We start from the raw sequence: 144,179 nt of genomic DNA, 5'->3' as shown, positions 1-144,179 counted from the left end.
CAAGAATACTAGAGTGGGTTGCTATTTCCTACTCCAGGGGATCGTCCCAACCCAGGGATCGAGCCCAGATCTCCTGCTTTGCAGGCAGTCTCTTTACCATCTGAACCACCAAGTAAATGGAGACTAAATAGAGGTCACAATCTATGGGTTATATTCTGCACATTAACCTTTATTCAGGAAGACTCTTACATGATTATTTACAGGCCAAGGAGTTCTTTTGCATAGTGGATATAGAGGAGATTTTCATTATCTGAAGAAGATATGGGATTGATCAGAATTATCAGGATTGCTTCTGAAGCTTGGGGCTGGCAACTTAATTTCCAGACCAAGTACATGAAAGCTTTGATCAGTTCAGTTCAGTTGCTCAGTCGTATCTGACTCTTTGCAACCCCACGAATTGCAGCACGCCAGGCCTCCCTGTCCATCACCAAGTCCCAGAGTTTACCCAAACTCATGTCCATCGAGTCAGTGATGCCATCCAGCCATCTCATCCTCTGTCGTCCCCTTCTCCTCCTGCCCCCAATCCCTCCCAGCATCAGGGTCTTTTCTGAATCAACTCTTCATATGAGGTGGCCAAAGTATTGGAGTTTCAGCTTCAGCATCAGTCCTTTCAATGAACACCCAGGACTGATCTCCTTTAGGATGGACTGGTTGGATCTCCTTGCAGTCCAAGGGACTCTCAAGAGTCTTCTCCAACACCACAGTTCAAAAGCATCAATTCTTTGGTGCTCAGCTTTCTTTATAGTCCAACTCTCACATCCTGATCATTCCACCCCAAAGCATTCACACTTGTTGGAGCCAGGGAAAAAAAAGAAAAGAAAAACTTTAATGTTTTGTTGGAGGAAAGCTCCTTTTCAGTCTCTGAAATAACAAAAGAAAAGTACAATGGAATGGCACCAGAGTTAATTTTTTACTGTTTCCATAAGTTCCAATTTGAGGTAGGTTTAAAAAAAAAAAAATGTAGCTACAAAAGGAATACTCTGTCTTTGTATACTCCTATATCTTGAAGAACTTCAGTGTGCTTGGATGTCCAAAAACTGGGAAACACACATACACATACAAACTTAACAGCTTAGACTGTCTTGGATAAAAATAAAGACCCCACACAGATAAAATGTGTTTTATAAGGGGCTCTGGGCAGAGGAGGATTGTAATCTCTGTTTCCTAATACAGCCATCAGAGCATGCTAAATTGTGCTGAGAGTCACAAACAGAAAACATCAGTAGCTAAAAACCATAATCTAGCTCACATTTCCATTGTATCTCAGCAACTGCAAAGGCAGGAAAAATGTAGTGAGCTGCTCATTGCTTTTTAAAGTTTTTGAATGGAATTCACACATGATTGGTCCATTCATGTCTCATTGACCAGAGAAGGTTACTTGGCCACTTCTCAATTCAAATAAGTGGGGTGGTTCATTCTCCTACAAGGCTCAAATATTTGTTTATATATATATATATATATATATATATATATATATATATATATAAACACACAGACTACTGTTTTTAGTATTTTGAAATTTTTGACTCACTGCATTTAACATAGTCAGTGCATTTTAGCCCTAACACAATACATCTGGTGGTTCAAACGGATTCCAAAGTAGACATGAAAGATCAAAAGTAAATGTAAAACTTGAGGGGGAAATGGTTGAGCTGGGATCAGTATTGTTGGGGAAGGTGGATCTATAGACCAGAGGTTCAATTAATGACAAGGACCAGTAAGGCAGATGGTTAGTGTCTGAAGAGAGTAACCCTTAAAACAGGACAACTTGTTACCATAAAGTAAAAATGAGTAGACATATGGAGTTAGGATTCCTTCCACTTTCTGCTCTGTTGCTCCCTTGATCAAGTGAATGGAAGGAGAGGCACATTTAGGGGAGATCTGATTTTATTTCAGTCATGGAGTTGAGGAAATCTATGGCAAGTTGAAGACTAAAGTGTTTGTTAGTTGCTCAGTTATGTCTGACCCTTTGCAACCCCATGGACTGTAGTGCCAGCAAAGACCCTCTGTCCTTGAAATTTTCCAGGCAAGAATTCTGGAGTGGGCAGCCATTCCCTTCTCCAGATGATCTTCCTGACCCAGGGATCGAACACAGGCCACCTGCATTGCAGGTAGATTTTTTACCATCTAAGCCACTAGGGAACCCCTTGAAGACTAAGAGGAGACCTTATTTGCTAAGAAGCAGGGGCTTCCATGGCTCTGCAAAATACACCCTGTTGGGAAGAAGCAATAGCGGAAGGACAGGTAGGGGGAACACATGGATTATAGGGAAAAGGCTAGAATGAGCAGATGACCAAAGACGCAGGCATTCAAGGCATAGCTAGAGTCAATCAATCAAAAAGAGTCTTTTGGGGCAATTAGGTGGTCCCAAGAGTCCAAGTGAACCCTCTGGGACAAAGTGGTTCCTAGTCCTACATAGATTAAGATTGCGGGTAATGTCATAAATCTGGGGGTGTTGGGAGCTGCTAAATCCAACACAGACTAGACTCCAAGACTGATGTGGGTCGTGCGACACTTTCCTACTCATCGCACTAACTGGGGCTTCAGCCCAGAAGTCACTAAATAACTGGGCAAAGCAAACCCCTCAGCAAGCAAAACTCTCCCTCAATATATTATTTTTCTTTGCCTTTTCATACTAACTCAAAGATATATAGATATACAGTTACAGAAGCTTCAAGGAAATGGACAAATGGCATGACTCTTACTGAAAATAAAACTGAAAATTGCTATTAAGAGTAACTTAATTTCTCACTTTTTTAATCAATGAAGAATTAAGGATATTATCCTACAGATCATTCCCCCTTTTTGTTTAGTTTTTCTAACTATGATGTCTTTGAACAAAATATTTCCCTCCCAGTTGCATTGGTTGGTGAAATACAACTAGACATTTCCTTTAGCATGCTGATGAATGATATCCGTTGAATAATTCCATGGCTCTCAGTGCCGTAAACCAACAGCCCAAACAAACACCCGTTCATACCACTCCTCACCAGGATCATTCACACTTCACTAGAAGAAAGAAACTCTTTTGTATTATAGGAAATTATACTGGTGTTTGATCTCTGACTGCTAAGTCACTTGATAGAAATTTTGGCATCTAATTACAGTAATGTAACATTAGGGAATTAGCCTCCAAATGATAATATTTTATGAGCAGCATCTATGGGCCAAGAATTCCTTCCTAGGAAGAAAAAAGTCCTTCCTTTTGATTAGAAGTCCAGAATTTAAAATTCTGGTTTAATTTTCTTTTACATGATTTTGGCAAGGGATGAAACAGAGAGTTAAAACACTTTCTGACCTACACAAATAAAATCCATTCATAAAATAGCAAAAATGTACAAACAGGATATTTTTTCTTCTGATAAATCAGAAAAAAGTGAAAAAATAAAAATGCACAATGCTTGTTAAGATGCTGCAAAATGAGTATTTTCACACAGAACTAGATTGTTCCAGTTGTTTTCAAAAGCAATTTTATAACATCAAATTAAATATGACATATTTATAAAATGTAAAATAAAAATAAGTATTTATAAATGCAAATACATATTTTAACTCACAGTCATGTTTTAGAGAAATTATTGAAAAAAACTTATATATACTTATATAAGTACTTAAATATACTTAATATATATTTTCTATACATTATTTAGAATAGTGAAAATTTGAAGATATGAGAGGACCTAAATGTTTCCAAAGAGGGAAATGTGTAACTTAATTATATTATAATCAGCCACTATTCAAAACATATGTTCACAAATGTTTGTGTCTATGTGAGTGTATGAAAACACAGGCTCACACAGACACATGCAAACACATTTAAGAAAATTTTTATTATTTTGACTAGAGGGAATAGAAAACCCAGTGAAAAAGTGGCTTTTAAACAATAAGAACATTGTACAAATTGAGATTCTATCAAGAAACAAACAATATATTCAAATTCAAATAGTTTTAATTTGGTGAAGAATTATTTAAAAAGGAATCAATTATGCAAGTGTGAATGGAATGTCAAGGAACCATAGAGGATAACACAAGAATCTGGGACTAGAGGCAAGAAAGTTGTTATTATCCATAAGTTCCAAAAGAAAAAGGAAGAGTGGGGTAAAGAAAAGGAAATAATAGATAACTGACCAGCAAAGGTGATGTGAGGTTATGATAAGCAAATGTACCAACTGAGACCTGCCTACAAAGTCCTTGTGAACAACTTCTCAGCACCCAGTAGGATGAGAGGAGCAAACTAAAAGAATATAGAAAAAGAATCCATCAATAGTTCACTACACTGTGAAAGCCAATGTGATACAGGGCTTGAGGGGGGCAGTACCTCGACATCACAATAACAGAGGCGCATCATAATTTATGGGAAGAAATGGCTTTGTGACAATTCAAAACTGAGCATCACAAGTCTTTGACTTCCGAAGGACTTCTCTAGCTTTACCAGGCCAAAAAGAGTAACCCTAAGAACTGAGACAGATTTATCATATCTGGGGGGTCTCAGAAAAATTTTTGATCTTCTTTAAATTCAGAAGGAAGAGACAGTGTGATATGACCATCATTTGAAGTAAAATTTGTAAACTAAGAACAAGAGGCAATAGTGATGTAGTGCTGCCTTTGAAAGCAGATTAAATTATAGCCAGAACAATAGTTACCAATATGTACAGTTTTAGGAATGTATTATCTAGAAGTCATGTATGTAGTCATGTCTGGATGTTATATAAGTCACGTATGGATATAATGTAAGAATGTATTGTTTAGAAGTCATGTATGTATGTAGAAGCCATGTATGTAGTCATGTATGGATGTGAGAGTTGGATAATAAAACTGAGCACCAAAGAACTGGTGCTTTTGAACTGTGGGTCTTGGAGAAAACTCTTGTGAGTCCCTTGGACTGCAAGGAGATCAAACGAGTCAATCCTAAAGGAAATCAGTCCTCAATATTCATTGGAAGGACTGATGCTGAAACTGAAACTCAATACTTTGGCCACCTGATGCAAATAACTGCCTCCTTAGAAAAGACCCTGATGCTGGGAAAGATTGAAGGCAGGAGAAGGGGATGACAGAAGACCAGCTGGTTGGATGGCATCACCGACTCAATGGACATGAGTTTGAGCAAGCTCCAGGAGCTGGTGATAGATAGGGAGGCCGGGCCTACTGAAGTCCATGGGGTCACAAAGAATCAGACATGACTAAGCAACTGAACTGAACTGAACTGTCTAGAAGTAAATGTATAAGTTCCTGGTTTTTTATCATTATAACTGAGGTTACCAAATAATATATTCTTGTTTTGGGAAACACATATAAATATTTAGGGCTCAGGGTCATATGTTTGTAACTTCCTTTCAAATAGTTCAGGAAAAATGGCAATACTTGTGTATATACATATAGATAGAAGAATGATATAGCAAGGATGAAATATTAACATTTGGGGAATCTGGGTGATGGATAAATGGGAATTCTTTACACTATTTTTACTTTCATATAAGTCTGAAATTATTACAAAGTAAATGTTAATGTATAAATGTATAATGTATAAATTATTACAAAGTAAATGTATAAAATTTCAAGGATACATGCTTAGAAATTGAATACCAGGTTCCACTGGGCATGGAATTCTCCAGGCAAAAAATACTAGAGTGGATAGCGATTCCCTTCTCCAGGGGATCTTCCCAACCCTAGGATCCAACGCAAGTCTCCCACACTGCAGGCAGACTCTACCGTCCAAGCCACCAGAGAAGCCCACAGAGTCCTATACAGCCTTGCTTTGGAAACCATAGCATCATGTTTTCTATGCTGTAACAAATTATCATATAGATCTACAAAATATAAGGAAGAAAATAAAATAAAACAAGAATGTAAGGGAGAGCTAAAATAAAACGTGTGGCATGTTTAACTCCCTTGACTATAGAAGAAAAGCCAAAAGTAGAAAGTAGAAGTAGAAAATATCCTATAATTTTCCATATAAATTCTGGTCTTGACCTCCATGATAAGGATTTAGAAGATATTTATGGACTTCTTTGTTATCATAGCAATAAGACTAGTAGTGCCTAGTGCACTTTCTCCAGACTTCTACTTACGTATGAAAATATATAAAAAAATAAACTGGCAATTACACTGAAGGCTGAAGAACATATCCTAGACTTAAGAGGAATTTCCACTATCTCCATAAACAACAAGGATGAATTAAGAAATGCATTTCTGAATTGCTCAAATTCTAATCTGTGAATCAGAACATTAAAAAGAGGTACCTGGAAGATAGGAAAGGCTTCAACTTATATCACTGATCACCCAAAACTGAAAAGTAGGTTTTGGTTGCCTTTACCAGAAACCCATCTCTCCTCCCCAAAGTAATTATCTTCTAATCTAGCAACATTTCCCTTCTTCTCCACCACTTGGCAAAGTTATTCTTTTTTTCCATTTGCTTTCAGATACTGTTCTCAATACACAATGAGATGGAGCAATTTAAGGCAGACTTGTTAATCTCAATATAATGGCCCATAAGACACTGTCTTGGCTGTTTTAGCATCTACAGTAATCTGTCAGATTAGAAAATTATTTCCATTTCTAGCATATTATTATTTTATCAAGTAAGATGCTTAGCAGATATAACTCAACCTTTACAATTAAGAAAAACTTTCATTTTCTACTCTTTCATTTTTGATATGACATAAATTTCTTGCAAGAATATATTATTTTAGAACTAACAGTGATCATTTTTAAGTGTTAAAACCATTAGTCTCTAAGGAAAGATATATCAGTAGCCCTTAAATCATTCTTATAGAAAAGCCTAAATTATCCAATTAAATGTAGTATAATATTGAATACAAAAGGCACTGAAGGAAAAAATACTTGAAAGTTTTCAATGTAATCTGGAGCTGAGAATAAGACTACATAATGTAACAAATACCCTTTATATTATAGCCATTTTATAATAAATGTTAAATCAAAATTAAAACTGTAAGAAGAAAAAAGTTGATAACACAGTTAACTGAAGACAAAAGAAGGTATTTTTAACTTGAGGGACATTTGCCTATTTATATCATCAATAGGGATAAATCAACAAATGCATTCTCAACTTGATCAAGCTCTGCACTGGGAATCAAAATCAAGAAAACTTTCAAAAGCAAAGAGTTCCCCTATATTTTCCAATGGAAAAATATGAACCATCATTAAACTGAAAAATCCATGTATGTATTATTTAAAATTAAATGAGTGTGACTATTGTTATTTTAAGAGAGAAAAATAAGAGGATTTGATATGCATACCATGTAGGATACAAGTGATTTCTTAGAGGATAAGCATACGTTTTGCTTAGAATAGTTCTGAAGAAAGCCTGTGATAGAGTATATGTAAGATTCTAGGTTCTATGCAGTTTTCTTCTGGATGATATCTAATATGCATTTTTATCTTCAACAAGCACACCAAGCCCAGACCACTCCAAACCTCCCTCAGCCTCAGACTTAATCTCTCATGACTTCCCCAGGAGTTGGCATGCTCTGATTTAAGGTAACATCACTTAGCAGTTTTTCTTAAAAACTGAAAAGGTAGTTGTTTCCTTGTTCATGCAACATTAAAAATGACCTTGACAGTCAAATTTTCTATGACTTGTGTAGGTAGATGTGGCAGAACTAATACAGATGCTTCTCACTTTTCTTCCTTCCATTAAAATGGCAACAAACGAATTTTTGCTTTTATTAAACTGAGTATAGTTGATTTACAATATTATGTTGGTTTCAAATGTACAGCATAGTGATTCAATGTTTTTGTGGATTGTATTCCATTATAGGTCATTACAAGATAATGGGTATAATACCCTGTGCTACACAGTATATCCTTGTTGCTTATGTATTTTATACATAGTAGTTTGTATCTGTTGATTCCCTACCCCTAATTTGTTTGCCCTTTCCTGTTTGTAAATTCCAAGTAGAGGAAGAACAGGAGAGGATATACCTCAACGACATTTAGGAAAAGGAAAGCTGCTGATGGAGGAGTGATAACAACTTGAGATTAGAAAAAGATGAATCCCAGTCTGGCAGATGAGGAAAACCTGAGTGTATTCAGACTCCTCCAAAGGCTCAAGTGTCAGAAGGGCTAAATACTTCCATGGGGCATTAATGTAATGAACATTGGTGAAGAGCAGCTTAAGAAGCTGAGCAAATTCTCCCCCATCACCAGATAGACAACCAGTAATTTATTCTCTGAGGATTTATCTTAGCCTTACGCTCTTCAACACAGGTGGGTTACCAAGATTCCCAGACAGTTGAGGAAGCCTTATAATGGGAATAATTGCAATCAAGCAAATATAAATAAAGCACTTGGAGGAAACCTACAGGAAAAGAAAGCTTGAGAAAAATTCAATAATCCTAGACAGAGAAGAACAGTTAGCAAGATACTGTAAAAAGAAACATTCAAGGAACCAAAGAAACGTCATGAAATTTAAAATATGAGAGTATATATATACATTTTTAAATCTCAGTAGATTTATTAAGAAGCAAACTTTGGGAAAACTTTAGGAAATCTCCCAGAAAGAAGACGAAAAATAAAAGAAATAGGAAACAGGATAGAAGATAGGAAAGCTTGAGTTTGGCTTGAATATTTTCTTGTTTTCATCAATGAATAAATGTACAGATTTTTTAAAAGTCAGATTGTACTAAAAGGTTTAGAACAGCAACAATAAAAATTATTAGTTCCCCCACCTACATTTTCCTCCTTTCTACTTGGTGATTCACTTTGACTCTTTCAACTATTTCCTGTTGGCATTTACCTAACTTTATACCCTTAAAGAATGTGCGTATTTTGCTGTGTTTAGGTATATCAATTTGGAATATAATCGAATTCCTCATTATGATAGTGAAGCGTTTTACTCTCTTATATTCCCATCCTCTCTGTTTCTCTTGCTCCATGATTCCAATGTAGTTGTATTCATTTTTTAAATTAAATCAATATCCAGTTATGTCTATGCAAATATTACGTACAGCTGAGCACTGTTCTAAGAATATATTTTCTTTCCTATATTTTTCTGAAGTTAATTATCACCATATTTTTTATTGAGGTACAACTCACACAGCATAATATGCACCCATCACTATAATTCAATGTACAACTCAGTGAATTTTAGTAAATTTATAGGGCTGTGGAATTATCACCAAAATCTAGTTTTGGAACAATTCCATCATCCTAGAAAATTCTAGTGTGTCTGTTTGCAGCCAGCCCCTGCTTCCACTCCCAGCACCAGGCATCCACTCATCTGTTTTCTGTCTCTATAAATCTGCCTTTTCTGGAAACTTCATATAAATGAAATGATGCAACATGTAGTCTTTTGTATCTGGCTTTTTTCACTTAGTATAATATTTTGAGATTCATTATGTTGTAGCCTGTGTCTGTAGTTTGTTCCTTTTTATTGATGAATAGTATTCTATTTTATGGATATACAACACTTTGTTAATCCACTCACCGATTGACGGATATTTGGATTGTTTCCACTTTCTGGCTGCTATAAATAATGCTACTGTTAACATATGTGTACAAGTCTTGTATGACTTGTGTTTTCATTTCTCTTGGATAAACATCTAGGCGTGGCATTGCTGAGTCATATAGTAAGTTTACATTTAATGTTTTAAGAAACCACTAACCTGTTTTCCAAGTAGCTGTCTTATTTTACATTCACATAAGCAATGTATGAGAGTTCCAGTTCCTCCATATCCTCACCTGCACTCAAAACTGTCAGTCTCTTTTCTTAAAGCCATTTTAATGGGTGTAGAGCAGTACTTCATTCTAATTCATATTTCCCTAATGACTCATTATTTTAAGCCTCTTTTCCTGGGCCCATTATTTTTTTATAAAATGTCTGTGAAAATCTGTTGCCTACTGTATTCGGTTTTTTTCTTTTTTTTATTGCTGCCATAACAAATTACTACACTTGTGGTTGCTTAAAGGTGAGAAGCCCATTTGGGCTCAGCTGGATCTTCTGCTTAGAGTCTCACAAGGCTGTAATTAAACTATCAACAGGACAATAGGATGTGTCCTGTATTGAATGCTCTAGGCAAGAATCCTCTGTCAAACTCAGCTTGCTGGCCAGATTCAGTTCTTTGTGGTTGTAGGACCAAGGTTTCATTGCTAGCTGCCATCCCGAGACCAGTCTTTGCTTCTAAACGCTACCTGAATTCCTTTATTTAATTTAAATTCATTTTTAATAAATAGTAGGATAATTGCTTTACAATGTTGAGTCGGTTCCTATCATACAACAATGTGAATCAGCCATATGTGCACATGTCACTTCCCTCTTGAGCCTCCTTCCCACCCCCTACCTCATCCTACCCTCTAGGTTGTCGCAGAGCACCATGCTGAGCTCCCTGTGTTGTGCAGCAACCTCCCACTGGCTATCTGTTTTTCATATGGTAATGTATATGTTTCTATGCTACTCTCTCAATTCGCCCCATCCTTTCCTTCCCCTGCTGTGTCCACAAGTCTGTTCTCTATGTCTGCGTCTCTGTTCCTGCCTGAAAATAGGTTCATCAGTACCATCTTTCTAGACTCCATATATACGCATTGAAAGTAAAAGTGTTAGTCGTTCAGTCTGCCCAGCTCTTTGCAACCCCATGGACTGTAGCCCCCCAGCCTCCTCTGCCCATGGAACTCTCCAGGCAAGAATACTGGAGCAGATAGCAGGTAACCTTTCCCTTCTTCAAGGGATCTTCCCCACTCAGGGATTGAACTCAGGTCTCCTGTATTGCAGGTTGATTCTTTACCATCTACGCTAGCAGGGAAGCCCTGTATATACATTAATATGTGATGCTTGTTTTTCTCTTTCTGTCTTACTTCACTCTGTAGAATAGGCTCTATGTTCATCTATCTCACTAGAATTGACTCAAATTTTTTCCATTCTATGGCTGAATTCCTTTGATTCTTTCTCTGTGGCCCCCCTCCAGCAACAAGGAGTTGCTTTCCTGCCACATTTTGAATCTCTCTGCCTCTGTCTGTCCTAGTTAGCTTATCTTTTTGTCGCTAACTTTTATGGGCTAACTGTGGAAAATTCTGAAAGATGGGAATACCATACCACCTGACCTGCCTCTTGAGAAATCTGTATGCAGGTCAGGAAGCAACAGTTAGAACTGGACATGGAACAACAGACTGGTTCCAAATAGGAAAAGGAGTACGTCAAGGCTGTATATTGTCACCCTGCTTATTTAACTTCTATGCAGAGTACATCATGAGAAATGCTGGGCTGGAGGAAGCAAAAGCTAGAATCAAGATTACTGGGAGAAATATCGCAAACCTCAGGTATGCAGATGACACCACCCTTATGGCTGAAAGTGAAGAGGAAGTAAAAAGCCTCTTGATGAAAGTGAAAGAGGAGAGTGAATAAGTTGACTTAAAGCTCAACATTCAGAAAATGAAGATCATGGCATCTGGTCCCATCACTTCATGGGAAATAAATGGGAAACAGTGGAAACAGTGGCAGACTTCATTTTTTTGGGCTCCAAAACCACTGCAGATGGTGAGTGCAGCCATGAGATTAAAAGACGCTTACTCCTTGGAAGGAAAGTTATGACCAACCTAGAGAGCATATTCAAAAGCAGAGACATTACTTTGCCAACAAAGGTCCGTCTAGTCAAGGCTATGGTTTTTCCAGTAGTCATATATGGATGTGAGAGTTGGACGGTGAAGAAGGCTGAGCGCCGAAGAATTGATGCTTTTGAAGTGTGGTGTTGGAAAAGACTCTTGAGAGTCCCTTGGACTGCAAGGAGATCCAACCAGTCCATTCTGAAGGAGATCAGTCCTGGGTGTTCATTGGCAGGACTGATGCTAAAGTAGAAACTCCAGTACTTTGGCCACCTCATGCGAAGAGTTGACTCATTGGAAAAGACTCTGATGCTGGGAGGGATTGGGGGCAGGAGGAGAAGGGGACGACAGAGGATGAGATGGTTGGATGGCATCACTGACTCGATGGACGTGAGTCTGAGTGAACTCTGGGAGATGGTGATGGACAGGGAGGCCTGGCGTGCTGCGATTCATGGGGTCGCAAAGAGTCGGGCACGACTGAGCGACTGAACTGAATTGAACTGAAGAATTACCACCTTACCAATATTGAGGCTTATAGTCTAGAACATAAAATGTCTCTCCATTTATTTCAATTTTCATTTTTCATCAGTCCCTTGGAGGTTTCTGTAAATAAGACTTTCCTTTTGTTACATTTACTCTAAATATTTTTTCTTCTTGATGCTCTCAGAAATGGACTTTCATGTTCCAATTCTTCATTGACAGAATACAAAAAAATAATTATTTTGGCCTGTTTATCTTGAATACTGTAATCTTTAACTCATCTATTAGTCCTAATATTTTATTTTAATATTTCTTAGGAGTTTCTACATTCAGGATTATGTTGTCTTCAGAAAACATAGTTTTACTTCTTCCTTTTGCTTTTTTATATGCTTTTAGTTTCTTTGTCTTTTATTGTACCATCTAGAGTCTCCAGTACAATGATGAATAGAACTGGTGAGAGTGGATGTCTTTGCCTTACTCTTAATCTTAAAGACAAAGCAATTTAGCATAATGTTAGCCGTGGATTTTTGTACGTGCCCTTTTTCACATAGAGAAACTTCCCTGCTATTACCAACTTGAGAGTTTTTTCATCATTCATGGGAGCTGAATATTTTTCAAAACTTTTTTTCTGTTTTTCTTGAGATGATCATGTAGTTTTTAATCCCCTTTTTTATTAATATGGTATGGTGCATGCATGCTAAGTCACTTCAGTCATATCTGACTCTTTGCGACACCATGGACTATAGCTCTCCAGGCTCCTCTGTTCATGGGAATCTCAAAGCAAGAGTACAGGAATGGGTTGCCATCCCTGCCTCCTTGGGATCTTCCCAATTCAGGAATCGAACCAGCAGTTCCTGCATTGCAGGCAAATTCTTTACCACTGAGCCACTGGGGAAGCCCAATATGGTATGGTACATGGATTTATTTTCAGAAGTTAAAACAACCTTGTACTTCTGTGATAAGTAGATCTGTTACTCATGGTATACCTTTTTTATATGCTGTTGGATTTCGTTTGTTAGGTTTTTGAGGGGAGGGTGTTTGAGAATTTTTCATCTATATTCACATTAGATATTGATCTATAGTTTTTTTTTCTCTTTCTCTTGAGATATCTTTATATGGCTTTGGTATCATGATAATACTAGCCTCATAGCATTGGAAAGTATCCCCTTTTCCTCTATTTTCTGAATATCTATTTTTCTGGCAGAATTTGTAAACTGTTTATATTATTTCTTTTTTGAGCTTTTATTTATTTATTATTTATTTTTAGCATGTATTTTATTGAAGTGTAGTTGACTTACAATGTTTCAAGTGCACAGCAAGGTGATTCTATATATATATATATATATTTATATATATATATATATACACATATATTATTTTTCAGATTATTTTCCATTATAGGTTAGTGCAAGATATTGACTATAGTTCCCTGGGCTATACAGTAAACGTTTGCTGCTTCTTGCATATGTTTTTGTTGTTTTTTTAAATTAGAATTTAAATATTTAACAGAGTTCCCTAGAGAAGGTATCTAGGCCTGGACTTTTTTTGAGGATTGTTAATTATTAACTCAATTTCTTTACCTGTCATTCTGTTCAGATTTTCTACAGCTTCTTTAGTTTGTTTTAGTAGTTTGTGTCTTTCTAGGAAATTTTCTGCTTCATCTAAGTTTTCTAATTTTTTTGACATAATATTGTTGACAGTGTATCCTTACAATTCTTTTAATTTGTGTCATCTTTCTTTATCTTGGTTAAACTAGATCAGGAGTCAATATAGTATGTATGGCTTGGTGGTGAGCTAATGACTGGCCCGTTATTTCATTCAAACACCTAGAGTCAGTCTGGCTGACACCCTGCTCAGTGATCTGTTTGTGGGTTAGGAGTAAATCCAGATTTCAGGCATTTGGCATCTTTGACGTTACCTTTACACTTGGTCATGCTCTTTCAAGTAGTCTCTGTATAAATCGTGCCCTCCTGGTCAGCCAGTGATGTCTGAGGACCTTTGTTAGCTCTTCCAGAGCTGTCTGAGTTTTTTGGAATCCACTGCTAAATTTCTGGTTAGTTTGTAAATCTGCCACTCACTCCAACCGGGATCACAACCTCAGGCTTGGATTACAAGGTTGTAGCCTAGACCATTTTCTTCCTATCCAGGCTACTACTATCACTGGCATAACTTTATTGTGTATGAGTTGTGTTGCCCTTCCCTCCAAGTCAAGTCAGCCCTTCAGCAGGAAAGCTTCTGCTTTGATGGCTTGCCCAACCTGGTACAAAGTGAAGTAAAGTGAAGTCACTAAGTCATGTCCAACTCTTTGGGACCCCATGGACTGTAGCCTACCATGCTCCTCCATCCATGGGATTTTCCAGGCAAGAGTATTGAAGTGGGTTGCCATTTCCTTCTCCAGAGGATCTTCTCAACCCAGGGGTTGAAGCTGGGTCTCCCACATTTTAGGCAGATGCTGTACCATCTGAGCTACCAGGGAAGTAAACCTGGTACAAACACCATGCCAAATGAACTATAGGACTGGATGGGAATAGTTCCAGGCAAGAATGGAACAGATTTCCATTGCTCTTACCTGAAATTCAACATTTTTTTTTTAGTAATAAATAATTCTCAATTTGTTGTTTGCCTTTGAGTTTTGGAACCCTCAAATTTCTTTGGAAAAAAAAATTGATGAGTTTTACAGTTATTTTGAGGGCTTCCCTGGTGGCTCAGCAGTAAGACCTGGGTTCGATTCCTGGGTCAGGAAAATTCCTTGGAGAAGGGCATGGCAACCCACTCTAGTACTCTTGCCTAGAGAATCCCATGGACAGAGCAGAGCAGGCTGCACTCTGTAGGGTCACACAAAGTCAGACGCAACTAAGCAGCAGAATTATTTTGAGGAAGATAGGATTTACCAGCCTTATTCCTTTCCCATAATTGGAAATTTCTGCCCAAGCCACCTGGCGTCCCAGATATCTGTTCGTTTTCACTTATTTAGTTTTTCCCTATACGTATTGCTAATTATCCATACACTGCCAATAGTCAGAAAACTTTCACCAGAAAGAAATTTCCCCCTTTTGATGTTTTATTTTTGGAAACTTCCATTCTGAAAATTTTCATTCTAATTTTATCTAGAGTAAATGTTAACTGCACCATTAATATCACTTTTTAATTATCTTAGGGATTCCCTTCACTCATCTCCTGATTTAGTTTATCTATCTAAATAGAATTAAAAGTCTGTCAGAACCTTAAGGCTTTCTCTTTTTTAGTTTATTCTCTTGCCTTGGTGGAACACAACTTCCTGTAGAGCTTTTTCTCTTTCTTTTCTGTTAAAAATACTACTCTTTTAGAAAGAGCAGTAATGGCACTCCTCAACATGCTTGCTTCTGTAGTAACACTGATTTAAGCTATGACTCCCTCAGACTGTTGTTCAGTTGGGTGGAATTTTTGTTGTTATTTTGTTAAGTGGGCAATTCAATTTGAAATAAATAGCTTAACTGTTAGTGAAAACAGAGTGAGGAGAAAGGAGGAAAAGACCCAGAAATAGAGTCTTTCTTTGCCAGAGATTTTTAAAATTAGAGTTACATTCTTTTGTATATAAAAAATAATTTGCTTATTCTGGCCTCAAGGTGATTTCAAGACCAAAGCAAAGAGTATTAGGAAGTATATTAGGAAGAGATAAACAGTGTTAAAAGATTGAATAAGATGGGAAAAATTGACTTAAGTATGGAGGCCAGGCAGGCTTAGGTCCCTTCACCACCCATCTTGTGCCTAATCTAAGACTTTGTAAATACGTGAGTGTTAAGGGCCCTGTTGACTTAGAGATTGCTTAAGATTTCATAGCTGTACAAATCAAGAGAGTTTGTCAAGAACTAAAGGTATAATATTTCTTAATTATACAAAAGTTCATTAGGTTTCACAGAAAATTCTTAAAATGCTATTTTGAAGGCTGGACACATTTATTGATGTTGATGATGGAGTATTTGTTTGCCTTTATTTACATTTTAAAGCAAAAAACACTCTCAGAACCATCTAAAGAAAGATTTGTTTTGGTCTGGCTCACATGGAAGATAACTTGGGGCCATATAAATGAGGTAAACTTTCCCTTTAAGACTAGTCGATTTGTACAGCTATGAAATCTTAAGCAATCTCTAAGTCAACAGGGCCCTTAACACTCACGTATTTACAAAGTCTTAGATTAGGCACAAGATGGGTGGTGAAGGGACCTAAGCCTGCCTGGCCTCCATACTTAAGTCAATTTTTCCCATCTTATTCAATCTTTTAACACTGTTTATCTCTTCCTAATATTCACCATGATTGTACCTTAACACTTTTAATGATCCTTTTGATGGAATGACTTGACTACAGTCTCCAATTATTCAATGTCAGTGGTGCTGTGGATGTACTTTGTAGATGTGATTCAAGTTCATAATCAGTTAGTTGATTTAAAGTAGGGAGATTACCCTAGATGATCTGGGTGGACCTCATTCATGGAACTGAAAGGCTTGAAAAGGAAAGCTGAGGTTTCCCCAAAGAAGAAGAAATTTCTATGTGTGCAGAGCAGCTTCAGCCTATGCCTGAGAGACCAGCCTGTCCTTTCTGAAAGCCTGCCCTACAAATTTCAGACTTGCCTTAGTAGACCACACAATCAAGTAAGCCAACTCCTTGTAAGAAATGTCTTAATAAATATCTTCTACTGGTTCTATTTCTCTGGTCAAACCCTGATTCTTATAACATTGTTGTGTGATTCTTTAGAACATATGTTTTACTTTCTGAACTATTTATATTTATGTATTTATTATTTGCCAGCTATGGTATTTCATGGTATGGAATAATGCCTAAGTCACAAAACTCACTCAAAAAAAAAAAAAAGGTTTGCTGAATTAGTAATTATAGATTGATAGATTTCTGTAGCTTTAACTGAACTATAACCCCTAAATAGAACCGAAAGCAGGATTATATCCTCCAAATCTCTAGAAAAAATACAAATGAAAAAATACATAGTTCATCCAGTAAGAGGTAAATAACAAAAAGAACAAGAAGCATAAACTTAGAAAAATATAAAAAAATTCAAAAGTAGATCCAAAAGATTAATTGTAACAATTAATGGATATTGATAAAAAATTCTTTATTAAGAAAAAGAAAATACTTAGATTTAGTTTTATAAAAACCCAACTAACTGTTGCTTGTAAGAAAAATGTATAAACCAAAAGTTTTAAAATCTTTAAGAGACTGATATGGTCAATAATATCTCCAACTACTGTTAAAAAAAAAGCAGAGGTAGTAATATTAATATTGACAAGAAAATACTCAGAAGGAAAAAGAAATGCATATATGTGATAAAGAGGATAAATTTACATGATTAAAAAGAGATATAAAAATTGGGATTATGGGTCAGCTTATAAAAATATTGAAAATCCATATTGATAAAAATAGAAAAAATAGAAATTGCTTTAGTGAAATCCTTTATAAACCATTATAAATTTATAAAACATCAGTTCAGTTCAGTAATTAGGACATATCCAACTCTTTGTGACCCCATGGACTGCAGCATTCCAGGCTTCCCTGTCTATCACTAACTCCAACTTGTACAAAACATCAGATAGGTTTAACTGATGAGAAATTAATTTAAGAAGGATACATTTTATATGACATATATTTTGATCTATGTCATATAATACTTTCTCTAAAGTGTCTTTGAAAGATATAATTTCATTTTCTAGAAATAAAGAATATCCAAGGAAACTTCAAAAAATGGATATTTTATTGGCTACTTCCTTTAATCATAATGAAATAAAGCATAAAAAGTACAAAACCACTAAAAATTAATATCAAAAAATCAGACAAACACTTTCAACCCTTTGAGAATTAGAATAATTTCTCTGTAATAACCTTTGGCTAAAAATAAAAACAAATACAAAATGAAATAGCATATAAAAAGGTATGGCAATCAATCAAAAACTATACTGAAAAATAGGTAGAATCAAATGTTTGTATTAACTTTTTAAAATAGCAAAATAAATAGAGGAAATGCACTAATGATTTACTTCAAGTAAGTTAGTGTTAGTCACTCAGTTGTGTCCGACTCATGGACTGTAGACCACCAGGCTCCTCTCTCCAGGCAAGAATACTGGAGTGGGTTGCCACATTCCCTTCTTCAGGGGATCTTCCTGACTAGGGATCTAATCTGGGTCTCCTGCATTGCAGGCAAATTCTTTTTAGAAAAGGGGCTTCCCTGGTGGCTGGCTTCCCTAGTGGCTGGCTTCCCTGGTGGCTCAGACAGTAAAGTATCCGCCTGTAATGCAGAAAACCTGGATTTGATCCCTGGGTCAGGAAGATCCCCTAAAAAAGGAAATGGCAACCAACTCCATACTGTTTGAGGAAAATTCCATGGACAGAGGTGCCTGGTAGGCTACAGTCAATGGGATCGCAAAGAGTCGTACACAACTGAGCAACTTCACTTCTTTAGAAAAGAAACAAGTACAGTAATATTTTAAGGAAACTAGAGAATAGAAAGTAATGATGGTTACATTAAGATAGTGAATTAGAAAACAACAATAAAAGAAGAAAAATAAAGGCAAGGTCTGGTTCTCTGAGAAAAACTTAAAACAATTATAATTCTTTAAAAAATCTAATAATAAGAGATTGTGTCAAATATGGACATAATTTTCATCTGTGTATGTCATGCTCAGTTCTACAAATAAAATTAACAATCCTTAATGACAGGGAAGAAATTAGAAATCTTAGCTTTAAGGAAAATTTTAGATATCTTCCTTCTAAAACTCAGGCAGTGGATATCTAGATTTACTTTATGGATAAATTATTTTAATCTTCTAAGAAATTAATAATTCCCACACAATGTAAACTATTCTACAATATAACAAAATATGGAAATATTTCCCCATGTATGAAATAAATTAAGAATTAGTTTGGGGAATAAGAGGCTTGTAATTTCCTAGTTAGGTGATCTTCAGTGACTGCTCTTAAACACAGTTTCCTAATAAAATGAGAATGGGGGTTTTCCAGGTGGCGCAGTGGTAAAGAATCTGCCTGCCAATGCAGGAGGTGCAAGAGACGTGGGTTTGATCCCTGGGTCAGGAAGATCCCCTGGAGAAGGAAATGGTAACCCATGCCAGTATTCTTGCCTGGAAAATTCCATGGACAAAGGACTCTTGCAGGCTATAGTCCATGGGGCTGTTATGGTACAAACTTCATAAATTGTCTGTGAAATTTAAAGGGGATAATTCATGTAAGTCTCAACTGAGCAGATTACCAGGAGCACAGTGTAAACTGTATAAGGTTTTTTCAGCTAGAATAACCCTGATACAAAAACTCGTTAAATATAACACTGAAGTCAACAACACACCAATTTAGTTAATGAGAAATAATGGACAAATCTAAATAAAATATATGCAATGAAATTTAATACACTATTAGAGAATAATAGTGGAGAAAGAAATGGCAACCCACTCCAGTATTCTTGCCTGGGAAATCCCACAGACAAAAGAGCCTGGCAGGCTACAGGCCATGGAGTTGTGAGGAATCAGAAACAATTCAGAGACTACATAACAACAAGAGGATAATCGAACATAAATACAATGACAATTTAGTGTTAGGACATATGATTATGCAATGAATCTAGCTACATTGATGTACCATATAAGAAAAGCATATCCTATGCTTTCCATCCTATGCCTGATAGCATCTTACAAGTGAAGAAGGAAAATAAGATATCTAATATGATGAAGCCAACAGCTTCTTAATGATAGAACACTAGAAACATTGCCACTGAAATCACAAAGTACACACAACAGGCAAAGAGGCTAGTTTCCCAAGATAATATGTAACCAAGGTTCCAGGCCTAGGTGGCTTAGCTCTAGACAGACTTTCAGTTCCTTATTCATGGATATTCATCAAGCCCTTACTCACTGAAACCAGTCATTCTGGGTGTGATCTCTAGACCAGCAGCATCAGTTCACCTGTGAACTTGCTAGAAATCTGAATTCCTGGACACTACCCCAGATCTATTGAATCAAAAACTCTGGAGGCCCAACAATCTAAGTTTTAATAACCCCTCTAAGGAATTTAAGCCACTGTCTTTGACGGCTCTCTTAAATTCAAATGCAATTCCAACTAAAAATATATTCTGCTGATGAGTATGCTGAGAAAATTCACTAATCTCCCAGGGAAAAAAATTAAGTTTGATATTTACTTGGTACACAAAATTAAATTTCAGATAGATTCATGATTATATAAAATCAGAAAAAAAAATAGAGCATTATATGTCATGAGTGTGAATAAGAAGCATAAGAATAGATAGTACATTAGGACTAAAGGGTGTAATTGTTAAGAATGGACCCCCAAGGCATCTTACACAAAATTATATAACAGAATAAGACATTTGTGATGTTTTCAATAATTACTCTACTTAAAACACTGCTCCATGAAATGGCTATTGTTTCTCCCCAGTTTCCTTAAGTTGGAAGTTTACCCAACCAAATTTCACTCTGGACCTCCCCAAGGCTTCTAAACTCATAGGCTCCTCCTATGTTGTGTGGCTTGGTGCCTTTAGAAATGTATCCAGAACAATGAATAGTCTGGGGCCTCACATGAATGGGCCTCCTTTACTAAGTGAATTCAGGAACCATTTCATTCTCTCTCTTGCTATTGAGTTTCCCACCCTGCCTTATTCTCTGTCTTTTTTCAAGTGTGCATCTCCAGTTTAAGTCGCCATTTCCCCTCTTGTCTTTCAATCTTCAAGCTTCAGCTCTCCGGCTTTAATCTCTTCTGATGTGGCTTTTCCCTAGCCCAGCAGAGCAGCAGGGATCAAGCCTGAAACTTTCTGTGCAAGTGGTGTTCTGGTTAATGGTTAACAGCCAGCTCCTTCTGATAGATACGGCCAGAAGGCACACACTACATTTATCATAAATTTCTAATGATACGAAGGATATTTCATATCATAATTTTGTTAAACTCTTGTATCCAAGCCAGCATAAGATTTTGGTTGAGGAGCAAGAGGATAGGTCTGACCTGAATGTTGGTTGATATATTCCTTTACATTAATGAGAAAGTAGAACAATAAAGATCTATGTAAGAACTTCAACAGTTTCCCAATGATCTGAGTGATTTATTTGCTCCATCAGAAAATTTTTTTTTTAATTCTGGGAAAATATTCCCTCAATTTCTATGCTAATCACACCTTATTGGTCACAGTGAAGGCATTCTTTGAAGTGTAATCTACATTTTCTCCTTTACTTTCTAAGGTCCAGATGATCAACAAACAGTAAATCAAGCCTTGATTTGCAGTGTTGGTCAGTTTCTTTGGGGTGAGCTTTTCCATCATGGCTAATTTCAACTTGCTAAGGTGACATCATTGGATGTAGAGTTGAAAAGAAAGGAGTAATGATGGCAGCAGATCAGGGCATTGCATTTCCACTATATAGACACAGTGGGCGCAAACAAACTCAAAAGTATAGATTAAATAATTACCAATGGTGAGTTCTGACTATTCATTAACTTTGTTTTTACTATGATTTAATAGATGTTTACATAAATTACTTTTTAATTATGGCTTTCAAAATTCCTGAAATGTTATCTTCATGAGCAAACCACTGGCCCAATTTTTCCTGCATCTCCCCAGAAAAGTGTTTTTCAACATTATTTGTATATCACAATAAACTGTGGAAAATTCTGAAAGAGATGGGAATACCAGACCCCATGACCTGCCTCTTGAGAAATCTGTATGCAGATCAGGAAGCAATAGTTAGAACTGGACATGGCACAACAGACTGGTTCCAAATAGGAAAAGGAGTACATCAAGGCTGTATATTGTCACCCTGCTTATTTAACTTCTATGCAGGGTACATCATGAGAAACGCTGGACCGGAAGAAACAAGCTGGAATCAAGGTTGCCGGGAGAAATATCAATAACCTCAGATATGCAGATGACACCACCCTTATGGCAGAAAGTGAAGAGGAACTAAAAAGCCTCTTGATGAAAGTGAAAGAGGAGAGTGAAAAAGTTGACTTAAAGCTCAACATTCAGAAAACGAAGATCATGGCATCTGGTCCCATCACTTCATGGGAAGTAGATGAGGAAACAGTAGAAACTGTCAGACTTTATTTTGGGGGGGCTCCAAAATCACTGCAGATGGTGACTGCAGCCATGAAATTAAAAGATGCTTGCTCCTTGGAAGAAAAGTTATGACCAACCTAGATAGTACATTCAAAAGCAGAGACATTACTTTGTCAACTAAGGTCCGTCTAGTCAAGGTTATGGTTTTCCAGTGGTCATGTATGGATGTGAGAGTTGGACGGTGAAGAAGGCTGAGCACCAAAGAATTGATGCTTCTGAAGTGTGGTGCTGGAAAAGACTCTTGAGAGTCCCTTGGACTGCAAGGAGATCCAACCAGTCCATTCTGAAGGAGATCAGCCCTGGGATTTCTTTGGAAGGAATGATGCTGAAGCTGAAACTCCAGTACTTTGGCCACCTCATGCGAAGAGTTGACTCATTGGAAAAGACTGTGATGCTGGGAGGGATTGAGGGCAGGAGGAGAAGAGGCTAACAGAGGATGAGATGGCTGGATGGCATCACTGACTTGATGGACATGAGTCTGAGTGAACTCTGGGAGTTGGTGATGGACAGGGAGGCCTGGCGTGCTGGGATTCATGGGGTCGCAAAGAGTCGGACATGACTGAGCAACTGAACTGAACTGAACTGAAGGACAAAAGATGAAGTAAAATTTGGAAAACTTTCCATGGAAACATAAAAAGAATATTGTGGAAAACCAGGCAAAAATAAAGGTATTTTAATTGATTATTTGTAGATTGCTGCTGCTGCTGCTAAGTTGCTTCAGTCATGTCCGACTCTGTGCGACCCCATAGACGGCAGCCCACCAGGCTCCCCCATCCCCGGGATTCTCCAGGCAAGAACACTGGAGTGGGATTAGCTGTTAACTATTGTTAAAGCATATCAGACATGACTGAGCGACTTCACTTTCGCTTTTCACTTTCATGCATTGGAGAAGGAAATGACAACCCACTCCAGTGTTCTTGCCTGGAGAATCCCAGGGACAGAGGAGCCTGGTGGGCTGCCGTCTATGGGGTCGCACAGAGTTCAACACGACTGAAGCGACTTAGCAGCAGCAGCAGCAGCAACCTGAAGACTTTCGTTTTATGAATGTATCAAGTGAACCCTAAGCTTAAAAAGATAGGAACACAAATAGTCAACTTAAATTTTTTCTTATTTGTTCATTTATTTATTTTTGGCTGTGCTGAGTGTTCACTGCTGCACAGCCTTTCCCTAGTTACGGTGAACAGGGGCTATTTGCTAGTTACGGTGCGCAAGTTTCTCATTGCCGCAGCTTCTCATGTTGCAGAGCACAGGCTCCACAGCGTGCAGGCTTCAGTAGTTATGGCTGCTGCGCTCTAGAGCGCAAGCTCAGTCGTTGTGGTATACTGGCTTGTTTGCTTCGAGGCATGTGGTATTTTCTCGGACCAGGGACTGAACCTGTGTTTCGGGCATTGACAGGCATATTCTTTACCACTGAGCCAGCAGGGAAAACCCATAATAATGCACTTTTGGAATTATTAGAAACCCAATAATCCACTTTTAAATCTTGAATATTACACAATCTCTTTCTCTGTAGATGAAGAGTATCTTAAGAAAAATTATTTGTCAAATTAATAACAAATGTTTTCACAATTTTAAATATGTTCTGTATAGTCAGTTAAATTAAGATCTTCAAACACAGGCTACTTCTTTTGATTTAAATAAAAGAAACAATGTATACGCTATATAACAGTAATGTTTTTTGGCCTTTACCACCAGGAAAACTACATTTTTCTGGTTTTAAAATAACTTAGTCCTGGTTTTTCTTATAAGGATCAAAAAAAAAAACCCTCCAGAAAATATCAACCTAAATAGAAAACCCATTTCTTTCTCAACATTGCCTGGAGCAGTAACCCAGGTAAACATATTTTTGTGTATTTGTGTGTGTGTGTATGTAATATATGTTATGCTGTGGATTTTCCTGGAAGGTTTTTTCATTCCTTTCTTGCTAATACTGTTTGAATTATTAAATATTAATGAAATCAAGGAACTAATCCTTATGGATTATACTTTAAACACAGGGGATGCTTCGCAACGATATGAAATTGCAATCTAACACTTAAAGACTAAAGAATAATACTATGGTCAAGTCACAAAATAGGTATTGCCAAAAAATATTTAAACTAACTACTATGGCATATTTATTCTTTTTTGCTATCAATTGTTATTTTTATTAGGTTGTAATAAATGCGACATTTCTTTACCAGTATGGTCTTAATGAAAAATTATGGATTATATTATTTTGCTGAGTGAGGACTCGTGGTTTAGTTTTACATCTTGACATCAATAAGAAAAGATAAACTTCATATAAGATTATTTGAAATCTATTCTTATTAAAGGTTATTTCTAAAGCATGAAGACACATTTAAAAATAATATTCAGATAATTTTTCATAACTTTTCCTAAAGCCATACCTCAAAATATTTTCGAACATGAGGCAGAAGGGAATATGAAATGACTTTAACAAATCACTGAATAATATTGATTGTAACCTTCCGTAACTGTTAGCACTGCACCAAGAAGTGGAAGTGTTAGTCACTCGATCATGTCTAACTCTGCAACCCCATGGACTGTGGCCCACCAGGCTCCTCTGTCCATGGGATTTTCCAGGCAAGAATACTGGAGCAAGTTGCCATTTCCTTCTCCAGGAGATCTTCCTGACCCTGGGATTGAACCCGGATGTTCTGCACTGCAGGCAGATTCTTTACCATCTGAGCCACCACGGAAGCCCAGCATATAATTCTGGCCCTGCCATCTGGGACAGGGGTGGGCAAATCACTACCCATCGACCAAATGTAGCCTGGGACCTGTTTTGGTATAGTTCTCTACCTAGAATGGTTTTCAAAGAGTAAACAAGTCCCCAAAGAACATACAACTAAGATAGTATGCGGCCTGCCAAAGCCTAAAATATTTACCATGTGGCCTTTTATAGGATTTTCCCTGGTCTAGAAGATCACAAATTTGTGAGGGAAATGGGACTCACATATGTCCAATAATTACTGAGAAACATAAATTATATAGAATAGACTGAAGGTAAGTTGGAAATTTAAAGAGAAGACATTCATCATTGTGGATCAAAATTCCCTACAGATAATCACCTCTGAAACTTACCGTGATCATGAATGACCTGGGGATCTTGTAACCATGCAGATTCTGATTCAGCAGGTCTGGGGACAGGCTCTGCATTTCTAACAAGCTCCCCGGTGATACCTGGTTGCTCTTCCACACCTTATATTTTAAATAATGAGCGCTTTGAGGTCAACAAGAATTTGGAAAAGCCAGAGTAGCAGGTAAAGGGGCCTTCCTGTTGATATACTTAGAAGCCATGGTAACAGGCTTACGAAAATAGTTCAACAGCAGAATAAATGTATCTATGTTTTCCTTAAGTTTCTTGCCTATGAGATGACAACCCCCAGGGCTCACTTTCCTCTAACACTGTTACCCAGATTATTGATACTAGACCAAAGCTACATTCATATGAAATACGCCAATCATTTTTTCCAGTAGTCTGAAAGACAGGAAAAACCCTGTTGAAAGGAAAATTTTCTTAAACTGGGAACTGAATCAACATGAGTAGAGTTAGTTTTGTAACATAGACTTTGCAGTTTAACTACCTTCTTGTCTATCCTTTCACATTCAAACTGATCTAAAAATTATTTAAAGTTTTAATATGTTTTCAATGCTGTAATTTCATCCCTACACAATCAAAAGCCATTTTCAGCTCTAACCAGAAGATTCTATATAAATAACCATCCACTAAAAGAAACATTTGTATCTAGGACATTGCAAGCATCTCTAAGGATGCACTTGGCTAGACTAACTTAAACACTGTTGCTGTTGCTGCTGCTGCTGCTAAGTCGCTTCAGTCCTGTCCGACTCTGTGCAACCCCATAGACGGCAGCCCACCAGGCTTCCCCGTCCCTGGGATTTTCCAGGCAAGAATACCGGAGTGGGTTGCCATTTCCTTCTCCAATGAGTGAAAGTGAAAAGTGAAAATGAAGTCGCTCAGTCGTGTCTGACTCCTAGTGACCCCATGGACTGCAGCCTACCAGGCTCCTCCATCCATGGGATTTTCCAGGCAAGAGTACTGGAGTGGGTTCCCATTGCCTTCTCCATAAACACTGTTAACAGTAGTAAAAATATTAAGACTTTATTTTTCACTGTAAAATAAAGAACTTTGTGATAGTCTCAGATGCAGTTTAGAAGTGTTTTAAATTTATGGTGTCAGGGTGAATGATGCAGATCCTGATGCTTGAAGAAGAATGAAGGGCATTCTTTAAAATCAGGCCATCCTCCTGGTACCCAAAAGTGTGAAAACACATGGATGGCAACTAAATTTCATTACAGCCAGGAGAAAAGATTGTTATTAACCCAGGATAAGACATTTGGGGGCAGTTCAGATTTTCCCCCTAAGGTTTCTCTTAAAAAAAAAAAAAACAGAAAAATATCTTTTAAAGTCACCTCTATGACACCCACAGATATTATTCCTGGGTAGATACAGATCCAGTGGGGGGCTGGTACCTGCAGTGATGGATAGGTTGAATTCAGTGAGTGGTACTGCTAAGCAGTACCTGCAGAAAGCACTGTGTACAAATATATGGCCCACTCCAGTATCTGAGTAACTTGCTCTACTTTCTCCTATCAGTTTCCTCAGACTGACCTCCATACTGGTCACTCAGAAAGGGTTTCCTCCCAGGTTGAGCTCCCTTTCACAGCGTCTTTCTAATTTCTTAGCCCTAGTAAGTTGCCCCAGGCTTTCTTTTCCTACAACATTTAAACAGCTTGGTTTCATTTTTTAAGCCTGTAACCTATGTGTAGGGCCCTCGGAGTCCACTTCTGAGAGCAATCACTGAATTGAAAGGCTTAAAATTGATGAAAAGTTTGAAAAAATAGGCAAGATGAGGAAATGCTGAAGGAAATGAGGTTACTTAAACTGGAAAAAGGAGCACAAGACATAAGGAAATCAGTGGTATGCTCTAACCAACTCAGAGGAGCTCTCAAGAGCTGAGTATTAAATTTTCAGGAATTTTGTGAGCTGATTGTTAAACTCAACCATTAATCACAGGTGAATTATCAATATATAAACTTATGTAATTACAAACAAAAGTAATACAAAGGAGGACAGGAAACTTTGGGGGGTGATGGTTGTATTTATTATCTTCATTGTGGCGAAGATTTCAGGAAGCACGTTGAGTACTATAGAGTAATTGCTGAAACATTTATATCTTATTTATTCCATTATAAAATTTTAGGTAAGATTTATCATAAGCCCATTCTTAGTAATTAAACTCATCATTTCTCTTAATTTTCTTTATATTCTTTTATAGAAAGTGATAGAACTTTGGAATCTCTATTTTGGAGGACAAAAGCATGAATTCTCCTATTCATTGAGATTTGTCACTTTATCATGTGACATTCAAAGCTCCCGGGGACTACAGATAATTTGTGGCACAGTTGGGAACCTCTCCAATATAATAACTCAGAGGTAGAAACTAAGAGAGCTAGTGCAAGGTTGATCCAAAATTTGAGTCCAGCAAGGAAAATGTACTGGCCAGTTGAGAGGTAAGGAAATTGAGGAAACTGGTAAAACAGAGGTGATCCTGGATTATGGGCAGGAAAGGCAAAAAATATGGTCCATATTTTCTAAACTTTTGGGTATTTACAAAATATTGAGCCATGAAAAGTTTTCAAAAAATGATTTCAAATGACAGCCAGTGCCCACTATAATTTGTCTCAGGTTCAAATGAATCACTATGATTTTTTAGCTCTCAAGTCCATCTTTAAATGGATTCTGCTCAGCAGTGGCCACAGGACTGGGAATGGTGAGTTTTCATTCCAATCCCAAAGAAAGGCAATACCAAAGAATGCTCAAACTACTGCACAATTGCACTCATCTCACATATTAGTAAAGTAATGCTCAAAATTCTCCAAGCCAGGCTTCAGCAATACGTGAACCGTGAACTTCCTGATGTTCAAGCTGGTTTTAGAAAAGGCAGAGGAACCAGAGATCAAATTGCCAACATCCACTGGATCATGGAAAAAGCAAGAGAGTTCCAGAAAAACATCTATTTCTGCTTTATTGACTATGCCAAAGCCTTTGACTGTGTGGATCACAATAAACTGCTGAAAATTATGGAAGAGATGGGAATACCAGACCACCTGACCTGTCTCTTGAGAAATCTGTATGCAGGTCAGGAAGCAACAGTTAGAACTGGACATGGAACAACAGACTGGTTCCAAACAGGAAAAGGAGTCCGTCAAGGCTGTATATTGTCACCCTGTTTATTTAACTTCTATGCAGAATACATCATGAGAAATGCTGGACTGGAAGAAACACAAGCCGGAATCAAGATTGCTGGGAGAAGTATCAATCACCTCAGATATGCAGATGATACCACCCTTATGGCAGAAAGTGAAGAGGAACTAAAAAGCCTCTTGATGAAAGTCAAAGAGGAGAGTGAAAAGTTGGCTTAAAACTCAACATTCAGAAAACAAAGATCATGGCATCTGGTCCCATCACTTCATGGGAAATAGATGGGAAACAGTGGAAACAGTGTCAGACTTTATTTTGTTGGGCTCCAAAATCACTGCAGATGGTGACTGCAGCCATGAAATTAAAAGACACTTATTCCTTGGAAGAAAAGTTATGACCAACCTAGATAGTATATTCAAAAGCAGAGACATTACTTTGTCGACTAAGGTCCATCTAGTCAAGGCTATGGTTTTCCAGTGGTCATGTATGAATGTGAGAGTTGGACTGTGAAGAAGGCTGAGCCCCAAAGAATTGATGCTTTTGAACTCTGGTGTTGGAGAAGACTCTTGAGAGTCCCTTCGACTGCAGGGAGATTCAACCAGTCCATTCTGAAGGAGATCAGCCCTGGGATTTCTTTGGAAGGAAGGATGTTAAAGCTGAAATTCCAGTACTTTGGCCACCTCATGCCAAGAGTTGACTCATTGGAAAAGACTGTGATGCTGGGAGGGATTGGGGGCAGGAGGAGAAGGGGACGACCGAGGATGAGATGGCTGGATAGCATCACTGACTCTATGGACGTGAATCTGAGTGAACTCTGGGAGTTGGTGGTGGACAGGGAGGCCTGGCGTGCTGGGATTCATGGGGTCGCAAAGAGTCGGACACGACTGAGTGACTGAACTGAACTGAACTGATATTCTATTCTGAACTTTTGGAAATAATACTTCTTTAACATTATTTTTGAAAAAGAACTGCTCAAATAATTTATAATTAAGCATGATTTTGCAAAGTTTACAGCAACCGTCTTGTGCTTAAGAATGAATTGGGGATCATGCTTCACAAACAGCAATTAAAAGCATTCTGTAGCAAGTATTTCTTTGTTCGCAACTTGTGCCTTCTAATGAAAACTGAGAAACAATTAGGCCATAATCTTAAATCCCAAGCTTTGCTTTAGTTTAGCATTTGTGGCTAAATTAACTGGCATTAGCTAGCTAGAGGAAAGGAAGTTTGTTGTGAGGGCTCACACTGAAAAAGAAAAGGCAATGATTGGAATTACAATGGGACCTGGCCTTAGGGACCCTGGAACTAAATGGGTGTTCGGTTTCCAGCAGCTAAAATCTAAAATATTCATCTAAAAAAAAATAATAAATAAAATATTCATCCAATGATTCTGTCAAGTATCACCACTTTTTTCAGTTCCACTATTAGAAGACTGGGCTTCCCTCTTAGCTCAATCAGTAAAGAATCTGGTTGCAATGCAGGAGACCCGGATTCGATTCCTGGATGGGAAGATCCCTGGGAGAAGGAAATGGCTACTTACTCCAGTATTCTTGCCTGGAGAATCCCATGGACAGAGGAGCACGACATGCTATGGTCCATGGGGTCCCAAGAATTGGACAGACTTGGCAACTAAGCCACCATCATTAGAAGACTTCCTCAGAGTTTCTGCACTCTTCCCCTCCCACCAACCGCCTCCCATGGTTTCGCACTGGGCCCTCTAGCAAATTCTTTAAATCTCCAAGAGGAAATATTATTATCTCAATGTATCTTTTTGTGACAGTCAGAAATGGAGAGTCAATATATGAGTTGGTTCCCGAAGTCAAGAACCCATCTCTACTTGAATCAGGAATCACTTGGGCAGCAGTTCACCTGGGCTCTCCGTGGAGCAGTTCCCTCAGAAGAGGGATAGGTGTGGATGTGACTTTAATTACAATGGCCAACAAGGACCTACTGTACAGGGAACTATACTCAATATCTTGTAATAACGTATAACGGAAAAGAATCTAAAAATTGAAACTAACAACACAACATTGTAAACCAACTATACTTCAATGAAAAAAATTAACTAGTTAATTAATTAAAAAAAAAAAAAAACAATTATCAGCGGGTCAGAGCTGAGAAAAAATGGGCCCAGAACTTATCCAGGTGCATTTTGGGGTATATTTAAGAAATACAGTAACAACACTATTTAAAAAAATTCTCTAGTCATTCTGTTGCCTGTTCAGATTCTGTCAACTGTATTCTGATAGATCTGGAGCTGGGGCAGAGCTCTGTACACACACTGTGCTACATAATAGCACACTATGATTTTTATTATTATTATTAAAGTCTTTATTGGATTTGTTACAATAATGCTTCCATTTTATGTTTTTTGGGTTTTTTAGCAGGAAGCATATGGGATCTTAGCCTCCTAACCAGAGACTGAACCCCTACTCCCTACATAGGAAGGCAAGAAAGTTCCTATTATTTTTTCCTTCAAAAAAAGACCTCCCACAATTGGCCACTGATCCTGACAATATCATTGTAATGTAAGTAACAAGGCAATCACTTCACTATGAAAAAGCTCCTTAACAACAGACTCTCAATGCCTCAAAGTTTTGCTTAATAATCACTGTTAAACTTATGGATAATTTATGCAGGTAAAACAAATCAGAGTTTAACTCTGATTTATTAAAACAGTTTTTAGTTGTACTAAAATGCACTTATATGTGACATGTTATTCAAATGCCTAGAAATGCTATTTTGGCCTTTTGGATCACATTCCATTCAGATGTCTACAAGATTTACCTTTTATTAAAATATTTCATCTAGAAGTTAGTTGTACTGTAATTCATTTGGAGCTATATTCAGGAAACACATTTATTTTGAACTACATTTAGAACTGGAACAGATTGTGTGAATTAAGTAACTTTAAAACTAAAACTTATGACAGTTTCTTACCACATAGTGATTATAGATTATAACCATCCTGGGGCTACTAAGGTAAGAACATATGTCTGTTTTTTGAGCTTGAGTTGTTCCTTTTTATAAGAGTTCCTTGGGCATTGTAGAATTTGGACAGTTATGGGAAATTATTCATTGCTATTTTATTTTCAGTATTAACATGCTTTAAAGGATTACCACATAGTTATTGCTCCAATAGGCATTATTAAATTCTTCAAAGACCTTCAACTATTTTCTCAGTATGAGTTAAGTATTTTTAGGATAAATTTAATCTTAGATAGCTATGATGCCATTTATTTAAGAAAGTATTATAATGGACACTTGAGTTCTTAAAATTTTGCTTCTGGAATTTTTGGTCAGTTGAAAGGTAGGAGAGATCCCAGAAAATAATTGAAATATTCCTATTACTTTAAACAATTGGAGGTTCAAGAAATTAATTTGAATTTTAAGAGATGTGACCTCCCAAGCAGTCATATCCAGTTATATATAAATAAATAATATAAAACTAAATAATGGTTTTAAAATATGTAGATTACAAATAATTGTGGTGAGACAGGAAGGAAGGGAGCAGGGCAGAACTGTCAAAAGAATGGCATAGAATACTACAAAAACTGATTAGGGTCAAGATGGTGAAAGATCTGACTTCCCGTTGATCTTGAACCTCATTACAGACTCACCGTGATACACGGGCAAGCTAAAGGTACAAACTCACCGTGATACACAGGCAAGCTAAAGGTACAAACTCACCGTGATACACGGGCAAGCTAAAGGACACCAATGCCATGACAAGTGCCGTGACAGTTCCTAGGCTGGCCATAAAAGGCCAAAAAGTGAGCGGTGGCCCAATTCCTGGAAATCTCTCCTTTTCCCCCAAATAGTAGCATATTCCTCCCATTAACCTATGAAATTACCTAGCTGAGTTGGTCTGGTTTCTGCCAGCGAAATGTGTAACTCTAAATAAACCTGCTGCTGCTGATGCTAAGTTGCTTCAGTCGTGTCCGACTCTGTGCGACCCCATAGACAGCAGCCCACCAGGCTCCCCCGTCCCTGGGATTCTCCAGGCAAGAACACTGGAGTGGATTGCCATTTCCTTCTCCAATGCATGAAAGTGAAAAGTGAAAGGGAAGTCGCTCAGTCGTGTCCGACTCTTAGCGACCCCATGAACTGTAGCCCACCAGGCTCCTCCATCCATGGGAATTTCCAGGCACTGGAGTGGGGTGCCATTGCCTTCTCCGCTAAATAAACCTGCTGTCATTTTATTAATATCTTGGCTCTTGAATTCTTTCCTGCTCCAAGTCAAGGATGCTCACTTCCTGGCCCCTCCCAGGAACTTGCTCCAGCCCTAGGAAGAGACCTGGAATGTGACTGTTCTCTGGCTCCCTCTTCTCTTGCAAAAATGGCAACAGAAATATCAGTAGAAAGTAAAGTAGTGAGGAAAAAGAAAAGAACTATTTTGCCACAATATTTTATATAATAGATTTAGTTCTAGGATTCCTGTCAGCCAAACTAAAGAACAAAAATAGTAAATTACAAAGAAGAAATATAAACCATTTCTTCAGTGAAAATAAAGATTTTTGCCTTATAGTAAAATTTTAAAACATTTTTATTGATAAATATGTATTCGGAAAAGTACATAAAATGACACGTTCAGCTCAATGAATTATCACAAAATCAACAACTAGAACAAGACAATGAACAAAACTCTCGGATACTCTCCTTCCATCTTGGCTTCTAATCATTGCCCCTTCTCTCCTCCCCAAAGTAACATTATTCTGACTGTTATGGTCATCACTTCCTTGATTGTTCTTTATAATTTTATCATTTAAGCTTACATCTCTATACAATATGGTTTAATTTTGCCTGTTGGAATTTATGTAAATGGAGTTACATAGTATTCTTGGGAGGATGGAGTAGGGAATCTGGCTTCTTTTGCTGAAGTTTATGAGATATGTTTTTCTTGTTACAAGGAGCTATAGTTTTTCATTTTCATTACTATGCAGCATTCTGTTGAGTAAATATAGCTCAATATATTTACCCACTCTACTGTTGAAGGGTATTTGGTTGGCTTCCAGCTTAGGGTAATTTTGGATTTAATTGCTAAAAGCATTCTTATAAAATGTATCTTGATGTACAAGTATGTGGAGTGGGATTGCTAGATCAAAAACTGTTTTCCAAGTTGATAAACCAAGTTATGCCATCACCAGCAGTTCTGTGACAGTTTCCACTGGCTGGGGCCTATGGCTGTCAATTCTCTAGCATGATGCAATCAATGCAGTGGCTATGTTCTCATCAGTTTTACTTGCTTGTTACTTCTATTGTCAGTCCTTAATTTTAGCCATTCTGATGGGTGTAGAAGAGTATCATGTGCGTGCATGCTCAGTAGTTTTAGTGGTGTCCAACTCTTTATGACCCCATGGACTGTAGCCCACCAAGCTCCTCTATCCATGGAGATTCTCCAGGCAAGAATACTGGAAAGGGTTGCTGCGCCCTCCTCCTGAGAAGAGTATCATATCCTCGTAATTTTCATCTTCCTCATTACAAATAAGGTTGAGTACCTTTATACAAGTGTGTTGAACACTTTGATTTTCTTTTGCAGAGCCTGCTAAAATATCTGGCCCACTTTTCTTAATGGTAGTCAATCATTTCCTTAGAGATTTATATCTGTTCTTGGTATGTTTTATATACGAGCCCTTAATTTTGCATATTGTAAAGTCTTCTCCCAATCTGTGACTTGCTTTTCATTGTCTTTAATGTTGTCTTTGGTTAGGCAGAAGTCCTCAAGTTATGAATTTAATGTAGCCATATTTTTAATTATTTTCTTTATAGTTGGTGACCTTTTTGTTCAATTTAAAATTCACTTTATGTAATGAAGACAATATATATTATCTTATAGAATGCTGTTTTACCTTTTACAATTCAATATATAATCAGATAGCACTTGATTTGAGGGAATCCCTTGTAGCTCAGCTGGTAAAGAATCTGCCTGCAATGCAGGAGACTCCAGTTCAATTCCTGGGTCAGGAAGTTCTGCTGGAGAAGGGATAGGCTATCCGCTTCAGTATACCTGGGCTTCCCTGGTGGCTCAGCTGGTAACAGAATCTACCTGCAGGAGACCTGTGTTGGATCCCTGGGTTGGGAAGATCCCCTGGGGAAGGGAACAGCTACCCACACCAGAATTCCATGGACAGAGGGGCCTGGCAGGCCCCAGTCCACCGGGTCCCAGAGTTAGACACCACTGAGTGACTTTCAAAAAAAAAAAAGACCTACCAATATTGAATCTTGCAATCTATGAATGCAATATTTCTCCATTTATTTAGGTCTTCAATTTCTTTTTAAAATATCTCACAATTCTCACTGTAGGAGTGTTACCACCTGGTTAAATTTATTCCTAATTAACTGATATCTTGTATGCTACTATGAATCATCTTTCTTTAAAACGTCAATGTTAACATTTATTACTAATCTATTGAAACACAATTGATCCTCGAATATTGACTTTGTATCAGCAACTGTTAATTTATTAATTTAATAACTTTTCCTACGTGTTTTGATTTTCTATGCACATATCATCTATGGAAGAAGTTTTGTCTTCCTTCCTATTTCTGTATTTCCTCTTTTTCCAAAAATTAAAACCCACAATAATCTGAACCCGAGTAATGGTGTTATTCTAGTTGTAAACCCAATAAAAAAAGTGCCGGAGGATTCTTTCCACCTCGCATGCTCCAACTCTGAGGCTCTGTGGCCAGGCCAGTACCCCTTAAATCATTTTCAATGCGGACGAATCCAAGCAGAACAGAGTAGACTCAGACGCGGGCTGCGGAAGCACCCTGGGAAGCACCCTGTGGCGGTCGCCCCGCCCCTCATCCCGACGCAGCCAATCAGCGCCCTCCTCTTACGAGCGTCTCTCCGACCAAAATGGTGGCGGCCGTTGGCTTGGCGTCCCGCTTTTAGTTCCATTACTCTACTGCTCCCGTTGCAAAATGTGAAAGGAAACGCTGCCGGTGGAGGGGGTCCTGGGCCATGAGTCGGCGAAGGAAACACGGGGACAGCTCTGGCCTGAAGCAAACGCCGCGCAAAGCGATGGCGACTGAAGAATGCAGTTCGGTGTTCGAATCGGGAAAGAGGAGGCTGAGGGCGGCCCGCGGCTCGGGGCCCCAAGGGCCAGGAGAGAGGCCTCCCCGGCCTTTGCCCCAGCAAGAGCAGCCTCCAGTAGCCGCTTCGTGCAGTAAAAGTAATCCCGAGGGTGAGACATGGGCAGCGGGGCCTCCCTGGGCCTCAGCGCCTCAGCGCCTCAGCTTCAGAACCCCGGGTGGGGGTGGAGTCGGAAATCGTGTTTTCTTTCCCTGGGCTTCTCCCTCAAGAATTCAAAATTAACCAGAATATATTCCTCCACGACTTTCATCCCCGAGTATGAGCACTGCCCGGTTAGGCTTGACCACCACTTATCGCCCCTGCCACAGGAATAAGTTGTTGGGTTTACCTCAGGGAGGAACGCTAATTTCTAGGCCGCTTCTCCAGGCATCAGCAGTGGCAGAGCGAGGAGAAATAATACCTTTTAAAGCCTTCAGGTTATGCCTAGAGGGGTTATTTCACCTTAAACTGTTTGCCCTGACCAGATTTTAGTGAAGGGGCCATATGAAATACAGTTATCTGTATTTTCAAGATCTCGGTGATGTTTTACCTTATGAATAAACTGGAAGTTACTTTGTATAAAGTTCCTCAAAGTAGGAAACTATGGGCCCCTAAGTATATCATTCTGATCACTTTTTGGTGTTTCTTTCTTTCTTTCTTTCTTTCTTTTTTTTTTTAAGATTTCTGATGAATCCTGGTAGGAATTGAAACTCAGGTGTTTCCTAGAGCATGTTCTTTAAATAGAGCTTTTTACCTTGTTTGTAGTTTACTTTGACAAAACAATTGCAGAATAAACAAAAAGTGGTATTTGACAGAACTTAACTAAAATGGCTCACTATAGTTTTTTGAAGTAATTAGTGTAAATTGGGTAGGGTTGACCAAGGGAGGCTGAACAGACTTTTTCTGAAGTTGCTGTTGAAGCATTTTTCATTTTTGAAATGTATTTTTCTGAAGTTTCTCTTGAAACGTTTTTCATTTTTGAAATGTGTTTGTAAATTACAAGTGGTTCCAAAAGCCTCCAAGTTCCAGTGGAGTGGCTAGCTTATACAGTATTGTCCATTTATAGAGCTATTAGATTGTCTTAAAGTGCTTACTATTTACAATGTCAAGTTTGTAAAGTACTACTGGGATTTTTATGTGAAACAAACGTTTCAGTTGTGGATAGAGTAATATAGTCATCACTGGGAGAAAATTTTATAATTGGAACATAAAAATAATTTAGCTGAGGTATTTAACATTAAGGTGTTATGAAGTAAAGTAATCCTTTAGAAAGCAATAATCGTTATTTTCATCTTATTTTATATAGAAAGATATGAGACACCAAAGAGAATGCTGCCAATGGATTTATTGTCATCTACCTTCAGTTCTCCTAATGATCCAGATGGACAGAATGATATCTTTTGGGATCAAAATTCTCCAATGACAAAACAATTAGGTAATTTGTCTTTAACAGTTTTATCTGGGTGAATATTTGATTAATGATTAGGATTTAACCTTAGAATTTCAGTCAGGTATTCACATCAGGAACTTTTATACAGCAGATGTTTTTCCAAAATCTTAAGTGATTTTGTTGCTGCGATAGCCGTGTAATGTCAGAGTGCTTAGTGATCTAAGCCATGCTAATTGTTTTCTATAAGAAGTGACTGATATTTTTAGAAATTAATTTTTGTTTATAATTTATATGAATTTGTTTCTTTAGATAAAGGAAGAAAAAAGCAGCTTTACACCACAGATAGTGATGAGATCTCACATATTGTTAATCGTATTGCTCCTCAGGTAAATATGAGTAATTTTATAGTGTATTTTAGAACAGTGAAACATGGCAGTAAGTTTTGTTTGTAGTTCATTTATGTGAAAAATATTTTGTCTTATTCAATTCTCTTCTCCAACAGAGCAACACAGATTTTTTTTTTATCTTTTCTACCACTGAAATGCATGTTTTGAAAAAAGGAACATAATGTAAAGTTGGGAACATATATTTTCCTAAGCATATGTTTTATTTTTTAGAGATGATTTTTAGAGCCTTGTTTTTATTTTGTTTTTAATGTTATTTAATAATATATGGTTATTATTTTTCAGGTCACTAAAAGAATAGAATCAGACAATAAAAATTTAAACGTCAAAATATTTTTTTATTATTATTATTTTAACTGTCTGTAGTATTTTCCCAGTTGAAACTGCCTTTCTTAATACTTGTTAACTTAAAATATCATCAGGAAACATTAGAGTGGAAAAAAACTGGATTTGGGTTTAGTACTGAGTTTGCCTTCTATGGCAGCCCGTAAGCAAGTCACTTGACTTGCCAGGTGGTGCAGTGATAAAGAATCTGTTTGCCAGTGCAAGAGACACAGGAGACATGGGTTCAGTCCCTGGGTCAGGAAGATCCCCTGGAGTGTGAAATGGCAACCCCCTCCTATATTTTTGCCTTGAAAATTCCACGGACAGGAGCCTGGTGGCTACTGTCCATGAGGTTTCAAAGAGTTGGACTTTCTGAGCATATGCACACATACAAGCAAGTCACTTAAACTATCTGAACTTTAGTTCATTTAGTTATTAAAATAGAATTATTACTTGTCTAGCTCTCGTATTATTGTTATGATTGAATTAGGTAAAAATTGTTTGTAAACTATAGACTACTACAAATATTAGGTATATTAAAATTTAGTATGATAGTTAAATTATCTGCTGTAAAAGAACTGTGTTCAAAAGTTTCTTCTTTATTTCAGCTTTTGTGATGCTTGAGTAATAGGTCACTCTGCTCTGGACCTCTTTCTTTTTTTTCTTATATGGCAACATTTACATCCAGAAAACATCCAATTTCTGTTTAGTGTCCTCACAGGAAGTATGGTATTTTCCTTGATGTGGCCTCAGATAGTGACTGTATGTTGACCATAAACAATACATGACACTGGCCCAAACTGTGGTTACAAGGATCACCATCCAGGTGGAGGAGACAGGAAATAAAGTTTTTCTTAGTGGCTATAAAACATCCAAAATTACAACTAGGACAGTCGAAAGAACTATGTTGCTACTAGCTCTACTTTCCATCTTTGGCATGTCATAGAAATACATTTTACATAGAGTTCATTAGTTAAATAGCATTTATGCCTTATATTACCCACTCCAGTGTTCTTGCCTGGAGAATCCCAGGGGCGGGGGAGCCTGGTGGGCTTCCGTCTATGCGGTCACACAGAGTCGGACACGACTGAAGTGACTTAACAGCAACAGCATGCCTTATATTACTTGCTACATAAGTTAACAATAGATATTCATTAAATTGTTGATTTTACACGAAAGAAGCATAATAAAATGTGTCTGGACTGGCCAGCCTAAATAGTGATAAAAAAGGTAAGTAAATTATTGAACTCTTTACTTAAGTAGGCTGGAAATAATTGCTCACATAAAGAAACGGCAGCAGTATGCAAGTGATAACTTGTGTATAAGAATGCAGTTAAATTAGTTGCTTTTAAATGGTACCCCTTTCAAGTGAGCACTTTTAAAGCATATAAATCTTTGGTAATATCAAGGTCTGTTTAGGAACTTGTCATGTTCCAGAACAGCATAGGTGAGTTACCCTCCTCAAATAATTATTTAAATCACCTTCATAGTTCCAGAGATATATTTTAAAATTTAAACTTTTTTTTAATTGATGGGGCTTTCCTGGTGGCTCAGTGGTAAAGAATCCACCTGCCAATTCAGGAGACGTGGATTCAGTCCCTGGGTCAGGAAGATCCTGTGGAGTAGGAGATGGCAACCCACTCCAGTTTCCTTGCCTGGGAAATCCCATGGACAGAGGAGCCAGGTGGGCTACAGTCCATTTAGTCACAAAGAGCTGGACACGACTTAGGGACTAAACAACAAACAGCAGTAGTTCCTGAGATGACATTTTTTTAATTTGCATTTTTATTTTAATTGATCAGTCATTTTACTTTCTTCGGGATACTTTTCATGCAGTGTTGTTTGTTTGAAGATGGTATATATTTTTCTATCATTTTTATACAACTCTGCACAGTATACTTTAGAATTAAATGAACTAATGTGCTTAGATACATTCTACAGCACCTGGGTTGTACTATGTAATTATTAATGAGGAATTTTAAAAAATGTAACATTTACAAATAATATAAAAACTATATATAGGACCCATATATTTATATTACTGGATATATAAAGTTATTATACTTTTATTCTCTAAAAATGGAGTGAATTTAAAATTACTTGGTAAATGGACCAAAAAAATCCATAATTAAATCATTAAGAATGTTATCTTCCCAAATTCAAGATTGTTGAAACAAAAGGGAAGTTATGTATTGAGTCTAAAATCAAAATTATTGCTTTTCTTGAGTATTTGCAAAGCTGAAAACTGCTAGATTCAATTGGACATCTAAGGAAACTACTTTTTGATTGATTGATGATTTTGAAGTACCAAGTGGTAGGCAACTTATCACCTAACTTTCTAGTGTATAAACTTGAACTGACATCTTTATGCTCAGCATTTTGCTAGATACTGAGCTATCACAGAAACTGTCCTTGCCTTCAAGTAATCTGTAATCTAGTAATTAGATTATTTTGTGTGACAGTTACTTGTTTATTCATTCCAGGTACTATAAACATAGAGTAGAAAATGATTAACTTGTTTATTTTGTTGGTTTGGTTTGTAACTAATAATAAATTCATTCTCTAATTTTGTGCATGATCAAGTGACTAAAAGGTATAAAAGAAACATGTATGACTAAGATGGCTTTTTTCTAGCCTTAATACTGGTTAAAACTTCTTTACCCACTTTCTCTACTTAATTTTGTTCTTCTCCCTACCTCATTCACAGCATCAGTTCTAATCTTGCCATTATCTCTAACCTGTCCTGACTTAATGCTAAATTTTCTTAGTTCTATCTAAATGTTGTCAGTTCACGTCAACATGGATTGTCCAACTTAGATGAATGTTATAATGGCAATAGGGAAAATTTGGAGATTCAGGTAATACAGAAAGAACTCCCTATTTATCTTTTTATTCCTAATTCTGATAATTCCTACTGCACAGTTTATTTCTAGTACTAATGTTTATTTTTATCAATGTCTTACGACAAATAAGTTGATCAGTTTTCTTTTGATAAAAATATGTACTTTTATTATTGAATATGTATTTCTATTCTGCAGTGGCTTCCACAGTGGCTCAGATGGTAAAGAATCTGCCCGCAATCAATGCAGGAGACCTGGGTTCGATCTCTGGGTCAGGAAGTTCCCCTGGAGAAGGGAATGGCTATCCACTCCAGTGTTTTTGCCTGGAAAATTCCATTGACAGAGGAGTCTGGCAGGCTATAGTCCATGGGGTCGCAAAGAGTCAGACATGACTGAGCAACTAACATGCATTTCTAATTAAATTCTTAAAAACTTAAAAGTTTTTTTAAAATATGGAATTCCCAATTCTGAGTGTTTTCATTCCCTAAAGCAAGTAGATCACTTCTTACAACTTGTTATTACTATCCTCCAGGTTTTCATTGTTTTTGAAGTTTGTTTAATTGCTGTCACTTTACCAGAATTTGCTCCTTTAAGAAAATAATTCTACATAATTAAAGTGGGTTTTTGTTTGGTTAGTTGTTTTTGTACTTTCACATCTCTTTTTTTTTTCGTCCTTCTGCCAAAGGATGAGAAACCAACAACAGACTCCATGCTGGGCGTGTGGATTGGTGACACTGCTATTCCTTGCACTCCAAGTGTAGCAAAAGGAAAATCAAGAGCAAAACTCAGCTGCACAAAGTAAGTTTAAACTTTTCAGTTTTTCTTATATTCAATGAAGTAAATATTTTTAGTATTTTGGTTGGGTTTTGTGTGTATGTCAAAATGGTTATAAATTATTATCCTTAACTTTGACATGTAATGTTTTGAACTTATTTATGTCTGGATGTGTTAAAATTTGTGAGTTTTAACATTAAAATATGTTAAATAACAGTTGAGTATTTATGACATTTAGAATATCTACATAATTTTTGAAATATTTGTTTAATAGGTTAAAATCACAAAATCAAGAGGAAGAACTTATGAAATTAGCTAAGCAATTTGATAAAAATATGGAAGAGCTGGATGTGATTCAAGAGCAAGACAAGAGAAATCATGATCTTATCCAGATGATTTCAGAAGCAGAGACTTCACATAATTACAGAGATAATATACAGATGCAGTTACCATGTGATATAGTTCCTGAAATAGATAAGGCTATAATAAAGAAGCCAGTGAAAGAAAACACCAAGATACCTGTGGTAAATGATCAAACCAGCAGTCAGAAGCCATTTGACCAAAATGCTGAAGCAGCCTTTATTGCCATGTTTGATGGTTCTACTCAGAAATGTAGTGGACAGTTAAGCCAAGATTTGTCAGATGCTTTCTTGAAAACCAGTAATACTACCTTTGGAAAGAAAAACACTTTGAAAGAGGAGAAAATCATTACTAATGAATCTGTGGTCACTGAAAATCTGCCAAGTAAAACCCTAGGATCACTTTCTCATCAAGTCGATAATCCTGGAATGACAAAATCAAATGTGACTTTCTGTACTAAGGAACCAGGAACTTTTAATAAACACATTGATACTTTTACTACCAGTGATTTTGAGGATGATTGGGAAAACTTACTAAGTAATGAGCCTTTTGTTATGCAGAATATTGAAATGTCTGAGCTGTTCCCTGCTCCTAAAACAGTCCAAATTGCTGATCAAAAGGAAATTTGTTCCTTTAACAGTAAAAAGGATAAAACTAAGTCAGGAATGAATAAAAGTCTAGATGTCAAGTTAAGAGATTCAAAAATTTTACAAGGTCTTCCTTCACATACATGGAACAGTGAATTAACAGATGCTGAAAAATACAGATTTTCACCAAAGCCAAATGATAAACCAAATAAATTATCAGCCACTGGAAATAAAATGAAACTGGAGAAATCTTTTAATATAGTTGTTAATCAAGACAAAATTCAAGACTGTGCAGTTGCATCTAATCTGACAAAAGTAAATGAAAATACTCATACTAAATTTAATTCTAAAGTAAATGCTTCTGAAAAGAAATCTGCTTTGAAACCAGGATGTTCTAATAAGTCCATTTTTAATCAGTCTTTGAAAATGCCTGCTAATGTCAAGCCTTTCAGCTCAGCAACTTTGGGCAATACAACCAGTGTTTGTAACCCAAATCAGACTAATGGATCAAAGTTAGGTTCTTTCTTTGATGATTGGAATGATCCATCATTTACCAATGAAATTGTTAAAGCATGTCATCAGTTAGAGAATAGCTGGGAAGCAGATGATGTAGATGATGATATATTATACCAGGCATGTGATGATATTGAAAGACTAACTCAGGAGCAAGATACTAGAGTTGACAGCAAGACATCAGAAAGTGTCCTTGGGATCAATGATATTTCTAAACATGGAGCCAAAAACGTGTTTACTACACCTAAACAAGGAAGTCAGTTGATGCAGTCAAAGCACCTGAATCTGAACAGCATTTCAGCACAGACATCTTCATTGACAAATAGCTTACAAATAAATAAATCAGTGAAGATGGAGAAAGGGGAAATGTATGGAAATTCTCCAGGATTTTTAGGTGCCACAACAAATTTGAGTATATACTCTAAGAATTCAGACTGTCAGATCAGTAATCTGCATGTCTCTTGCAACAACACTGATGTACCCAAACAAGTGAATAGTTATAAATCGGTTCTTACAGGAAGTTCAAGTTTGAATGTGAGTTCACATCATATGAGTACAGAAATTGCTGCTTCTAAGAAGAGATTGAGTACCCTACGTCTATCCAGAAGCACCATAAGAGGTGAAGCTCAGAGTGACCTTAACAGAGCAATTAGATTTTCTGAGTATGTGTTTACAAAGATGAAAAATTGTCCGATGCTTTCCCCTTTAAATAACAGTTCTGTAACAGGAAGTATTTCTGATACCAAAATCACACAGGGTTTGGAGAAGAATAAAACTGTCAACCCGTTATCTGGGAAGGCAGTTCAGCAGCAGTCTTTGGTGAAATTTTCTGAACCTTTGAAACAACCTTCAAAAGGTATGTATGAAACAGTGTTCTTTGAAAAATAGCCAGTCTAGTTCTTTGTGGATTGAATTTTCATGACATATATGTTAAAGACTATTCTGCTTTAACTAGAAGTCTTAAAGTGATTCTTAGAAATAATGATGCTGGAATATACACACACTGGGTGGTTTGTGTTTTTAAAAGACTGCATTGAATTCTTTGCCAACATGTAATACAGTGACTATTACAGTAGCCAATCAATAAGTATGTGTTGAGTCTTTTCTGAATTATTTCCTGGAAAATTTTACTTATGCATATATGTATTACTGTATGAGAGTCCTTTTGTTCACTGAAATACCTCACTGTTTTAAAATTTGAGTAATTGTCTATTTTTAGCAGAACAATATGTGAAGGTTTAGATAATTCTAATTAAATAAATACCTTTGCTAGAATACTACCTGATATAAAACTGTTAAGCTATGATGGTTAGAGTTGTTATTTAGTACATCTTGTGATCTTTGATTCTTTCCAGTTTTTCTTTTCCCCGAATTCTCCTATCTATCAGGTTCCATTGTTTTTACACCAAAAAATGTATCTCAAAATGGTCCATTTTTCTCACTCTCTGCTGTACCACCCTTATGCAAGCCAACATTTCCTAACTGGACTGCTGCAGTTCTTCTACCTGTTCCCTCTCATTTCTAGTCTCCAAACAGCAGAATCATCTTTTAAAACAATGTTAAAAATAAAAAGCAAGTAGACATATTTGGCATTCCTCTGCTTGAAGACAACCTTCAGGCACTGCTCATCATATTTCAAATAAAATCTTAATTTACACCCTGATCTGCAAGCCTGGACTGTCTCTATAACCTGCCTGTTCTCTTTTTTTCTTGCCTTACCTACTAGACTTCAGCTACAGCAGCTGTATTTGAGTTCCTCAAACAGGATAGGTTCTTCTCTAGTTCAGGAACTTTGCTATTCCCAGCTAACACTACTGCCTTCAACAGTCTATAAATGCTTTCCTGTTATTTTCAGTCATCTCTCTTTTATTTCCTTAATTTCTTTTGTCACAGTTTGCAATCAGATATTGATTACCATCTGTCTCATCAGTGAACCTAGGCTACCATAGCAGCTGCCATTTAGAAGATGTTTAATAAATATTTGCGTGAACATTATACAATATAATCTGAAAAGTCTGTCATTCACTGATACTGTAATTTGTAAAAGGGAATATTTTTGGCATAATTGTGTGTGTTTCTTAATGCCCAGTGCTCTTCAACAGAAACCTTGTACATGCATACACCAGATCTGCTAGCTGGTTTCCATTTATTTCTTAAACACAATGTGTTTCTCACTACTCAGAATGATTTTGGTTTACTTTCTCAGTTTTGCCAGTAGCCCATGTTAACTTGTTTTACACTATTTACTATTCTGGCTTGTAATTATTGATTTTTTAAATCAGTCTCCCTCAGTTGAGGCTAACATTAGGAATTTTACCTATTATGTAGATCAATGTTAATATGGTAATGGAGTTTTTAGTTTCTTTTAATAATAGATTGTTTTCTGTTTAGATTCTAAGTGATGCTTCTGTTGGCATTATCACTACAACTTTGCTGTTAAGTGATCCGTCACTTTTAAAAAATTTGTAACAGTAATAGGTTATTGTTTAAAAATAAAAAGTATAAGTTAATTTGACATAAAAAGGTAAGTCCTCTATTTCTCCTTTTCTCCAAAGATTTTTCAGGGAAAGCCCCTGTTAATAGCATTTTCTGCAAGTATAAAAATGTAGGGGTGAAGGATGGTGTGTATGTACCTATACATTTATTTAAATAGATGTAATTATATTGCAAAGACTATTTGGCAGCTTGATTTTGCTTTCACTTAATGTATTGTGACTGTCTTTTTCCTGATAGAGCATAATTTGCTTTAGTCCTTTGAATCTCTTCATAGTATGTAGTTGTATGGATGATACCATAATTTATCTGTTTCTCTATTGATGGAGGTTTAGTTTGATTGCAGTTTTTTGCATTACATGTAGTCCAGTGTGCCAGTGAATATAAATTTGCACATGCTCATGAGATTGTATCTGTTTGAAAATTGATATAAGATTCAGAATATTTTAAATGTTGATGGAGATCTTTAAATCTTACCCCTAATTACATCAATTTATACTTTTATCAATACTGACAATGAATATGCTACATTATCACCCAAACTAGATATTTTGAAACTTTAAAATTTTTGTCAATTGATAGTAGTTTCAAATATTTAAGTTTATATTTAAGTAAGTACAGTTAATTGAGTCATTCTTCCAGTGTGAATTAACTTAATTATACTTGTAATTCCATTAAAGACTAAGTCTCTCTGGAATATGTGAGTTTCTCCAAAACTCCTGTCTACTATCTTATCAGCATTTTTTTTTTTTTATGGATAGACTCTTTCAGTTTACTTTATAGTTTTTCTGTTAAGTTTATTGATAGTACCTGGCATCACTGACTCGATAGACGCGAGTCTGAGTGAACTCCGGGAGTTAGTGATGGACAGGGAGGCCTGGCGTGCTGCAATTCATGGGGTCGCAAAGAGTCGGACACGACTGAGGACTGAGCGACTGAACTGAACTAAATATTCTAATTAATATTAACCTTGTTGACATTTTCTATTGTTGCCATTTCCTTTTACTTTGATGTAGCAAGCTGCTCTGCAGCAAATACCTTTGGCTAGGTGGGCGGGGACAGGGGGACTGCTAACTACCTCATTGTTTTAAGCTAGATTTGGCTAATTGTGGCCTGTCCAAATCCAGCCTATATAACCTGTTTTTTGTGCAGCCAGCATATTAAGGTGATTTTCACTTTTTAGATGGTTGAAAAAAATCAAAAGAACAATAATACTTAATAACTTTTGAATGTGGAATTCATGTTTCATTGTCCATAAGCAAACTTTTATTTGAACATAGCCACATAATTTATTTATATGTGTTGTCCATGGCTCTTTTCATGCTGCAGTGACAGAGCTGAATAGTTGCCACAGGAGATCCTATGCCTCTTAAAGGTTAACATATTTTGGGGTCTTTTACTGAAAAAAAAGGACTTCCCTGGTGGCTCAGTGATAAAGAATCTGGGTGCCAATGCAGGAGACACAGGTTGGATCCTTGAGTCGGGAAGATCCCCTGAAGAAGGAAATGGCAACACGCTCCAGTATTCTTGCCTGGGAAATCCCATTGACAGAGGAGCCTGGAAGATTACAGTCCACAGGGTTGCTAGAGTCAGACTCAGCTTAGTGACTAAACAACAACTGAAAAAAAAAAGTTTTTCACCTCTGCTTCAGGATTAAGATTTGAAAGAGCCATTTTTGTTTTGTTCCTTGCCAATAGTTGGAGCCCTTGGTATATATTTTTAATGAAGAAATGAGTGACTCTTCCAAAATCAAATTTTCCCTATGTGACTTTATTGTATCTTTTGAAATTAATTTGTAGAATACCACATAACCAACTGAGGTGCCAGTTTTAGGGAGCCATGTTCTATTCTGCCATGGATTGTTAACCTATTTTCCTTCTAAATGTACAGTCAACTGAATGTAAATTGTGTGTGTGTTCTGAGTTTCTTGTGTTTCTCCACTTTCAGACTAAAATAATAATTTAGTCAAGCTAATCTAAAAGTATATTGTATCTTTCTATAAGAAAAAACAGCTGCAGTCTATAAGATAATTGATTTAGAAAGTAAAAGGCAACAGAATCACCCGAGGTGTTTGAGATATATATCTCTTACTCTGAGCACTCTCTCCCATTTCTGATTATACTGGGGACAGAAGGAGAGAGTGATGATATATTTTGGCTAAATATCTACCTTGGTTAACAAGAGAAATGTCTTATGGCAACTATATTCTGAATCTCTGTAGATGTCACTGTAGATATTTCTCTTGTTAACAGTACTACTGATTCTTCTTTAAAGGGTAAATTTTACAACATATACAGTTTCACCAATACACAGTCACTTAAGTATGTATTTGGATGATGGTCTTGATTTTAGAACATTAAATGAAAAAATGTTGGCTAAAATTTTGAAGTCTGATTCTTAGTAGCATTACATAAATAATCTAATATTTCAGCTCAGAGTGACTTAACTGTGGAATTAATTTTATTAGAACTCAGAATTTTGTTAGAGGCAGAATTGGTTGTGTTAAATTTAAGACACATTGTTCATTTCATAGTATGTTTATCTGAAGTATACACTAAAGTATGTTACATAAAAAAATACCAGAATGCTTCACATTTTGTAAAAAGATTTCATATTGAAAATTGAAAATTTTCATATTAAAAATTTTATGCAGACATCCTGCTCCTTGAAATAATTTTCCAATGTTTATAGAAAATATACCCTCCATCTAAAAATGCAGTATTTGACAGTGAATTTTATGTTTATTGACATGATAGGTTTCACTCTGTTACTCCAAAATATTTTTCTTAAACAGCTGAAATGAAAATCTCTGAGATCTATAGAGGAAAAAAATGTAGGAGTAGGAATATTAACATCAGTTATCTTATATTAGAAATATACTATTTGAAGTATTAATATCTGATTCATTTTATTTTGAGTACTTTTCTATTACAGTCTATATAACATTTAAAATTCCAATTTGTTTTTAAAATACATTCATTTATTGGTTATATAAATTAGGTGTCATTGTTCATAAGAATTATTTGCTGGGTAGTCAAAATGTAGAGTTTTTAATCAATTTTATCACCCTGTGAGAAGAGTACATCAAAGAGATTGATCAGTTCTTGATTTCATTTTGGCCTGGAGCCTTGTACTGTATCTGCATTTGTAGTCTTAATAATTAATAGTTTAGGATGAGGCCCCCTGATGGCTAGGTGGTAAAGAATCCTCCTGCCAATGCTAGAGACACGAGATGCAGGTTCAGTCCCTGGGTCAGGAAGATCCCCTGGAGAAGTAAATAGCAACCCACTCCAGTATTCTTGCCTGGTAAACCCCATAGACAGAGCCTGACAGGCTATAGTCCATGGGGTCACAAGAGTCCCACAGGACCTAGCAATTAAACGGCAACAAATGGTTGAGTAACGAAACCAAAGACATTCTTTACCATCTGAATCACCAGGGAAGCCCAATAACAAAATCAGTATGGCAGATCTGGGTAATGAAAAAATAAAAATTAAAACTCATTCAGTACGATTTTATAGTCTTTAAAACTAATATCTATATTTGGTTTCATTTTTAGAAGAAGAAGAGAAAAATAGAAAGTGTTCTCCGGAAGAAATTCAGAGAAAAAGACAAGCAGCGCTCGTTCGAAGAATGGCCAAAGCACAGGCATCATTTGTAAAGAAAGGCAGCTCCCACTTAACTTGATTTCTTTAGTGATATGTTACTTGGGAGATAACAAAGACAGTTGATAACTATCTATGATAGGAAATGTTTTTCTTGATTTCTCCATGAGAAACTTAATGCTGAGTTATAAAGCATGGACTTCTACTATATTTAATAAATCATTGTTTACGTGGTCAATGAAACCTTTCTTTGGAGATGTATATTGAAGTTAATTGCATGTAAGTTTTGGAAGTTCAGTAAAGTTAGCAGTTATGTAGTAGAATTATGCAGAGGAAAGTAGTTTTATTTTTAAATACTGTGATTACAGAGGGTCATGTCAAAACTCCTTAATTTTTTATTGTTAATACGTGTTTTCCAAATACAAAACTTCAACCTACTAATTTTTTTGTTGTTATTTTCAGTAACTGTTCCTTAAAGTTTTTATACATTTCTGCATTTTAATTAATGCTTTCATATTCTTAGGAACATGGATGGTAGGAAATAAAGGACTTCACTTTATTTGTAAGAAATTACTCTTTTCAATTCCTAGTCTGTAATAGATGTGAATTTAAAATTTTCTAAAATGTAATGCATTTTGGAAACTTCGCCCTGTTTTTAGGGAAGATCCTGATTTAAGAACTTTAGAAAAAAGAATGTGGATTGGCTATATAAGTAGTGTAGTGTCATTAACATTTAGAACTATCAGAAACTAGAGATCATCTGGTCTAATTTCATTGTATAGGTGAGAGATGAATACTCATATTCTGAAAGTCACAGGCAAGTTTGTGCTTGGATTAGGAAGGTTTCTTTCATTCTAATGAATACCTAGTCAAATGGTATCATTTGCTTCAGAGTGTTAATTAGTACATAAAATAACTTGTTTGTGGGAGCATTAATTTAGTATAAAATTAAAAGTAAAATACATTGAGACTTTCATAATAATGCTGATTGTTTCTTATATTAAAGAATCAGGATATAAAAAGAATCTCTTCAATTTACCTATAACTATATAATTTTCCCTTGATTAATTCACTGACTTTGCTTATTCTTCTCTATTATCTGTTTTTGTCTGAGAGTTTCTAAGCCAGAAGTAAAAACAGTCTAAGATGAGGGCATAAGGATGGTAATGCTTTGTTTATCCCAAATGGCTTTAGATGTGACAGAAGTTATAGATGGGACATACCTGTGAGGGTGTTCACCATTATTTTGACCTATACAGAGATACTTCATTTTTAAAGTTGTATTTTCATGTATAACACATTCTAGGTAATGTGTAATTTTTGTCTAAGGCTCTTATTAGAAAGAACATAAATACAGGTAATTATTCTATGTAAGAGAATGAAGAGCTGAGAATCTTCAGTTCAGTCACTCAGTCCTGTCCAGCCCTTTGCGACCCCATGAATCGCAGTACGCCAGGCCTCCCTGTCCATCACCAACTCCCGGAGTTTACTCAGACTCATGTCCATCAAGTCGGTGATGCCATCCAGCCATCTCATCCTCTGTCGTCCCCTTCTCCTCCTGCCCCCAATCCCTCCTAGCATCAGAGTCTTTCCAATGAGTGAACTCTTGGCATGAGGTGGCCAAAGTCCTGGAGTTTCAGCTTTAGCATCATTCCTTCCAAAGAACACCCTTATCTTTTTTTAAAAATAACTTCACTGTGTTCTTACTATCCTTTGGTATCTCTGCTTTTGTTTATTTAAGCTTCTCCCGCCCACCACTTGATTTCTCTAGAATGCCTTTAACCTATTCTGTCCAGTTGTGAAAACTCAGCCCAGTAAGTTTGCGTTTCTTTGACACTTATACCCTACCATCCTTATGTCCCTTGTAGCTCAGCTGGTAAAGAATCCACCTGCAGTGCAGGAGACCTGGATTTGATCCCTGGTTTGGGAAGATCCCTAGAGAAGGGAAAGGCTACCCACTCCAGTATTCTGGCCTAAGGAGTCCATAGACTGTATAGTCCATAGTGTCTCAAATGTTCAGACACAACTGAGCGACTTCACTTTCACTTTCATCCTTACTGGAATTGATTTCTCTGATCATTGTGGTACTTAGTTCTTCTATCTTTTGTAGAACAATTCTATAATGCCTTATGTGTTAATTGAGTTGTATATGCATTGTAGTAATATTTGTAAAACTTCTTAGTTTGCATCTCCTGTAATTTTATCATGTTCTCAATACAGCCTATGCTGCTATTTACTTAACAGTTTCTTTAAAGTGATCACTTTTCTCTTTAAAGGCAAACTTACAGTACTTAATGGAGTTGTAAGAGTGGCCCACCAAATCCAAGCCTGAGAATGCTCTTCACCCTCACCTTTTCTATCATACTGATTCCTCTTCTTTAGCTATTGTTGAGGAGTTGAGGGGCCCATTACTTAGCATATGGAGGATTGTTTAGATAGTGTCTCTAGCTTGGGTTTTTCCAGTCTATAGGGGTCTGTTTTCACACAAGTAAGGGGCAACTGGTAGGCCTGTCAGTTCTAGTCCATCTCTAGCTCTGCTGCTATTTATGCATCTCAGGTTGGCTGCAGAAAAACCAGTGCTAAGAATACCATTATTGCAAGAAAATCTACAGAAGAGACCCTGTCTGTCATCATTCATTATTGGTGTAGACAACTCTGATCCAAGGAAAACTTGGATTGCTGCTTATATACAGTGTTACGCATGCATGTACCACACCTTGGGAAACACTACTTATATCGTTATACTCTTATCACTAAGTTTAAAGTTCTTAAGGATAGAGGCATCTTATTCATCTCTGTCTACCCAATATTCAGTGGCTGATACTCAGTTCAGTTCAGTCGCTCAGTCATGTTCAGCTCTGCGACCCCATTATTTGCAGCATGCCAGGCCTCCCTGTCCATCACCAACTCCCAGAGTTCACTCAGATTCACGTCCATCGGGTCACTGATGCCATCCAGCCATCTCATCCTCTGTCGTCCCCTTCTCCTCCTGCCCCCAATCCCTCCCAGCATCAAAGTCTTTTCCAATGAGTCAATTCTTTGCATAAGGTGGCCAAAGTACTAGAGTTTCAGCTTTAGCATCATTCCTTCCAAAGAAATCCCAGGGTTGATCTCCTTCAGAATGGACTGGTTGGATCTCCTTGCAGTCCAAGGGACTCTCAAGAGTCTTCTCCAACACCACAGTTCAAAAGCATCAATTCTTTGGCACTCAGCCTTCTTCACAGTCCAACTCTCACATTCATACATGACTACTGGAAAAACCATAGCCCTGAATAGACGGACCTTAGTCGGCAAAGTAATGTCTCTGCTTTTGAATATGCTATCTAGGTTGGTTATAACTTGTCTTCCAAGGGGTAAGCATCTGCAGTGATTTTGGAGCCCCAAAAAATAAAGTCTGCCATTGTTTCCACTGTTTCCCCATCAATTTCCCATGAAGTGTTGGGACCGGATGCCATGGTCTTTGTTTTCTGAATGTTGAGCTTTAAGCCAACTTTTTCACTCTCCTCTTTCACTTTCATCAAGAGGCTTTTTAGTTCCTCTTCATTTTCTGCCATAAGGGTGGTGTCATCTGCATATCTGAGGTTATTGATATTTCTCCCAGCAATCTTGATTCCAGCTTGTGTTTCTTCCAGTCCAGCATTTCTCATGATGTACTCTGCATAGAAGTTAAATAAGCAGGGTGACAATATACAGCCTTGACGTACTCCTTTTCCTATTTGAAACCAGTCTGTGGTTCCATGTCCAGTTCTAACTGTTGCTTTCCTGACCTGCATACAGATTTCTCAAGAGGCAGGTCAGGTGGTCTGGTATTCCCATCTCAGAATTTTCCACAGTTTCTTGTGATCCACACAGTCAAAGTCTTTGGCATAGTCAATAAAGCAGAAATAGATGTTTTTCTGGAACTCTTGCTTTTCCCATGATCCAGCAGATGTTGGCAATTTGATCTCTGGTTCCTCTGCCTTTTCTAAAACCAGCTTGAACATCAGGGAGTTCATGGTTCACATTGCTGAAGCGTCGCTTGGAGAATTTTGAGCATTGCTTTACTAGCATGTGAGATGAGTGCAATTGTGTGGTATTCAGTGGTATTTATTAAATGTTGAATGAATTTAAATGGATTCTGGTGGCAGAGATTCTGTCTTGATGCACTTAAAGCATTTTGACTCTGATTCCGTGAACTTCAGAATTGGAATATGTTTCTAGAAAGAGTTTAAATTTTGCCTAACACTGATTCATATAAATGATAATTTATCTGGAGTATGATTGTAGTTTTCAGTTCTTGTTCGGATATAGTGATCATAATTGCTTGTGAGACTCAAAGCAACAAACTTAGGTCTTTATGCCTTCCCTTAGACTTCATAAATGAGTACATCAGGGGTAGATTTTTATGTTTGCTTTTAAAGTCCATTGACTTTAAAATCAACAGGATCGAGAAGACGGGATAATTACTAAATTGATATAACAGTTGCTAAATGTTTTATTTACCATGAATGGTTTTAAGAAATTTACATTTAAAGGCCATTTTACAAATAGGGAAACTGAAATAAGCATAATAAGTAACTTTCTCAAGGTCATACAGTTGGATGTTGGAGCTGGAGTTTTAACTCAGTGTAATGACAAATAATACAATATTAACCACTGGTCATTCATGGTCATTCATGGAAACTATTCACAAAAACCAGTGGTTTATGGAAATTACCTGAATGTATTCCAATGCTGAGAGGGATTGGGGACAGGAGGAAAAGGGGACGACAGAGGATGAGATGGCTGGATGGCATCATCAACTTAATAGACGTGGGTTTGGGTGAACTCCAGGAGTTGATGATGGACAGGGAGGCCTGGCGTGCTGCAATACATGGGGTCACAAATAGTCGGACACAACAGCGACTGAACTGATCTGAACCGATAGGAAAGAATTGTAAAATTTCAAGCATATGTGCCAAAAAACTCACTAGAATTCTATAGCTTAATTGTATAGCTCGAGAATTTTCTTCCAGTCTGAATTGCTATTACAGATGCCTCCTGTACTTTATGTGTATGTGAGAGGGTGAGTTGGTATTGATTATATGAATACATATATACATATATGAATATGCTTTTTTCATGCAACTATTAGAGAAATCCATAAAATGTATAGCTATTTTAAATATCTTCATTTTACCTCACTGTTTTAGTCATTTCTGGGTGTCCTAGTTTTAAATATACTGGGGAAAACTTACTTGCTTAGTCCAAGATGTAATAGCATACTCCAGCTTTCTAGTAAAACTTTGATCCAGGTAGTAAAATTAAGGTTTCTGATTAGATGCCCACTGTATAGAATAGTGGTATTCTGCATTTAATTTGTTGTAATACATTGTTACTGTTGAAGTACTGGATTGACCAGAAAGTTTGTTGGGGTTTTTCTGTATGCTGTACTGTATTTCTGTACCTGTTTGTATAAGTTTAGAGGAAAACCCAAATGAACTTTTTGGCCAACCCAATATATGAAGAGTCTCGTGTCTCACAGATAAATACCTAGACAAAGCAGCACTGAAATAATCTTTTATATAATTGTAGATACTCTCTTCTGATGTTATTCAAAAAAACTCGAGAAGTGGTATTCTCTTAAAAGTTAGCTGTAATTTCTGTTTCTAGCCATGATGGAAAACAAGGACTGCTTGTTCCTCCTGGAAGAATCAAATAAAAAACAGACTACATGGAGAAGTGGACTTCAAGACCTTAGGCCTCAGACAGTGAGGAAAATTGGGAAACAAATAGAACCCTACAATTTTCCCAGCTTATTGATTTGAGGGAACTTCCAAGTCATGAAGCAAGGAAGGGGAACAGAGGAAGAGCCAGGTAGGCTCCCTGAGTTAAGGAAAGGGAGCTGAGTGTCTTAGGAAGACCAAGATAGATTTCATGACGCAGAGGACCAGCCAGGAGACAACACAGCACTCCAGATACCTATAGATGGTCACTTTGAGAATTAAACAGTCCTGATTAACAAAGTATGTGAGAAAGCAGACTGGAGAAAGAGGCATTTGAAAGGATTAGAGGATTTGTGTGGGTCTGGTAACTGCCCATTCTCAGCAACCACAGTTGAATGGGTAGCCCTTGATTCTTATAGGGAATAATTACCCCCAAACTGTAGTGCTGTGGCTCCACCCAATAAATCAAGTGTGAGATTCAAAAGGATCAAACCATTCTCAAGTAACTGTCCCAGAACAAAGCTCAAAAGTGTTTATAAAAAAAAAATACTCAACATCTATGAGGTGAAATTAACAATGGCTGTCATCAATTAAAGATCAGTAAGGCGATGGCATCCCACTCCAGTACTCTTGCCTGGCAAATCCCATGGACGGAGGAGCCTGGTAGGCTGCCGTCCATGGGGTCGCACAGAGTCGGACACGACTGAAGCAACTTAGCAGCAGCAGCAGCAGGCTTGCAAAGAAACAACATGACCTATAAGAAAGAATAATCGAGTGAAACCAACCTAGGTCTTAAACAGATTTTAGAATTAGCAGATAAGGGTATTAGAAAGGTAAAACTTATGGTGTTCAAAAAATTTAGAAACGTAGGGTTTTAAGGCCAAAATCAAACTTACAGAGGTGAAAACTAATTTCCAAGTTGAAAATTACACTAGATGGGATGAATGGTGCATTAGGCTTTGCAGAAGAAAAGATGAGTAAACAGCATATTAACAGGAATTACTCAGAATGGAGGAGGGGGAATAAAAGCAAGAATGAATTATAGAACAGCTTCAAGTATCCAGCTGCTGCTAAGTCGCCAAGTTGTGTCCGACGCTGTGATCCCATGGCTGTCAGTGGGATTTCCCAGCAAGAATGCTGGAATGGGGATTGCCAATTCCTTCTGGGGATCTGACCCAGGGATTGAACCTGAATCTCCTGCATTGGCAGATTCTTTACCACTGAGCCACCAGGGAAGCCCTATCCAGAATATACAAATTACTCTTAAAACTCAACCTTAAAACAGGAAACAAAAAGAGGAGAGAGCAAAGATTTGAACACAGAATTTATCTATCTATCTATCTATCTATCTATACATACAGATACAATATATACAGATAGCATGTAAGCACATGAAAAGATCATTAGGAAATGAAAATTGAAACTACAATGAGATACCACCATATACATATCAGAATGTTTAAAAAGACTATGTCAAGTATTAGTAACATCTGGAGAGATTAGAACTCATATATTGCTGATAGCGATATAAACTGATAAAAAAAACCATTGAGAAAATTTTATGATTTATATGAAACTAGAAAAGAGATTTCCCTGGCGCCTCAGATGGTGAAGAATTTGCAATGCAGGAGACCTGTGTTTGGTCCCTGAGTCAGAAGAACACCCTGGAAGAAGTAAATACTCCAGTATTCTTGCCTGGAAAATTCTATGGACAGGAGCCTGGGGGGTGCTACAGTCCATACGGTCACAGACAAACTACTGATTGTGGCAGAAAGCAGATCAGTAACTGCTTGAGGAGGGAGAATCAAGAAGAATGGATGGAAAGGATTACAAAGAATTTTTTTAGATGATGGATATGTTTACTATTTGATTTTGGTGATATTTTCATGACTATATATACTTCAAAACTGATTATATAAATTATACAATTTAAGTCAATTATACCTCAAAGCTGCCTTATTAAAAATAAAATTATTGATAATTGGATATTCACAATAACTGAAACAGAAGTAACCCATGTCCACTGATGGAATATTATTCAGCCTCAAAAAGGAAGGAAATTCTGACAGATTTCCTTCAACATGAATGATCATGAAGGACATTAATGCTAAGTGAAACAAGCAAGTTGCAAAAAGACAAATACTGTATGGTTCTACTTACTTGAAAGTATTTCTAATTTATGAAATAGTTTAGTCAAAATCATAGAGACAGTCCTGATTATTACAAACTATATTATTATATGAAGTTACAGTAATCAAAAATCTATGATACTGCCACAAAAACAAACGCATAGATCGTTGGAATAGAATCTGGAGCCCCCAAATAAATCCACACTTACATGGTCAATCTACAACAAAGGAGGCAAGAATATACAACAGGGAAAAGACCATCTCTTTAATAAATGGTATTAGAAAAACTGGACAGCTACTTGCAAAAGGATCAAACTACTTCCTCACACACAAAGTCAAAGTGAAGTTGCTAAGTCGAGTCCAGCTCTTTGCAACCCCATGGACTGTAGCCTACCAGGCCTCTCCGTCCATGGGATTTTCCAGGCAAGAATCCTGGAATGGGTTGCCATTTCCTTCTCCAAGAGATCTTCCTGACCCATGGATTGAACCTGGGTCTCCCACTTTGTAGGCAGACACTTTACCGTCTGACTCCCCAGAGAAGTCCTCACACTATATACAAAAACAAACTCAAAATAGATTAAAGACTAATGTATTGATAAGACCTGAAATGATAGGATTCTTAAAACATAGGCAGTACAGTCTTTGACATCAGTCTTAGCAATATTAGTTTTTGAATATGTCTCTGCAAACAAAAGGAAAAGTAAACAAATGAGACATTAAACTAAAAAGCTTTTCCACGATGAAACTATCAACATAATGAAAAGTCACCCTTCTAAAAGCGTGAAGATACTTGTAATCAATATATCTGATAAGGAGTTAATATCCAAAACATACAAAGAACTCGTAAAATTCAACATCCAAAAAGAGACCCGATTTTAAAAATGGGTGGAGGACCTGAATAATCATTTCCCAAAGAAGACATATAGAAAGCCAAGAGACACAAGATGCTCAACACCGCTAATCAGAAATGAAAATCAAAACCACGATGAGATACCATCTCACACATGTCAGAATGGCAGACAAAAAGAGCACATATAACAAATGTTGGCTAGAATGTGGAGAATGGGAAACCCTCATGCACTGTTGGTGGGAATGTAAATTGGTGCAGCCACTGTAAACAGTATGGAGAGACCTCAAAAAATTAAAAATACAACTACCACCCAATTTGGCAATTTCACTCCTGGGTATATATCTGGAGAAAATGAAAACCCTATAATTCAAAAAGATATATGCACTCCAGTGTTCATTGCAGCATAATTTACAATAACTGAGATATAGGAGCAACCTAAGTTCCTATCAATAGATGAGTAGATAAATAAGATGTGGTATATCTATAGATATAGAATATTATATAGATGTATAATATTCCATTGTATGGAATAGAATATTACTCAGTCCATAACAATAAAATCTTGCCATTTGTGATAGCTTGTGTGTATCTATAGTACATTAGCTAGTAAAATAAATTAGAAAAAAAAATTGAACTTTCACTCACATATTCTGCATCCAATCTAGAAACCAAAACAAAAATGGACACATAGATACAGAAAACTAGTGGTTGCCAAAAGAGAGAGGGGTGAGTAAGTGGTTGAAATAGGTAAAGGGGATTAGGAGATGCAAACCTTCAGTTACATAATAAATAAGTCATGGGGATGTGGTATACATGAGGAACATGGTCAATAATATTGTAATAACTTTGTATGGGGATACATGGTCACTAGGTTTATCATTGTGATCATAACATATGCAGATGTTAAATCATTATGTAGTACACTTGAGACTAATACTGTACATCAACCGTATTTCAATTTTTAACAAAATCATGGAAACAAAGTAGAATGGTGGTTGCCAAGGACTGGAAGTAGGAGGGAATAGGTAGTTATTGTTAAAGAGTTTAGGGTTGCAGTTTTACAAGATAATAAGCATTCTGGAAATTGATGGTTGTTTTTGGTGAGAAAACAGCTACAGGATTTTGAGTCGTTGCCTAGGCATTTAACAGTATGATAATTCTCCTCACATCCAAAGTGTGGATAGTTAGATAAGGACCTGAGAGTAAAATTCTCACAAGTTCCTGGTTTGCTTTCCCCTGGACACCTTTTAATGTAACCACTAAGAGTTGGTCCAGCAAAAGTGACCTTCACCACAGCCACCTGACAGGAATGGTGCTTGCTCTCTGTCTCCTGCTCCTCATGATGGGGGTCAGAGGATTCCCCTCCCCTCAGCTCCCTGCACTCTGCTCTCATTTCTGGGATTTGCAAATAAAAAAATCTTGTGACCTCACCTCCTTTGTGTGAGTGTGTTGAAACCATGCCTTCCACCAAAGGACCCTGGGGTTTTTACTTCCCCTGTGTACCTGTGTCTCCTCATTCAGCAAGCCATAATCTGCATATATTTAATTCACTGCACAACATTACAACTGCATTTTATACCATGAAACTTACCTCTTAAAATGGTTAAGATGTTAGATTTTAAGTTATGTGTAATTTACATAATTTAAACTATGGAAGTAAGTAAATAAAATGAGTTGCAATGTAGAATCTGAAGCCAAATCAGTGAATGATCTGTAGTATATTAAAATCAATAGTTTTATATTGTACTTTAAATAGATCTTTTATACCTGTGTGGTATCAGTTCAGTTCAGTCACTCAGTCGTGTCTGACTCTTTGCTACCCAATGACCTGAAGTATGCCAGGCCTCTGGGTCCATCACCAATTCCCGGAGTTCACCCAAACCCATATCCATTGTGTTGGTGATGCCATCCAACCATCTCATCCTCTGTCGTCCCCCTCTCCTCCTGCCCTCAATCCCTCCCAGCATCAGGGTCTTTTAAGATGAGTCAGCTCTTCACATCAGGTGGCCAAAGTATTGAGGTTTCAGCTTCAACATCAGTCCTTCCAATGAACACCAGGACTGATCTCCTTTAGGATGGACTGGTTGTATCTCCTTGCAGTCCAAGGGACTCTCAAGAGTCTTCAACACCACACTTCAAAAGCATCAATTCTTTCACGCTCAGCTTTCTTTATAGTCCAACTCTCACATCCATACATGACCACTGGAAAACCATAGCCTTGACTATATGGACCTTTGCTGACAAAGTAATGTCTCTGATTTTCAATATCCTGTCTAGGTTGGTAATAACTTTCCTTCCAAGGAGTAGGCGTCTTTTAATTTCATGGTTGCAATCACCATCTGCAGTGATTTTGGAGCCCCCAAAAATAAAGTCAGCCACTGTTTCCACAGTTTCCCCATATATTTGCCATGAAGTGATGGGACTGGATGCCATGATATTTGTTTTCTGAATGTTGAGTTTTAAGCCAACTTTTTCACTCTCCTCTTTCACTTTCATCAAGAGGCTTTTTAGTTCCTCTTCACTTTCTGCCATAAGGATGGTGTCGTCTGCATGTCTGAGGTTATTGATCTTTCTCCTGGCAATCTTGATTTCAGCTTGTGCTTCTTCCAGCTCAACGTTTCTCATGATGTACTCTGCATAGAAGTTAAATAAGCAGGGTGACAATATACAGCCTTGATGGACTCCTTTTCCTATTTGGAACCAGTCTGCTGTTCCTTGTCCAGTTCTAACTGTTGCTTCCCGACCTGCATACAGGTTTCTCAAGAGGCAGGTCAGGTGGTCTGGAATTCCCATCTCTTTCAGAACTTTCCAGTTTATTGTGATCCACCCAGTCAAAGGCTTTGGCATAGTCAATAAAGCAGAAATAGATGTTTTTCTGGAACTCTCTTGCTTTTTTGATAATCCAGTGGATGTTGGCAATTTGATCTCTGGTTCCTCTGCCTTTTCTAAAACCAGCTTGAACATCAGGAAGTTCACAGTTCATGTATTGCTGAAGCCTGGCTTGGAGAATTTTGAGCATTACTTTACTAGCGTGTGAAATGAGTGAAATTGTGTGGTAGTTTGAGCATTCTTTGGCATTGCCTTTCTTTGGGATTGGAATGAAAACTGACCTTTTCCAGTCCTGTGGCCACTGCTGAGTTTTCCAAATTTGCTGGCATATTGAGTACAGCACTTTCACAGCATCATATTTCAGGATTTGAAGTAGCTCAACTGGAATTCCATCACCTCCACTAGCTTTGTTCATAGTGATGCTTCCTAAGGCCCACTTGACTTCACATTCCAAGATGTCTGGCTCTAGGTGAGTGATCGAACCATCATGATTATCTGGGTCATGAAGATCTTTTATGTACAGTCTTGTGTATTCTTGCCACCTCTTCTTAATATCTTCTGCTTCTGTTAGGTCCCTACCATTTCTGTCCTTTATTGTGCCCATCTTGGCATGAAATGTTTGTTCCCTTGGTACCTCTAATTTTCTTGAAGAGATTTCTAGTCTTTCCTACACTATTGTTTTCCTCTATTTCTTTGCATTGATCACTGAGAAACGTTTTCTTATCTCTCCTTGCTGTTCTTTGGAACTCTACATTCAAATGGATATTTCTTTTACTCTTTTAATATTTACTGCTGTGCTAGTAGTTTTATCCACTTTTGCTTTCAAATCACTAGTGTAAATGCAAACACAGTGAAAATGGACATAATGTCTTACTACTATTATGAAAGCAATTTGGACTTCACAGACCCTCTGAAAAGATCTCTTGGGGACCCCATGGGATCTGAAGACCACACTTTGAGAACCATTACTACAGAGCATGCCATGCCACAATTAGAAGCAATAGACCAGATTACATTCAGCAATATGAATAAGCATTAGTGGTTCTAGGAGGTGGGATGAGTAGATTAACACCTGTTACATAATACTCTATGAAAATGAAAGTGAAGTCTCTCAGTCATGTCCAACTCTTTGCAACCCCGTGGACTGTAGCCTACCAGGATCCTCTGTCCCTGGGATTTTCCAGGCAAGAGTACTGGAGTGGGTTGCCATTTCCTTCTCCAGGGGATATTCCCGACCCAGCAATCAAACCCAGGGCTCCGACACTGCAGGCAGATTCTCTATCAGCTGAGCCACCAGGGAAGCCCATAATATACTATGGGTACATTAAAAATATATGCGCATAATACATGTTTAAAAAAAATTAAAGGATGCATATCAAACACCAGAATGGCTACTATGGGGTTAAGAAACATTGTTTTCAGCAATAGTAATTGCTAGATCAATTTTTAGGTTTTTAGTATATCAGGCCAATTTGGGGTTTTTCCATTACTGTTTAAGGAGAACTGAAATAGTTGTAGTAGTTCCTAAATATTGATGAAAATCTGGCAATGGAAAGGAACACTTAAGAACAAAATAAAAATTAGGAAGAGGTAAGAAATGAGCTATGGGAATATGAGTCAAAATGCAAAATCCTAAGTATATATTTTTCTTCCTCTCGTTGGGTAGCAGCATTAATAAAGTCTAATGGTTTTTATTCTTTTTACTGTTATTGTTACATATTTTCAAATATGAGAGATCTCTGTGCTCAGTTCATTCTTTTTGATTACAACCCCAGAGTCTACTGCTTTATAGCACATACCCATACTTCATTTTTGAGGACAATTTTGTCTATTGCCAGCTTATTTGAACTGTGATCCTTTATCATACAATGAGAGCCTTAATGGTAGAACTCCAGAACTCTTTACTTGATAACATAGCTTATATTTGGATCAAATGGACTGATGGTGAGTGAAGGATTAATTAGCTCTTCTCACTACTGTCTTCAATCTACAATTAGAGAAAAGGAATGCTCAGAGATCCTGGAGGTTCCTAACAGCTAATACAAAATCTTTCAAAGAATATGCTTTTTAAAACTGTCTGATGATTGAATAAATCCTTAGTCTAATCCTTCCTTAGTATGAAGTCTTAATCCAAACAGTCTTCCCTGATAGCTCAGCTGGTAAAGAATCTGCCTGCAATGCAGGAGACCCTGGTTCAATTCCTGGGTTGGGGAAATCCCGTGAAGGAGGGCATGGCAAACCACTCAAGAATTCTTGCCTGGAGAATCCCCACAGACAAGAGTAGCTTAGTGGGCTACAGTCCATGGCGTTGCAAAGAGTTGGACATGACTGAGTGACTAAATTCATCAGCTTACTTCGAAAATTTTTTTACCCATACATAGTTCCGTTTTCTAATATTTTTGCATCCTTTTTACTTCCCTGAACCCTCTTACAACATTAAGTCCTTCCAGATGGAGCACTCCAGGTTGAAGTATCATAAATCATAATATCATAAATATCAATGTACTAGCTACAGAAGGCAGACAGTGCATTGGCAGGAGTGAGCTACATTTGAGTAATTACTATTTTTCAGGTACTTTTGCTATGTGCTTTGCAAGTTTAATGCCATTTAATTGTCACAGTTGCACAGTGGCATTATTCCCAGGTCAGAAATGAGGTGATAAGTGCTCAATTTTACTTCCTGAGCTATACTTGGTCTTATACTCAGTTTTAAGAACAATTCAGGCTGCTCCAAATCTCATGCTTTTTATACAGTAATTATTTTCTACTTCACTTTTTCCACAGTCACCATTATTATTCTTTTAAAATTCATCCATTCTTTTGCTGTTATTTGTTTATGGCATTTGGGTAGGCCTTCTTCTTTTTTTTTTTTTTTTTCAAAACAGCTGGACTATTATATTAAAAGGATGAAAATTTTAAATGTCTAATAGAAAGCATTTCTTTCTTCGGTATAAAAAATTTAGTAATATCTTCTAAGTGCAAATATAGACATTGTTTAAGTGCTGAAGATATCCTGGACCATTTATTATACCTCTAAGCCTGCGAATATTCCCTGTAGGACAGTGAAACAGATGGAAAAAACTTTGACACTGTTTTGTTACCTCAGATTTCTTTGTGACTTAATGCAATTTTAGCTCCTAAAGCCATGCAAGAAATAAAGAATTTAAAGGAAGGAACAATGACTATGAACTTTAAAACAGGGTGTGTTCATATGACCAAACATTTAAGAATATTCAAAAATAAAATTTAGTCTTAAAAATAGCACCTAATTACTTGCCTAACTCCCTAGCATTGTAATTGCTTTTGTTTTCAGCAAGTAGTATTTAAAACATATTCAGGGAAAGGAAGTAAGGGACCTAGTAAAATATGTGAAGTATCTGAGTAAAGTATATTAAATTTAGAGAAAATATACATTTTAATATGCATTTTATAGGTTTTAGATATGAGACATGCAAATCATTGTCTCTATATCCCAATACAGAGAGAGGGAAATCTAAGCCCTGGGGACACTAGTGCAATAAACTCCTGGGAAGAGGAACTCCCCATCTCTAAGCAGTAATTATTGCCAAAACTGTTGAAATGGCTTTTCTAGAAGTTGGCAATGGTTTGTTCAGAAAGGGAGCCATAGTTCCAGGCTCTCTAGACAGTTTCAGCACTTGTGAATATATCCTTCACTGATGAGCTTGTTCAAAAATTCATCAAGCTGTTAATCCTCTGCTTTAAATTACAATTGCAATATTTGTCCACAATGTGTGCCAGTGCACTTAGACACTCAAAGGTTTATGTTAATCATTTCATCATTTAGTTCTGCCACTGCACTTTTTCTGATGTTGTAAGTGTTATCAGTGATACAGGAAGAAAATAGCACATTTTTGAGGGGTGGAAAGCTGAGCAAGTATAGCTTACTTTTATTTATAACACAGTGTTTGTAGAGAAAAAAATTTTCAGGTAGAAGCACTTGATTAGTTATTTGACTATTAAGTATTTTAAAATAAAAAAATAGACAAAAATATGAACTGATTTTTTAACGTGTTAAATTTTATTTTTGTGAATTGTGACCTATACATGAAACAAAATCTAATTTGATATTGTATCTGCTTCCATTACTGACTTATTCTGTTTTCTTCAGTTAAGTTCAGTTCAGTCATTCAGTCATGTCCGATCTGCGACTCCATGAACCGCAACACACCAGGCTTCCCTGTCCATCACCAACTCCCGGAGTCCACCCAAACCCATGTCCATTGAGTTGGTGATGCCATCCAACCATCTCATCCTCTGTCATCCACTTCTCCTGCCCTCAATCCCTCCCAGCATCAGGGTCTTTTCAGATGAGTCAGCTCTACACATCAAGTGGCCAAAGTATTGGAGTTTTAGCTTCAACATCAGTCCTTCCAATGAACACCAGGACTGATCTCCTTTAGGATGGACTGGTTGGATCTCCTTGCAGTCCAAGGGACTCTCAAGAGTCTTCTCCAGCACCACACTTCAAAAGCATCAATTCTTTGGTGCTCAGCTTTCTTTGTAGTCTAACTCTCACATCCATACATGACCACTGGAAAAACCATAGCCTTGACTAGACAGACCTCTGTTGACAAAGTAATATCTCTGCTTTTGAATATGCTGTCTAGGTTGGTCATAACTTTCCTTCCAAGGAGTAAGCGTCTTTTAATTTCATGGCTGCAGTCACCATCTGCTGTGATTTTGAAGCCCCCCAAAATAAAGTCTGACACTGTTTCCCCATCTATTTGCCATGAAGTGATGGGACCAGATTCCATGATCTTAGTTTTCTGAATGTTGAGCTTTAAGCCAGCTTTTTACTCTCCTCATTCACTTTCATCAAGAGGCTCTTTAGTTCTTCTTCACTTTCTACCATAAGGGTGGTGTCATCTGCATATCTGAGGTTATTGATATTTCTCCTGGCAGTCTTGATTCCAGCTTGTGTTTCTTCCAGCCCAGCGTTTCTCATGATGTACTCTGCATAGAAGTTAAATAAGCAGGGTGACAATATACAGCCTTGACGGACTCCTTTTCCTATTTGGAACCAGTCTGTTGTTCCATGTCCAGTTCTAACTGTTGCTTACTGACCTGCATAGAGGTTTCTCAGGAGGCAGGTCAGGTTTTCTTAGGCATACCCTTGGTATTTTCCTGCCTCAGAGTTCTGATATATACAAAGGGAATTGCATTTATCATCCTCTTAATTAGTGCTTTCATTTGTACTGTTTATTGTAGGATCATTTTTTTAAAACTGCCAATTGCTAGCACTTACTGGGCACTTGCATATGCATTTTAAGTGTATTATTTCATTTAATTCAAGGAAGAAGATATCTCTGCATTTTGTGGACAAGGAAATACAGAAACCTAAGGAAACATAAAGTGGTTAACTAGTTAAAGATCACATAGCTTATACATGATAGAGCCAAAATACAAACCAGTCTGGCACATGTGTTCACTCTCTTAATCATTAGTATGTGATACCCATATCTTATGAACGAGCAAACTGAGACTCAAGTGAGCTTAAGGTAATATTCAAGGATAGAACCAGTGCTAGAACCCAGACCTTCTCAATTTCATCCCAGTAATTCTACACTGGATCATGCTGTTGGTCTGAACCTCTTTTCTGTTAAAGTTAAGAAATTTAAAAATTGCTTACATATCTATAATATTCTCAGATCTTCACCTGCTTGTCTATTTTTTCAATTGATAAATAATAGATCTTTTTTATTTTGTTTTTAAAAATCTTATTCACTGTTCAGAAAGTTAAATACAACTATCTATCATATAACTGCAAAGGAAAAGAGTAAATGGAGCATTTTTAATGTAACATAGAATAAGATGGAAATAAAATACAACAATCTATACAACAAGACAATAGAAAAAAGGATAGACTAAGTAAAATTTAAAATAATTATGTAAATAAGCTGAAGAACATATTTCTCTTTTAAGAGGATAATTCATGGTTGTTCAAGATAATTTTTAAAATATAGAAAAACATTACCACAAAAAAGCCATCAAAAGTATAAAAAATACATTTAGGATATTTTCTTAGGATTTACTGTAAGACTACTATTATGTATTCATACTATATAAACTAAAGTCCATATAAATGTCATTTTAAATTGCAACATAGTATTCCATTGAGTGAATTATCACTATTTAACCCTCCCCTTTTGAACATTCATGTAGATTTGTTTTTTCACTTGTTAAATTTTTTTAATTTTTATTTTTTTAATTAAAATTTTAGTTTAAGTTTTTAAATTAAATTATTTTTTAAATTACTTTATTTTTTAAATTTTTATAAAATTGTTTGATTTTTTTAAAAATTAAATTATACAATAACACATACAGGAGACTTGGAAAATATGGAATGAGGTTACATATAGTTCCAATATATAACACATTATTTTTTTAAGTGGATAAATCAAGATTTTTAGTTGGAGTTTCATTATCAAACTCTCAATGATTAATAGATGAATACACAGAGAAGTATAAGGATAATGCTGCTGCTGCTTAGTTGCTTCAGTCATGTCCAAAGGATATAGTAGACCTGAAAAACTCTGTGAACCAATTCAACATAATTAAAATTTACACAATTTTCACACAACAGTAGACACAAATTCTACAAGTTTCCATAGACTATAAACTAGGAGATACTGGAACATATCCAGGGACAAAAAGAAGGTGCCAAAACGTCGAGTCTATTTTTAATACATTTGATTAAAAGATGCAATAAGTAATATGAATTATTTGGCTATATTCAAAATTCTAAAATATAATATCCATGTTTCTAAACACTATCTAAAATAATATTTTATGAATTTCTTTTCACTCTTGATTTTGTATTTTAATAAATTATGTTACTTTTAGTAAATGCATGACTAAAATTTTTTCTTTAGTCTTTCATAGCAATTCTATTGACATACTTTATTCAAAAACATTTCCTATCCATAACTAAAATTGTTCATAGTTCAGTTCATTTCAGTCGCTCAGTCATGTTTGACTCTTTGTGATCCCATGAATCACAGCACGCCAGGCCTCCCTGTCCATCACCATCTCCTGGAGTTCACTCAAACTCACGTCCATAAGTATATAATAAAACTCAAGACAACGAAAGTTTCCAAAATTATATTTTCAGCATTATTTATTTTTAAAATCAGCAAACATTTATTAAAAACTTTGTGCGATCAAATACTTTTTGGGGTATTTTGACAATGATCTTCAGCAGTTTGACTATGATAGCCCTAGGCTTGATTTTATTCATATTTACCCTGTTTCAGATTCACTGAGGTGCTTATATAGTAAATCTGTCTTTAAGCAAAATTGGAAAGGCTTTACTCTACTTCTTCATATATTTTTCTTCCTTTTGTCTTTCTTTTTTCTTCTGAAACTCCAACATTCTTGTGATACTGTACTACAAGTACTTGAGGCTCTTTTTACTTCATTTCAACCTTTTTTCCTCTCCTTCAAATTAAATATTTTTTAACTGATCTATCTTCAAGGTAACTGAATTATTTTACTGTCATCTTCATATAGCTATTTAATCTATTGTATAAATTTTTAAAATTTCAGATATTGTATTTTTTAGCTTTAAAATTCCCACTTGTTTCTTTTTTTAATAATTTTCTGATAATTTTCCTATTATTTTATTCATTGTAAGCACATTTTCATTTATATAATTGAGCTTGGTTTTAGCTGCCACTTTAAAACCCTTGTTGATTATAGTAATGTATTGACCATTTTATATTAATAATTGGCCTCTGTGGATTATTTTTTCCCTGGATATTAAGTTTCATATCCTGGGTCTTCATACATCTAAAATTTTAGATTGTATCCTGGAAAATGTGTTGGTTATATATTTGGTTATATTTCTTTGAATAGTCAAGATGTTTTTGTTTTAGCAGAGAGTCTGTTTTGATAGACTCAGACAGCAACCTCTGCCTTGTCTGGGCTGGGTTGCATCTCAGGTCTGTCTCAGTTTACACTCTTTCAATCAGCTCAGTTTATTCTGTGGTTCTAAGAACAGCCAGAGATTTAGGCAGAGTTTAATGATGCTGTGAAAGTGCTGCACTCAATATGCCAGCAAATTTGAAAAACTCAGCAGTGGCCACAGGACTGGAAAAGGGCAGTTTTCATTCCAATCCCAAAGAAAGGCAATGCCAAAGAATGCTCAAACTACTGCACAATTGTACCATCTCATACGAACTCCTTATTGCCAAATTCAGACTTAAATTGAAGAAAGTAGGGAAAACTGCTAGACCCATTCAGGTATGACCTAAGTCAAACTCCTTATGATTATTTGGAAGTGAGAAATAGATTTAAGGGTCTAGATCTGATAGGTAGAGTGCCTGATGAACTATGGAATGAGGTTCATGACATTGTACAGGAGACAGGGATCAAGACCATCCCCATGGAAAAGAAATGCAAAAAAGCAAAATGGCTGTCTGGGGAGGCCTTACAAATAGCTGTGAAAAGAAAAGAGGCAGAAACAAAGGAGAAAAGGAAAGATATAAGCATCTGAATGCAGAGTTCCAAAGAAAGCCTTCTTCAGTGATCAATGCAAAGACATAGAGGGAAAGAACAGAATGGGAAAGACTAGAGATCTCTTCAAGAAAATTAGAGATACCAAGGGAACATTTCATGCAAAGATGGGCTCGATAAAGGACAGAAATGGTAGGGTCCTAACAGAAGCAGAAGATATTAAGAAGAGGTGGCAAGAATACATGGAAGAACTGTACAAAAAAGATCTTCACGACCCAGATAATCATGATGATGTGATCACTAATCTAGAGTCAGACATCTTGGAATGTGAAGTCAAGTGGGCTTTAGAAAGCATCACTACGAACAAAGCTAGTGGAGGTGATGGAATTCCAGTTGAGCTGTTTCAAATCCTGAAAGATGATGCTGTGACGGTGCTGCACTCAATATGCCAGCAAATTTGGAAAACTCAGCAGTGGCCACAGGACTGGAAAAGGGCAGTTTTCATTCCAATTCCAAAGAAAGGTAATGCCAAAGAATGCTCAAACTACCGCACAATTGCACTCATCTCACATGCTAGTAAAGTAATGCTCAAAATTCTGCAAGCAAGGCTTCAGCAATACGTGAACCGTGAACTCCCTGACGTTCAAGCTGGTTTTAGAAAAGGCAGAGGAACCAGAGATCAAATTGCCAACATCCTCTGGATTATTGAAAAAGCAAGAGAGTTCCAGAAAAACATCTATTTCTGCTTTATTAACTATGCCAAAGCCTTTGACTGTGTGGATCACAATAAACTGGAAAATTCTGAGAGATGGGAATACCAGACCACCTGACTTGTCTGTTCAGAAACCTATATGCAGGTCAGGAAGCAACAGTTAGAACTGGACATGGAACAACAGACTGGTTCCAAATAGGAAAAGGAGTCCGTCAAGGCTGTATATTGTCACCCTGCTTATTTAACTTCTATGCAGAGTACATCATGAGAAACGCTGGGCTGGAAGAAGCACAAGCTGGAATCAAGATTGCCAGGAGAAAGATCAATAACCTCAGATATGCAGATGACACCACCCTTATGGCAGAAAATGAAGAACTAAAGAGCCTCTTGATGAAAGTGAAAGAGGAGAGTGAAAAAGTTGGCTTAAAACTCAACATTCAGAAAACAAATATCATGGCATCCGGTCCCATCACTTCATGGCAAATAGATGGGGAAACTGGGTGACTTTATTTTTTTGGGCTCTGAAATCACTGCAGATGGTGACTGCAGCCCTGAAATTAAAAGACGCTTACTCCTTGGAAGGAAAGTTATGACCAACCTAGATAGCATATTGAAAATCAGAGAGATTACTTTGTCAACAAAGGTCTATCTAGTCAAGGCTATGGTTTTTCCAGTGGTCATGTATGGATGTGAGAGTTGGACTGTGAGGAAAGCTGAGCACCAAAGAATTGATGCTTTTAAAGTGTGGTGTTGGAGACGAAGACTCTTGAGTCCCTTGGACTGCAAGGAGATCCAACCAGTCCATCCTAAAGGAGATCAGTCCTGGTGTTCATTGGAAGGACTGATGTTGAAGCTAAAACTCCAATACTTTGGCCACCTGATGTGAAGAGGTGACTCATCTGAAAACACCCTGATGCTGGGAAAGATTGAGGACAGGAGGAGAAGTGGATGACAGAGGATGAGATGGTTGGATGGCATCACCAACTCAATGGCCATGGGTTTGGGTGGACTCCTGGAGTTGGGGGTGGACAGGGAGGCCTGTCGTGCTATAGTTCATGGGGCACAAAGAGTTGGATATGTCTGAGCGACTGAACTTAACTTACACACAGAACTTTGGCTTTGCCCCATCTGGCTCTCTCCTTTCTGATATTCTCTTTCTGGAAACTCTTCTTGCCTTGTCTCCTTCCCTTTGTTCCTCTGCACAGAAAAATGACAGACTTTTTCTCAGAGTTTTAACTACTTTTCACTGTGCTACCTCTATGTATGACCTCAGAGAGAAGTCTCAAACAGAGAAAAGTAATCTTTTGAAGGTTATTGCCTCCAACTTTTCGTTTCCCTCTTAAATCTGTCTACTTTTTCCTTTCTCAACTCTTTAGAAACTTTGGGTGGTTGATCTTTTAATTTTGCCCAGAGTTTTTTGTTGTTTGACCTATGGGGATGAGGGGAAGGGGAGGATCTGTTTGTTAGAAGCTATCTTTGTGTTGCAGGAAGAACTGCCAACTTTAGCTATTTTGAATAGAAAGTGATAGTTTATAGATTTTGCTCACAAGAAGCTCTCAATCTGAGTATAATAAATGTGTCATAGATCACAAGACCCCATAAAACACCAGCCATCTAGATACAGAAATCCTTATTTTAACATCTAAACTAGTTAGGAGACCAAAGTCCTACTGCTGGTCTTGTCGTTACTTAATTGCCTAAATAAATTTCTCTGGACATCTGTTTATTCACTATGAAAAAAAGAGGTTAAATTAGATATCTAAGATATTCTAAAGGCTCTATGATTCTGAAAGAAGTAGGTTCATTTTGGGTCATATGTTTATGTGTTACTATTTCTAATATATTTTGAAATTATAATGATTCAATTCAATACCAAAGTTTTAATTAAAAGTCTTAATTATATAGCTTCATATAACAGATGGTTCCTGGAAAGATTATATAAATTAATATTAAATACTATTACCAATATGTAATGGATGATGGTCATTTATAGGAATTGTGTGGATTATTTTTTTAAAAGATCATTTTTGTTAAAATAATTTAGCTTTTGTATTGATATAAATGTAAATTCCCATGGAAACACTGGTTACAGATACATGCTTTGTGTTAGAAATATCCACATAATTTATTGCCATGATTTGAGATAGCAATGACCTGTAAGCTTTGTTGTATAGAGTTATTGGTTTTTACCAGTGGACTATTTTTGTTGAATAAAGTACCTTATAAATTTAATTAATTAACATATATATAAATATTTTTAAATTTTAAAACATTTTCAGTCCATTATTAGCTAAAAGGTTATATAGACATTGTTAATCATTTTAAATACATTTTAAATTAAATTATTATTTAATTATTGCTTAACTTATTAATATTTGTTTATTCTCTCATTTTAATTCTATACTGATTTTATAGTTATTGATATGAACCAGGTAGTCACTGGTTTGCTTCAATATAATGTAATTCCTTCTTTATACAAATTCAGTCCATTTCAATATGTAGATTTTTATTTATCTCACAGTGGAGGTTTTTGTTTTATTTTGTTGTTCTCAGCTACTCCAATATGTTATCAAATTTGGCTTCTTTTTGTTTTTTAGTGAGTAAATGAAACTTATTTTAGTATCAAGATATTCATAGCAGGGTATAGTAGCTGTTAGAAAAAAAATTTTAATGTGTCTCCTTTTTTGTAATTTGTTATATATAATCTTATTAGGATTATATTCATTGTCTTAACACCACCCTTAATTTTTCCTTATAACGCATCTAGGAAATATATGTGAAAGTTGAAGTCCAAAAAATTTAACAACCAACTTGCAAAGAGGTTCTGTTTTCAAACTTTAGAACTGATAAACTTCCCTGGTGGCTCAGATGGTAAAGAATCTGCCTGCAATGCAGGAGAAGCATGTTTGATCCCTGGGTGGGGAAGATCCCCTGGAGAAGGGAATGGCTACCGCATTCCAGTGGGTTTCCCAGGTGGTGCTAGTGCTAAATAACCTATCTGCCAATGCAAGAGACGTAAGAGACAAGGGTTCAATCCCTGGGTCAGGAAATTTTCCCTGGAGGAGGGCATGACAACCTGCTCCAGTATTCTTCCCAGGAGAATCCCAGGGACAGAGGAGCCTGGCAGGCTACAGTTTATAGTGTTGCAAAGAGTGGAACACAACTGAAGTGATTTAGCATGCGTGCTTAGCACCCACTCCAGTATTCTTGCCTGGAGAATTCCATGGAAAACCCATTAATATTGTCACATTCATTATTCAATTTTGCAAAATATGGGCACAATATTTTAAAATATCCAAATTGCTGCACAAATGCCATTTTATAAGTATGGTGATGCTAACAAAACAGAACTGTAGGCTTTTGTAAGGTGAAAGTGAAAGTTGCTTTGTTGTGTCCGACTTTGCAATCCCGTGGACTGTAGCCTGCCAAGCTCCTCTGTCCATGGAATTCTCCAGGTGAGAATACTGGGGTGGGTAGCCTATCCCTTCTCCAGGGGATTTTCCTGAACCCTGATCGACCCCTGATTGAATGGGGTTTCCTGCATTGCAGACGGATTCTTTACCAACTGAGCTACTAGGTAAAGTACATAAATTTAATTCCAATGAATATGGCATACAAAAAGAGGTACAAGGACTATTGATGTGTGGTATTACAAAATGTGGGTTTACAGCTGTATTCTGCAAATAGGTTTGTTTCCAAAATAGCTGAATATTAGTTTAATGAAATCAACCATTTTACCTTATTATGTAATTTCTGTTATTCTTTTCATGCTTTAGGAATAGCTTGATCCAAGTTTTTAAATGAGGTCCTGTGGCCAGTCTATTTGTTTTTCACTCCATTTCTGTGTCCCTCTCTGTTGAGATCTCTTTATGTAGTGAAAAAAATAGATTGTAACATTTATACTGTTATATGCATTTTAATGTCAACCTCTTGGAAGAGACAGCCTCTTCCTCCTCCCACCACCCCTTGCCCTGCCTAATTTTCATCTCAATCACTGAACAGCAGCTGTGGTTAACCCTGTTTAGTCACATGCAAACTTTGGGGCAGGGAAGTAGCTCCTTAACTGACAAATTTCCCAGAATCATGTGACAGACAAGAGGGTGATTTCCAAAACGGAGAAATGTAGGGTGGACAAAAACTAACACAATTTTTTTCTTGAGTTGACCCTTGCTCACCCCTCTAAATTGTTGTTTATCTTTGTAGACTTACTATCCTTTGTTTTCTGAGATAGCAAGAAATAATATAGTTATTTCAACACTTAACAACTATATAATGGTTCAAACACACTTGCCTCTTTTTAAAATGTTGGATGTAGTTTTTATATTTATATTTGAGAGAAAGCAGAATACTGCTGATGAAAATGGTGTATTACTTTTGGAAAGTACTATTGAGATCTCACATAACTCTCATATTTTTGGTTCCAAGTTGGATATATTCCACATTGAAGAGAGCCAAATACTTTAAGCAAGTTATGGGATATAACATAGGAACAATATTATGTGTCTGGAAAAAGGTCTAAAATTCATGAGTTATGCTTAAAATAACAACAAATAATCAACTCAAATGGTGTCATGTAACATTCAGAAAATATTTAAATGTGCCCCCAAACTTCACAATGAATGTTTAACCTTAGAACATCTACATTTTTCCTGCCATGTCAACCCTGCTTATCCATTTATATACCATTTTCATTTCTCTGATGCTGGGCTCCTGGTCAAGCTTCTGCTTCTCTACTGCGTCAGGAACTATAAATGTGTGAGTCATAATACTACTTTGTGAACCAAACTGAAAAAGTTAATCTAAAACTTAACCACAGAGATCATGGGTTTGAAACATATCCATCAGTTAGGTAAAGAGGACAAGATAAATATTGTTCTTCTTTAGGTAACCATGCTAAAGAGGGAACAGGTGAGCAAAATTCTCCAAAGACCTACAGATAAGTTTTACCCATTATTGAAACTGTTTCTCCAAATAAACATTATTTAATATTAGAATCTTATAACATAATTATTAACTAATTAAATGATTTAAAATATAGACTTTGAATTACTCTAGAGAGTACGTATGCTGAGCTGTGCTTAGTCACTCAGTTGTATCCAACTCTGCGACCCCATGGACTGTAACCCACCAAGCTCCTTTGTCCATGGGGATTCTCCAGGCAAGAATACTGAAGTGGGTTGCCATGCCCTCCTCCAGGAGAACTTCCCAACCCAGGGATCCAACCCAGCCTAATCAACCCATAAAATCATGAGAGATAACTGTTTTTAAGTCAATAATTTTTAGGTGTGTGTTGTATACAGCAGTAGATAACTAAAACAATTGACAAGAGCTGACTCATTGGGAGAAATCCTGATGCTGGGAAAGATTGGGGCAGCTGAGGATGAGATGGTTAAATAGCATCATCTACTCAATGGACATGAATTTGAGCAAATAAGACAGTGGAGGACAGAAGAGCCTGGCGTGCTGCAGTTCATGGGGTTGCAAAGAGTGGGACATGACTTAGTGACTGAACAACGACAGCAACAAATACGTGTATTTATATCTGTATTAAATATTTGTTAACTTTTAGTGATGTACTTTCATCTGCAGCTATTAAAGAGGAGGGAATTGGAAAATTTGAATTTCTTCTCTTTTTGCTCCTGCCCTTTCCATCTTTTATTAACTTTACTATATGTACTTTGCTAGGGAATGCAGCATGTATACTGTTTTGTAATTGTAACCCTACATATTTTTAAACTCTTCAATGTTAATAGAATTAATGCTTAACAATCTTTTTTTTTTTTTTCTACAGTTTTTCTTATTCTAGTAGATTACTTAGGATGAACTCAGGGGAATAATATTTTTAAGTTCTCATTATTTTAGTATTTCCTGAGTTCTTATGCATAACTTTATTTTTTTAATTATAGTTTAGCTAGATATAAAATTCTTACAGTCCTCTTCATCCTCACAGCTTTCTTTCCTTAACAGTGTTGTAGGATTCCTCTGCAATCTGTAGCTTTGAATTTTTCTATGGAGAAGTCTGGGACCAGCTTGATCCCCCACTCACACCCTGTACCTTAAAACTTTTTTGCCTGGTTATCAAATACATTTTTCATTTTCACTGAAATCCTGTGAATTTGCTAAGATATGTCTTATTTATTATTTTGAATACATAGTTCTTTCACAGAGTGGATCTTTCACTATTTGAATCCAAATAATTAATCTCGGAGAAATAGACTTGAACTATATTATAAGTTATTCATTCTTTTTCAGTTTTTTTCTTTTAGAACTCTATGTGAATCTGGAGACAATTTCCTCTATTCTCTTTCATCTCTTTATTTCAATCTTATTTTTCTTACTTTTCTTATATCTGTCTTCTATTTATTTGCTGTTTTCTACAATCTTTTATTTATTGTGTTTTTTATTTTGCCTTTATTTTTGTAATGGTTTTGTTATTTTTTTCTTTCACTTCCTACATGAACTTATATTTTCTCTCTTCCTCTCATCTTATGATTTCTTCCTTAAATTATTAAATATATCTTTACAGTCTTTCCTCATAAAGGGTATTGCTTGATTGTGCTATTTAAATTTCTGTTGGAAAAGTGGTCTCAGTCTACTGGTCTGCTAGATTAGAAAAATTTTCCACCTAATATGATTTGTTTCTAATATATTCTAACTTGTTTCCTCTTGTTTCTTTTTTTTTTACCCCTCTTAGTATATTTATGTGCCTCTGGTGATACATCCCTTTTTCACTGCTCATCTTTAAAGCAGATGAATTTCTCCAGGATTAATCATTTTGGGGAGTTTCAGTATAGAAGGGTTCATGGCACTATTCCAGGTTTGCTGGAATTATGATCTTGATGACCCAGAATTTTGTGTGTGAGTTTGTCTAGTTTTTAATTTTCCTAAGTCAGTGAGGGTAGTCATTATAGAGGTTTTTCAAAATGCCAAATCTCTACTCTCATTTTCTTTGAGAAAGACTTTTGCTGCAAAATACAGCTAATTTTTATGATTCCTTGTTTGTTGTCATCTTTTTGACTTTCAGAAGTAAGCTAGGTCCAGAAGAGTTCCTACCTCCACACGTGCATCCTATTTCCATTGTTGCATACAAGGCATGTGGATTTTGCATCTCAGCTAGTGGTCCTTATTTTTTAAGAAGTGTGTTTTTCTGACTCTGAGATCTGAAGCTATAATGTTATTTCTCTTGTTCCTTTTGCATACGTATTTGCTTGACCCCTCTTCTTCTGGGAACCCTACACTTTTTTTTTAGTTTATTATTGTTTTAGTATATGTTTTGCAAAAAAGAAGTTTGTGTTATTATGTCTATTCCTCTGAGTTGCTTTAGGTAATTTCCAGGAAGAAAATAGGAAAATTCTAACTTTAGAGCATCATCTTCATCGTTGATGCCATTTGAGACATTGTATTCAGTACTATAGAGCTCATCTCCATTGACTTATTCCTTACAGAACCTATTAAAGCATATTTCAGAAAAAAAAAAAAAACAGTTTTCAGACACAACTTCATTTGAGTTTCTGTTTGTTTTTGCCTGTTTAAGAAATTCTCAGTTATATCTGACTTCTCACTAGTTAAGTTGTAATTATTTCCTTAATGAGTCAGATGTTTAAACCTAAAATATATAATAGACAAATTTAGGAAACGTAAAGCTATGTTATTTTAGCCAGTTATATTTAGCTATTTTTTTGAAAGATCTCTTGGGAGGGTGCAGATTTAAAATCTGTACCTTCATATATTTTACATCAGTACTCCTATAAATCTATCAGCTCAGACTTCAATTCATCAGTGCAATGGACAATTAAAACATCTGCTTTCTGGACCTACTTTCCAGATACAGTTTTTTTTTTGACTGCATTGTCATTTTATGCAGAAATGTTTGGAAAATTTTATAAGCAATTTAGTGCATTTTGTTCTATTTTATAAAATTTAGTGGGAAGAAAAGTAATGAAATTGTTTAACTATGATTTTAGAGGATGTATATAAAGTCCATCTTTAAAAATTAAACTTACTATAACTTGCAACCAAAGAAACCTGGCCTAATATAAGAGAAAAATGAGACCCAGTTTGACATGAAGCCAGGAATAAGGTTAGGATACAAAATGTATATTGTTAAGTCTGATTCACTTTCAGCCAATGGGTAGAAATTTGGCTTTTAAGCCTTTCAGCATGGAGCAGATTTTCTAGATTTCTTTTTTGTATAGTGGCAGGGGAAAAGGTTCTGGGTCCATTCTACTCTGAGCTGCTATTAGCACTATTATACCCTCTGTTCTGCAATGGTTCTGTTCAGTAATTCTGCACTGCTGGTCAGTCGCCAAGTTGTATACGACTCTTTGTGGCTCCATGGACTAGAGCAGGCCTGGTTCCCCAGTCCTTCACTATCTCCCGAAGTTTGCTCAAATTCATGTCCATTGAGTCAGTGATACTATCTAACCATCTAATCCTCTGCCACACTCTTCTCCTTTTGCCTTCAATCTCTCCTAGCATCAGGTCTTTTCCAATGAGTCAGTTCTTCATGTCAGGTGGCCATAATATTGGACCTTCAGCTTCAGTACCAGTCCTTCCAATGAATATTCAGGGTTGATTTCCTTTAGAATGGACTGGTTTGATCTCCTTGCAGGCCAAGGGACTCTCAAGAGTCTTCTTCAACACCAAAATTCAAAAGCATCAATTCTTTAGTGCTCAGCCTACTTTATAGTCCAACTCTTACATCCATACATGACCACTGGAAAAACCATAGCTTTGACTATATCGACCTTTGTTGGCAAAGCAGTGTTTCTACTTTTTAATGTGCTGTCTAGGTTTGTCATTGGAGAAGGCAATGGCACCCCACTCCAGCACTCTTGCCTGGAAAATCCCATGGATGGAGGAGCCTGGTGGGCTGCAGTCCATGGGGTTGCGGAGGGTTGGACACGACTGAGCGACTTCACTTTCACTTTTCACTTTCATGCACTGGAGAAGGAAATGGCAACCCACTCCAGTGTTCTTGCCTGGAGAATCCCAGCGTCGGGGGAACCTGATAGGCTGCCATCTATCGGGTGGCACAGAGTCAGACACGACTGAAGTGACTTAGCAGCTTAGCAGCAGCTAGGTTTGTCATAGTTTTCCTTCTATCTATTAATCAAGAAAATATTTGATAACCAGAATTTTTATTTTTGTCTTCACATGTTTTAATTTTACCTTCCCTCAGCTTTCAACAGTCATGAACTTTTTATTTGTTAGTCTGATTCAATCATGTTGGACATGGAGTAAAATTCCAGAAACATCTTTGAGTGCCAAGATGTTCATCCTGCTTAGTTGTCTCTTAATCTCTTTCAGTGCCCATCAGTACACATTTTAAGCTGTAAGATGCTGGTAAGGTCTGGTGTAATCCCAGATAAGCACTTTATAAGAAAAAACAAAAAGAACTGCAAAGGATGTGCGTCATGTTTGAAAATCATTGTCCTAAACTTTACCCACGGACTTGAATTAGTTACCCTTTGCAAAAGAGACTTTGCTATCACAGAGGTGTCTTATTTTTAAAAGGTAAATGAGCTCACTACTTATTTCTTAAAATTAGGGGACAGGAATTCAACTGGCAAAAGAACTAAGGTTAACACCATGAAATAAGCAATGGAAAACGCTGATATTTCTAGCCAGGCAGTAAAGAATGTCTTTTCCTTGTGACATCTCAAGCCACAGAAGCCATGTCTTTAAAAAAGTCTCTTATATCAGAAAGGCTTTTTACTCCATCTTTTTCAGGATTGTAAAATGTGGTTGGGCAAAGGGGGAGCGTAGTGGGGAATCCGGAATTTTTTGAAGCAGAACTGGTAGGAAATTTAAAAACCTCATGGACAATGTGAAAGAGGGGAAGAGATTTCAGATGAAATAACGCTTCCTCCCCTGACAGATCCTAAAGGGCCGTATTGATAGCGATCTTCAAACTATCAAATTTAATTTTGTCTATTGAAAGTAATTTTACGGCCTGTATTTGTAGCCATTTCAGTTGATTTTCATGACTCTTGGACAGTTTTTATTAGTTATATTTAGTGATTTGATCCTTCTGTTAGATCACACAAAAACTGTACATTCTGGAAAAGTAATTATGTCTATTTCTTCTTCTGACAGAGTATGAAGACTATATCTATGAAAGAAATAGATTCACTAATAGGGTTTTGAATACTTAAGCGATGTCCTCGTTCTTTTAACAAAGAGAACTGAATCAAAACTACAAATGTTTTGTTTGGTGGAATTATAGGATAGTGAATGACAACAACAAAGAACATAATTCAAAAGAGACTCCTCTTAATCTATGACTGAGGCAGAAAGTACCCTAAGCGACTGACTGCCCACTGGAATCACCTGAGAAGCATTTAAATAAATGCCAGTTTCTATCTGGGGCTATCACCTATGCATCAATATCTTTAAAAGCTCCTCAGGCAGTTTTAATCAGCATTCAGTACTCAGAACCAGTAAGTTATCCTCAATTAGTCTTGCCCCAATATTTACTAAACCCAATGTTGCTATAATTGAGATATGAATTATGAAATAAAATGTATTGAGTCTTAGTTATCAGACTTGAAACTTCATTGCACTGGGAGAATTATTTGGTTCTGAGTGTGCTAAGCTTCAGTCATGTCTGACTCTTTGAGAATTATTTTAAAATGTGACAAACAAAAAATATCAAAAAATAGCATTATTAAGAGCCATGTATGGTAGAGAACTTGTTCTAAAGGTGTCTTGAAAAGAAAGAAACCATAAAGGAGTCGTGATTAAAGAAAACTTCTGGGAGAAGCTGGGACTCTGCGCAGAGCAGGATCTGATGGGACATTCCCAGAACAGACACCTCCATATGTCTTCTGCCTGCCTCTAAACTTTGGAGAAAAAGTTTAGCCTCCTAGGCCTTCTCTGAGTTCCAAAGAACAAATTTAATTCGAGAAGTGAGAAAAGGCAGAAACAAAAGAAAATGATCAGCAAGACAAAATCATAATGGTTTAGTCATTAAACAAAGTCAAGGACCTTTAGTTTCTCCTCACGTTAGTCGCTCAGTCGTGTCTGACTCTCTGCAGCCCCAAAGACTGTAGCCCACCAGGCTCCTTTGTCCATGATATTCTCCTGGCAAGAATACTGGGGTGAGTAGCTATTCCCTTCTCCAGAGGATGGTCCTGACCCAGAGATCAAACCCAGGTTTCCTGCATTGCAGGCAAATTCTTTGTCATCTAAGCCACCAGAGAAGCCCCAATTTCTCCTCAAGAGATAATATTCTGAGCCACATCCTCTGAGCTATTTTTCAGATGCTGAAACCCCTACCAGGAGGAAGAAGTTAACTGCAATCTGACCACAAGCACATAGACTCCAGACCAGTTGGAACCAGAAGGCTGACGATGTTGATTGCTGATTACCTCACCACTAACCAATCAGAAGAATATCTACAAACTGATCATGCACCCTGCAACCCTCTCCATCACCCTATCTTTAAAAGTCTTTACCTGAAAGCCACCAGGAAGTTCAGGTCTTTTGAGCATTAATAGCTCAGACTCCTTGTTTTACACCTGCAATTAATTCTGCACTTTCCTTCACCACAATCCAGGATCAGCAGACCTAAATTTGGTTCAGTAACAAGCCTGGGCTTCAAAGAGTGACAGCTCTAGAGGGGAGCCAGCCTCTAAAAGGACTCACTGACTCAATGGGCATGAGTTTGAGTAAACTCCGGGAGTTGATGATGGACAGGGAAGCCTGGCATGCTGCAGTCCATAGGGTGGCAAAGAGTTGGAGACGACCAAGCTGAACTGAACTGAAGAGGACCCCCAGTAATCACCACTCCTGGTATTCACTCCTGGTATATTTCCCTGGTAGCTCAGATGGTAAAGCATCTGCCTACAATTTGGGAGACCCAGGTTCGATCCCTGGGTTGGGAAGACCCTCTGGAGAAGGAAATGGCAACCCACTCCAGTACTCTTGCCTGGAAAATCTCATGGACAGGGAACCTGGTAGGCTACAGTCCATGGGTCGCAAAGAGTCCGACATGACTGAGCAACTTCACTTCTGTTATTCACATCCTTGTGACTTTTATCTTATCTCCATTTTCTCCTCTCACAACTTGGAAGAAGCCAGCAGTGATGACACTCAAGCAGCTTATGGAGAGGCCTATGTGGGGAGAAGTGGAGGCCTTGACTGTAGACAACAGCTACGTGAGTGAGCTTCTAAGTGGATTCTTCAACGCCAGCCAAGTCTTGAGATGACTGCAGCATACATCAGCTGACGCCTGGACTGCCACCTGATGGGAGACCTTGAGCCAGAACAATTCAAGCCAAGAACCAGACAAGGCATTGGAAAGAATATAATGAGCAAGAATGAAGTGGGACTGAAATGGTATTGCTGCAATATTCTGGCTGGAGACACAGGTATGTCGCCTGTGGGTATGTGTTGAGAGGGGGAGGACATAGATTAATGAGGATTTTGAAAGATTTACTGAATATTTGATGTTGGAGTAAGAAGCCATGGGCTTTTGTTTTATTTCTCCTCTCAAAAGTTTGGAAACATATTTTAAAAAACATAAGTCAAATGAAGAGGGGAAAATATTTTGTTGTTAGTAAATTAGCAAAAAAAATCAGATCACTGTTTTATATAAAGAAAGATAAGCACTTCTCTTGTAAAATATATTTTTGGGCAAAGGGTTTGAGTAAAATAGGAGAGTTGATATAAGAGGTAAAAATCACTAATCACTAGTGGACACTGAAACTAACAACAAATATATATACCAACCTGACCTACCAGATTAGGCCTTTAATCTAAAAGCATTTAACTATGTTTTAGAGAGACAATAAAATCCTTTTCTTCACTAAGACTTGATTTCCAATACTGATTCCAATTGACTTTGAATATATTTACTAAAGGCCATCACATTAACAAACGTTAACTGAGTGTCTTATATATATTTCACACAGTCTCCTATTTCCTACAAAGCATATGCATACTAAATTGAAAGTCCAAGGGCAGCAGCTTTTAATTTTTTCATGATGTTATAACAGGAACAGGAAAGAATTTTATGAATGAAAATTCACCTTGTTTAAGTACAGGCTCACAACCTTCTCTTAGCTGTTAGAATGTTTTCCTAAAGAATTTTGCCTTAGGCAAGTCTGCTTTTAGAATAAATCAGATCAAGTTCAATTTTATCAGTGTTTCACTTTTGGCTCACTGTTTATTTTGCAAGTAAAACTTAAAATCAATAGTTGGGTTTAGGGTGAACATTAAGGAAATTGTGCCCACACAGCAGGGTCTGCATGAACCACCTTTGGGGAGTACTTTATTTTCTATTTTCCACATTGGCTCAGAAAAGCAGATAGAACATCTCACTTCCTAAAAGAATTTTTTTCCATTTTTAAACAATGCACATTTATTACATGAATTTCTGAAAATCAGAAAAATATAAGAAATTATTTTTAATGTACATTGTATGTACATTGTAATACCATAAGCAGAAAATATCACTATTCTATTTTTCTTTCCATCTGACATTGTTTTTCTTATATGTATATTTGGATGGTAGTATATAATTATGGTTATTCAGCATTCATGATTTTTATCCTGTCTCTCCTCTCACTTGGAATTCATCATTTTATTCATTCAACAAGTATCTGCTGAGCAATATAGCACACATTTGTATTTTAATTTTATACAGTTAATTTTTTAATGAACTTTATTTATAGTACAAATTAGGCCTCCCAGGTGGCACTAGTGGTAAAAGAACCCACCTGCCAATGCAGGATACGTAGCAGAAGCGGGTTTGATCCCTCGGTTGGGAAGATCCCTGGAGGAGGGCATGGCGACCCATTCTAGCTTTCTTGCTTCGTGAATCCCCTTGGACAGAGGAGCCTGGTTTTAGAATAAATCAGATCAAGTTCAATTTTATCAGTGTTTCACTTTTGGCTCACTGTTTATTTTGCAAGTAAAACTTAAAATCAATAGTTGGGTTTATCAATAGTCCATAGGGTTACAAAGAGTCAGATATGACTGAAGCGACTTCAGTCAGTTAGTCAGTTCAGTCACTCAGTCGTGTCCAACTCTTTGTGACCCCATGGACTGCAGCACACCAGGCCTCCCTGTCCAGCACCAACTCCTGGAGTTTGCTCAAACTCAATGTCCTTTAAGTCAGTGATGCCATCCAACCATCTCATCGTCTGTCGTTCCCTTCTCGTCCTGCCTTCAATTTTTCCCAGCATCAGGGTCTTTACAAATGAGTCAGCTCTTCCCATCAGGTGGCCAAAGTATTGGAGTTTCAGCTTCAACATCCGTCCTTCCAATGAACATTCAGTACTGATTTCCTTTAGGATGGACTGGTTGGACCTCCTTGCAGTCCAAGGGTCTCTCAAGAGTCTTCTCCAATATCACAGTACAAAAGCATCAGTTCCTCAGCACTCAGCTTTCTTTTACTTAGCACACACAATTTTTAATAGCTGCACAAAATCCCATAAAATACTTTGACCATAGCTTATTTATCCAACTTTCTATTATTGGATATTTAGTTTCCATTTACTTTTTGATCTGTAAAGTTTTATTTTTCTTTTAACTCTTAGTTTCTTTTAATTGGAAAAATGATACATACAAATCATAAATCTGAACAGTAAAGAAGGGTTTACATAACCTCCTGTCCATACCTCCAGATTCCTAGTCTTTCCCTTATTATCTGTTTCACATCTCCTATTTTCAAAGCAATCTGTGTATATGCAAACTGTCTTTTTTTCTATATGAAAGGAAGCATGCTTTGTACACTATTTTCAATGCTTTGTACCCTGTTTTTCATTTTTATCTCAATTACGTGAAATAAGCCCCTTAATTGCAGATGCCTCTTGGTATTATGTGCTAAGTCATTTCAGTTGTGTACGACTCTTTGCAACCCCATGGACTGTAACCTGCCAGGCTTCTCTGTCCATGGGATTCTCCAGGCATGAATACTGGAGTGGGTTTCCATTTCCTTCTCCACTTGGTATTATAAAGAGAAATCATTAAGTATCATTTACGTAATCACTTTTCTACTGATGTATGTTTGAATTATTTACAATTTTTTTCTAGTTCTCTAACCTACTGTTTTGTCTAGTCAGTATAGCTTAAACAATGTTAAACTGTTCCTCACTTTTATAGTGATGTATCCAGTTATCCAACATTAAGCAAGAACTTGCTCTGTGGTTCAGGTAGAAAATCTTGTTAAGGAATTACCTATTATTATCACTCATCTAGAGCCAGACATCCTGTAATGTGGTCAAGTGGGCCTTAGAAAGCATCACTACGAACAAAGCTAGTGGAGGTGATGGAATTCCAGTTGAGCTGTTTCAAATCCTGAAAGATGATGCTGTGAAAGTGCTGCACTCAATATGCCAGCAAATTTGGAAAACTCAGCAGTGGCCACAGGACTAGAAAAGGGCAGTTTTCATTCCAATTCAAAAGAAAGGCAAAGCCAAAGAATACTCAAACTACCACACAATGGCACTCATCTCACACGCTAGTAAAGTAACGCTCAAAATTCTCCAAGCTAGGCTTCAGCAATACGTGAACCATGAACTTCCTGATGTTCAAGCTGGTTTTAGAAAAGGCAGAGGAACCAGAGATCAAATTGCCAACATCCGCTGGATCATCGAAAAAGCTCTTGAGTTCCAGAAAAACATCTATTTCTGCTTTATTGACTATGCCAAAGCCTTTGACTGTGTGGATCACAATAAAGTGTGGAAAATTTTGAAAGAGATGGGAATACCAGACCACCTGACCTGTCTCTTGAGAAACCTGTATGCAGGTCAGGAAGCAACAGTTAGAACTGGACATGGAACAACAGACTGGTTCCAAACAGGAAAAGGAGTACGTCAAGGCTGTATATTGTCACCCTGCTTATTTAACTTCTATGCAGAGTACACCATGAGAAACGCTGGGCTGGAAGAAACACAAGCTGGAATCAAGATTGCCAGGAGAAATATCAAGAACCTCAGATATGCAGATGACACCACCCTTATGGCAGAAAGTGAAGAGGAGCTAAAAAGCGTCTTGATGAAAGTGAAAGAGGAGAGTGAAAAAGTTGGCTTAAAGCTCAACATTCAGAAAACGAAGATCATGGCATCCGGTCCCACCACTTCATGGGAAATAGATGGGGAAACAGTGGAAACAGTGTTAGACTTTATTTTTGGGGGCTCCAAAATCACTGCAGATGGTGATTGCAGCTATGAGATTAAAAGATACTCCTTGGAAGAAAAGTTATGACCAACCTAGATAGCATATTCAAAAGCAGAGACATTACTTTGCCAACTAAGGTCTGTCTAGTCAAGGCTATGGTTTTTCCAGTGGTCATGTATGGATGTGAGATTTGGACTGTGAAGAAGACTGAGCGCCGAAGAATTGATGCTTTTGAACTGTGGTGTTGGAGAAGACTCTTGAGGGTCCCTTGGACTGCAAGGAGATCCAACCAGTCCATTCTGAAGGAGATCAGCCCTGGGATTTCTTTGGAAGGAATGATGCTAAGGCTGAAACTCCAGTACTTTGGCCACCTCATGCGAAAAGTTGACTCATTGGAAAAGACTCTGATGCTGGGAGGGATTGGGGCAAGAGGAGAAGGGGACGACAGAGGATGAGATGGCTGGATGACATCACTGACTCGATGGACGTGAGTCTGAGTGAACTCTGGGAGTTGGTGATGGACAGGGAGGCCTGGTGTACTGCAATTCATGGGGTCGCAAAGAGTCGGACACGACTAAGTGACTGATCTGAACTGATTATTATTTTAATGAGCTATAAAAGTCAAGAATGGATGTATTTTTGGTATCTATGGAAGTAAATGCAATTGTCTTCATTGATCTATTAATTGGTGAAAGTATATGAAAGAATTTCTTAGAATCAAGTCATCTCTATATTCCTAGGATAAATTTAGGCAACATATAGAGTTCCAGTCATACTATATATACAATCTGAATCATTTGTTTTTACTTGAACAATGTAACAAAATCTTTTATCAGTTTATTTTAAATGCTTTATAAATATTTTGATTGCATAATTTTCCATCTAGCAGATGTATTATTACTTTTTTCTTGCACTATGTTGAGTATTTAATTTTCCATTTGAAGCTATTCTAAACAATGGGAAGCAGATGAAACAATTTTCTGACGTACACAGTATAACTCAGATGTAAGCCTCTCAGTATTCTAACCATAAGGGTTTTAATATTTAAATTCAAATAATTTTAGTATCCATTTCACTATCGTGGAAAAATCTAATGTGTACCCCAGTGTGTATCTTAGGATCATCTGGGACCTGTTTCTTACAGTCACATCTACTTCAAATTTTTGGCTTCTGCTGAATTTTTATCTCATTTATCTCTGACTTCTTGTGGAAGGTCCATTTTCTTTCTTTCATTTACTTAACAAGTATCAAAACCCTTTTTTCAAAATTCTCCAAAGCGAGATCCAAATAAGGCAATTTTAGAAGACGGTTACGTGTAACAGACTTTTATTGCTGATTTGGTGAGTGCTTACACTGAGTTACAGCACAATTGATAAGATTAATATTAGACATTCACTTTCTCAAAAGTTCTCTGGCCATTTTGCTATTGAGAACTAGTCCTTTTGTGGCTTTTCCTTGAATGCTATTTCCCTCCGTCTCCTTTCATCTCTGCACTGCTCAGAGACGAGATATCCCTCTCTCATGCCTGTCCTTGAAAATTAAATTCTCCTCATTTCTTATGCAGAACAATTCAATGCTGTCTTTATGTACTGTTGTCTCACAACCAGCCATATCCTAAGGCCCATCTTTCTACAACTGAAATGACTCTTCAATTTTTTTTTTCATTTTTCCAATCAAAAGACTTTTTCTCCTAAGAAGAATTGCCCCCACCAGATTTTAACCCACTTCCCCACCCCCATCCCAACCTTCTCCAGGACTGCTGATCAGTTTAGAATATAGTCCTGGGTCTTTAGCAGGATGAGTCAGATAATGCTGCCCTAGAACTTGTATGGCATTTCCTCCATGTTTCTTAAGCCTTCTGATAATGTGGTAATCACCTGCCTTCTCTGTTGATGGAAGAATTAGATTGTTGGGATCCTAACATGATGTATCTGTCAGCAGCATTGATTCATCATCACTGAATGCCAAGGTTTTCTCTGATTTCAAAAATGGGAGGATTAATTGATTGGTGCCTTCCACCTCCTCCCTCTTCCCAGTTTTTAATTCCCTCTGCATTCTTGCCTTATGTTTCTTCTGTCTGTTTTATTCACTAAGAGACACATCATTGTACAGGGGGTGGGGATTGGGAAGGCTGGACACAGTGTCAAGAATGCATTCATTCTTCCCTTTAGGCACTAATCTAACTTGTATTTTGTTTAGAAATCTTCTGAACAGTGCCTAATGGGTTAGGAATGCTTCCCCCTCTTTTGTCCTATAAACGCTCCAGCCAAGCATTCTTCTGGGGCTTCCACTAGCCTCTCAGAACTGTCTCTGGTTAGGTTGTGTTTGTCCTGTTTATATACAAGACACTATATTTAGGGAGTTAGATGTAGGAATTATGGTTCCTATGTATTGTGTGTGAATTATATATATTCAGTTGATCACTGTATAGTGAATGCTCTCTATCTACAAATGTAACAGTACAATGATCAGAATCTGAGTATTGATTTCCCTCCAAGGTCACAGGGCCTGCATGGAAAGTGTACACAAGACTTCCTTAAACGTCTTAAGTAGGACTTTGAATCTGGCTTGCTTCTGCTTATGGCCAGATATTTCATGGTCCGCAGTATCCTCATCACCTCTCACCTCTCTGTTTTCTAGAGTGCACTCTCCCTACTGTCTCTTTCCAGCATAGAACTAGTGGACAAGAAATGCCATCCAGTGCTCTAAGAGAGGTCAAGTGCACAGAGGGTGTCAGGAATAGCAGGGTGGTGAGAATTGAAGTCACAAAAGTAGACTATATTAGGAGTGCAAAGAAAGAAGGGTCATGAATCAAGGATGTGTATAATAGCTCAGTGGGAGGAGGAGAGTCCTACAAGTATCAGAAAGGAACAATCCCATTAAGCATGATACATGCTAACAGTGTGCTCCCAACACTGATTAGTCATAGAGGAAAATACTGTACCCAGAGCAGTCCTCTCTGGAGTTGTTCATTTGATATAGATGATTTATATGCAACTAAATCTCTTATTATATTAACTGGAAACAAAATAAAAGTCAAGAATAATCCTCAAACTTGATTTCCATTTATAATTCCAGTCTATCTGCATTACCTTTTTCCAGCACAAAGAGACAAATGAATGGTCAGTACTTCTCATCCTTCCACATCTGGGGTGAGGATAAAAATTGCAGTGAACCGATCACCATTTGAGTCAACTTCAGGACCAAAGAGAACCTGATAATAAGGATCTTAGCAACACCAATGTAGAATGAGAATTTCCCAGAGTATGACTTTTTCGATGTCCTACTGAGGTGGCTCTGGGTTCAGCATCCTTGCATTTAATTTCTGATGCTAGCACTTACATACAAGTCCTTGGAAGCGAGGAAGTTAACCTCACTAGCCTTACTTTCCTCATCTCTAAGTCTCTAAGACAGAGATACTGAAAATAATAAATGAGATTTTACACACACACACGTATATATACATAGACATACATACACACATACATAATGCACATACTTGGCACACTGTAAGCCCTAAATAAATACAAGCCATTACTATGATCCAGGCGGTGATTAGATAAAGGCTAGTACTGCAGTATTCTCAGGTGCTCAAGCTAAAGACCTGGGAGAATCCTAACCCTACCCTGTCTCACTGCCTAATCAAATCTTTAACAATGTCCTGCTTTTTTGCTTTCCGTGCTTTGAGTAGAGATCCCTGTGCTATACAGTAAGTTTTTTATTAGTTATCTACTTAATACATGACATCAATAATATCTTCAGTTCAGTTCAGTCGCTCAGTCGCCTCTGACTCTTTGCGACCCCATGAATCGCAGCTCGCCAGGCCTCCCTGTCCATCACCAACTCCCGGAGTTCACTCAGACTCATGTCCATTGAGTCAGTGATGCCATCCAGCCATCTCATCCTCTGTTGTCCTCTTCTCCTCTTGCCCCCAATCCCTCCCAGCATCAGAGCCTTTTCCAATGAGTCAACTCTTCTCATGAGGTGGCCAAAGTACTGGAATTTCAGCTTTAGCATCATTCCTTCCAAAGAAATCCCAGGGCTGATCTCCTCCAGAATAGACTGGTTGGATCTCCTTGCAGTCCAAGGAACTCTCAAGAGTCTTCTCCAAAACCACAGTTCAAAAGCATCAATTCTTCAGCGCTCAGCCTTCTTCACAGTCCAACTCTCACATCCGTACATGACCGCAAGAAAAACCATAGCCTTGACTAGATGGACCTTTGTTGGCAAATAATGTCTCTGCTTTTGAATATGCTATCTAGGTTGGTCATAGCTTTTCTTCCAAGGAGCAAGTGTCTTTTAATTTCATGGCTGCAGTAATCATCTGCAGTGATTTTGGAGCCCCCCAAAATAAAGTCTCTCACTGATTCCACTGTCTCCCCATCTATTTGCCATGAAGTGATAGGACCAGATGCCATGATCTTTGTTTTCTGAAAGTTGAGTTTTAAGCCAACTGTTTCACTCTCCTCTTTCACTTTCAACAAGAGGCTTTTTAGTTCTTCTTTGCTTTCTACCATAAGGGTGGTGTCATCTGCATACCTGAGGTTATTGATATTTCTCCCAGCAATCTTCATACCAGCTTGTGCTTCTTCCAGCCCGGCATTTCACATGATGTACTCTGTATATAAGTTAAATAAGCAGGGTGACAATATACAGCCTTGATGTACTCCTTTCCCAGTTCAGAACCATCTGTTGTCCCATGTCCAGTTCTAACTGTTGCTTCTTGACCTGCATACAGATTTCTTAGGAGACAGGTCAGGTGGTCTGTTATTCCCAACTCTTTAAGAATTTTCCACAGTTTTTTTGTGATCCATACAGTCAAAGGCTTTGGCATAGTCAATAAAGCAGAAATATAAGTTTTTCTGGAACTCTTATTTTGTCGATGAATCAACGGATGTTGGCAATTTGATCACTGGTTCCTCTGCCTTCTCTAAATCCATCTTGAACATCTGAAAATTCACAGTTCACATACTGCTGAAGCCTGGCTTGGGGAATTTTGAGCTAGCGTGTGAGATGAGAGCAATTGTGCCGTAGTTTAAAAGTTCTTTGGCATTGCCTTCTTTGGGATTGGAATGAAAACTGACCTTTTCCAGACCCGTGGCCACTGCTGAATTTTCTGAATTTGCTGGCATATTGAGTGTAGCACTTTCACAGCATCATCTTTCAGGATTTGAAATAGCTCAGCTGGAATTCCATCACCTCCACTAGCTTTGTTCATAGTGATGCTTCCTAAGTTCGACTTGACTTCACATTCCAGGATGTCTGGCTCTAGGTGAGTGATCACATTGTCATGGTTATCTGGGTCAAGAAGATCTTTTTTGTATAGCTCTTCTGTGTATTGTTGCCACCTCTTCTTAATATCTTCTGCTTCTGTTAGGTCCATACCATTTCTGTCCTTTATTGTGCCCATCTTTGCATGAAATATTCCCTTGGTATCTCTAATTTTCTTGAAGAGATCTCTAGTCTTTCCCATTCTATTGTTTTTCTCTATTTCTTTGCACTGATCACTGAGGAAGGCTTTCTTATCTCTCCTTGCTATTCTTTGGAACCCCACATTCACATGCTTATATCTTTCCTTTCTCCTTTGCCTTTAGTTTTTCTTCTTTTCTCAGCTATTTGTAAGGCCTCCTCAGACAACCATTTTGCCTTTTTGCATTTTTTTTCTTGGTAATTGTCTTGATCACTGCCTCCAGTACAATGTCACGAACCTCCGATCATAGTTCTTCAGGCACTCCATTTATCAGATCTAACCCCTTGAACTATTTGTCACTTCCACTGTATAATCAATCAATAAATACTTGTTAAAAAATTGTTAAATAAATGAATTGTGCTTTTAGAGCTGAAGTGCATGTGTCCAAGCTACACGCCTTAGGATGTGAATATGTGTGTGTGTGAATGTCTGTTATTGGTTCTTATGTGAATGTGAGGATGCACTATTGCATATAAATATGAATGAGAAGGTGTGAATGCATGTGAGTTTATGCCTGTGAATACATTTAGTAAGAGTTTGTTATTGCCTGTGTATGTGTGTGAGAATGTATCCGTGTGTGTGTGAATATGTGTTTGTGTATTTGTAGAACATTAGAGAAACCTGATTTCTCTGATTTGATTTGAATCAATTACTTTAATTAAGTACTTAACAATTAAGGTTTAATCAACCCCTTTAATTAAAATAATCCCATGGTGACAAACTAGTATTAGAACAAATGGATATTTTATAGTCCTCTGCATTAAGAGATTGACCTCATGAAGTTAATCAATAAACTGGAATATGTTGAGTAAGAACTGTGGGATTTTTAAATCCTATGGAAACTCAAGGCTTTCTCTATTTATTTCCTTTTCCAGGAGACAACCCTGATATGCAGGGATTTGTTGGGTAAATGCATACCTTTCCTGTCTAACACTCATGCCATTCCCGCTACCTGTCAAGTTTTGGTTTCATCTCTTCGTTTGGCTAAGGTCAACTCACCTCTCAGGTCTCAATTCAAATATTTGATCCTCAGAAACTCCATTGCTAATCCCTGATCCCATCCAGGGTATATACCCTCCTTACTTGTTCCCAAGAACACTGTACCCCACTTTGGATGCACATACACAATCAATTACACTTGTGATATTTAAGAATTCGCTGTTTCATTCCATAAGCTCCAGTAGTGCAGAAATCTCCCCTTTCTTGTTCATTATCACATCTCAACATTTAACATAACATCTGGCATAAATAAGTGCTTAATAGATGTTTATTGAGCCAGTAAAAAGGAAAGCTATTTCCTTGTATGCATATATATAACTATATATACATAATTTTAAAATTTAAAATATATTTACCACATATCTACATCTAAAAAATGATTATCTTTTCCAAGGGCATGGCTTGCTTGGTGTGTGACACACACACATAGATGTTCAGTAAACAGATGTCAGTGTATTGAACCTTGAACTCATGTTATCTTGTGTCTATGAACAAGGGCATTTTGATGTCAGATGATCTGATTGGAATCCAAGTTTTGTTGCTTATTAGCTATATGGACCTTGAGAAATTACATGACCTCTCTGAAGCTCAATTTTCTTCTCTGTAAAATGGAATTTCTAATGGTATCCTCCTCAAAACAATGCTGTAAGAATTAAATAAAAGAAACACTTTGCATCACACCTGACACATAATTAGTGCTCAGTAAATACTGAAAAGTGAAAGAAGACTACCAGAAATTGTGAAACATTTAACATTTCAATATTTTAGCATTCCAGCCTTTAGATTGGGGTATGTAAAAATAGACTTGTGACCTAATGGCGAGTTTCCTTGTTGGCTCAGCAGTATAGAATTCACCTGCGATGCAGGAGACCACCTGCAATACAGGAGATGCAGGGTCTATCCATGGGTGGGAAAGATCTCTTGGAGAATGAAATGACAACCCACTCCAGTACTCTTGCCTGGGAAATCCCATGGACAGAGGAGACTGGCAGGCAACAGTCCATGGGGTCGTAAAGAGTCAGACATGACTTAGTGACTAAACCACCACCAACAACCTAATAGTGGGAGGGGATTTCTTAAGCAAAATTCCCAAGTGCAAAAGATGAGGCAGAAAATTAATGCACCTGATTTCATCAGAATTAAGGGTTTCTGTTCAATTAAGGTCATCATGGAAAGAGAAAGTGTTCAGATAAATGGCAGAATGCAAGAAGACACTTGTACATTTCTAACTGACAGGGGATTATTAGCTATAAAATAAAAAGAAGTCCTGCAAATCAACAAGAAAAACACAACTGTGCAACTGTGGACAAGGGATATGAGCAGAAAAATTTATAGACAATAAAATCTCCCCCCAAAGGCTAATGAGCATAATAATTGCCTAAATTAATTTTATTGGGGAAATGCAAATAAATAAACAATGAATTTTGCATTTACACCAATTAGTCTCACCAGAATTAGAAGCTGGAAAGTGCCAAATGTTGGCAGGGATTGGGCATATAGGGAGAATGAACTGGGGGAGCCATCTTGGAGGGCAATATCAGTACTTAATCAAACTAGATATATGCATACCAACTTCCCTGCCAGTCTAGTGTTTAAGACTCTGCCTTCCAGTGTGGTGGGGGGCTGGGGGAAGTGGAGTTTGATCCCTGGTCGGAGAATTAAGATTCCACATGCTGTGAGGTGCAGGCAAAACGTGAGGAAAAAAAAGACATGTGGGCCAATTCTGCTCCTGTGTATATACTCCAGGTAGATTCTCACACAGTGTCTTAGAAGATATATCTTTCAGGATAAGCTCAGTTTTGTTGTGAGACAAAAAACCCTAAAATCTCAATGGATGAAACAATATAAGTTCATTTTTTGTTCTTATTGTATGTTCATCACACATTGACAGAGGTCTCTTTATTCATCTAGTCTCTTTGAGACCCATTCTGAGGAAGTCATCCTATTTTGAACATTGTTCATTCCTGTACCAGAGGGAAAAAGTGCATTTTGGGGGTTCTTGAATGGGCAATTCAATGTTCCAACCCAGAAGTGACACATAGCACTCTTCATACAATTCATTGGCCAGAACATTTAAAAATTTTTACTTATCTTACTAGATTGTCTAGAAATGTTCCAATTTAAAATCTCATCTCCCATTTAAGAGTTCACTATTTCCCCAACACCCTGCTCAGTTCAGATTACTAGCAATTGATTATTATGAGAGGCAAAACATATTATTTTGCTATTTCATTTTTCATTGCTTTGATATGTACTTGAACATCTGTTTTGTCTATCACTTTTTCATTTTTTCCCCCAATTATCCATCTTCTTGCTTTGCAAGTGCTTCTATATTTTAAGATCATAGAGTTCTATATTAAGATAACTTTCTATATAGGTTTAAAATGAATTTTAGCATTTTGTCATTTTTCTCTCAATTCTGTTAATATTGCCTTTGGTTATAGAAAAGTTTAGGAAATAGAATATGCATTCCTGTCATTAAGATTTCTGGGTGTTTAAGAAAAGCCTCTTTAACTCCAAGAATATTGGCCATTTCTGTTAATATGACCTTATTCAAAATTACAGAATGGTAAGGCTTAAGTAAGCCTTTGACTGTGTGGATCACAATAAACTGTGGAAATTTCTGAAAGAGATGGGAATACCAGACCACTTAACCTGCCTCTTGAGAAATCTATATGCAGGCCAAAAAGCAACAGTTAGAACTGGACATGGACCAACAGACTGGTTCCAAACAGGAAAAGGAATACGTCAAGGCTGTATATTGTCACCCTGCTTATTTAACTTCTATGCAGAGTACATCAGGAGAAACGCTGGACTGGAAGAAACACAAGCTGGAATCAAGATCGCTGGGAGAAATATCAATAACTTCAGATATGAAGATGACACCACCCTTATGGCAGAAAGTGAAGAGGAACTAAAAAGCCTCTTGATGAAAGTGAAAGAGGAGAGTGAAAAAGTTGGCTTTAAGCTCAACATTCAGAAAACAAAGATCATGGCATCCGGTCCCATCACTTCATGGGAAATAGACGGGGAAACAGTAGAAACAGTGTCAGACTTTATTTTGTTGGGCTCCAAAATCACTGCAGATGGTGACTGCAGCCATGAAATTAAAAGACACTTACTCCTTGGAAGAAAAGTTATGACCAACCTAGATAGCATATTCAAAAGCAGACATTACTTTGCCGACTAAGGTATGTCTAGTCAAGGCTATGGTTTTTTCTGTGGTCACGTAAGGATGTGACAGTTAGACTGTGAAGAAGGCTGAGCACCGAAGAATTGATGCTTTTGAACTATGGTGTTGGAGAAGACTCTTGAGAGTCCCTTGGACTGCAAGGAGATCCAACCAGTCCATTCTGAAGGAGATCAGCCCTGGGATTTCTTTGGAAGGAATGATGCTAAGGCTGAAACTCCAGTACTTTGGCCACCTCATGAGAAGAGTTGACTCATTGGAAAAGACTTTGATGCTGGGAGGGATTGGGAGCAGGAGGAGAAGGGGACGATAGAGGATGAGATGGCTGGATGGCATCACTGACTCGATGGATGCGAGTCGGAGTGAACTCCAGGAGACAGTGATGAACAGGGAGGCCTGGTGTGCTGGGATTCACGGGGTCACAAGAGTTGGACATGACTGAACGACTGAACTGAACTGAACTGAAGGCTTAAGGACATTCAGGTTGCATTTGTTATTTTCTAAATAATTCTGGGCTTTCTTGAGGGTTCTTTTTAATAGAATGCAAATCTGCTTCTTGAATGCCAAGGCTAGTGTAGAGATATTCTGAAGAGATGTCCTGATCAACTTTTTATATCAAATGAGTATTTCCTTTAGCTATTGTTCACTTTTATTCTGGGTTTATAAAGTTTGAGCATGTTAACCTCTTCTGGTCTCCTTCATTCAAAGCTGAAATCACTGTCATCCAGATAAAAATGACTGAAATAAGAGATGGAGCAGGCACCTGAGGAATCTCATACAGGTCTAATCTCAAGGGTTATATTGGGGCTGATTCTGAGAGATGATTCTGAAAGTCATCAAGTGTCGAGTGTAACAGCCAAAATGTGATGTCTGAACAGCAGCTATAACAAACCACTCAAACCACTTAGGTCTCGTCATTCCATGTAATATTTTGATCCCAAGGATAAACAAAGAAAAATAATTTCCTTTCTACTAAAACTTAGCGACAAAATCTACTCAGAGCCTGCATTCACATGCCAGCTCCAGACAATACAGGTGTGCCTTTTTTTCTTCCTAAGTAAAATGTTGATTTAGGGTCATTCAAAAGCCCAGATGAAGTACAATTTTAAAAGATATGCCTTCATTAAGTGTTTCTTTTTCTCCTTCTGAATTCTTAATCAGACCCTTGTTTGGACCATTGACGTTCATCTTAATCACTTTTCAGAACCCTTTCTTTCCAGTGTTAGCTAATATCAGTGTATAGATGAGAAATATCAGTTAAATGTGGCACATGGTTGGCTCTCTCGGTGATTTGGTTCTTCCCTTTTTGGTTGTTCTAAATGCAGATCTCTTCAGGGAATCTACCCTTGCAAGGCCTGTCATCCTTGCTTCCCTCAATGAGGTCATCACAGGCACACCTAATTTTTGTACTTTTCCTCTATAATAAATTTCCTTGAATCACTGAATAATTTTATCTACCTTCTGCCATAAACTTCTCATTTTCTCTGATATCCTTATATGGAATACATCAACCAGAATTGAGCACAATATGGCTTTTCCCTTCAATAATGCTGAAATAATTTCTTGTGATTCACGTTCTGTGCATTGAGTAGTGATCGGGCAGTGATTGTTTGCTTGTTTAAGCACTTGTATGCTAGATATTTAACTGCTGGTTTAATTGTACCACACTGAGAGTTCTGCTGATTGTTCAGTCTTGTTATCATTTGAGTACTATTCACGAAATACATTTTTCTCTTAATCCAGGTGGTTCAAGCCAAATAGTAACCTTATTTCCTTGATTTTAAGATGTACTGCCCACCTTCTCACCCTCACATTTTCACATGTCTGCAACCAGAGTGTATTCTAAACTTATCAAGCACATTAGAGGTAGTGTTTGTCCCTCAAAAGACTATTACTAAATGTTCCTTTGTGCTTTGTCTTTCAAAGAATGGCCTCTTAGAATTCTGGAGGTACAGTGAGTCAAAAGTACATGAGACTTCACTATGAGTTTGAGACACTAATAAATGTTGGAACCCACCCCTCCCCTTTTTTTTTACTCTACTCCTCAGATAGTAAAGTTATTTGGGTTAAAATATATATATTCGCCTTTTGTGGATATAGGCCTGAACTTTTCTAGTTTGGTATTATTGACTCTTTCCTCTTTCCTTCTACTGGATCAGTATTGGAAAAAAACATCCTGGAGACCCTCTTTGCCTTGCCTGCATCTGTCAGCTCCTTTTCACTTACACGCACATTTTTTTTTGTAAACTCCTGGCCATTTGGGTTTTTTCCTAAGTTCTTTGCCCTCAAGTCTATGCACAAAGTCTTACATGTTGTACTTTATCAAAAGCTTTGTTGAGGTCAAGGGTGGATTATGTATAAACACTATTTTCTCTGTCTTGGCTCCTCCTCATAAATTTTCATGGACTTTAACTGCTGAATCCCTTTAACTCCAAAAAGGGAGTGGATGGAATGCCAAGTCTGAACACTGAAGTTCTGTGTTTGTTCAACTTTTAAAAATGTAAAGGCATCTTTAGTAGCTATCATCTTTTAAACACTTTTTTATAAATGCATGTACTGAATATAAGCATAGTCTCAAATATCAAATGGAAGTTTAATAGGGAGATGGAAAAATAAATATAAGCATACATTTCTAACATAAAAATATGAGTGATTTTTCTTAAAATCCAAATAATTATGAATATATTCAATTCTATAGATATGCATACAATTAGACATGTGACTATGGATTACATAAAATTGACCTGTATGATTGCATATGTGTAATGGCACCCCACTCCAGTACTTGTGCCTGGAAAATCTTATGGATGGAGGAGCCTGGTAGGCTGCAGTCCATGGGGTTGCTAGGAGTCGGACACGACTGAGCGACTTCACTTTCACTTTTATGCATTGGAGAAGGAAATGGCAACCCAATCCACTGTTCTTGCCTGGAGAATCCCAGGGACGGGGGAGCCTGGTGGGCTGCCGTCTATGGGGTCACACAGAGTCGGACACGACTGAAGTGACTTAACAATAGCAATAGAGATGTGTAAATTTAGGCATATATTTATAAATATAATAGTCCACTTAGTGGGGTAAAATAGAAACAAGGTTTAGATTCTAGTTCTGCCATTTTTTTATTGTAGAATTAGGTCATTTAAATATTTTGATCCTCAGCTTTTACATCTATGAGTATAAAACAATAATGCCTGCCTTACATACCAAATGTGGCTATACCAAGAATCATTCAAAAAAATTTTAAACTACAGAATATTTTATAAATATTTATAATATTTGGTGATATTTATAAAACTACTTCTCTCTCTAGTCACAAAAATACCATCTTCTTCAAACAGTATATTTTGTCAATAACTCAACATCAACTTTGTCATTTAAAGCCAACGTGTAACACAAAAGAATTGAAACTTTTTCTTTTAAAAATAAGTAAACTATTCTTAGATATTTTGTTTATATCAATATATAATATATATGCATATGATTCATTGTATATGTTTATTATATAATTGTATATGGTTTTAGAGAATACAAATTTGCAGCATAAATTTACAACAGATGTCAGCTTATTTTCAATGTTTTAGTTCAGAAAAGCCACAGAAAAGGCAAAGTTTACTTTTTAAAGTATCATTTATTCCCTAAGCTTCTTAGGTTTAGCATATCCCAAATCTAATTTGTTGAAATAATGGCAAGTTTTAAGTAAATTGACAAATGAAATAATAAGAGGACTCCCATACAAATATCTGTGGCTTAAATTAAATTAAATAATCAAATAACTGCAAAGACCTAAATGTCTTATAGGTTTTTGCAAAATTAATCTGCAGTCAGTATGGTCGGAGAGACGTTATTATACTGGAGTTTCTGGACACCAAAGTTACCCTAGAAATATTTCAGGAGAAGCCCTGGGTAGCACTGAGTCAAATATATAGACCCAACCCCTGTAACACATGATTGTTAAGACCTGAATTTATATTCTCTTTGTTACAGCTTTTAAATTTGTAAAGAAGTTTTCACAGCAGCCATCTCCAAGAATCTTCAGGGACTTAACCTCAAAATCAACTAGATAGAGTCAGTTTAGACAAACTCTTTATCCTGGAGACTCCAGTTTCATGTTAAAATTACTTTGTCTTTTCTATTAGGGTAAAGAGCCTTCTAGTCTATGTCAGCTGCTCTCAGAAAGAGTAGACACGGAGAAGCAACACCCAATGATATGCAGCTAGGTTTACATTTCCCAAGGAAATATTAGCAAGTAAACTACTGTATCTGTTTTCTTCTCAGTCCCACACTTATAAATGTACCTGTAACCATCTCTTGAATTTCCCCTGTTAAGCACTAGAGTATCATTCCTCTCTCTTAGAATCTGAGGAAGGCTTGAGAATTGGTTTGTAACCAATTGAATGTGTCAGAAGTGACATTGCATGACTTCCGAGGCTAGGTAATAAAAGGAGACATAGCTTCTGCCTTGTACACTGGGACACCAGCCTTCAGATCTCATAACTGCCATGGAAGAAATCCAATTATTTTGTCATACTGTGAGAGAGCCTGGCCCATGTGGGGAAGCCACGGGCTGTGCTCCAGCCCACAGTTCCAGCTGCAGTCATAGTTGACAACTGACATCACTGTCAAACGTAAGTAAAGATGCCTTCACATGATTTCAGCCTCTGGCCTTAGCATCTTACCAACTAGGAACCAGACACCAAGGGGCAGAGGCAAGCCAACCCTACCATGCCTTCTCTGAACTTTTGACTCAGAGAAATTGTAAGGATAATAAAATGGTAGTGAGAGCTGGACTATAAAGAAAGTTGAGAGCCAAAGAATTGATGCTTTTGAAGTGTGGTGTTGGAGAAGACTCTTGAGAGTCCCTTGAACTGCAAAGAGATCCAGCCAGTCCATCCTAAAGGAAATCAGTCCTGAATATTCATTGCAAGGACTGATGCTGAAGCTGAAACTCCAATACTTTGGCCGCTTGATGTGAGGAACTGACTCATTGGAAAAGATCCTGATGCTGGGAAAGATTGAAGGCAGGAGGAGAAGGGGATGGTAGGGGATGAGATGGTTGGATGGCATCACTGACTCGATGGACATAAGTTTGAGTAAGCTGTGGGAGCTGGTGATGGTCAGGGAAGCTTGGCGTGCTGCAGTCCATGGGGTCGCAAAGAGTTGGACACGACAGAGAGACTGAACTGAACTGAATTTTCTGAAGTTAAGTTTGGGAGTAGCTTGTTTCATAGCAACAGGAACTGGAATACCTCCCATTTGAATCTAGCTGACCTCTCCACTCGCTTTAGTCAACAGAAGGAAGAGAAAGTGACAGGACTGTTTTGAACCTAGGACTCAAGAGGACTTGCTCTTTCCCTTTCTGTGTCTCAGCCATCACAGTGAGAACATGTCTGGAGTCACCTGCTGGCAGATGAGAAACACGTGGAACATACTTGAGTTACCCTAGCTGAGGCCAGCCTACAACCATCCCAAATCCAGATGTGAGGCCAAGCCACCTACCTCACCACTCCAGATGGAGAAACAAAAGATGTGTGTTGTCGAATGCTGCTCAGGTTGTGTGGTTGTCTGTTAAGCAGCATTATCGTGGCAGGAGATGACTGGTACACTATTTTAAAAAGCCAAAGCAAAAGGTATTAATGCACCCTCCCTTGATCTCATATTCTTCCTTCTTAACTGCCTTATATCAGTACTCTCCTTCACAGCAAAACTCTTTAGTCTAGTTAGCTACTGTTTTTTTTTCCACTCCCTTACCTCCTAGTCCTTCCTCAACCTTAATCATTCTGACTTCTGCACCCAGCACTACACTGAAACTGCTCTCTTTAACATAAGCAGTTATTCTCACAATGCCAAATCTGATGGACTTGTTGCATAGGTATCTTCCTGAACCCCTTGGCAGCATGCATCTTGTTTGACCATGGGTGCTTCTTTTCAAACACTTTTCTCTTTTAGCTTCTGAGATACCTCCATGTTTTCTTCCTATTTCTTTGGCTGCTCCTTTTTATCCCTTCTATCTATTTTGCTGGTTCATTCTTTGTTTCATGTATTTTTTAAAGTGTCTATTGAACATCTACTATGTGCCAAGCATTTTGAGGGGTGTTATGATCACAGCAGTGAAGGCAGACAAAATGCTTGCCCTTGTAGGGCTTAGGGTCTAGTGAGAGCAGACAAAAATAAGCAAATGAACTCATACACATAATTGGTGATAAGTTCTATGGAGAAAAGAAAGCAGAGGAAGGGAGAGAGAGAGTGACAGGGATGGGAATGGTGTTACTGTTTAGATAGTGGTCAGTGAGGTCCTCATTGAATGAGTGACATTTGCGCAGACACCAAAAGAACATGAGGGAGTGAGCCAGATGGCTCTCTATGGATGGAGGGTCCCAGACTTACGGAAGTGAGTGAAAGTCGCTCAGTTATGTCTGACTCTTTGTAACCCCAACATTGAAAAAAATGAAGTTCATGGCATCTGGTCCCATAACTTCCTGGCAAATAAATGGGGGAAAAGTGGAAACTGTGACAGATTTCATTTTTTGGGACTCCAAAACTGCTGCCATGAAATTAAAAGACACTTGCTTCTTGGAAGGAAAACTGTGACAAACCTAGAAAGCATATTAAAAAGCAGAGATATCACTTTGCCAACAAAAGTCCATATAGTCAAAGCCATGGTTTTCCCAGTAGTCATGAATGGATGTGAGAGTGGGACCATAAAGAAGGCTGACAGCCAAAGAATTGATACCTTTGAATTGTGGTGCTGGAGAAGACTCTTGAGTGAACTGCAAGGAGATCAAACCAATTAATCCTAAAGGAAATCAACCCTGAATATTCATTGGAAGGATTGATGCTGAAGCTGAAGCTCCAATACTTGAGCCACATGATGCGAAGAGCCAACTGATTGAAAAAGACCCTGAAGCTGGGAAAGATTGAAGGCAAAAGAAGAGGGCAGCAGAGGAAAAGATGGTAGATAGCATTACCAACTCAAGGGACGTGAATCTAAGCAAACTCTGGGAGATTGTGAAGGACAGTGAAGCCTAGGGTGCTGCAGTCCATGGGGTCACAAAGAGTTGGACAAGACTTAGTGACTAAACAGCAACAAGTTAGGGTATGAGGAAAGAAATGCCTTTGACATCTCATCATCGATCATTTGCTAAAGTTTTCTGGAGTGTGGTCTCTGACCCTAACACAAAAGGCCACTTACTGCCTATCTATTTAAATATTAACTCTGCAGGGTTAAGGTTTAGTCTCTCCTTTCTCTCTATACTTGTGCCTAGGATGATCTCATCCATTTCCAAAGCGTTAAATGCCATTGATGCTAAAGTTAACATGTTTAGTGAAGACCTCACTTCTGAACTTTGGATTTAAGTATTCAGCTGCACCCTTGACATCTCCACTTGCACATCACAACCTTACTATGTTCAATGAGAACACTATTACACCAGCACTCCCAAAACTCAACCACACTTCCCCAATATTTGCCATCTTTGGAAATAGTCTTCCAATTTCTTAAGCCATAAGTCTAGTAGTCTCCTTGACACCTCCATTTTACTTATATTGCAAATTTAGTTCATTAATCTTTTAAATTTGACCCCCAAAACATCTCTCAAATCCATCCACCTCTTTCCATCCCCACTTCTCCCAAGGTGTGCCAGGCCCTAGCCATTGAACACCAGACTCATGATATTCAGGACCAGTAGCAGCTACATGATTCAAGACAGAGTAGACCTATACCATCATCACATAAACCTTTTTAACTGAATTTGATTTAAGATAAAGCAAACCTCTAAAAGGCTGACTGTTCATGTATGAATTGATGGCAAGTTTGACTTTTCCAACAATTGTTTGGCATTTATCTTATGGAAATGTATCTTATCTATGATACAGGATGTATTCCTACATGTTTCAAAGTAAAATAAAGTAAATTTGAGGTTGAGGAAAATACTCAGAAGAGTGGAAACATCTCATTGCTTTTTCCAAAGCCATTTTCACATCCACAGAATTTTATGTGTTCTAAGATGACATTAATTCTGGCCTATCTTTACTCTAGTTTATTAAATTATTGGATTCCTGGTTTTTACAGCATAAACAGAGACTTTTTATGAACATGAATAACTGTTATTTTAATAATAACCCATTGTGCTAAAATTTGGCATTTAAATTTATAAATAAGATCACAGCTGCTGACCTCTTTCAGTGAAGAAAAGAACAAAAGGAGTTAGCAACTCACTCTGAGAGTCCGCCTAAATCAATTAGAATGTTAAATCCATGCATACAATAATGTTTAATAAAAAATGCTTTAAAGGGAAAATCATCTCATTTTAAATTGGATGAATGAATACAAAAGATGACACGAGGTTCCCGGATTACTGCTCTGAGGCCCTAAGACATCAGACTTAGGGCATTGCTAACAGTTCAACAGTAATTAGAATATTAATAGGATGTGTCATTCTGATTATATAAAATATGCATCAGAGTACTTTACCTAACTCTTCTGGATTGATTGGAGAGTGGCAGAGAATAATCTGATTGTCCCTTCTCTCAGTGTAAGAGCCCCATTTCAGAATGCTTACTTGCAGACTCTATTTGAGGACATATTCAAAATAAAATCAATGCATTTATAACCTAATTAGCTGGTCTCTATTGATTCATGTTCCAGATATTCAGTTTATACAGCATTACTGTTTTTACTAACTACCCGTAAATATATCCTGGGTGGCATGTTGGGTTAATATGTTAGTGTTTCTCCCTGAGGGAGCTGAACTAGCAGCTACTGTAAGTCATCGCTGAAGTGCTCTGTTTTCCAGTTTTCTCCTAGTCAATACATGTTAATAAGACTTCATATGTTTATTTAGCACTGATCTCAGCCAAGTCCTGGGCTTTGTATGTAACACTGGATTATAAATGGTTCTGATGTAATGGGCTTACTGTTTAAAAGTAAAGGGAACATTGACCTTTGAACAGTTGACTGTTTCTGCTCTGGGGTATGAGGGGTCAGGGGTTCAGTGGAACTGCCTCATACAAGCATAACCTCTTCAGGGATGTGGACCCAGTCACCTGTTCTCATTATGCCTGGCTTGAGAAAGGACACATGACCTTTCAACTCTGCCACAAATTTACCCACAAGTTGCCATACAGAAAGGAAAAAGAAATCAAGCCATATGTTATTTCAGCCTTCTCCTGACTTGAAAAAATTTTGGACTCCATGTTATATGTTCAAGAATGGCCAGACCTCTCTAATCACATCGAGAGAATTAGTGAACTTTGCTCTCAAAACATGCAAATATTCCTTAAACTGTGGAGAAATGGCAAAGCTCAACTCTAGGGCACTGAAACAAACAGAGGCTTAAAGATGTTAGTGACTTTCAGACTTGGATCTCTGGCTCTCTGGACATGTTTAGGATGTCATTGATTTACTCCTTCCACAGAGGTGGAGAGAGAGGACCAGGGGAGATAGGTTTAATTAACCTTAAATATCTCTGCAATTTAAGAATTGTAGGCCTGGAACAGTTCCTGTACTAACATGATTAGCAAATATTGACTTTCGAATACAATAATAATGTGTCATCTAAAACCCTTGATAAGTAACTTAAGTACTTCCTTAGCTTGCATCTTATTAAATTAGATGAGGTATGGTCGAGGCACATTACACAAAGACATTGAAATGAAAAATCAGACCTAAGGGTTTTAACATTGATTTTAAGAGAGCTAAAAGTCACAAAGAAAACATACATGCTTCAATTCTGCAGCCTATGAATGTAAGCTGTCTATTTTCTCTGGATGGATTCCTTAAAATTGTACAATAATTTTCATGGTGCAACTGTAGCAAACATTCACAGTTTGTGACCTTTTTGGCAGCTGTAATCAATCATCAGATTGTGTATGATGACCATATAATTTTAGTTTTATGGAAGGTTAACTTACACAGATTATGAGCTTTTGATGTTAAAATATGGAAGAGCGAGCCAGGGTACACTAGGTTACCTGTGAATATGGTGAGGATAATCCACCCAACCTCATTCATAAGGTTTACCTTAGAAATGTGTACAAGCCAGCTTTAAAAAAAAAGCGGGGGGGTGGGGGGGAGTTTGAAGATGTGATACTAGTCAGCTGCACCCTGAAGATTCTTACTGTATTGATTAGTTTTCAAAGGCTGCATGGCATGTGTACTCTACTTACAATAGACTTGGAATGAGGGGAGAAAAGCCTCTAAATGTCATCAAAGCAAATGGTCTGTGAACAGTTGCTTCAAAGCTGGTCATCAGTTGCCTGGGTATTTGGCCACAAAGCTTGTAAAGAGGTTTCTCTGGAAGGGAAGTTATGACAAAATGTACTTCTTGGCCAAAAGACTTCTGTGTAGATAGCAGGACACATTCATTCTTGCTTGATACATAAAATTAATTAGAGAATTAACATTCCTTATGAAAATTTGCCTGCTTTTTATCCTTTTCTTTAAAAGAAAAAAAAAAAAAAAAAAACCAGGAATAGACCCCAGGCCTTTTCTGTTCTCTAATAAAATTGCAAATTGACTTGTGTTCAAATGGTGATTGAATAAAATGAACAATTAAAAATGTATTGCTAACAATGAGATCTATCAGCCAATCTCTTTAAGGATTAATTAGTTGCAGGAACAATCTTTCTTATCCATGGAGAATAGAACCATGGTGCGTGGACAAGGATGTGTCAAGGAATAACTTTTTAACATGATCATGAGCACATATGTATGTGCATATGGTGTCCTACATATACACATATATAGGACAAGAATGCAGAAATATATGTAAGCATCTTTATGAGTTTAAATGACAAAAATTAGCTGCAGCTTCCTTGGAGGTATTTATTTCACCTTAGCTAGAATGATTCGACTGTTGCTGATTAGTGATCCATTAGTTAGCTTGAAGGCAGCCAACAGATTTTACTGATCGTAATTTATCATTAAAGCAGAGAACTGCTCTAGGTATTTAAATAATGTATGCAGATAAATGCACTCTTATTTTTTAAATTATCCACCTGTACCAACCTTGTAAGAATCTTTGCCCCATATCAAAAGTTTGCTCTCTGAGGAAATTTTCAAAGTTAACTGAAAGGAAAAGCCCTTCTTCCTGGTTTATCAGTTCTGCATTTCAACCTACCCCTTTACAAAATATCTGAAATGTTCCAGGTTACCTTTGCAGTCCTTAAAAATCCTGAAATTATCTCCACATTTGCTGTTACAAACTGAGGGCTTATCTTGCAAAATCTGATACCTCTACTGTTTCTTTAGCAAAGATTTCAGATACCATAGAAATAAACTAGAGTCCCCAGGACCCATTCAAAGCTCCAGGGAGAAATGGGCATAGTTTTCTTCTTCACAACTTGTTTAAATAGAGGACGTTCTAGAAAATGTCATTTTTCTTAGGTTGCCCTAAAGTCAGGTCTTCTCACTGCCACTATTGTGCCGAGTCAACCTAAAAGGGCATTTAGCGTTGAGGCATTTGGTAACTACTGCTTTCTTGGGCTTCATTCTCCCTACAGGGCATTCCAAGAGATGAATAATAAGTGTGAATAGGAAGAACAAGTTTCCAGTCCTGTCAAACTAATTAAACTAGTGTAGAATGAAGGGAGGTTTGCCATTAGGTTAAGTTGAAAACATGTAAAGAAAATCATTCAAACCATCTGAAAGGATTTTAAAAGTTTTCATGTTTTCGTGTATTTGTGTGAGAGATATTGTATATGTAGATAATTGTGCATGAATGTATATCATCTTTAAATGGAGAATAGTCCTTGTTTTTATAGACCATATACAACATATGTAAAAACAGACATGGCAGGCCAGTTGAAAAAAGGACAACCACAATTCAAATCACTGCTGTTAATGAAAACAGACAAACAAACATGAATAGACCTGACTCTTTTACTTAGAAGAGCAAACCCTGGTTCAGTACTAAGAACTGTGTGCAATGAGCTAATGCAGAGATTCACTGGGGCACAGGGAGCAGTGCAATTTGGTAGTTGTTTTAACCAGGTTCCAGTTTGAGCCATAGACCCTAAGAAAGCAAAGATGCAGGAGAGGGAGAATTACATGGGCAGGCTGGGGGCGGGGGGGGGGGAGGAGGGGGATGTCTTTCAGGCAAATTTTAAAATGATCTTTTGAAATGTATTTCCATATACTCCACTCTATTCTGGAAAATTAATTTTTGGTAACTGAAATAATCAATTTGTATATCTTTAGAACACTGACTGCCATGTACCATATCCACAAAGCAGGTTTGACAAAATTCCAGGATGCAAATCCATGTGTTCATATCGAGTATCAAAAGGGATGGCTACAGCTACCCTAGTCATCCTAGTCAAGCGAGGTAGTTTACCTCCACCATCACGAGACCGATGTTCATTTCATTCGTTTAAATCTTACCACATAAATGTTGGTATGTGATTTCCTTTTTGCAAAGGACATGCAATCCTGAAACTACATTTTCATACATCCAATTTTTATTCATCCTTAAAACTTTTCCTTCCACCTCACTCTCTTTAAGTCCACTTTTCCTGACTTTTAACTTCACGTTCCCTTTCCCCACAACCTAGCATTAATCAACATTGATAGATCACATTTTAGGACCTCTTCTGTTAAAAGGAAGTGATAATTTTCAATGGTCTTTCTTCTCTGCTGGTTAATATCCTATCCTGCTGCCTCTTGGGTAGAACTCTATAGCCAGTTCCAAGTAGAGAACTCTGTCTTACCATCAAGTTATTTTCCCAGTTGACACCCCATCTCATTATGTTTCATTCACAAGGTAGAAGAAAACAAAACTGTCCTTATTCTGAGTCCAAATACTGGGATTGCTTTCTCATGTAACTGATGCAATTGTCCCCTGCAAAATGATCATGGTAAGAGACATCCAAGTACCTGTTTTGGCAGGTGATACCAGGATAACTCCAAGGTATCCCTACCTTTTGCATGTCAAAAGGTTTGTTTTAACTACCGACCCTTTTTTCCCCCCTAGAGAGACTCGACTATCCTTCTGCTACAGAAACAAGACATGTTATCTCCTACACGAAAGAAATTCATGCCCGTGATGAGCAATATTCCAATTAAAATTCATCACGAATAGCAAGCTTTATCTCTTTCTTGGATAACGTGAATCATTCGTGGTGCTGGAAACAGGCTTCATAAACCTCCAGTCATAGAACGTCTACTTCCATAAGAACTTGTTTTATATTAGTAAATAAAACATCATCTGACACTTTTGTCACTTATGTCTGGGTGCTGATGAAAATAATGGGAATGCTCAGAGGTTATGGGACATTGTTTATCAAGGCATGTAGGTGACACCACCAAGTATAAGTAATGCTATTCAGCAGAGTGATTGATCCTGACTGCATATTTTAAAGCCCCTTTCATTGCCTATCGAAACCTTTTAGGTAATGCACTCCTCTCAGGTATCATTTTATGTTTGAAAAGCTTTATAATTCATAATGAAAAGTTGCTTAGTTACCCCAAGTGAATCCATAGCTTCAATTATTCTCTGTGTAAATGGTTGGACTCCATTTTGACCAGTGTTTATGGTGTTTGGCAATTTTTCAGTAGCTACTTTGCTCTGATATGATGAATTTCTTGCATAATCCTCTCCTTTGCATGTGAGGAGATGAAATAATCTTAGTAGGTAGAAAGAAAATGAAAGACCTGCGTGTTTCAGTTTTGGAAACATCCAAAACATAACATCACTATTGCTAAGTCGCTTCAGTCCTGTCCGACTCTGTATGACCCCAGAGAAGGCAGCCCACCAGGCTTCTCCGTCCCTGGGATTCTCCAGGCAAGAACACTGGAGTGGGTTATCGTTTCCTTCTCCAGTGCATGAAAGTGAAAAGTGAAAGGGAAGTCGCTCAGTTGTGTCCCACCCTCAGCGACCCCAAGGGCTGCAGCCCACCAGGCTCCTCCGTCCATGGGAGTTTCCAGGCAAGAGTACTGGAGTGGGTGGTCATTGCCTTCTCAAACTATGAAAGAGTACGAAAAACAATACCAGTTAGGCTAGATAAAGACACCCATAAGAGACATGTATATGTTGATGAGACCAGCCCTGGGACAGCCAGCCTTTGCCTTGTTCTATAGCCGGCTTGCTCTGCCTTAAGACATTGCAGCAGGGAAGAGGAGGGAGCCCCAGAATTTACCAAATTGGACTCAATTGCCAGGAAAATGCTGTCATTTTCTCATTGGTATCCTTTTCTAAGATTATTATGGGCCTCTTTCTTTAACAAAATGATGTAAAACAAATACTCATATGTATTAAGTGGCTAGACATGAAACTATTGCCCTCGTACAGAAAGAGTAGAGACATACATAGCTGTTGAGGAAATGAATGAATTTATTGATTCAGGAGCCATCTGTGTGGTGATTAACCGGGCCTCAACTTTGGGAAAGTGTTGATCTTCCCCTGATCTTAGATGATTTCTGTCTCCCTAACACTGTGGAACTCTTGCGTGCTCCAGCATTTCTGATACTGTCTCTATTTCATCCCACCCCTTGCCTTCTCTCTGTGAACCAGTGGTATATAATTGTGAAATGATGCCTGTAACAGGAAGCCTGGGGAGAAAGATGAAAACAACATGAGTCTTGAAGTCACACCAACCCAGGTTAAAATTTGCAAATTTCTGATTTGCAACAGTCTTGAGAGAATTACTTAATTCCACATAGTCTCAATTTTCCCACCTGAGAAATGGGAACAACAATAGAGACAGTCTGTGTGTATCTTCTAGGAACACTCATTTATTTTATTTAACGCTTTGGTGGTACTTCCTGGAGTGCATGCCAGGTTTTGCTCTAAGCATTCGATGTACCAATAAGGTAGCTACTGTCTCTACAGAGGAAGCAACCGAAGCATGAAGGGGTTAAGTAATTTGATCAGGGTCACAGTATTAGTAAGTGAAAGAGCCAGGATTAAAACCTAGCCAGGCTAGCTATAGAATCTGTGCTCTCAACTACTGTACAAAGCTGCCTTCTGTCACGGTAGCTGCTATTATTATCGTCATCATTGCTATTATTATCATGAACACTGCAACCCAAAGCACACGGAAGGTTTGGTGTTAAGGGGAGAAAAGTGGCCCATATGATGCCAGTTAGAGCAGTGTTACTGAGTCAAGACTAAACCTTTTCACTCTTAAAGCCTGTGGACAGACATCATCCCCAGTGAGCAGCCCAGAGCTGATGCCACAGCACAGCATCCTCAGTTTTGTAAGGTGGTAAGTGTTCACATAGCCCAAGGGCTCAAGGCAGCTGTAAGCCATCGAATTTTCTTTTCTTCACGTCAAATACACATGTACTCTTGATATAATGTTAAAATATCCCCTCTTGTTAAGATCTTCACCATTCAATGCATGTGTAGGGCATCTTTTATTGAAAATTAATTTTACAGAGGAGAAACTTTTTTTAAAATTAAAAGATAGTTCTTTTCGAAATCCTTCATTATGTAGATGGCAATAACAAATGTACTCTCCTTTTCAAAACAAAAATTGGCTTAGCTTCTTTCAAAGAGGATGGGCACTTGCCCCCGTCTTTTTTTTTTTTTTTTTTTCACTTGCCCCCTTCTTGAAAGTGAGAGCATGATGTAAAATTATCACCATGACAGAAAGAGAGACTGAGAGTTGTCACCTGATGGAGTCATCAGCTAAAGTTATTCAAAAGAGGTCCTGGCTTTGTCAACTCTGCTTTTCCTTAACAGATGTCCCTAAAATCAGTGGAAACTAGGATTTCAAAGAACATGGAAGTAACTGTTGAACTCAGGCAGATGAACAAGAGATGGGCGAGAAAGGAGGAGATATCTCAGATCAAAGCCTATTATTCAACATGGGAAACAAAGACAGACTTACAATCACAGATGATTGTGATCTAATTCTTGGTGGAATAATGTAAAATCATATGGAATACATCTTTGTTTCCTAAAGACTGATCAGAAAGAATAATTCATTTAAAATTTCTATAATTGTTGCCACACTTTATTTCTTATCAAGAGCTACTCAGGTCTAGAGAATTTGTAAAATCGGTTTAAAATGGCAAAATATTCCTGGAAGTTGTATGTGGATATTTTTTCCTGCCTATGTATAGAATTTTTTCTTACATGAATGTTAATAGCAGAATTACACTTAGTAGTCAAAATATAGAAAAAACTCAGATGTCCTTCAATAGATGAACGGGTAAATCGGGGTACATTCATACAATGGAATACTGTTTAGCCATGAAAAGGAAAAACAGACATATTGGCACATGGTACAACCTGGATGAGTTTCAAAAACACTATCCCAAGATGTCAAACACAAAAGGTCACCTGTTATATGATTACTGTCATAGGCTATATCCAGAATAGGTAAATCTATAGAATCAGGAAGCAAATTAGTAGTTACCAGGGTCTGGGAGGGAAAAATCTGGAGTGAACGATTATTCAACGGATGCAGGGTGCTTCCGGGATAATGAAAACATTTGAAAACTAGAGGGAAATGGTAGTTGCACAACACTGAATACACTAAATGCTACTGGCTTGTACACTTTAATTGTATGCTATGTGCATTTTGTTGTTGTTGTTTAGTCGCTAAGTCCTGTCCGACTCTTTTTCGACCCTATGGACTGTAGCATGCCAGGCTCCTCTGTCCATGGGCTATCCCAGGAAAGAATACTGGAGTGGGTTGCCATTTCTTTCTTCGTGTATAGAATTAATGAATTAACACATCCACAATATCCATAATCCTCACAAGAGCGGCTGAATGCTTTCATCTTCCAATCTGGACATATGTGAGAGTGAAGGCATTGTATAAACTCTGCAGAGGAATCCATCCTATCATGGGCTTACTTTCATGTAAGACTAAAATGTCTCTGGCAAGTTTCATGAAATTCTTTAAACACAAAGCACACTTATGTTTGAATCCCAATGAAAGAAATGGAATATAGTTGCATGATCAAAATTTTAATATCTCCTTTTAATAGTACTCGATTACATGAGGTAAGCAGTAGCATTTGGTTATCAACTAGTAAGAAAAAATTTAAGGATAGCAGGAAAAAGATTTTTGAAAGTGGAAATCCTGAAAGGAGATTTCTGCTATGTAGATGTCAGCATCAGAAAAGACTTTCCACATCTAAAATGCTGGCCACTTTCCAAAGGCAAGAAAGGAGGCTATGCGCACATCTTAATAACTCCCTTCACTTAAGTTTTTCTGTTTCTCCTTCCTCTATTTCTAGAAGAAACTATCTTAAAAATCCTAATGTTGAAAGCATGGGGGGAAAAGACACATGTATTGATAATCTGAGAGTGACGATTTTTTTTTTTTTTTTAAGATTTGGTATGTCCAAAGCATATGCTGTGCCTCATGGCCAATATGGAAATGTCAGGAGTTTAATTGGCAGCTGTGAATAGCAGCACCTGCAAACAGCTCAGGGCTTGTTCCTGTGGTCTGGCAACATTCTTACTTTCTGCTTTAAATAAAGGCTTACTCACTGGGACAGAAATAACTGACAATGGATGATTGATGATTGCCCATCACGCAAGGGCTGACATCTACCATTCACCAGGTCCGTTTTCCAGTGCACGTCCAGATTTCATTAACAGGGGCGTGACATCCAGGAGCAGGCCTGCTGCAGATGGCTCATCAGTAACCTATTCAGAGCACCTAGAAGAGAGAGACCTAGTTGTGTTAACCTGGAAAAACAGAGCACTGGCATTTCCATATGCCTTGGGAAGATGGTTTGAAAAATTCTCCTTTCTTTCCTCCTGCTTTCTGTGATGCTTCTGTTTGGTGAGAGTTTGTGTAGTTTCTTGTTAAGTATCAGGTTGCCTTATACAGTTCTCTGATTCTTATTACAAACTGGCTTGACATTTGAAGGATGTGATCCGAGGAAGAGGCATCCTAAAGGAGTTATATTTCTAATTATTAATGTATAAGACTGATGTCCGGGGACTATTTCAGTTTTGAGTACAGTAATGTTTACTATTTCAATTAAGAGGGACAAAGAAAGTGCAAAGAAATCAATCCACTGTGCAAACAAATGGCTAACGTGCTTTTCCGCACCTGGACATCCGTCAGCCCATGGTGGGCCTCTAGGCACAGCCAAAACACACCGGCAAATGCAGTATATTGGAAAGAGCCCTGGTGTTGCAAACCTTGGAAAATAAACACTGCTAAATTAAAGCAGCCCTGCAGTGTTCAATAAAACCCAGAGCGCCTCCAGGCAGGTCTTTTCTAGCAGGCTAACATTTAGCTTTCCTTTCTGCCTGTTTCTTCTCCCCAGGGTTGCTTTTACCCACTGATCATCTTTTGCACATCTGCCTTGAGTACTTCTTCCCTCCAATTAAGGTTTGCTCTTCTCTGATGCACTTATAAATATTTTCAATTTTTCGTGACTAAATCACGGTGTTTCTTGCTCTCTCTCTCTCTCTCTCTCTCTCTCTCTCTCTCTCTCTCTCCTTGTGGTCTACCTTTGGGACAATGACAATCCCTACATGCAATTTTAAGAGGGTGATGAGTCATTATACTAAGTAATTGGGTCTTCCCCTGGAATTTTGCTCAGGGGTTAAGTGTTTCTTCTGCAACTTACAAACTTATTTCTACAAATAGTTGTATTATAGGCATTTCACTCACCAAACCAGAATCAAACAGCCAATTTGTTTTGAGCCCCTTTCTGAGTCTTACCATATTCTCCTAAGGAAATAGGGGAGGCTGATGCACTGTCATTTCCCAGATAGAGAAACTGGACCAAGAGAAGCAAAGCAGCTGGTTCCACACCTCACACCTCTAGCTAGCAGGAGCCTCAGTAAGCATCTGAGACCCTGCCTGCTACCAGCGCGCTTTCCACAGGACTGTTTGGCGAGTAAGGATGTGGACTATGCCTCACAGATCACGTGGTTATTTGGGTCCTTGACTCATGTGAAACAATTGCCAGAGAATTGCTACTTTGTGCTGCTGCTGCTGCTGCTAAGTCGCTTCAGTCGTGTCCGACTCTGTGCGACCCCATAGATGGCAGCCCACCAGGCTCCGCCGTCCCTGGGATTCTCCAGGCAAGAACGCTGGGGTGAGTTGCCGTTTCCTTCTCCAATGCATTAAAGTGAAAAGTGGAAGTGAAGTCGCTCAGTCGTGCCCGACTCTTAGCGACCCTGTAAATATCCTAATTCAACCAAAATCATTTTGTGAGCGCCAGTGAACAAGGATAGATTCCCAGGCATGTCCCAGATATGTGCAAAAACACTATGCTAGTTGCCACTCAATACATTAATGCAAAATCAGGGAGGTCTGCCTTGTCTTTGATGTGCTGAATATGCATCCATCTAGTTGGCTGTCCAAATCACTTTTTTTTTTTTTTGGGCCATAAAATCTGCTGTCTCCTTTTTTGTTTAACTGCATTCAGTTTTACAGTCTCTCCCAGAAAGAGCAGCTAATTATATTTCAGCCGAGAGAGAGGCAGGTGTTAGTTAAGATAGAAGTCCTAGTTTTAGCTTTGACAATTCATGCAGTTCAGCTGGATCCTAGAGTAAAGTCACCAGTCTGGAGAAGTGCCATCTCATCGTTTTAGGTCTTCCTAGGTTTGCAGGGGATCGCATGCCTATAGATGTGAACTCTGAGGTTGGAAAAGACAATAATAATTGGCAATAAAGTTTGAAATGGTTGAGTTGTTGTGTGTGTACAAGGAAACCTGGGTCATCTGTAAATCCAAATGGACAGACATGGAAAATGGCAAAGATCACTGGGATAAGTAGTCAGACTCCTTAGGGTTGAATTGTGTCTATACATTTACTAGTTATGTGACCTTGGGCAAGTCACTTACCTTCTCCAATTCTGTTTCTTTATTTGAAGTAATACCAGTATCAACCAGTAGGTCGAGGTGAGGATTAAATGAGGTAAGATATATAAAACACCCCACTGTGCCTGAGACAGAGCTAGGTATACATATCTTGTTTTCAGAGAGCAATTATATCCCAAAAGGCTAAGCTCTCTGGGACAACAGCAGAGATAGCAAGGGCAGAAATGAGAAGAATATCCAGAAGCAAATAATCTAATAAATGTTGGCATTTTGGAACATATCTGAAATAAATGTTTATCCTTGAAATGAGTGTATTCCTCCAGTAGTGAGATTATCTTAGTTTCCAGGAACATGGTAGTTACAGTCCAAATGTCCAATCATTTTTGTGAAAATACTCTCAAATTCTTCCGATTTGTTTGCGGGCATCTCTGCACGTACATGTTGTATATGTAAGAATTTCTTGTAGATTTGGACATAGTAGGGGGCAGTATGGGCCTTCCCTCATAGCTTAGTTGGTAAAGAATCCGCCTGCAATGTGGGAGACTTGGGTTCGATCCCTGGGTTGGGAAGAACCCCTGGAGAAGGGAAAGGCTACCCACTCTAGCCTTCTGACCTGGAGAATTCCATGGACTGCATAGTCCATGGGGTAGTGGAAGTATGGTGTAGACCAAGCAACTAAACAATTTACTGAATTTTCCCCTTTCTGACTAAGTGTTTTAGTCAAAGCCAGGTCTGGTCCAACTCTGTTGACTCTAATTTCTAGACTGCCTTCACGGAGTAACCAGTTTTCCCAGGAATCTGCCAAGTGCAATGCCACATGATAGACCCTGCGTATCCTGTCTCTGGAATAAAGTAGACCATGTATCTGAGTGTTGAATTTTGTCATTTTTAGTGATGAATAGTTGAAAAAATTTTAAGACTGCCTCTAGCATCTGCATCTGTGTCTACCAGGTTTTCTTAAATGTTTCATTGGAGTTCTAAGGGTCAAAGTTATCCATGACTCCCTCTTCCGTGTTCTTCTAAATATGATTCCTTGTGTACAAATCACCTTCTTCTTGTGACCCTAACAGGCTACCATTCACATTTAAGATTCTACTCAGGTTTACCTCTTCTTTGACCTCTCCAGAAAAAAATGAATCCCTCATTCTCCAGGCTATTTTCTTACAAATACAAACAAGATTTTATATGTGTTAAGCTGTATAGCATTTCTTTGTTTTATATTAATATCTAGACAGAAGTCTCTTCTACACAGCAGTCTTTGAAAGCAGGGCCATTTCACTTATCTTTATACCTCCAATCCTTGTCAAGACCTTTACACACAAGGTGTGGTGTGAAAAGAGCTCTTAACAGTTCCATAGTTACTCAAGGATTCATCTAAGCAAATATATGTGAATAAAATTGTATAGGAATAGAAGATTTAGCTTGGGCAAATAAAGCACTTCTTGAGAAACATGCCTTAGATTGAAATAGTTCTTTATCTGATGCCTCTGACAGCACAACCCAAGCAATATTTGCATGTGTGGGTGCTAAGTCACTTCAGTCGTGTTTGACTCTTTGTGACCTTATGGACTGTAGCCTGCCTGACTCGTCTGTGCCTGGGATTCTCCAGGCAAGAATACTGGAGTGGATTGTCATGCCTTCCTCCAGGGGATCTTCCCGCCGCAGGGACCGAACCCATGTCTCCTGTGTCTCCTGCATTGCAGGTGGATTCTTTACTCACTGAATTACCTGGGAAGCCTGATGTTTATTGACGATCCCCTTAAATTCCTTAACTCACCAAGTCCTGACTGAATAGCTAGGATCATGGCATTTAATTGGTGTGCACACAAGCAAACTTTAAAAATGGTGATAATGACAGAGAATTATAAGCTTTGAGATTTTCAAGTCTTAAGTGATTCAATTCCTAATGTTAGAAAATCACTGTGTTCCTATCCTTTTGCAACAACATACTTTATGTGAGTGACTTTCCTCTTAATTTAGAGAGAAGGAGAACACCTAAAGCAATTAATAAGGACAGAATATCTATCTATTTATGTATTTGCTTGTTTCATTTTTGGTTGTGCTGGGTCTTCATTGCTGTGCGAGGGCTTGTCTCTAGCTGTGGAGAGCAGGGGGTGCTCTCTAGCTGCGGCCCCATGGGCTCCTCATTACGGTGACTTTGGAGCACAGGCTCTATGACGTTTGGGCTCCAGAAGTTGCAGCACACAGGCTCACTAGTTGCAGCTCATGGGTTTATTTGCTCCACGGGTGTGTGGAATCTTCCTGTACCAGGGATGGAATACTTGTCCCCTGAATTAGCAGGTGGATTCTTATCCATTGTACCACTAGTGAAATCCCAGGACAGAACATCTGAAATAATTAAGGAGCAAGCTGTGAGGACTGGGAAACAAACACATTCATTGCTTCTTGGGGTGAATGTTGTTCTTACTGGAGGGTAGTTGGGGGTTGGGGAGAACAGGGATGCCCTCCACATGCAATCTCCTCCAGGCTTTTAGAGCAGAATATTCTTCACAATTTTCATTAAGGACCATCATATCAAGAAGGCCTTCATTTAGCTATAACAGATTGCTCTGGGGTGTAATGTTTTTCAACTTGAGAGTAAGTGTTTCTTCAATCATTTTTTCACAGGAAGAAAGTGGTTATTTTGAATGCCTGCAAAATGCAAATAAAGAGACTATGGATATTTGGGGAGTTCACACATACTAAGTCTAAAGCATCTTTGATTTAAAAATGGAAAATTGGCAAGCGATTCATCAACACTGGCCTCTAATTGCTTTTACTGCCTTCACAAAATAAAGATGCTATTTTAATGGCAGAGATGTTTCCCTTTGGCAAGTGGCTCTGGGGTAGGCACAGTAAGTACAGGGATATTTTCCTCTGAATATACAATCTGCATCTTCAGTTCTGCATGCCTGTGATTGACAGCAGGCATTTTAATCTCAAAAAATGTTTTCCAAACTGCCTAAACATATGCTTGCATGTTAATAGTTATTGCATGGTATTAGATGGAAAATACACACAAACTTTAAAAAAAAAAATTGTTAACTCCGTGCATGGCCACACAATGGAATATAATGGAAACCAGAGAAGCAGAGGACTTGTGTCATTTTACAGGCAAGGCAAAAATCAAATAAAATAAAAAAGAAGAAAGGAAAAAAGAAACCTTTAACAATTTAGTCATGTTAAAATTAGGAGACAATACTGATAAAAGAAAACACACCCAACATTAAGGCAGCATAGTCCTCCTCCATCACAGCAGGTCTAGACAGCTCCCACAGCTGTGTCTGCTCTCTCCACAAGTAATGTGTGGCCCTAGCTGGAGGGTAGCATGAGCTCAGGAGGGAACATCAGCATAGGGTCTTAACTAACTTCCTTCTGTTGCAGGCGTGTCTGTATCACAGTGTGGTTTTGCATCTTCTCTGAAGCAGCCTAGTGGGAGGGCCTTAGGTGCACCACACCTTGGCTCACCAAAACACAGGGTTCCTCATCTTCCTGAGACAACAGGTGGTCCCTTCCTGGGAGAGCAATCTGAGACTCTGCTTGCCCTTTGGGCCAGATTTCAACCTTTTGAGGTTTTTTTCCTGGTTCTGAAGGAGATTCCCTGTTTTACTTGATGTAGTGTTTTGTCGAGACTATGCTTGGGGTGTGTCTCAATGTAGCCCCAGGTGGGACTGAGGCTGGAAGGCAATGGGTCATTTTCTCCATACCTGATGGCTCTAGCTGTTCTCAACTCTCAGGAAAAAATCAGCTCTCCTCCCCATGTCCCCAGGAATGAAGGTGATAGATATCTTCCGGTTCTAAATGTAGACATCAAAATGCCTGACAAGAAGAGACTGATGTCAAGCAGGGCCTGTGAGGCTCCCGGGCATGGAGGTCTTTTTGTCTCCCATTCCTTGTAGGCATGGAGAAGGCACTGGTGACCCACTCCAGTACTCTTGCCTGGAAAATCCCGTTGACAGAGGAGCCTGGTAGGCTGCAGTCCATGGGGTCGCTAACAGTCAGACACGATTGAGCGACTTCACTTTCACTTTTCAGTTTCATGCATTGGAGAAGGAAATGGCAACCCACTCCAGTGTTCATGCCTCGAGAATCCCAGGGACGGGGGAGCCTGTTGGGCTGCTATCTATGGGGTCGCACAGAGTTGGACATGACTGAAGCAGCTTAGCAGCAGCAGCAGCAGCCTTCTAGGCAAGCTCTAGCCTCCATGGCTTTCTCTGAGTTCCTAGGGGCAGAACAGTTGCTAATCAAAGGAGTGTGTGTGTTAATCACATAGTCGTGTCTGGCTCTTTGTGACCCCACAGACTATAGCCCACCAGGCTCTTCGTCCATGGGATTCTCCAGGCAAGAATACTGGAGTGGGTTGCCATTTCCTTCTCCAGGGGATCTTCCTGACCCTGGGATTGAACCCAGGTCTCCTGCATGGCAGGCAGATTCTTTACCATCTGAAGTCCAAGTGAAAGTTGTTCAGTTGTCTCCGACTCTTTGTGACCCCATGGGCTATACACTCCATGGAATTCTCCAGGCCAGGATACTGGAGTGGGTAGCCTTTCCCTTCTCCAGGGGATTTTCGCAACCTGGGGCTTGAACCCAGGTCTCCCGAATTGCAGGCGGCTTCTTTATCAGCTGAGCCACAAGGGAAGCCCAATCAAAGGAAAAGAAGCAACAAAACCACCAGAGGCAAGATTAAAGGGACCAGAGAGGCCCATCAAGATTGGGAGTCTGGAGCACTTAAGACCCTGCCCACACCCTAATCTTGTCAACAGCTCCACCCTTTTGAAACTTTGCAGAAGAAAGAATACAAGACTATTACTGCCTTGATCCTTATCACATGCTTCTGTCTGACTATATAACCTCTTTCTACTCATCAGGGAGGGGAGCACAGTTTTTAAGGAGCTAGCTTACTTTGCTCCACCTTTGTTTGGCAAAGTAATAAAGCCACTCTTTCTTTCTCCTCCATAACCATGTCTCCGTATTTCTGTTTGGCACTGCTGCACAGAGAGCCAAGATGTTGGCAACAAACTCCAATATAAAATAAAATTTTAAAAATACCAGACAAGAATATTGCTAACAAGATCATGAAGCATAACCCATCAAGTCAGGTGCAACTCTTTGCTCATGAGCCTGTCCCCCAATTCTTCATGGTAACCTGTGACATTACATCTAATCTAGTCTCTCCTTCAAAGACAATAATGTCTCTTTCTTCTGAACTCCTGTGACATTGATGACTAGTCTTTACCCACAGTTCCCAACTCAACTGGTAGGAGTCTGACACTGTGATGGCCTCAAGGGAGGGTGACAGGCAGGATCCAGTGTCTCAACACTGTTATCAGCCAAAGGGAGGAGGATTTTGTTGAAAGCTTAGATGATCAATGGCAGTGACAGTCCTGAGAATCACCCTGGGGTTTGGGGATAGTAGGGTTGAAAAATGACACAGGAGCGGTAAACGTTTTAGGGCAGGACTACCGTTTCCTGCAAACCTCATGGAGGGCAGGAACTTTGGGTCAGAAACAACAATTTACTACATCTTCACTGAACATCCAAGTAAAATTGTCTTCCAATTGGATGACAAAATGGAATTATTCAAAAGGAAGGCTCCCTTTCTTTCCTGAATAGCTCTCTGGTCTAGGAGTCAGGAGAGTTGGGCTCTCGTTCCAGAGCTGGGCAACTAAAGAGTTTCCAAACCTTAGTATTTCCCCCTGAATCTGTTGCTGCACTGGTTGCCCCACTTCCCTGAAAGACTAAGAGAGACAAATGTTTTGAAATTATGAAGCTCACCTTTACTCCAGTTTCTTCATCTGTAAAATGACATCACCAGCGTGACATGACGATTTCTAAGGCTCCTTTTTCTCTAACACAGACCAAGCTATGATTCTGCTTATTACTCTCTGTAAGGCTTTCTCATTGTTCTCAGATACTTGAAACAATACACCTTATGTACTTAGAAGCTGGATATTCAAAATTCTTTTTAGACAAGTGTTTAAGTGGTATGCCATCTGCAAATACTTGTGCTTAGTCACTCAGTCGTGTCTGACTCTTTGTGACCCCATGGACTGTAGCCCATCAGGCTCCTTTGTCCATGGGGATTCTCCAAGCAAGAATACTGGAGTGGGTTGCCATGCCCACCTTCAGGGGATCTTCCCAACCCAGGGATGGAACCCAGGTCTCCTGCATTGCAGGCAGATTCTTTACTGTCTAAGCCACCAGGGAGGACCATTTGCAAATGCTATCTGGGGGCCAATTTTTTTCTTGTTGGATCTGAGGTGGATCATAAGGGTTTGCCTCCAAATCCCCATTGTACATAAAAGCATGCCCAGATCTGAGAGATTTATAACTTACCTAAATGCATCATCATTGTCATCATCATCATCTTCATTTCTTCTTCATTTTTCCCCTCTAGATTTAATCTAGTAGGCCACACTGACCGGGTTAAGAATTTTCAAAAATATAAAAGATCTAAAAGTTACTCTACTTGGCAAAACAAAGGCAGAGTAAGTAATTTTTCCAAATATCTCTTCAGACATGCCTTATAAGGAAGTTTTTCTTTCAGGGGGATTTGGGCTCTCATTAATCTATTTCTGCTTTCAACAGTGAAATGAAAAATGGAATGAGATTATCAAAATGGATAGTCTGGTGTGGACCTGATAACATGTTTTTGAAAAGTGGTTTACATTTGACATTAGTTAAGCTCCCTGGGCCGGAGCATCCCAGGTCTGCTATGTGAAGCCTGTCTCTACTCCCAGCTTGGACACAAATATGCTTTATTGGTTTTAAACGCCTCTCAGGCTGGTTGGAAGGATGGATGAATTCTTAGGGCGGTAAGTATTAAGTCATCTGCAGTACTGTAAATATCACCTCACCCTATCTTATTCGGTATTTATACAAAGACAGTTTTATGTAGCATGCTTTTTCCTCAACCTGGATATATTTATTTTAAAATTTTATTCTCTTCATAGCATATACTTTTTGATGGATGGTACAGAAAGTATAAAGTGAGCAATTTAGATATTTAAAACGTGATGTAGCTTCCTTCGTACCTTTTGGCACACTTAAAGTTCAACTCCTTCTAATATCAGGACAGTCTGAAAGGAGTAGAAAGTCCTATGTTTCTAGCAAATTACAAGAACATTGGCAGTTAAACCAGCTAACTTGTCTCTTAGAAATAATCTTCTCAAAACAGTATTTCAGAACAGTAACAACATGCTGACAACAACCTACCTTTCTAATCTTGCTTCACTGGTTATGATGATTGTGCTTCTAATTAAATGTGTGATTAGCAGAAGTGACTGAATCCACACAATGGCAGATGTGGCCAAGATAAGGGTGTCGTCCCTGTATCTCACTCAATTGATTAAAAATTTCTCGAAACCCCTAATGCTCTTCACGCCACTCAGAATCAGGTTTGTGGAAATAAACCGCCCTCTCCTGATGTCCTTTAATGAGTGGAGCCCAGTTCTGCTCAATCCAAAAGCCACTGAGAGAGGGTTCATACTAAGTTAAAGAGCTTAGCTCTTATTGAGGCTAAAATTCAATGACTAGCCAGTGATATTTCCCCACAATGTGCAAGGAAACAAAAAGTAAGCAAGGAGCTGCCCAGAATGCATATTCCCAGGCTCCACACCCGGCGGTGCTGATTCAGTGGGTCCTGGCTAGGGCTGGGGGCACTGTACCTTTAAAATCAGGCTCTTGGGTGATGCTGGTGACCATATCAGTGGCCTGAACTTTGAGAAGCACTGGAGAAGATCCTGCTGGGGATCCTTAGGCGGAAGACTTTGCCCTGGACCTACATCAACCGTGTTTGAGGTCTGGGAACTCAATGTCTTATACCCCCCACAACAAATTACAAGAACATTGGCAGTTACATGAGGATGTAACATGAGGATGCTTGAATGCATCCTCCTTACTGTACGGAATGGAGAAGGAAATAGCAACCCACTCCAGTACTCTTGCCTGGAAAATCCCTGGTAGGCTACAGTCCATGGGGTCTGTACAGTCCAAAGAGTCGGACACGACTGAGCGACTTCACTTCACTTCACTTCACTATTGTACAGAAAAGTTCTAGAGTCTAGAGAGAAGTGACTTGCTTGAACTCATGAAACACAAAGGGGCAGAACTAACTGAGGAATCTACACTTCTCTACAAAGGACAGACATCTCTCTTTGGCAGAAGGGTCTTGGCACTAAATTCTCCAGTCGAAGACACAAGCTAAATTAATGTGTGAAGTCAAAGAGGATGGAGGTGTCACCTCTTCAGCCCCTCCCTATTGCTCTCTTTTCATCCTGGGTCTGCTCCCCATTCTTCAGCCCGCAGCCCAGGTTATGGAGCTCTCTTCCAAAGTCCCTCCTGCTCACTGTCTCATCACCATTTGACGTCCCCTTTTTCAGTAGATCCGTGATATTCTATTTACCCCTAAAGTCAAACTGTGGTGTTAAGAGTTCCTAATGTGGCAACATCGCCTCAACAGAGGGGAGAACAGATACCTGTAGGCATTCGCAGAGCAGGTGCCACCTCCGGTGGGACCTCTCACTAGTTTCTCAGCTGCAGCTGTACAGCTTTACCTTTCAGGCTGTGGACACCCCTCAGCCGGGCCCCCCACTGGCACCACGTGGACAGCTCACAGTCCTCTGCTGGCCAGCAGGCTCAGCACATGCGCTGCCTCGGAGGATTGATTTTTATCCATTTGGGAGCGTTTGGGGAAGGATCTTGGGATTTTTTTTTTTTTTTTTTTTTGTCTGAAGTCATAGACATCTTGTGATATTTCTGCCCAAACTCTGTTTTAACTCAGGATGTTAATAAAATAAAGATGATTCAGAAGTGATATTCCAGGGTGTGGTTGAAAACAAGGATTTAAAAAACTGTTTTAATCTAGTCTAAAAGGCCATTCCAGGACTTCCATGACAGGAAGACAAATCTATGATGTTTTCTACTCCTCTATCATTTCTCAGCTGAAATCTCTGTAGCTCTTCATAAATTTTCAACTGTACTTGCAAGTGAGAAAGAAACTCTTCATTTACCCCTATTGCAGGCAATACTTCTTAAGTAGGATTACACTGCAGCCTTACCAATTAGCTGGTTAATTAGAAAATTTGGTAACAATTGTTCATTCAACTTCATAAAATATTCATTATTCAAAATAACCATGGAATTGCCAAATCTCCATCCCACTTTTTGCTTGACAAAGTTTTGCAAAAGAATTTAAAGACTAAGTGTGTGTGTGTGTGTATGTGTGTGTCTGTGTACAAGGCTGAACCACCAAAGAGATTTGCCCAAGGTCACATAATAGTTCCCTGCCGTTTCCTTTATTGTCTGCCCTCAAATCCTCTTTCTGTAGTAAGCAAAGGAAGGGAAATGACGCTGGCTTCCAAATTTCATTATAAAAGCTTCCATTAAAACAAAACGTATTGCGTATTATAATTGTAACCAGAAGCAGTGAGGGCAGTGGTTTTCAACCTTGTGAGAATTGTGGGGCTGCTATGAAATGTGACTGTCTTCAATGAACCCCATCCTCTATCCAGCCTGTGAATTATAGGGCATTTTCAAAAAATTACTACACTGCACAAAACCCAGACACATTTTATATCTATTTTTTTTTTAGTTACTAAAATGGATATAATTTTCTTAACCGAAAAAAATATGGTAATAGTTCTTGTGGTACACTAGTATTCTATCTTCCCTAAAGTCCAAGTTTGAGTTTGCATACACAAAACTGTTTGGAAAAACAGAACCAGTAACATCAATTAAAACCTGTTTTTTTTTTTTCCCCTCCCAAACAACAAGCTGCTGAATTCAACTGCTATTTTTGTATGTAGTGGTTGTTTGGAACCTGCTGGTGAACGTAAACAATTTCTGTCTCTTCTTAAAGTTACAAAGGAGTTCAATGAACGTCAGCCATGGAAACAATGACGACTAACATTTTCTGAATGCTTACCCTGTGCCAAGTCCTTAACAGCCATGAATTTATATAAGCCTGCCTGGAGAGACAGATATTATGATCTCCCTTTTACAAGTAAAAATTTAGGCTTAGAGAGATGGAGAATTTGCCCAAGTTCACCCTGGCGGGACAGTGGAGAAAGCAGAGCATCTGGGCCCCATGGCCCTTCCTTCAAGCTGCATGACTGCTTGGGTGAGACACTTACCTCTGATTCACACTGAGGTTCTGAGTCTCTGAAGAGCCTTCTCTGCAACCACTAGTTTTACAAAAGATACTTGGAAACCACTATTAAAAATGTGGAGGTCTCCATTAAAATTCTCAAATTAAATTCAAAATCTGTTTCACCCACACCCATGAAACTTGCAGAAAACACCCAGTTCCAGAGGAGTTATTACCCAGGTCTTTGAACTTTAATTACTCCCAGGACTCTGAGCCTCATGGACAAAGCAAATAATGCCACTGAAAGCTAAATACAGGTTCAGCAGATGAAAGAGACATCACAGTTTTCTCCCCTCTTCCTCCTTCTTTCCTTTTGTAGACCTTGCTTTATCAGACTGGAGAAGAGATCTGTTTCATGTGCAAAGAACAGAAAGCAAAGGAGTTGGGATGGACATCTTTCTGAAAATCCTGTTTCAACTCTAGTCAAGTTGAAACCACACACCTGCAGACTGACACTTGTGCTCCCAAAGCAGATATCTACGACCAATACTCTGAAAAGAAAAGTACTGAATTCCTTCCTAGGCAATGACATGATACTCATGTTGAGATAGACAATGCAACTTTTAGCTTTTCTGTAATGCACTCAGAAGCCTGGGATGGACAGGCTCCTTCTATCAATAAGATGGACTTTTAAAGCGCCAGCAGTCCTGGTGGGAGACAGACAGATCCTGAGTCTCCTTCAGGAACTGCATATAGGGAGTTCTTCCTGTTAGACTAATGAATGGCCTGTCTGGGACATTGGTTGTTTCCCTTTAAAAAAAAAAAATGTCCTTTCATGTATATAGAATTGGAACTTTTTTACTAACAATTCCTGTAACCTATTTCAGGATTTTTCATGGACTTGCCATACCTAAGAGACTCTATCTTAGTTTCAAAGTGGAACTAAATATATGGTCCATATTTAATAATCTCACATTTTTGCAAAGTGCTAGTAGATGGAATCACTTTTTCCTCATAAGGAGAGGCCTACCAACCAGAATTTTTCAATCACTTTTACTTTTGGATCCAGGTGAAGGAATAATTGAAAGGTGTATTCCATGTTACACCAAATAGGTGCAAGATTTTTTTGTCAAAGTATTTGATACGATTATGAAAGAATTCCTCAAAATTAAGCTTTCTTTTTAAATTCCATCTTCGGATATCCAAATTGTTCACATACGCCCAGATGAAAATAGAACAAATCATGATGGATTTTAAAAAAAAATTATTCAATGAAGATAGCTAATCTTTTTAGAGTTTTTAAAATATGCATGCAGGCCACCAAAATATATTTATAAGTATAAATGTATAAACATATTTGAGAAGTCTGCATGCATAGTCATATGTATTTTATACAGATCTAACTTCAGCTCAAGTAGCAACAGTGACCTCTAGTGTGTCATTTTAATTTTCTCACTCTGCAACTTCAACTCATTGTTTCTTTAACCTCTAGGGCATTATTTAAACAGAATTTTCCAGTTCATATTTGTATTTGGTCTAATTTCTGTATTGACTCTATATGCTGACAACTGATTCTTAAGAGACCTTCTTTGATCCTGGTAATGTATGATAAAGTAATTGTGCCTTCAATTCATGACTTAATTATAGTACATAAAGCTGTCATTTACATGAATAATCACCCACCCCTCCCACTGCCCCCTCTCCCAAAAAAGGCCTTCTTTATTTGCAAGAAGAATTTAAACTTTGGCTTGAATAACTTGTTGAGCTCTAAGACACCAGCATCCACACGAAGTCATGTCATGTTTGCAAGACTGCTCCTTTTATTTGATGACACCCTCTGTTTCTTTTTATCAAAATGAATTTGAGAGAAAGATCAAAGAGTGTATCTGATGGGCAAAACATTATTTTGGTAATTGAGTGTTTGGGGTTTTGTCCTGGATGTGAGCTGATGTCAGGACAGAAGCCACAGAACGAAGGGCTGCAGCTCTGGCAGCCTGTGTCAGCACCTTTATTCCAAGTTCCTCTTTTCAGGAGTTTATAACATTGCAATAAAATTTATTATGGGCTGGGACTTGGCTTACGGGAGCCTGGGCTAACACTGTAAAATAGTATGGAGAGCCTTTTTTTTTTTTTTTTTCCAAGCAAGTGCTTGAATCTGTTGTGTCCTGTCTCCCTTTAGAGGGAGTTCAAAATAAAAGTCTGGTCAGACAGATTTGATTCCCTTTGGTCTGTAGGCAGAGGCAGTTGAAAAGAGCCCCCTACCTGCTCTATGGTAAACTCTTTTAGGATGATTTGGAAAGGAAAAGAACAAAATAACAATAAAGGAGTAAAAGTTTCCTGCAAATGAAGGAGGCTCTTAAAATTGCAGTTGTTGGAAAAGATCCTCTAGGATTGGAGAGGGAGACATGAAAAGGTATTCAAGATTGTTTTCTATAATTGGGTGATCTTCAGTGCCCCCCCCCCCCAACAGCTGGGTTTGTTGGCAAACAAGGAGCTGCATGTGGAAAACATGCTTCAATCTGTATAACTAAGCAAGGCGTCGAAATAAGCATCCTCCCCAGGTTAAAAAGCAAAACAAAACATAAAGAACACAGACCCGTGGAGAATCAGGCCGGAGAATGTGAATACGTGTGAGTAAATCTGATTTTTAATGAAGCAGATATACAATATATAATATATGCTGTACATTTGTATTTACTATATATCTTATCATGCATGCCTCCCTTGCTATTGTCTTTCTATTATTGCCACGAGAGTCTGCATCTCAATGACAATTCTGAGATGGCACTTCTCCAAAGAAAGAATAAACAATTGAATCAGAGAACTGATGAATCCCGTGAGAGGAAATTAATTAGAGCTGTATATAGCTCAATAAAGAATTTCCGAGTTGGAAGGAAATTTTCTCGTATCCTTTGCTTGACCAACCTCCCTCGTTTGCAAGTGAATAAGGCCTAAACCATCAGCTTGTCCAATATCAGAGCTAAATTCAGCTAGAACACACAGTATATCCTCACAGGTTGCTTATGATCGGCATTTGTTCTAGTTGGACAGAGCCCAGGCTATCCTGGCCAATGGTTCTCGGATATTTTTCAATATCACCCCTGCCTATGGTCACTTAGTAACTTTCTGGCAAACAGGTAAGTCCTGGGTTTCTCTGCCAGTTATCAAGAATGGTTCAACTCTAAAGTGTGTAACCACTTTTCCCCATTAGACCCACCTGAGTAGCCAACTGCTCTCTACTCACTGCATCAATTCCTCTGCAGGATGAATGCTAATGGCTCCTCACCATGGAACTAAATGCTTACAGAGAACCAACTGCAGCTGTAGTTTGTTTCCAAACTTGCTTATGTACTCATGCTTGTTAATATATTTGTCTCATGTAACATAATATTATACAATCAAAATATGAAGACAGAAAGGGCTATAGCCATGAAAAATTAAGCTAAGGGCTTTGGAAAGACTTGATATAGGTGACTTTTTTTTTTTTCTTTAAGTTGGCTATTTTAATTGGAGTGGGTAAAACAACTGTAAAAGACTAGAAAAAGCTGTAAAAAATGTGGACAGGGTTTTGGCAGTCATATTGTTTTGCAAGTATCATGAAGTTTTCTCAGAAAAACTCCAAACTGGAAACTGCAGAAATGCATTCTGGCTTGTGGGTTACACAAGAAAGATGTTGTTGAACTCCAAAGAGCATCCAGACAGAAGAAAGCAACCAGAAGAGAAGCGAATGTGTGTTAAAATAAATGTTTAAGGTCGCTTCAAATCCTTTCCTCTGTGAACTAGCTTTGGATTAACTGATTAACAAGAGGTCTTATGTCTGATAAGAGGGATCTTCCCCTATTTTTAAATCCGCCGTGTTGGCAGGAGCCCAGAGAAGACTTTGTGGTCTTCAGTTCTGGGCGCAGATATGGGAGTGGGCACGAGAGTGGAGTCGGTAGAGGTGAAGGATGGAAGCCATGGAAGTGGTGAGGCTTTCAAGAGGAGACTGTGATCAATCTGAGTAGATTCCTTGCAGATGTTGTGACTTTAGAAGGCAACTGGCAAAGACTGGTCAGTGGACAATAGCATCAGTTAGGAGTAAATTTGAATGTGAAGGACTCATTCAGAAACTGGGTTGCTCTCAGAGAACAGAAGGTGTGTGTTGCTCTTAGAGGTAGTTAGTATAAGCGTATGCACAGATGCCTCACAGGCTGTCCAGTCCCTCCTACATCTACCCGCTTCCAGAATATTTGCAGACAGGGAGATGCAGACATATCTGGGCAGGTTATTTGCAAGGTTGTTTTATGCCTTCCTTTTATCTGCCTTTGCAGGATTGTTCTCTGGGTAAGATTTGCCAGAATCTTATTCTCTCCAGCCATGAATTTGGCGAGCTCTCTGCTATTATCCTCCTTTAGAGGGTTCATAAAAATGTTTTGAGTCCCTGCAATGGAAATATGTAATGCTGGATATGATTTGACTTTCCTACAAAGTCACTACTCTATTTTTTAAAGACATAATTTGATTGATTGGAACACAGTTCTGTTAAAACCATTTTGGCTTTAAAATGCTTGAGATTGGGATAGAGGGATGGTGTTCAGTTTGTATCCTCTGGCTTTTGTCAATTTGTGTCAGACCTTAATGTGATCTTCCCTTTTCAGTATAAATAATATAGAAGTTCCTTATTTTAAAACAACTAATGAAATGAACTTTTTTTTTTAACTTGAGAAATGAATACTGGGAAGAAGAGCTTCTTTTCTTAATATCTCTTTTTAAATCAGTTTCAATTCTTCCCTTATGTAAAGAAAATATTTGAGTCTTTTTTGAAGTAGTTTTGTGATTATTTTGAATATTGTGAGACATTCCTCCTTACACGTTCTTTGTTATTAATATTTTGAACAAGAGGAAAAATATTCACAGAAAAACAAGATAATTCTGATTTTATTTGCTATCACTTTAAGCATCTCATATCATCTATAGATTTCTTTATAATTTAAATAATAATGTCACTATATTCAAAGGAGATGGACACTACTACTACAGCACCAAGACAGAGATGTTTGCCGCAATATTGTTTAAAATAGCAAAAATTTTTAAACAACACGAATGTCTGTTAATTGGAAATTGGTAAAATAAAAGTAATAAAATAACAATGCAACAGCTAAAGGATGTTGTCATTTATATCCGCTGACATTAATTTCCATGATTTTGGGATTAAAAAAGCAGATAGAAAATAAATAGTGTATAATCCTATTCATATAAAATTACGTTTATCTGTATACATATACGTATTCACACATACATGTATATATGCACATATATTTGTATGTATATATATATATAGAAGAAGAGAGAAATTTGAGAGAATAGATATCACAATGGTAATAGTGCCTACCTTTGGGTGGTGAGATTTAGCTTACCATTGCTACTTCTGTACCTACAAAAGGAATGAAAGTTTCTTGAAAAAGTGCAAAGGACACAGCTGAGGTACACTTGGAGATCCCTGGGGTACGTACTGCTGGTTGCTGTGAAAAAAGTAAAAGTGTTGGTCATTCAGTCATGTCAGACTCTGCGACCCCAGGCCCCTCTGTCCATGGAATTCTCCGCCAGGGGATCTTCCTGACCTAGGGATCAGTCCTGCATTGCGACAGACTCTTTACCATCTGAGCCACCAGGGAAGCCCCAGCATTTATTCCCAGCCCCCTTGTCTGAAAGTACCTACCTCTATGAGACTGGAAAAGGAATACTTCCCCAGCATTCCTTGTAATGATGAATGGCCATGTGACACAATTCCAGTGATAAGGTAAAAGGCAATATTTTGGGACCCAGAGACATCTAAAAAAGCTTCGACTTTGTTGTCCAGTGACAAGGCAGCCCTTACAGAACAGTCGGAAGGGGAGCCAAGATCAGGCAGAGGTGCTAGTCCTGATGGCATCAAGACTTGAAATCAAAAAGCAAGCAGCCATCCACCTCTAGCCTTCCCTGTTATGAAACAAAAACTAACCTCTCTTTGTTTTTGTTTTCTCGGATATTCAGCTACTTGTAGCTGAAATCATTCCTAATTGGTTAGGGTGAAAACGAAATCACCGTGCAACCTCTCCACCAATACAGCTGTCCAGAGTTTATATCCAGGGCAGGTGGATATAAACTGTATTTATTGTCACTGTATTTTCTCTCTCAGTCTGCTTGTGTGGGTCTGCACACACACATGCACATATACATATATGTATAATATATTTGAAAATGTATGTTTCATTGGATATCTTGCTTTCTTCAACTGGAAACAATCATATATTACATATTTTAGTATTGTCAATATAATATAATTATTTAAATTTAAATATATTACATATTCAAGTTCTCTCTAACATGCTTCTATTTAAAATATTAAGTAGCAGCACAGTTCAGTTCAGTTCAGTCGCTCAGTCGTGTCCGACTCTTTGAGACCCCATGAATCACAGCACGCCAGGCCTCCCTGTCCATCACCATCTCCCGGAGTTCACTCAGACTCATGTCCATTGAGTCGGTGATGCCATCCAACCATCTCATCTTCTGTTGTCCCCTTCTCCTCCTGCCCCCAATCCCTCCCAGCATCAGAGTCTTTTCCAATGAGTTAACTCTTTGCATGAGGTGGCCAAAGTACTGGAGTTTCAGCTTTAGCATCATTCCTTCCAAAGAAATCCCAGGGCTGATCTCCTTCAGAATGGACTGGTTGGATCTCCTTGCAGTCCAAGGGACTCTCAAGAGTCTTCTCCAACACCACAGTTCAAAAGCATCAATTCTTCAGCGCTCAGCCTTCTTCACAGTCCAACTCTCACATCCATACATGACCACTGGAAAAACCATAGCCTTGACTAGATGGACCTTAGTTGGCAAAGTAATGTCTCTGCTTTTGAATATGCTATCTAGGTTTGGTCATAACTTTTCTTCCAAGTAGCAGCACAGTTACCTGTTTTTGTTGTCTTCTATATCCCTATCGCATTTTAAACAGCATTATTGGTATTTAATTCACCTCTCATACGATTCTTCCATTTAAAGTACACAATTCAGTATTTTTCATGTATGCAGAGTTATGCAACCATCATGGCAATTGGTTTTTGAACATTCTCATCACCCTCCTTATACTCAATAAAATCCCACAACCATTAGCAGCCCCTTCCCAACCCTAGGCAACCACTGTCTTATTCTTCAACATGTGCTTTGATTTCTGGAGATGCACTTAAACATAATTGAGGCATTTCTTTCCTGATAACGATTTAGGTCATTTGCATTTTTTCTCTGTCACAGACAACTCTGTGATGAGTATCCTTACATACTTCCTCTTTCTCACTCTATTGCATTGCTTAACTTTTCTTCTTATACATATTCCACCTTTAGAATCAGGGGAAGGAATCTTTTTACATGAGGAAATGACGTCATGGGCTGCAGAGAGGTGTTTAGGGACAAGGACCAGGCTCTGCTGGGGACTGGCTCCAGCTGGAGCTCTATCTACCAGGGAAGGTGTGTAACTTGGCTCAGGCTGCGTGAGCCCAGGGAAGGAGGCCTTTGGGTAACATGTCTGTCTAACCCAGAGAGTTGTTGTGTGGCACATGGTCTGCAGCAAATACAGAGAGCAGGACCCTGGGTGCAAAGTCATTTAAGGTGGCATCGGCTGATTAAAGGTATAGAGAGGGTTTCTGCTATCGTGGGCTCTTGCTGGTCATGGTAAGGAGTGTAGATTTTTACTCTGAGTATGACAAGAAGTCATCAAAACCTTTCTGGTAAAGAAATAGCATGATCTGATTTTTATTTTGTAGAGATCAATCTATGCTATGTGGAGAACTGACTGCTACTTGGAAGAGTGAAGACAGAAGGTGGATGGTGGTCCTGGTGAACGACGTCTTCAGCCTCAGGGAACTCTATTAGGAGGAGAGGAAAAATATATGTGAGTTACAGTGATGCAAGCTAAAATGTCATATATGCCATAAAGAAAATCACATAAAACAGCCACATAAAATGGTTTTGAAATTCAAAGAATGGGTAGAAAGAGGCTTTTGGAAGAAGAGGAAGAAGAAGGTTGGCAGGTGGACACAATCAAGGAGAAAGAACTTACAATCTATATTTGGCTCTTACTCCTTAGCTGCCAGAAACTCAGCAGGGTCATTTGAATTGAGGATCCAGCCTCAGACTGGAGACCTAGGTGCCTTGGCCAATGCCACAGGCTTTGGGTCCCATCATCATTCTCTTTCACAAGTGAAGCATTCCTTTAAGTTACTATACTGGACTAAATTGGTGGCCCTCAAAGATATATTCACTTCTTAATATTCAGAACCGTGAATATTGCCTTACTGCCAAAAGAATGAATATCAATGTGTATAGCAGAAGATGTGATTAAGGATCTTGAGACAAGGAATTTTTCCTGGGTTACCTGGGTGGGCCTAAATGCAGTCACGTACATCATTATAAAGGGGAAACAAAGATTTGAAATAGACACACAGAGACATGGAAGAGAAGAAGCCATGTGAACACAGAGGTGGAGATGGGGTCACAAGCCCAGGAATGCTGGCAGCTACCAGAAGCTGGAAAGATATAGACAGATTCTCCTCTCCAGGCTCAGAGGAAATGTTGATTTCAGTATAGTTACACTGATTTTTAATTCCTGGCCTCCATAACTATGAGACAATATATTTATGCTGTTTTTAACCACTAAGTTTGTGGTTATTTGTTATTACAGCCACAGAGACCTAATTCAGTCACATATATGTGGTGTGTGAAAATATCCTAGCTGATGCACTAATTTGAGAATCACTGACTTATTATGCCTCCAAGCTCAGGAAAAGTGTTTGCACAGTTTTCAAGGACCTTTTGGAAACTCAATGACTTATTTTGAATGGGTAGGCTTAGAAGGAAGGATTGCAGGGCCATGTCAAGTGAGGGAAAAGATATTTTGAATTGGGGGTAGAAGGCTAATTTGTTGTCATTACAGTGATAAGCTTCAGGACCCTGTCTTTTCCACCAATGAGTTTTGATGTGTTTGAGGTCTATCTTAACCACATGACCTTGAAGAAGTTCTTGAAGGACCCTCCATCTCAAATAGTTATCTCTAAAATAAAGAAACTAATTTTTACTCCAAAAGTAAGATCTGAATATTAAAGGAAATAATATATTTGAATGCATTATGTTAATTGTAATACATTATTAATTTGGTAGCATTATTATTATTCTTTGTGCATGAGACCTTGCAGATTTCAGGTTGAGGAGACCTGCGGCATCCTAGGCTAGATGCCAATTATTTCGCTGACTTTTTGTAAAGATGAAACAAAGACAAAGCAATTGCTGCCATTATGAGGTAACAAACGTTGTATGAAATAACTCACTTCATCCTTAAAACAACTCTCAGGTATAGATAGTATAGCATCCATTTTACTGAAGAGTGATTCTATTTAGAAGGGCTTACATAGTCCTGGCATATAATAGGTGCTCAGTAAATGGTAGGGAATTCTAACTTTGTTCCCCACTGGGTCCTGCAATTTCTGCCTCAGCTCTCTGTGCATGCTAAGTCACTTCAGTCATGTCTCTTTGTGACCCTATGGACTGTAGCCCTCAAGTCTCCTCTGTCCATGGGATTCTCCAGGCAAGCATATTGGAGTGGGTTGTCGTGCCCTCCTCCAGGGGATCTTCCCCACCCAGGGTTTGAACCACGTCTCTTATATCTCCTTCATTGGCAGGAGGATTCTTTACTGCTGGTACCACACAGCAAGCCCAAAACAATGAGAATCTGCTCTGACTAAAATTAATAACCAGGCACAAGCTGCCACTGCTGGCTCCCCAGCTCCTGAGGTGGGTACATGAACAGAGCCAAAGACCCCTGGATTGTGGTTGCTTCCTCTTTCTCGAAAGTCCTAGGGGGAAAGAATTATGCTTGACTCAGCCTCCAGAAGCATTCCTCAAGCTTTACTTTGTCTAATCACCGAGAGGAAGGGCCACAGGCAGCTTCTCCCATTGCATGAGCTTTGTGAGTTAATTATCATCTTAGGTAGATGATGGTCCTTAGCAGCTTTCCTTCAGGGCCTCTCTAGACAGTCTTAGAGCTGCATCATCTCAGGGATCTCTTTCATTATTCATCTTCAAAACCCCTGCTTTGTGGAACTTAAATTCCAACCTCACCCCATGTTGAATGAGTCGTGTGCAGGACAGGGGCTTGGATTTTCCCGTTTGGTGGTGAACATGGCTATAGTTTGTTGTTCGATGATTCAAAAGGCATCAGGCAAGTTGATTTTGGCACAACAGTTGGTTTTATTTTACAGGCAGACCACTGAAGGGCCTTTAGGGAGATGTATTATCAATTTAAAAGAAAAAATATACCATATCATACATTTTAAGAAGAAGACCTTAAATATGCCCTTGACAATGACCCTAAGAAGGAATTCAGTTTCTAAGACTGGGGGGAATGCTAGATGCTGTTTATTTGGGAGAAGTGGGGGGATGTAAGAGACAGAGAGGGGGGGAAATAAACTAACAAGAGGGAGGACAAATAAAGATGAATAAACAAAGGCATATGACATTAGGGAGGGAACAGCAATGTCCAAAAATAATGATACCCCAAGGGATAAGAGTTTCTATACTAGAAGCCTGATGCACAGGAAGAATTTGGGTGTGACCGGGCAAACATCAGCAGCATTTATGGAGGTCACAGCACTGAAGTGTTGCCTTTGAAGGATGGAGAAGGTACAGAACAGAAGCTAAAGTGAGCACATATTCAATAAAGAAAATTTTAGATGTGAAAGCAAGAGCATAGGTACAAAAGGGAAACAAAGCCTCTTAAGGGTTTTCTCCATTGTATGAATCAGAGATTGATATACAGATCATTATAGTGAAAGTGTTAATCAGACATGTCCAACTCTTTGGGACCCCATGGACTGTAGCCCACAGGCTCCTCTGTCCATGGGATTCTTCAGGCAACAATACTGGAGAGGGTTGCCAGTCCCTTCAGTCTAGGAGATCTTCCTTAGGGACTGAACCCAGGTCTCCCGCATTGCAGGCAGATCCTTTACCATATGCGCCACCAGGGAAGCCCGTACAGCTCATTCTAAATGGATAGTTATTAACTTAGGTGAGGGGCCGGCGGGTAGACCAGAACTTGCCCATGATAAAGGCCTTAAAAATTCCCATGTGGACACCAAGGAAACCGAAATTGAAAGAGCCATGTGTACCCCAATATTTATCGCAGCGCTGTTTATAATAGCCAGGACATGGAAGCAACCTAGATGTCCATCGGCAGACGAGTGGAAAAGAAAGCTGTGGTACATATACACAATGGAATATTACTCAGCTATTAAAAAGAATACATTTATTTGAATCAGTCCTATTGAGGTGGATGAAACTGGAGCTTATTATACAGAGTGAAGGAAGCCAGAAAGAAAAACACCAATACAGTATACTAACGCATATATAGGGAATTTAGAAAGATGGTAATAACGACCCTATACGCAAGACAGCAAAAGAGACACAGATGTATAGAACAGTCTTTTGGACTCTGTGGGAAAAGGCGAGGGTGGGATGATTTCAGAGAAAAGTGAAAGTGAAGTTGCTCAGTCGTGCCCGACTCTTTGCGACCCCATGGATAGTAGCCTGCACCAAGCTCCTCCGTCCATGGGATTTTCAAGGCAAGAGTACTGGAGTGGGTTGCCATTGCATTGAAACATGTATATTATCATATGTGAAACAGATCACCAATCCAGGTTCGATGCATGAGACAGGGTGCTCAGGGCTGGAGCAGTGGGATGACCCTGAGGGATGGGATGGGGAGGGAGGTGGGAGGGAGATTCAGGATGGGGAACACATGTAAACCCATGGCTGATTCATGTCAATGTATTGCAAAAACCACTACAATACTGTAAAGTAATTAGACTCCAATTAAAATAAATAAATTTTTAAAAGAAGAACTAAAAAAATGATATGCATGTGTGGAGACACATGCATATCACGAATTCATCAAGTAGAAAGGAAATTAATTGTGAGATTAAACCCCAGTTTAAATGTGGAGCCACTTGGCACAAACCTGACAAGGGCAAATCCAGAGTGAGTTAGACCCCAGGCACCATCCTTGCCCTCAGACTTCTCCCACATGCAGCAACACTGACGTCATGACACTACAGCACTGACCTTCTACAAAGGAACTTAAGGTGATGTGGTCACCTCTGCTTCAGATAGAGTTTCCTGCTGCTGGAGCCAAGATCCAGACAGTGACTTACCCAAACACACACTGCTTCTAAGTAGCAGAACAGAGGTGAGGACCTGGGCTGTTGGCTTTGGGTGGTGAGCCATCTCTCCACTCAGCAGTCACCTTCTCCCGCTGGCAGTGAGGCTTTGAGCTCATCTCACTGAATCTGAGAATGGATGGCCCCAGCAGAGGAAAATCCTTTCCTGGCCCAATTCACCAGAAGGTGGATACCCTGAAAGATCAGGAAATGAGGTTGTCTCTAAAACCTCTCCCCTCCTGATCAGCCCCACTATGCTAGTGATTCCCATAGTGATTCTTGAGAATCCTTGAGAAATATTATCTAAACTTCATCTACCTCTTGAGAGATAATGCATTAAATAACTATTGGCTGTTAGTTCCTTACAATAACTGAACCCATCAGATATTTTTGTAGTGGTAGCCACCTGGGGGAATGTAATAAGTGTAATAAGCAGAGAAGCGGATTTGAAATATTGTTCATGGCAGAGCCTTTTTCAAAAATGTATGTGAAGCCCTCATCTAATAACATATATTTATTATAAAGTCCATTAATTAGGTCAATGGAGTTGCTTCGAAAATCTTTAACTTGGGAATTGGGAATGAAAGTTGCAGTCTCAGGAAGGCAGAGTATTTAAATCTAGTGTCTGTACAAATCTTGTGTCACTGTGTAACCAGTTCTAGAAAAACTCAGATCAAAACCAGTCATCAGACTAGACTCTCCTAACCAGGTTGCACACACCAAGGAATGTTCACGTTGACCATCCACTGGGGAAGGAGGCCATACTGAAACCTGGGGTATTTATAGTTCATCTCATTTTTTAAAATTTCTGGTTTTGACTATGTTTTATATGTAACTTATTTATGAATGTAACATAAATAAATAAGTATACAAGTACTGAAGGATTGCTCAAAAATTTTTGTTAAGAGAATGAATACAGTGTGGACAGAGGTGATTTGAGGCCCCATCCAGGGTAGAGAGAGACTTGAATAGATCCCCAGAGTGCTTGGTAGAGGCAGATCTGAGCTTGTTGGGACCTGAAGCTTATACAATTGGGAAGTCTTTAAGAAAAGGCATGTAAAATTGTGACTTATAAAATTAAGGATGAATAGAATTTGCATTCAGGATGAGAAAAGAGATCACAACACATTACTGGAGGTTTAGGGATCTGGATTCTTTTCGTCCATGATTTCTTAGGCTGTGAATCAGAAACATAACACAGAAACCACACCTGATTGTAATCTGGCTTCTCCTCTCCTTCTAGAACTCCATCAATGCCCACCACTCAGAGCAGCCTGAATGAGTAAGAGGCTCAACTCCATCTGTGGCCACCAGCTCCTTGGAGACTGGGAGAAGAGAATGGAAGCAGCAGAAAGGCAAAGGGTCAAGACAGAAGGAATACGGGCTTACAGATCCATCTTGTCCAGAACCTCTCTAGAACCCATAATGCCCTACCTTATTTTCTATGAATTAAATGTCATCTCTGAGCTCAGGTTAAAAGGGAAACCTTATGGCCTGTTCTGTAAAGAGGCTAAGCATAGAGGATGAAGCCAGGCAGTACTAATTTTGATTCTAGGCTGACCAATGATCCCAGGGAGCCTGTGACTGTCTTGGTTTAAGCATCATATCTTATAGATGGTTAGCCATCCCCATTCAGCTCTGCTACTTGGCAACCATGAGACTGTGGACAAATCACCTATCTTGTTAGTCCCCCATGTTTCCTCATCTAGGAGATGGAGATAACAGGAGTACCCATCTCTATGTTTTGGACACTGAATGAGATAACCCTCACTGAAGGCTTCAGAGATGTGAGAGGTAGGGCAGGGCCCTGGCAGAAGGCAGAAGAAGCACAGGCTGGAGCCATGGGCACCTTGGCCAACTTCTGTTCAATGTTTCTCAGGATGTCAGAACTTCAGCCCTTCCTTTGATTCTCCGTGTTTGCTGATGGGATGAGACTGACTGCATTTGTGTCTCTGAATGTTCACATTATCTCGCTTTTACAGGTGGAGGAATGCTACTTTCTCCAAAGTGTTGATCACCTACAGGAAGGTTCTTGGATGAGATCCCAGAGGAGGTGATGTGAGCTCCCTCCCCAAGTCCGAGCCTTATGATGTTCACCCATCCCCGGTGTTAAATACTTTCATACTTGTTGGAAGCCAAAGGAGTAGAGTTTTGTTTTGTCTTTTTTAGAAAGAAAAAGAGTGCATCCAATTAAGAGATTAAGACACAGGAGTGAAAGCAAGTTGTCTAGTAGGGAGACTGCAAGTTACAGTAGGAAGGGCACAGGTTTGTTTCTGTTTACTTTCTTTTGTATCAGGACTGCAGGGCTGGAATTATGCTGCACCCGGTGTGAGCTGTGAGACTTTGAACAACTAAACTCTTAGAGTTTTTGTTTCCTCATTTGTAAAGTAGAAAAATGACTATTACATCGTTAGAGTTATTAGGAGGATAAATAAGTTTGATACAAATAAAGCACTGAGCACAGGACCTTTCTCAGCAAGTGTTTTTTCCTCCGTTCTTATTTTTAAGAAAAGTGACATACAATACTGAAAATTCTCAGATAATTGTGGTAGAACACGGAGTGGGAACTATAGGATTTGAACCTGTCTCTTCTATGTAAGCAGGTATGTCGTGAAGCATACAGACAATTTTCTGAAATATATGTTAAAATTGAATTGAGGAGAAAGATAACATTCATATGCATTCAATTTCATTTATGAAGGGATCCTTGAAAAGAAGATGGTGCAGACTATAGGTAGGAAACAGTCTGAATTTCCCCAAAGCACGTGTTCCTGTGTCCTAGGGTTCCTGGAAGCAGCGACAAAACTGAGTTTTCATATTAAAGAACTTCGGAAAATACCCTCTCAAAACTCCCTCTTTAGTGGAATGTGTGCTATCTGCAATACAACCTCAAGAATCTACATGGGCATAACAGGCAGAGAGTTCTTTTTTTTTAGGTCAAGTGTTTTGTTTTGTTTTTAACTGAAGCATGGTTCATTTCCAATGTTGCGTTAGTTTGAAGTGTATAGCAAAGTGATTCAGTTATACATATACATGTATATAGATATATAGGCCTTCTCTGGTGGCTCAGTGGTAAAGAATCCACCAGTCAATATAGGAAACACAGGTTTGATCCCTCAGTTGGGAAGATTCCCTGGGTAAGGAAATGGCAACCCATTTCAGTATTCTTGCCTGGGAAATCCCATGGGTAGAAGAGCTGTGTGGGCTACAGTCCATGGGGTCTCAAAGAGTCGGACACAGCTTAGCAACTAAACAACAACATAAAGGTATAGTCTGTTACATATTCTTTTCCACTATAGTTTATTACAAGATATTGTGCATAGTTCCCTATGACACACAGTAAGTCCTTGTTGTTTACCTATTTATTTGTAGTAGCATGTATCTATTTATCTCAAACTCCTTATTTATCCCTCCTCCTATCCCCATAAATTTGTCTTCTATGTCTGTGAGTCTATTTTGTAAATAAGTTCATTTGTATCATTTTTTTTGATTCTACGTATTAGTTATATCATATGATACTTGTCTTTCTCTGTCTGACTTACTTCACTTAGTATAATAACATCAAAGTCCATCCATGGGGCTGCAAATGTCATTATTTCATTCTTTATATGGCTGAGTAATAATATTCCATTGTATGTATATACCACATCTTCTTTATCCATTCATTTGTCAGTGGACATATAGTTTTTTCCCTTGCCTTGACTATTTACAAGAGAGAGTTCAAAGCATGAAGACTGCACGTTTGGAGAACCATTTCTGGATCATAACCCACTGTTACAGCACTCTAAACCACTGGGTTGAGAAGAAACATACCTGTTGGAGGTTTTGCAGGTGGTTGTTGGATGCTTTCTCTCTCTCCTTGAGTTTTGTGCCAGTTTGGAAACCAGAAAACCCTGAAATATGCGTGCTGACCTGAAAGCTATAAACACATCCTCCCAAAGGTTGGCAGAAGATGCAAAAATCCTGGGGAAAGGGTTTACTGAAACTTAAGGAGCTTACAAGCACATCATTTATAGATCAAAGACTCATTTTTTGGTCTAGGTTATATGTGAATTTATGATTCCTATGCATTTACATGGAATCAGGAGGCAAGGAAACATTACGTGGCAACCTTAGGGATATAAAAATTGCCTGATGTCAAGGCTCCTATGGGGAGTGGTAAAGACTCTGCTTGTCAGAAGCAACTTTCCTCTTTGTAACTCTACCACAAAGCCAATTGTCCACCCAAATTTTTGAAAATTGGTGCTCATCTATTTTCTGAGGTGGAATACATAATGGGGTGGGGTAGAAATTAGTGGAGAAACAATGGAATGAAAAGAGGTGAGGAGGTAGAGGAGACGGGAGGACAGAAATGAGTCTGAAAAGAAAAGTGGAAAAATATAGGTTTCAGGTTGATGGTTTCGGAATTTCAAGTGTTCACACTCACCATTGTTTTTTAGCTTTCACTGGCATCCTAGGGAAATATGTAAATAGTTCTGAAATAACTTTCACAGGGAGCAAGTGTCAAATCCTTCAGATCTATGTTCATAAAGGATGACTGATATGGATGGTAAAGACCACACCAAACCTGGAAAGGCTGAATTTGTCTGGTATCTGCCAGATTTATAAGCTTTCAATATGTCCTTCAGGTGTTATCCATGTAACTGTGTATGCCTTCATTCCCTATGCTCGGGGCAAGGATATGAAACTTCCAATTAATTTTAAGAATGAGATACATGGGGATGATCCAGAGAGATGATATGGGGTGGGAGGTGGAAGGGGGGTTCAGAATTGTGATCTCACGTACACCCGTGGCTGATTCATGTCAATGTATGGCAAAACCAATACAGTATTGTAAAGCAAAATGAAGTAAAAATAAAAAATTTTTTTTCAATTAAATTAAATTAAAAAAAAAAAAAGAATGAGATAGCCCAAGCTCTTTGGTTACCTAATGTTTACATTCTTTGATATTTATCAGCTACATTCTAACATACCATGCTCTCACAATTTGGTTTGATTTGGGTATGAAGAGTAAAGTAAAATAGCCTTTCCTTTTTTAAACTTTTTATTTTGTATTGAGGTATAGCTGACTCACAATGTTATGATAGTTTTAGGTAAACAGTGAAAGGATTCAGCTTTCACAGAATATATATATATATATATATATATATATATATATATATGTATATACACACACACACACATATACACACACTCATTCTCCTCCAAATTCCCCTCCCATCCAGGCTGCCACATAACACTGAGCAGAGTTCCATGTGCTATACAATAGATCCTTGTTGGTTATTCATTTTAAATATAGCAGTGTGTACATGTCTATCCTAAACTTAATATCCCTTGCCCCCATCCTTCCCTCTGGCAACCATAAGTTCATTCTTAAAGTCTGTGAGTCTTTCTGTTTTGTAAATTCATTTGTATCATTTTTTTTAGATTCCAGATATGAGGGATGTCATATAATATTTCTCCTTCTGTCTCTGACTTCCTTCACTCAGTATGACAATCCTTATTCCATCCATGTTGTTGCAAGTGGCATTATTTCATTCTTTTTAATGGCTGAGTAATATTCCATTGTATATAGGTACCACATCTTCTTTATCCATTCCTCTGTCAATGGATATTTAGGTTTCTTCCATGTCTTGTCTAAAAGTAGCCTTTCTTTTAAAGTAAACATCCTCCCAGATGTTTAAAGTGTAGAGTAAGATAAGGATGATTAAAGTGTAGAGAGAGATAAAGTGAAAGTGAAAGTTAAGTTGCTCAGTCGTGTCTGACTCTTTGCGACTCCGTGGACTGTAGCCCACCAGGCTCCTCCGTCCATGGGATTCTCCAGGCAAGAATAGTAGAGTGGGTTGCCATTTCTTCTCCAGGGGATCTTCCCAACCCAGGGATCAAACCCAGGTCTCCCGCACTAGACGCAGATGCTTTAACCTCTGAGTCACCAGGGAAACCAGAGTAAGATAAGGATTTGATTAATTGTACTTATCAATCTCAAACACAAACGACACTACTTTAGGGTCCTTTCAACTCTGCCAGAACATAAACAATTGCATCTGCATAGAATGCTTTATTGAAGAAGGAAATGGCAACCCACTCCAGTGTTCTTGCTTGGAGAATCCCAGGGATGGGGGAGCCTGGTGGGCTGCCTTCTATGGGGTCACACAGAGTCGGACACAACTGAAGCGACTTAGCAGCAGCTGCAGCAGCAGCAGAATGCTTTATAATCAGCGTTTTCTTTTACATGATGCACTCACTAATGGATATTCAGTTGCAATAGAAATAAAGATAGAAAAATAAACTCAGTGATAAGTCCTTTCTTCTTGAGATTTCTACCCAAGTTTCCAAATAAGTTTTCTTGTCACAGAAGCATTCAAACTCTTTTCCATCTTTGCTAACAGTTTTGACCAGACTTAGTGTACAGTAGGATTATTTAAAAATCAACCTAATAAATAAATAAATAAAAATGCACTCAATAAAACAGTGACAAAAAATGTAAAGATTCAAATGTTCTATCTGCCTTATGGACAAATATTTGAAAGAGAGGCCAATTTTCAATCTTTGGAGGAGAAAATTTTAAATTTTCCATTGTTATTAACCAAGGCAATCTTGATATACCTTAGCCATAGCTAATAGTTTAGACATTGGATAAAATGCTAACTCCTTAGCCTGATACAGAAGGTGATCATGGCCTAATCTAAGTCTCCCTCTGTAGTAAACAATCCTGCAGCATGCATATGGCATCTGCTTCGGGCAATCTTGTTTGTTTAGGGTTCTGGTCTCCAGAGCCCATCTGGAGCTCTCCTTCCTCTGCTCACTTGCTCAGGCTTAGACTCACTTAGCACACCCTTCTGTTTCCTCTGACTTCAAAATCAGCTCCTTTAGATGCAGTGCCAACTTTACATGTTATAACTTCCCCAACCATCTAAATATAATGTTCGGTCCCCTCCC

At 38.1% G+C, this 144,179-nt stretch overlaps 1 protein-coding gene and 2 long non-coding RNA genes across 4 annotated transcripts; all 3 read left to right on the top strand.

Moving 5' to 3' along the window:
• Positions 1 to 35,207: 35,207 nt before the first annotated feature.
• Positions 35,208 to 49,175, top strand: ETAA1 (ETAA1 activator of ATR kinase). Of its 2 annotated transcripts, none has more exons than XM_042245976.1 (6): positions 35,208 to 35,544; positions 36,751 to 36,879; positions 37,144 to 37,220; positions 41,088 to 41,200; positions 41,451 to 43,492; positions 48,689 to 49,175. In XM_042245976.1, the coding sequence occupies exons 1-6, from the start codon at positions 35,334 to 35,336 to the stop codon at positions 48,814 to 48,816; spliced, it is 2,700 nt and encodes an 899-aa protein (XP_042101910.1). In that variant the 5' UTR covers positions 35,208 to 35,333; the 3' UTR covers positions 48,817 to 49,175. The 2 variants fall into 2 exon arrangements, with proteins under 2 accessions (XP_042101910.1, XP_004005878.2); XM_004005829.5 differs by having other exon boundaries at positions 35,208 to 35,556.
• A 23,272-nt stretch (positions 49,176 to 72,447) lies between these two features.
• LOC132659578 (uncharacterized) lies at positions 72,448 to 103,811 on the top strand. Its single transcript, XR_009600142.1, has 3 exons — positions 72,448 to 72,990; positions 81,491 to 81,787; positions 100,565 to 103,811. It is a non-coding gene; the product is annotated as an uncharacterized LOC132659578 (long non-coding RNA).
• A 10,263-nt stretch (positions 103,812 to 114,074) lies between these two features.
• Positions 114,075 to 142,138, top strand: LOC132659579 (uncharacterized). Its single transcript, XR_009600143.1, has 3 exons — positions 114,075 to 114,212; positions 132,798 to 132,925; positions 138,484 to 142,138. It is a non-coding gene; the product is annotated as an uncharacterized LOC132659579 (long non-coding RNA).
• The last annotated feature ends 2,041 nt before the right edge of the window (positions 142,139 to 144,179 follow it).

Source organism: Ovis aries, chromosome 3, assembly GCF_016772045.2.
Source record: "Ovis aries strain OAR_USU_Benz2616 breed Rambouillet chromosome 3, ARS-UI_Ramb_v3.0, whole genome shotgun sequence".
In the NCBI taxonomy this organism is placed as follows: Eukaryota; Metazoa; Chordata; class Mammalia; order Artiodactyla; family Bovidae; genus Ovis; species Ovis aries.
This window is presented reverse-complemented; position numbering and strand designations above follow the sequence as displayed.

Coding starts and splice junctions, on each gene's coding strand:
- ETAA1 (XM_004005829.5), top strand. CDS start 35,334: ATGAGTCGGCGAAGGAAACACGGGGACAGCTCTGGCCTGAAGCAAACG. Junction 36,880..37,143: donor TCCAATGACAAAACAATTAG/GTAATTTGTCTT, acceptor TTGTTTCTTTAG/ATAAAGGAAGAAAAAAGCAG. Junction 37,221..41,087: donor TTAATCGTATTGCTCCTCAG/GTAAATATGAGT, acceptor CTTCTGCCAAAG/GATGAGAAACCAACAACAGA.